General features: G+C 44.8%; 3 protein-coding genes and 1 pseudogene across 5 annotated transcripts; all 4 read right to left on the reverse strand.

Moving 5' to 3' along the window:
• Positions 1-11,070: 11,070 nt before the first annotated feature.
• On the reverse strand, positions 11,071-85,651 carry LOC115177729 (beta-1,4-mannosyl-glycoprotein 4-beta-N-acetylglucosaminyltransferase). The gene is made up of 7 exons (XM_029738666.1): positions 84,700-85,651; positions 21,083-21,161; positions 18,753-18,928; positions 18,386-18,554; positions 14,832-15,541; positions 14,040-14,349; positions 11,071-11,777 (listed from the first exon to the last, which is right to left on the reverse strand). The coding sequence occupies exons 2-7, from the start codon at positions 21,158-21,160 to the stop codon at positions 11,307-11,309; spliced, it is 1,914 nt and encodes a 637-aa protein (XP_029594526.1). The 5' UTR covers position 21,161; positions 84,700-85,651; the 3' UTR covers positions 11,071-11,306.
• A 4,426-nt stretch (positions 85,652-90,077) lies between these two features.
• Positions 90,078-113,435, reverse strand: LOC115178837 (TGF-beta-activated kinase 1 and MAP3K7-binding protein 1). 3 transcript variants are annotated; one of them, XR_003872705.1, is made up of 13 exons: positions 113,259-113,435; positions 112,532-112,662; positions 110,668-110,821; positions 110,372-110,458; positions 109,900-110,038; positions 107,107-107,223; positions 104,464-104,575; positions 100,685-100,829; positions 100,215-100,428; positions 93,325-93,490; positions 92,089-92,178; positions 91,340-91,976; positions 90,078-90,985 (listed from the first exon to the last, which is right to left on the reverse strand). XR_003872705.1 is itself a non-coding variant. In XM_029740188.1 (12 exons), the coding sequence occupies exons 1-12, from the start codon at positions 113,289-113,291 to the stop codon at positions 91,829-91,831; spliced, it is 1,536 nt and encodes a 511-aa protein (XP_029596048.1). In that variant the 5' UTR covers positions 113,292-113,435; the 3' UTR covers positions 90,078-91,828. The 3 variants fall into 3 exon arrangements, 1 of the variants encoding a protein (XP_029596048.1); XR_003872704.1 differs by having other exon boundaries at positions 90,078-91,125; XM_029740188.1 differs by having other exon boundaries at positions 90,078-91,976.
• LOC115178836 (uncharacterized) lies at positions 110,642-134,521 on the reverse strand. Its single transcript, XM_029740187.1, has 2 exons — positions 132,058-134,521; positions 110,642-110,667 (listed from the first exon to the last, which is right to left on the reverse strand). The coding sequence occupies exon 1, from the start codon at positions 134,494-134,496 to the stop codon at positions 132,478-132,480; it is 2,019 nt and encodes a 672-aa protein (XP_029596047.1). The 5' UTR covers positions 134,497-134,521; the 3' UTR covers positions 110,642-110,667; positions 132,058-132,477.
• Positions 125,736-135,025, reverse strand: LOC115178838 (amine sulfotransferase-like; annotated as a pseudogene).
• Between the last annotated feature and the right edge of the window lie 9,154 nt (positions 135,026-144,179).

Here is a 144,179-nt window from a genome sequence, read left to right on the forward strand (position 1 = left end):
GGCTACCTCTGGCGAGCACATGGAGGGCTGTGCGGCCCCCCAAAGAAATGCCACCCCACACCATGACTGACCCACCGCCAAACCGGTCATGCTGGAGGATGTTGCAGGAAGCAGAACGTTCTCCACGGCATCTCCAGACTCTGTCACGTCTGTCACGTGCTCAGTGTGAACCTGCTTTCATCTGTGAAGAGCACAGGGCGCCAGTGGCGAATTTGCCAATCTTGGTGTTCTCTGGCAAATGCCAAACGTCCTGCACGGTGTTGGGCTGTAAGCACAACCCCCACCTGTGGAAGTCGGGCCCTCATACCACCCTCATGGAGTCTGTTTCCGAACGTTTGAGCAGACACATGCACATTTGTGGCCTGCTGGAGGTCATTTTGCAGGGCTCTGGCAGTGCTCCTCCTGCTCCTCCTTGCACAAAGGCGGAGGTAGCGGTCCTGCTGCTGGTTTGTTGCCCTCCTACGGCCTCCTCCACGTTTCCTGATGAGCAGTGTATATAGAGAGAGTCACACCTTCCTTCTGCACTAGCGGCTAACCACCCCACCACACACACTACACTAGACCAGTTATATAGAGGTGGTGTTATCATCCACACTACACTAGACCAGTTAGATAGAGGTGGTGTTATCATCCACACTACACTAGACCAGTTATATAGAGGTGGTGTTATCATCCCACACTACACTAGACCAGTTATATAGAGGTGGTGTTATCATCCCACACTACACTAGACCAGTTAGATAGAGGTGGTGTTATCATCCACACTACACTAGACCAGTTATATAGAGGTGGTGTTATCATCCCACACTACACTAGACCAGTTATATAGAGGTGGTGTTATCATCCCACACTACACTAGACCAGTTATATAGAGGTGGAGTTATCATCCCACACTACACTAGACCAGTTATATAGAGGTGGTGTTATCATCCACACTACACTAGACCAGTTATATAGAGGTGGTGTTATCATCCACACTACACTAGACCAGTTAGATAGAGGTGGTGTTATCATCCCACACTACACTAGACCAGTTAGATAGAGGTGGTGTTATCATCCACACTACACTAGACCAGTTAGGTAGAGGTGGTGTTATCATCCACACTACACTAGACCAGTTAGATAGAGGTGGTGTTATCATCCCACACCACACTAGACCAGTTATATAGAGGTGGTGTTATCATCCCACACTACACTAGACCAGTTATATAGAGGTGGTGTTATCATCCCACACTACACTAGACCAGTTATATAGAGGTGGTGTTATCATCCACACTACACTAGACCAGTTATATAGAGGTGGTGTTATCATCCACACTACACTAGACCAGTTATATAGAGGTGGTGTTATCATCCACACTACACTAGACCAGTTATATAGAGGTGGTGTTATCATCCACACTACACTAGACCAGTTATATAGAGGTGGTGTTATCATCCCACACTACACTAGACCAGTTATATAGAGGTGGTGTTATCATCCACACTACACTAGACCAGTTATATAGAGGTGGTGTTATCATCCCACACTACACTAGACCAGTTATATAGAGGTGGTGTTATCATCCACACTACACTAGACCAGTTATATAGAGGTGGTGTTATCATCCACACTACACTAGACCAGTTATATAGAGATGGTATTATCATCTCACACTACACTAGACCAGTTAGGTAGAGGTGGTGTTATCATCCACACTACACTAGACCAGTTATATAGAGGTGGTGTTATCATCCACACTACACTAGACCAGTTAGGTAGAGGTGGTGTTATCATCCCACACTACACTAGACCAGTTATATAGAGGTGGTGTTATCATCCCACACTACACTAGACCAGTTATATAGAGGTGGTGTTACTATCCCACACTACACTAGACCAGTTATATAGAGGTGGTGTTATCATCCACACTACACTAGACCAGTTATATAGAGGTGGTGTTATCATCCCACACTACACTAGACCAGTTATATAGAGGTGGTGTTATCATCCCACACTACACTAGACCAGTTAGATAGAGGTGGTGTTATCATCCACACTACACTAGACCAGTTATATAGAGGTGGTGTTATCATCACACACTACACTAGACCAGTTATATAGAGGTGGTGTTATCCTCCCACACTACACTAGACCAGTTATATAGAGGTGGTGTTATCATCCACACTACACTAGACCAGTTAGATAGAGGAGGTGTTATCATCCACACTACACTAGACCAGTTAGATAGAGGAGGTGTTATCATCCCACACTACACTAGACCAGTTAGGTAGAGGTAGAGGTGGTGTTATCATCCCACACTACACTAGACCAGTTATATAGAGGTGGTGTTATCATCCCACACTACACTAGACCAGTTATATAGAGGTGGTGTTATCATCACACACTACACTAGACCAGTTATATAGAGGTGGTGTTATCATCCCACACTAGACCAGTTATATAGAGGTGGTGTTATCATCCCACACTACACTAGACCAGTTAGATAGAGGTGGTGTTATCATCCACACTACACTAGACCAGTTATATAGAGGTGGTGTTATCATCCACACTACACTAGACCAGTTATATAGAGGTGGTGTTATCATCCACACTACAATAGACCAGTTATATAGAGGTGGTGTTATCATCCCACCCTACACTAGACCAGTTATATAGAGGTGGTGTTATCATCCACACTACACTAGACCAGTTATATAGAGGTGGTGTTATCATCCACACTACACTAGACCAGTTAGATAGAGGAGGTGTTATCATCCACACTACACTAGACCAGTTAGATAGAGGAGGTGTTATCATCCCACACTACACTAGACCAGTTAGGTAGAGGTAGAGGTGGTGTTATCATCCCACACTACACTAGACCAGTTATATAGAGGTGGTGTTATCATCCCACACTGCACTAGACCAGTTATATAGAGGTGGTGTTATCATCCCACACTACACTAGACCAGTTATATAGAGGTGGTGTTATCATCCCACACTACACTAGACCAGTTATATAGAGGTGGTGTTATCATCCCACACTACACTAGACCAGTTGTATAGAGGTGGTGTTATCATCCCACACTAGACCAGTTATATAGAGGTGGTGTTATCATCCCACACTACACTAGACCAGTTAGATAGAGGTGGTGTTATCATCCACACTACACTAGACCAGTTATATAGAGGTGGTGTTATCATCCACACTACACTAGACCAGTTATATAGAGGTGGTGTTATCATCCACACTACAATAGACCAGTTATATAGAGGTGGTGTTATCATCCCAACCTACACTAGACCAGTTATATAGAGGTGGTGTTATCATCCACACTACACTAGACCAGTTATATAGAGGTGGTGTTATCATCCACACTACACTAGACCAGTTATATAGAGATGGTGTTATCATCCACACTACACTAGACCAGTTAGATAGAGGAGGTGTTATCATCCACACTACACTAGACCAGTTAGATAGAGGAGGTGTTATCATCCCACACTACACTAGACCAGTTAGGTAGAGGTAGAGGTGGTGTTATCATCCCACACTACACTAGACCAGTTATATAGAGGTGGTGTTATCATCCCACACTACACTAGACCAGTTATATAGAGGTGGTGTTATCATCCACACTACACCAGTTATATAGAGGTGGTGTTATCATCCACACTACACCAGTTATATAGAGGTGGTGTTATCATCCACACTACACTAGACCAGTTATATAGAGGTGGTGTTATCATCCACACTACACTAGACCAGTTAGATAGAGGTGGTGTTATCATCCCACACTACACTAGACCAGTTAGATAGAGGTGGTGTTATCATCCACACTACACTAGACCAGTTATATAGAGGTGGTGTTATCATCTCACACTACACTAGACCAGTTATATAGAGGTGGTGTTATCATCTCACACTACACTAGACCAGTTATATAGAGGTGGTGTTATCATCCACACTACACTAGACCAGTTATATAGAGGTGGTGTTATCATCTCACACTACACTAGACCAGTTATATAGAGGTGGTGTTATCATCTCACACTACACTAGACCAGTTATATAGAGGTGGTGTTATCATCCACACTACACTAAACCAGTTAGGTAGAGGTGGTGTTATCATCCCACACTACACCAGTTATATAGAGGTGGTGTTATCATCCCACACTACACTAGACCAGTTATATAGAGGTGGTGTTATCATCCACACTACACTAGACCAGTTATATAGAGGTGGTGTTATCATCTCACACTACACTAGACCAGTTAGATAGAGGTGGTGTTATCATCCACACTACACTAGACCAGTTAGATAGAGGTTGTGTTATCATCCACACTACACTAGACCAGTTATATAGAGGTGGTGTTATCATCTCACACTACACTAGACCAGTTATATAGAGGTGGTGTTATCATCCACACTACACTAGACCAGTTAGATAGAGGTGGTGTTATCATCTCACACTACACTAGACCAGTTATATAGAGGTGGTGTTATCATCCACACTACACTAGACCAGTTATATAGAGGTGGTGTTATCATCCACACTACACTAGACCAGTTATATAGAGGTGGTGTTATCATCCACACTACACTAGACCAGTTATATAGAGGTGGTGTTATCATCTCACACTACACTAGACCAGTTATATAGAGGTGGTGTTATCATCTCACACTACACTAGACCAGTTATATAGAGGTGGTGTTATCATCCCACACTACACTAGACCAGTTAGATAGAGGTGGTGTTATCATCCACACTACACCAGTTATATAGAGGTGGTGTTATCATCCCACACTACACTAGACCAGTTATATAGAGGTGGTGTTATCATCCACACTACACTAGACCAGTTAGATAGAGGTGGTGTTATCATCCCACACTACACTAGACCAGTTATATAGAGGTGGTGTTATCATCCCACACTACACTAGACCAGTTATATAGAGGTGGTGTTATCATCCACACTACACTAGACCAGTTATATAGAGGTGGTGTTATCATCCACACTACACTAGACCAGTTAGATAGAGGTGGTGTTATCATCCACACTACACTAGACCAGTTATATAGAGGTGGTGTTATCATCCACACTACACTAGACCAGTTATATAGAGGTGGTGTTATCATCTCACACTACACTAGACCAGTTATATAGAGGTGGTGTTATCATCCACACTACACTAGACCAGTTATATAGAGGTGGTGTTATCATCCACACTACACTAGACCAGTTATATAGAGGTGGTGTTATCATCCCACACTACACTAGACCAGTTATATAGAGGTGGTGTTATCATCCACACTACACTAGACCAGTTATATAGAGGTGGTGTTATCATCCACACTACACTAGACCAGTTATATAGAGGTGGTGTTATCATCCACACTACACTAGACCAGTTAGATAGAGGTGGTGTTATCATCCACACTACACTAGACCAGTTAGATAGAGGTGGTGTTATCATCCCACACTACACTAGACCAGTTAGATAGAGGTGGTGTTATCATCCACACTACACTAGACCAGTTATATAGAGGTGGTGTTATCATCCACACTACACTAGACCAGTTATATAGAGGTGGTGTTATCATCCACACTACACTAGACCAGTTAGATAGAGGTGGTGTTATCATCCACACTACACTAGACCAGTTATATAGAGGTGGTGTTATCATCCACACTACACTAGACCAGTTATATAGAGGTGGTGTTATCATCTCACACTACACTAGACCAGTTATATAGAGGTGGTGTTATCATCTCACACTACACTAGACCAGTTATATAGAGGTGGTGTTATCATCTCACACTACACTAGACCAGTTATATAGAGGGGGTGTTATCATCCACACTACACTAGACCAGTTAGATAGAGGTGGTGTTATCATCCACACTACACTAGACCAGTTAGATAGAGGTGGTGTTATCATCTCACACTACACTAGACCAGTTATATAGAGGTGGTGTTATCATCCCACACTACACTAGACCAGTTATATAGAGGTGGTGTTATCATCCACACTACACTAGACCAGTTATATAGAGGTGGTGTTATCATCCACACTACACTAGACCAGTTATATAGAGGTGGTGTTATCATCCACACTACACTAGACCAGTTAGATAGAGGTGGTGTTATCATCCACACTACACTAGACCAGTTAGATAGAGGTGGTGTTATCATCCCACACTACACTAGACCAGTTAGATAGAGGTGGTGTTATCATCCACACTACACTAGACCAGTTATATAGAGGTGGTGTTATCATCCCACCCTACACTAGACCAGTTATATAGAGGTGGTGTTATCATCCACACTACACTAGACCAGTTAGATAGAGGTGGTGTTATCATCCACACTACACTAGACCAGTTATATAGAGGTGGTGTTATCATCCACACTACACTAGACCAGTTATATAGAGGTGGTGTTATCATCTCACACTACACTAGACCAGTTATATAGAGGGGGTGTTATCATCCACACTACACTAGACCAGTTATATAGAGGTGGTGTTATCATCCACACTACACTAGACCAGTTAGATAGAGGTGGTGTTATCATCTCACACTACACTAGACCAGTTATATAGAGGTGGTGTTATCATCTCACACCACACTAGACCAGTTAGATAGAGGTGGTGTTATCGTCCACACTACACTAGACCAGTTATATAGAGGTGGTGTTATCATCCACACTACACTAGACCAGTTATATAGAGGTGGTGTTATCATCCACACTACACTAGACCAGTTATATAGAGGTGGTGTTATCATCCACACTACACTAGACCAGTTATATAGAGGTGGTGTTATCATCCACACTACACTAGACCAGTTATATAGAGGTGGTGTTATCATCCACACTACACTAGACCAGTTATATAGAGGTGGTGTTATCATCTCACACTACACTAGACCAGTTAGATAGAGGTGGTGTTATCATCTCACACTACACTAGACCAGTTAGATAGAGGTAGAGGTGGTGTGTTAGTTTGCTCACTGCTGTGCTGTTAGGTCCCGGCTATCTCTTTATTCTTGATTTATTTATAGTCACGTTTATAAACACATTCTCATTTACAGAAACGACCTGGGGAATAGTTACAGGGGATAGGAGGGGGGACAAATGAGCCAATTGGAAGCTGGGGATGATTAGGTGACCATGACGGTACGAGGGCCAGATTGGAACAGAGCCTGCAGTAAAATGGCCGTTCTCATTCTACTTCCCCTTGATGACCTAAGAGAATTTGGGAGATATGGAAAACCGACAGGATCCAGATTCAGGGTATAAATTAATGTCGTTCTATTCCTGGTACAGTAGATATTGTATTATGTTTGCAAATTTATTTGTTTGAATCTGAGGTTGTAACCAAACTCACAGTATATTTCCTGGAATGTATGTCTGCTTTCTAAATGGGGGGTGGGGTCCCGAGTGGCACAGCAGTCTCAGGCACTGCATCTCAGTGCTAGAGGCGTCACTGCAGATCCTGGTTTGATCCCGGGCTATATCACAACCGGACGTGATCGGGAGTCCCATAGGGTGGTGCACAATTGGCCCAGCGTTGTCCGGGTTTTGGGAGGCCGGGGTAGGCTGTCATTGTATATAAGAATTTGTTCTTAACTGACTTTCCTAGTTAAATAAAGATTTTTTTTAATTATAATCTTATTCCATACAGTTGAAGTTGGAAGTTTACATACACCTTCGCCAAATACATTTTAACTGACATTTAATCCTAGTTAAAATTCCCTGCCTTAGGTCAGTTAGGATCACCACTTTATTTTAAGAATGTGAAATGTCAGAATAATAGTAGAGAGAATGATTTATTTCATCTTTTATTTCTTTCATAACATTCCCAGTGGGTCAGAAGTTTACATACACTCAATTAGTATTTGGTAGCATTGCCTTTAAATAGTTTAACTTGGGTCAAATGTTTCAGTAGCCTTCCACAAGCTTCCCACAATAAACTGGGTGAATTTTGGCCCATTCCTCCTGACAGAGCTGGTGTAACTGAGTCAGGTTCGAAGAACTCCTTGCTCGCACACGCGTTTTCAGTTCTGCCCACAAATTGTCTATTGGATTGAGGTCAGGGCTTTGTGATGGCCAGTCCAATACCATGACTTTGTTGTCCTTAAGCCATTTTGCCACAACTTTGGAAGAATGCTTGGGGTCATTGTCCATTTGGAAGACCCATTTGCGATCAAGCTTTAACTTCCTGACTGATGTCTTGAGATGTTGCTTCAATATAGCCACATCATTTTCTTTCCTCATGATGCCATCTATATTGTGAAGTGCACCAGTCCTTCCTGCAGCAAAGCACCCCCACAACATGATGCTGGCACCCCCGTGCTTCACGGTTGGCATGGTGTTCTTCGGCTTGCAAGTCTCTCCCTTTTTCCTCCAAACATAACGATGGTCATTATGGCCAAACAGTTCTATTTTTGTTTCATCAGACCAGAGGACATTTCTCCAAAAAGTACGATCTTTGTCCCCATGTGCAGTTGCAAACCGTAGTCTGGCTTTTTTATGGCGGTTTTGGAGCAGTGGCTTCTTCCTTGCTTAGCGGCCTTTCAGGTTATGTCGAAATAGGACTCGTTTTACTGTGGATATAGATACTTTTGTACCTGTTTCCTCCAGCATCTTCACAAGGTCCTTTGCTGTTGTTCTGGGATTGGTTTGTACTTTTCGCACCAAAGTACGTTCATCTCTAGGAGAAATCAGCCTCCTTCCTGAGCAGTATGATGGCTGCGTGGTCCCATGGTGTTTATACTTTTGTACTATTGTTTGTACAGATGAACGTGGTACCTTTAGGCATTTGGAAATTGCTCCCAAGGGTGAACCAGACTTGTGGAGGTCTACAATTTGTTTTTCTGAGGTCTTGGCTGATTTCTTTTGATTTTCCCATGATGTCAAGCAAAGAGGCCCTGAGTTTGAAGGTAGGCCTTGAAATACATCCACAGGTACACCTCCAATTGACTCAAATTATGTCAATTAGCCTATCAGAAGCTTCTAAAGCCATGACATCATTTTCTGGAATTTTCCAAGCTGTTTAAAGGCACAGTCAACTTAGTGTATGTAAACTTCTGACCCACTGGAATTGTGATACATTGAATTATAAGTGAAATAATCTGTCTGTAAACAGTTGTTGGAAAAATTACTTGTGTCATGCACAAAGTAGATGTCCTAACCGACTTGCCAAAATGACTCCAACCTAAGTGTATGTAAACTTCCGACTTCAACTGTATATAGTGCACTACTTTTGACCAGGTCCCATAGTGCACTATGTAGGGAGTAGGACGCCATTTGAGACACATCCTATCTCACTAAAATCAATCATTCTTTATCTCTGTCTCGGACTAGGATATGACATCGTCAAAATGCCCATCATGCCTCAGTGTTCTGTTTACCACCACAAGGGTTCCGTTTATTGCAGAGGCAGGGCATCACCACGGTAACATCAGAGAGAGCGAGAGAGAGCTAGGGCTGGGCTCTAGTCAGCCTAGTCAAGAGTCTGCATGATTAACACCATGATCTGTCTATGCAATCGAGACTGTAGGGAGAGATGTAGAGATAGGAGGAAGCAGGGGAAAGAGAGAGAGAGAAGGAAGCGGGAGAGGGAGTAAGAGAGAGAATGAATGAGATACAGAGAGACACACAGAAAGAGAAGGAAGAGAGAGAGAGAGAGAGAGAAGGAAGAGGGGAGGGAAAAGGAGAGGGAGAGAGAGAGCCAGAGAGAGAAAGAAGGGAGATAAACGAGTCAGGGGAGTAAACTATATTTGGTTAAGTTACATTCTCCTGAGGATAAAAGAAGGGAACATACACACAGTGCTGCTGTAGATTTCCTTCCCTTTCTCTCTAAAGACTCAGTGACCTAACTTGAACGCAGCTCACCCTCCTCCCTCATCACCCCCTTTCTCTCTTCCCTCTCCTCCCTTTCCGCCACCCCTTCCTCCCCCATCTCTCTCTCTCGTTACCATGGCAACGTGGGCGGCACATTTCTGCTCGAGCAATCAAGTGACCTTTTTTTTACCGGACCGAGTAAGAGAGAGAAAGAAAGAGGGACAGAGAGGAGGGAGACGGAGAGAGAAGGATGCAGTAGAGAAGGCAAGGGAGAGAAACCGAAAGAGAGGAAGAGAGAGAGTCAACCAGTATTTTTTGTTTAAATCTTTGTCTTTATAGGCCACATAGAACAACAATACACCTCCTGCTGTGCTGTACACAAGGCTATGGAGACGACATCACTTCATCATTCATTAGTCTGTCTGTCTGTCTGTCTGTCTGTCTGTCTGTCTGTCTGTCTGTCTGTCTGTCTGTCTGTCTGTCTGTCGAGGAGGACTGTCACCCAGTTATACACACACACATATTGTGTTCTGACCTTTCAGGATCGCACACCCCAGTGCACACGTGCGCGCATGCACACAGATTAACACATAAACACACACACACACCTCACAGAGTGTTAGCGGTTTGCAGCAACAGATGCAGAAGTCCCATTCCATGTGTGTAAAGTTAACCAAGAGTTTCTACAACGATTCAGGCTTTTCTCTTGTCAGTTCATTTGCTAGCAAGCCAAAATATTAACCATAGGAAAGCAATACACAGACTGCACTATATCTAACTCACATATGATGAGAGGAGAAAGTGTGTGTGTGTGTGTGTGTGTGTGTGTGTGTGTGTGTGTGTGTGTGTGTGTGTGTGTGTGTGTGTGTGTGTGTGTGTGTGTGTGTGTGTGTTAGCAGGGGGTCACTAAAGACACAACAGGAAGGTATCCAACAGTGAGTGAGAATTCCGCGACGGGACGAGGGAGTGTCTGTGTCGCTATGACGATATGATGAAGTAAACATCAACAGAAACAAAAATGTAATCTTTTGCTTCCTTTTTCCACAGGTTTGCGATTCGCCTGTTTTGTCCCTCTGCCCTCACCATACCAACCCAGCATAAAGGCCTGTCTGTCAGTCAGAACTAGGAAAGTAGTAGGTGAGGTTCAGAGGTTGATATAGAGAGCGTTTCGAGGGAGGACTATTTTGTCAGTAGTCCGTGGTCATTTCCCCCCAAAGCTGTTCCAATGTTCCCTTTTACCCAAAAATAAGGACTTTTTGGAGCTTGCGTTAGGTATCCTTCCAACGTCAGTGTTTTCCTCCTTCTGTATCCTTCCCCATCAGTGCTAAGGCTTTCCTTCCGTCTGTATCCTTCACCCATGAAGAGTGCTAATTTTGTTTCCATGTCCCTCCCCTTTGTGAGTCCCAGGGGCCGTCCTTCCTTACCCATTCACTTCCATCAATTCTCTACCCCCCCCACCCTCGAATTCGTTACCCCTCAATCATTTTATCATGTTTGACATACGGGTTCTCCAGAAGGTACAGGTACTTCTCATAATTCTCCAACATATACTTTGGGGCGTACATGTGCTCTTTGGGGTCCGAGGGGGGGTACTCCTGCACCGATCCATCGAACCAACCCCCCGTCCGGATCAGGTCCCGAATATAATTCAGATCCCGTTTGTCCTCGTAGTCGCCCCAACGCGGGAAGTCCCCGTTCTGGGCCGAGATCAGCTTAAAATGGATGCCCTCAGGGCTAAAGCACCAAGAACAGTGCCACCCCGCAAAGTGGAAGGGGCTTCCAACGGCCCACTGGACCAGGATGTGACCCGTGTCGTTCTCGTACTTCCTGAAACCGGGCATGGTGTAGTATTCCCGGCGCCGGAGACGTATCCCATCGGCATCGTAGACGTCTCGGAGCATTCCGACCGTGCATCCCGACACGACCTCCAACGACCCCAGCTAGAACAAGAAGGTGATACTTTATTGAGAAGGAATTTATCAAATCAAATCAAATGTTATTGGTCACATAAACATGGTTATCAGATGTTAATGCGAGTGTAGCGAAAGGCTTGTGCTTCTAGTTCCGACCATGCAGTAATATCTACCAAGTAATCTAATAATTTCACAACAACTACCTTATATACACAAGTGTAAAGGAATGAATAAGAATATGTGCATATAAATATATGGATGAGTGTTTTTCTGCACCTAACCCCTCACATACGCTCACCCAACCCCTCACATACTCTCACCCAACCCCTCACATACGCTCACCCAACCCCTCACATACGCTCACCCAACCCCTCACATACTCTTTTTTTATTAAATTAAGACATACCCTCCGATACATGCACACACATACAGTGCATTTGGAAAGTATTCAGACCCCTTCACCTTTTGTTACATTACAGCCTTATTCTAAAATGTATTAAATAAAAAATGTTCCTCATCAATCTACACACCCCATAATGACAAAGCGAAAACAAGTTTTTAGAAATGTTTGCAAAAAAAACAAAAACAGAAATACCTTATTTACATAAGAATTCAGACCATTTGCTATGAGACTTGAAATTGAGCTCAGGTGCATCCTGTTTCCATTGATCATCCTTGAGATGTTTCTACAACTTGATTGGAGTCCACCTGGGGTATATTCTATTGATTGGACATGATTTGGAAAGGCACACACCTGTCTATTTAAGGTGTCACAGTCGACAGTGCATGTCAGAGCAAAAACCAAGCCATGAAGTCGAAGGAATTGTCCGTAGAGCTCCGAGACAGGATTGTGTCGATACACAGATCTGGGGAAGTGTACCAAAATTCTGCAGCATTGAAGGTCCCCAAGAACACAGTGGCCTTCTTAAATTGAAGAAGTTTGGAACCACAAGACTCTTACTAGAGCTGGCCGCCCAGCCAAACTGAGCAATCGGAGGAGAAGATACTTGGTCTGAGAGGTGACCAAGAACCCGATGGTCACTCAGATAGAGCTGCAGAGTTCCTGGAGCTCCTTCCAGAAGGACAACCATCTCTGCAGCACTCCACCAATCAGGCCTTTATGGTAGATTGGCCAGACAGAAGCCACTCCTCAGTAAAAGGCACTTGACAGCCCGCTTGGAGTTTGCCAAAAGGCACCTAAAGGACTCTCAGACGATGAGGAACAAGATTCTCTGGTCTGATGAGACCAAGATTGAACTTTCTGGCCTGAATGCCAAGCATCACACCTGGAGGAAACCTGGCACCATCCCTACGGTGAAGCATAGTGGTGGCAGCATCATGCTGTGGGGATGTTTTTTAGCGGCAGGGACTGGGAGACTAGTCAGGATAGAGAGAAAGATGAACGGAGAAAAGTACAGAGAGACCCTTGATGAAAACCTGCTCTACAGCGCTCAGGACCTCAGACTGGGATGAAGGTTCACCTTCCAATATGACAACGACCCTAAGCACAGAGCCAAGACAACGCAAGAGTGGCTTCGGGACAAGTCTCTGAATGTCCTTGAGTGGCCCAGCCAGAGCCCGGACTTGAACCCGATGGAACATCTCTGGAGAGACCTGAAAAAAGCTGTTCAGTGACGCTCCCCATCCAAACTGACAGAGCTTGAGAGGATCTGCAGAGAAGAATGGGAGAAACTCCCCAAATACAGGTGTGGCAAGCTTGTAGCATCATACCCAAAAAGACTCAAGGCTGTAATCGCTGCCAAAGGTGCTTCAGCAAAGTACTGGATAAAGGGTATGAATACTTATGTAAATGTCACATTTCAGTTTATTATATTTGATAGATTTGCTAAAATAAAAAATAAAAACAGTTTTTGCTTTGTCATTATGTGGTATTGTGTGTAGATTGATAAGGAACATTTTAGAAAAAGGCTGTAACGTGGAAAAAGTGAAGGGGTCTGAATACTTTCCGAATGCACGGTACACATACCAGTAAGCAGTTTTAGGGGGTTAAGTGATCCTAATAGCCAACCATAGCACTTAACAGGCACTGTATATCGTTTGAGTGGAATCCAATAGAGATCTTATCTTTCTAGGGTCTGTCAATAACAACCCCCTAGTAGTCGGCTCAAATCCTGTTCGAAAAGATAAAAAAATATAAAAAAGATTTAAAAAACTTGATTGTCCATCAAGTTTACACAGGATAGATTTTTTTCGCGCCTGGTTTGGGATTCGAACCAGCAACCTTCTGTTAACAAGCCTGCCCCTGTAACCTCTAACCCTCTAGGCTACCTGCTTCCAGAAGAACCCGTAGAGCGACTTCCTCATGTGGATGGCGAACGGTTCCGTCCACCCGTCGAACAGCTTGAGGAAAAGAAGTCCCTCGCGGGCGGGGATCTCATCGGCATCGTTGATGACGAAGACGTCGTCGGCGCGTGATCCGGTCACCCTGGCCATGCCGTCGCGGGTCAGGTAGGTTCGGAGGTAGTCATCAGCGATCCAGCCGTCCTGGCGCCCGCCGTCGGGAAAGTGGTCTAGGAAAACGTAGAGGATTTTGTGGCGCACGTAGTCGTAGGTTCCGTTCAGGAGGAGACGCAGGAACCTGGAGGGAGGGACAGATACAGACAGTGTGTCAACAGATACACTTAAACAAGTCTTTCAGGAGAGAGAGACGAAGAGAAGACAGACACACAGACACCCAGAAGGCAAGCCAGCCAGATGGACAGACAGCCAGCCAGATGGACAGACAGACAGCTAGCCAGCCAGATGGACAGACAGACAGCTAGCCAGCCAGATGGAAAGCCAGTCAGCCAGCCAGATGGACAGCCAGCCAGATGGACAGCCAGCCAGATGGACAGCCAGCCAGATGGACAGCCAGCCAGATGGACAGCCAGCCAGATAGACAGCCAGCCAGATAGACAGCCAGCCAGCCAGCCAGATGGACAAACAGACAGCCAGCCATCTCATCATCCTGTCCACTCGTCGAAGTGGTCATCTCTCTCCGTCGGAGGTGAAGTTGGAGGCAAACAGACACAAAGCCAGCAAGACAGACAGACAGACGCATATATAGCTATGTCCACTCACCGTAGTGGTCTTCTCTCTCCGTAGGCGGTGAAGTTAGACTCACACACCAGGAACAGATCCACAGCATGGGCCAACTCGTGGAACCTCACGTGGAGAAGATCAAACTCATGGTTCACGTTGATGGCATTGATCACCCTCCTGGGTCTCTCTCTGGGCGTCAGTCTCTCCTTAGTAGGCAGGTTAGAGTGGTAGACCATGGTAGGTACCCCACAGTAGGGCCCGTGCCACCCCGGCCGACACACACATTTTACCAGACGTTTCCCTCCTCGTCCTCTTGATTTGGCCTTGGGAGGCATGGAGGTGCCGGAGGACGACGGATGGAGTGGTTGTTGGTGGGATTGGTTCAGGACCGCCAGGGGCTTACGTTGCCCAGGGGAGCCTGCTCGAGATCCTACCTCAGTACCAGTCACAGTAGGCCCCCCGGGTCGTGTCGCGTCATCCCTGGGGGTGGCAACCTCCGTCCCCTGGCGGAAGCAGAGGGCTCCGGCTTTAGTGCGGACGAAGTAGGAGGTAGGGTCGTCCTGGAGCTGGTGGGTGCGGGTGTGGATGTCGCCCAGGGTTTCTAAGGGGTCCGGGGATGGAGCCTTGGAGGGCACCACCTGGTCATCGATCCCAGCCGAGGCCTTTTCCTCTGGGGCGTAAGGTCTGACAGGGTGGGCTGGGTGGCTGGGGTACCAGGGCTTGAAGTGAAGGTCCTCACCTTCACGCTCCTGAGGAAGACAATGAGGGGACTGTTTAGCACTTTGCTTGTCCTCACAGATCAATCTAGAGAAACTTTATTAGGGCTCTTTACATTCTGCATCGCTGAAGGGTTACAGATAGAAATTGAATTTCCGATTGAGCCAGCATATGCAGTATTTACCATGAATACAGTCTGCTCTATTGCGGGAACATTGCCTTTTAATTCTTAGGGATAGGCATCCCGTCAACAGGGAAATCATGCTGAACTTAATCAAATCAAATGTAGTTTGTCACAAGCACCGAATACGACAGGTGTAGGTAGTCCTTACTGTGAAATACTTACTTACAAGCCCTTAACCAACAATGCAGTTTTAAGAAAATTATTTACTAAATAAACTAAAAAGTTACACAATAAATGAACAATAATGAGGCTATATACAGGGGGTACCGGTACTGAGTCAATGTGCGTGGGTACAGGTTAGTTGAGGTAATTTGTACATGTAGGTAGGGGTAAAGTGAATATTTATAGATAATAAACACTGAGTACCAGCAGTGTAAAAACAAGGGGGGGGGGGTGTCAATGTAAATAGTCCGGGTGGCCATTTGATTAATTGTTCAGCAGTCTTATGGTTGGGGGTAGATGCTGTTAAGAAGCCTTTTGGACCTAGACTTGACGCTCCGGTACCACTTGCCGTACGGTAGCAGAGAGAACAGTCTATGACAGGAGTGGCTGGAGTCTGACAATTTTTTGGGCCTTCCTCTGACACCGCCTAGTATATAGGTCCTGGATGGCAGGAAGCTTGGCCCCAGTGATGTACTGAGCCGTATGCACTACCCTCTGTAGCGCTTGGTCGGATGCCGAGCAGTTGCCAAACCAGGCGGCGATGCAACCTGTCTGGATGCTCTCGATGGTGCAGCTGTAGACTTTCTTGGTGTGTTTGGACCATGATAGTTTGTTGGTGATGTGGACACCAAGGAACTTGAAACTCTCGACCCACTCCACTACAGCCCTGTCGATGTGAATGGGGGCGTTTCAGCCCTCTTATTCCTGTAGTCCACGATCATCTCCTTTGTGTTGGTCACGTTGAGGGAGAGGTTGTTGTCCTGGCACCGCACTGCCAGGTCTCTGACCTCATCCCTATAGGCTGTCTCATCATTGATCAGGCCTACCACCGTTGTGTTGTCAGCAAACTTAATGATGGTGTTGGAGTCGTGCTTGGCCACGCAGTCGTGGGTGAACAAGGAGTACAGGAGGGGACTAAGCACCCACCCCTGGGGGCGGCCCGTCAGGAAGTCCAGGATCCAGTGATGGTCCAGTGATCCAGTGATGGTCATGAGCTTTGTGGGCACTATAGTGTTAAATGCTGAGCTGTACATCCACAATACGGATTGAATAGAGCCCTTAGTGTTAACTGCTACTTTGTTGACATGCAATGACTCAGATTCCATTAAACTTTGCTCCTGACATTTAAAAGGAAGAGCTTTAATGTTTGGACTGGAGGTAGACTACTGATGATAATGGTGTATTGACTGGAGTACACTGATGATAATAGTGTATTGACTGGAGGTAGACTACAGATGATAATGGTGTATTGACTGGAGGTACACTGATGATAATAGTGTATTGACTGGAGGTACACTGATGATAATGGTGTATTGACTGGAGGTAGACTACTGATGATAATGGTGTATTGACTGGAGGTAGACTACTGATGATAATGGTGTATTGACTGGAGGTAGACTACTGATGATAATGGTGTATTGACTGGAGGTTGACTACTGATGATAATGGTGAATTGACTGGAGGTAGACTACTGATGATAATGGTGTGTTGACTGGAGGTAGACTACTGATGATAATGGTGTATTGACTGTAGGTAGACTACTGATGATAATGGTGCATTGACTGGAAGTACACTTATGATAATGGTGTATTGACTGTTGGATGACTACTGATGATAATGGTGTATTGACTGGATGTAGAATATTGTTGATGATGGTGTATTGACTGGATGTAGAATATTGTTGATGATGGTGTATTGACTGGAGGAAGACTACTGATGATAATGGTGTATTGACTGGAGGTAGACTACTATGATAATGGTGTATTGACTGGATGTAGAATATTGTTGATGATGGTGTATTGACTGGAGGAAGACTACTGATGATAATGGTGTATTGACTGGAAATAGAGTAATTATGATAATGATGTATTGACTGAAGGTAGACTACTATTGATATAGTTAATTTGACTGGAGGTAGACTACCAATGATAATGGTGTATTAACTGGAGGTAGACTACCAATGATAATGGTGTATTAACTGGAGGTAGACTACCAATGATAATAGCCTTGAGAAACGTTTCTAAAGACACTCTTTCTTATCACAGGTTCCGAAGCACTTTTATGCCCAGGGCCTGTATTCATAAAGCGTCTCAGTGTAGGAGTGCTGATCTAGGATCAGTTTACCCTTTTATATCATCATGAATATAATTATATGGACAGGTGGGGACCTGATCCAATATCATCACTACTACTCTGAGACGCTTTGTGGATACAGGCCCAGGCCTGATCATTGCCTTGAGGAGGGTTTCTAATACACAGCTAACATTTAGCCAACACCCTCGTTTAAGAACCTCAAACACATCCCAGCAGTGAGTAGTCAACACATCTGGCAGGAGATATCCCAGGCTCCCTTGCACTTCCATGACCAGACATGATCACTGACTCGAGAACAGTTTCTAAGATCAACAGTTTGTAGCTCATACTCATGGCAGTATAGTCAACACAGTGTAGAGATTAGCCAAACTGTCAATCCTGCAAAGTCACAGTGAAGACATGTAAAACAACCGACCGTTCTACCAAACTGTCTCACCTCGTTGGGATCCGTGTCCCTGTGTCTGGGTTCCTCCTCTGGTTGACCCCATGGTTGGGGCGCAGCAGGTTCCTCTCTCAGCCTCATCTCCACCCCACCTCCTCTTCCTCCTCCACCCCCTCCCCCAGGGCCTATAGCCCCTACGATCCGGGGCTTGGTGTCCGAGGGCCTGTAGGAACAAACAGAAATGTCATGTTGGTCAGAAAGGTCACGTTGTCATCAATCAATCAAAAGTATTTACAAAGCCCTACTTCATCAGTAGTTCCCATGTCTGTCATACAAAAGCATCAATACACACACACACACACACACACACACACACACACACACACACACACACCCCCCTATCCCTCCGACCCACACACACCTGAGGGCGGGCGGGGGTCCATCCTCCTGCGAGGCGGCGAAGTCAGACGACGAGGCAGCCGACGTTAACGGTGTGGCCCCCCCCTCCCTCCAGAAGAAGCCTGTAACCATGATGAAGGACTTGATGTTGGGGTACGGGGCCGACAGCTCCTTGAGCAGGGATACGTAGTGCAGGGCCTGGAACAAATAGAATAGAATGACTTTATCAACAACAATAAAATTATAACTTTATTCCCCCCAGGAACTTACATTTTGGCATTGTGAATTAATTAATGAAAACATTTTATTTGACAAATATTTTAAAAAACACATACAGAATAGCCTCAAATATTTATACAACTACAGTGGGGGAAAAAAGTATTTGATCCCCTGCTGATTTTGTACGTTTGCCCACTGACAAAGAAAGGATCAGTCTATAATTTTAATGGTAGGTTTATTTGAACAGTGAGAGACAGAATAACAACAAAAATATCCAGAAAAACGCATGTCAGAAATGCTATAAATTGATTTGCATTTTAATGAGGGAAATAAGTATTTGACCCCCTCTCAATCAGAAAGATTTCTGGCTCCCAGGTGTCTTTTATACAGGTAATGAGCTGAGATTAGGAGCACACTCTTAAAGGGAGTGCTCCTATCCGCAGCTTGTTACCTGTAAATAAGACACCTGTCCACAGAAGCAATCAATCAATCCGATTCCAAACTCTCTACCATGGCCAAGACCAAAGAGCTCTTCAAGCTCACATGGCTGGAATGGGCTACAAGACCATCGCCAAGCAGCTTGGTGAGAAGGTGACATAATTTGGTGCGATGATTCACAAATGGAAGAAACACAAAATAACTGTCAATATCCCTCGGCCTGGGGCTCCATGCAAGATCTCACCTCGTGGAGTTGCAATGATCATGAGAATGGTGAGGAATCAGCCCAGAACTACACGGGAGGATCATGCCAATGATCTCAAGGCAGCTGGGACCATAGTCAATTGGTAACACACTACGCCGTGAAGGACTGAAATCCTGCAGTGCCCGCAAGGTCCCCCTGCTCAAGAATACATATACATGCCCGTCTGAAGTTTGCCAATGAACATCTGAATGACTCAGAGGACAACTGGTGAAAGTGTTGTGGTCAAATGAGACCAAAATGGAGCTCTTTGACATCAACTCAACTCGCCGTGTTTGGAGGAGGAATGCTGCCTATGACCCCAAGAACACCATCTCCACCGTCAAACATGGAAGTGGAAACATTATGCTTTGGGGGTGTTTTTCTGCTAAGGGGGCAGGACAACTTCACCGCATCAAAGGGACGATGGACGGGCCATGTACCGTCAAATCTTGGGTGAGAACCTCCTTCCCTCAGCCAGGGCATTGAAAATGGGTCGTGGATGGGTATTCCAGCATGACAATGACCCAAAACACACAGCCAAGGCAACAAAGGAGTGGCTCAAGAAGAAGCATATTAAGGTCCTGGAGTGGCCTAGCCAGTCTCCAGACCTTAATCCCATAGAAAATCTGTGGAGGGAGCTGAAGGTTTGAGTTGCCAAACGTCAGCCTCGAAACCTTAATGACTTGGAGAAGATCTGCAAAGAAGAGTGGGACAAAATCCCTCCTGAGATGTGTGCAAACCTGGTGGCCAACTACAAGAAATGTCTGACCTCTGTAATTGCCAACAAGGGTTTTGCCACCAAGTACTAAGTCATGTTTTGCAGAGGGGTCAAATACTTATTTCCCTCATTAAAATGCAAATCATTTTATAAAATTTTTGACATGCGTTTTTCTGGATTTTTGTTGTTATTCTGTCTCTCACTGTTCAAATAAACCTACTATTAAAATTATAGACTGATAATTTCTTTTTAAGTGGGTAAAGGTACAAAATCAGCAGGGGATCAAATACTTTTTTCCCCCCACTGTACACACACAGTAAAATGATTGAGAAAACACAACATCAGACGACTTACTTCCATTGTCGTCCTTGTTATTACATGAGCAACAATAGACAGCTTGGGCAAGACTGTCGGTACATTGGCACCTCACATTCAATTTGATTTAAAATACATTGAATATATACAATATAAAGATCTTAATTTGACCTGTATTGTCACAGCAAAAATAATCCTGAAGCAACAGAATTTAAAAGTTTAGTCCAAAATGTTGCTTGATCGGTGGTTAGGCTATTAGCTAGTCAAAATGAGGCCACATGAAGAGTGGAATACTGTTAGAGCAGGTGTCCATCGCTTATCTGCATTTCCTGCGGGACAGGAAAAATTCTCAGCAGCAAAAGAGTGATCAAATTAAGATCCTACATCTGTAGGCTATACATGTAGCAATATATTTTACCTTGTAATAGTGGAGGAAGGAGATGACACACAGGCCCACTGTGCACAGCAAGAACACTCTGTGACGTCGCATTTTCATCCTATAGGAAGAGAGGGAGAGAGAGAATTGACCAATGGGAGATGACACAGGCCATAAACATATCAACATGAACTGTGTACGGCAAGAATGTTGCTTTCTTTTCTTGTAGAGAAGGGGAGAGGAGGGGGGAGAGAAAGGAAGGGAAGGGGGAGAGACAGAGTCAAAGGTGAAAGAGATGGAAAGGGAGAAAGGAGAGGGAGAGAGAGAATGTGGGGAGGTAACAAGAGAGAAGAGGGTGAGTGGGGAGGAGAGAGAAAGAAAAAGAGACCCATTTTTTTTCCTTCCTTTCATTATGCACTCATCCCTCTTTCCCCTGGAGGATTTCTACAGTAAACATCACAAAAGAAAGATCTCTTTTTTTGATGACCATAATCTTCCTGAGTCTAAAGCAATAACATCATCAACCAATCAGCCAACTGTACATTTAATCTAATCCAATTTCTTCCTCGATTGGTTTATATAAAATATGTGGCCAGAACCTTGATCAACTCATTAAAATTCCTAAAAAACATACAGAAAAAAATATCCCAAAATGTAAATGCGTCCCTTTCTAAAAACTTCAGAAAGTACATTGACTTTCATATCCTCCGAAAAATAGGATTTTCTCTTAAAACAGTTCAGTTCATATTCAGTTCATATTCAGGGCAGTCAGTGCTGACGATGCAACATCTATTCTTACATTTAATCCATCTTAATATTTTGTTTTAAAACATCTCTCGCAGCCCACTTTAACCACACAAAATGAAAGAAAGGGGGGAGAAGATAGAGAGAGGTAGAATGGAGAGATAGAGAGAGAAAGAAAGAGATATAGATTGAAAGAGGGAGGCTGGGAGAGGGAGAAGAGTGAGAGAGAGAGAGAGATAGAGGGAGAGAGACAGAGAGAAAGAGAAAGCAAGAGAGAGAGACAGAGCGTGTGTGAGAGAGAGAGAGAGAGCGAGCGAGAGAGAGGCAATCTGGCAGTTGTAACACACAATACCTAGTATGAATCTAAAGTAGCCTAGAAGCCTGTACAGGGCTACCTCAGGGATTCCACTGCTTTATCAAACTATGAACAGAACAGAGGAGAGAGAGGGAGAGAGTCGAGATGAGAATGAGAGGGGAAAACCAGGCGGAGGAAAAGGAGAATGGGAGAGGAGGAGGGATGGAGAGATGTGGTCCAGTGGAGGGAGGAAAAGTATGAACAAGGGACCAGCCAGAGGGAGGTAGGGAAAGAATGCCAAAAAAAGGAAAAATTCAGTAAACCTCTCTGAGAAATGTCAGCGTTTTGCATTCCTGCTAAGACCAGGGAGATATATGCTGCTGACCCTTTATACACTGACTTAAGGACAGTTTAGTGTTCTCCCTAAGGATTGAGGATAGGATATGGGGGAGGGAAAGCTGATACTAGATCTGTGCCTATGGGCCAGAAATCTATACAGGCTATCTCTGAGGTCACACACACACACACACACACACACACACACACACACACACACACACACACACACACACACACGGCTCCATTCCACAAGGCTAATGCTACACTTGGCAGGACTACAAGCAACAACTGAAAACGAGAGGAAGGGAGGGAGAAAGGAGGGGGGAGGGAGAGAGGAGGGGGGAATCAGTGTGGTGCTAGGGTGTGAGGGAGGGAGAGGGAGAGAGGGTGCGAGGGAGGGAGAGAGGGAGGTGGGGAGAAGGGAGAGATGGAGGAGAGGAGGGGGGATTGAATCTGTGTGGTGCAAGGCAGTGAGGGAGGAGAGGAGGGGGGTGTATCTCTGTGGTGCAAGGCAGTGAGGGAGGAGAGGAGGGGGGGTTGTATATGTGTGGTGCAAGGCAGTGAGGGAGGAGAGGAGGGGGGTTGAATCTGTGTGGTGCAAGGCAGTGAGGGAGTAGAGGAGGGGTCACTCGGTACGCTGCTAGACAGAATGGAAGGAGGGAGCGAGCGAGGAAGGAGAAGAGAGGAGGAGAGCAGGGCTAGGTTTCCCCCTCCAGTCATTTCCTCTCTGTCTACCTTATTATCTCTCATCTCCAATTCTCCTTCATTTTCTCTCCTTCTCTATTTCGCTCCCACTCTCCTCCGTCTCCCTTTCCCTCTCTCCCCATCTCCGTTACATTACATATTTCCTGTCCACACACGGTATAGGCAAGATGTCATGAAAGAAAGAGTGAAAAGCAAGGGATGCTCATAAGAGAGGGAGGAAGAATGACAAGAAAAGCTAGGATGTATGAATGTTTTTTTCTCTCTCTCTCTCTCTCTCTCTTTCCTTCTTCTTCTACTGTATAATAAAGGTTTTAGCTCCATGATGACATCTTTCTCTATCTCCATCTCTATCAACTGTATATCTCTCTCTAACTCTCTCTCTCCCTCTTAACCCTTACATCTCTCTCTCCTTACATCTCTCTCTCTGTAGGCTAGAAGACAGCATGAAATGACAAGTGAAACGGGAGGTCTAAAAGAGACGTGAATGAATGGATGTTTCTCTCCTTCTATAACAAAAGGTGCTAGGTCAATGATAATACACCCATGATGAAAACCTTGTCTTGCTCTGAACAGTTCACACAAACCCACTCTGTCCTTGCTCAGCGTTTTACAAAAGGCTGAAAATGGTTGCGAAAAAAACGTTCAGGTGGGCCTGTAACACAAAGGATGGTGCCGGATGCTGTTCTTCCATCCCTACTGTAGAGGGGAATCCCAACAACCATTTGGAAATGTTTCCGTCTCAACTAGAGAACAGACGGTCTATTCTAAACAGGTACCAACAGGACAGTATAGATCAGGGTTGCTCAACTCTTACCCTATGAGGTCCAGAGCCTGTCGGTTTTCTGTTCTACCTGATCATTAATTGCACACACCTGGTGCCCAAGGTCTAAATCAGTCCCTGATTAGAGGGGAACAATGAAAAAAATGCAGTGGAACTTGCTTCGAGGTCCAGAGGTGAGTGTGAGGGGTATAGATTATGGTGCCAGCCAGGTGCACATTTCTACAGTGAAGAAGAAATGTTGACAACAGATCAGAAACAGATTGGCTTCTCTGAATGTGAACCAATAACTGTAACATCTCTGTACTATGGTGCCAGGTACCAATGATGCACATCTTTAATAGTCAAGACAGGAAACGTTGGAAACGGACAGATATAGAACCAATAGAAAACAGAAGGCTGTTCAACTGACAAATATAGAACCAATAGAAAACAGGCTTTTCAACTGACAGATATAGAACCAATAGAAAACAGGCTTTTCAACTGACAGATATAGAACCAATAGAAAACAGGCTTTTCAACTGACAGATATAGAACCATTAGAAAACAGGCTTTTCAACTGACAGATATAGAACCAATAGAAAACAGAAGGCTTTTCTGAACGTGTACCACTTTATACTGTCCACTGTATCTACAGCCTGATGCCAGGTACCAAAGGTGCACATCAGAGGGCAGGAAATGTTGCAGTTAGTGAGGAAATGTTACAGTTAGAGAGGAAATGTTGCTGTTAGAGAGGAAATGTTGCTGTTAGAGAGGAAATGTTGCAGTTAGAGAGGAAATGTTGCAGTTAGAGAGGAAATGTTGCAGTTAGAGAGGAAATGTTGCTGTTAGAGAGGAAATGTTGCTGTTAGAGAGGAAATGTTGCTGTTAGAGAGGAAATGTTGCTGTTAGAGAGGAAATGTTGCAGTTAGAGAGGAAATGTTGCAGTTAGAGAGGAAATGTTGCTGTTAGAGAGGAAATGTTGCAGTTAGAGAGGAAATGTTGCTGTTAGAGAGGAAATGTTGCTGTTAGAGAGGAAATGTTGCTGTTAGAGAGGAAATGTTGCAGTTAGAGAGGAAATGTTGCTGTTAGAGAGGAAATGTTGCAGTTAGAGAGGAAATGTTGCTGTTAGAGAGGAAATGTTGCAGTTAGAGAGGAAATGTTGCTGTTAGAGAGGAAATGTTGCAGTTAGAGAGGGAATGTTACAGTTAGAGAGGAAATGTTGCAGACTCATAGAGAACCGATGGAGAACAGATTGCCTTCTCTGAACGTGACCCAATAATTCAATACTATATACAGTACAGTATAACTACGGTACCAGGTAGTAAAGACGGAAGCTGCACGTCCCTAAACTAGAGGGTAAATGTTACAAACTGACATACAGTAGAGAACAGATAGGAAACAGATTGTGTTCTCTGAACGTGACCCAATAACTCTGTATATCTATGACTGGTGCCAGCTACCAAAGGTGTACAGATCACACTCCCTACAGAGAAGAGGAAATGTTGCAGACACACACAACACTCGTTGAGAACAGATAGAGGACCGATAAACAGACAGAGAACAGACTGCCTCTTCTGAATGTGAACCAAATTAACCAATGACCCACTGGTATCCAGGTGGCCATCACCACGGCGACAAGGACAGCCAGCCAATCAAACTGGGCAGAGGTTCTGTACACAGAGTAGTAGAAATTGACAGTGTCATTGTTTGTCGAATAGCGGATGTCAAATGAGGAAGAGGGGAAGGATGTTCTTTCCGGCAGTTGGTTTGTTTATCTAAAACCACCTTCAGAGATTACAGTGAACACACACGCACACACATGCACACACATACACACACACAGTCCCACACAGCATCCCTAGGGTGGGATAAAGACCCATTGGAATGCAGCCTTAAGATATTTGAAATGCTCTATGGGCCGTACACGAAGGAAACCCAAACATTTGGTTTGGAATCTCTTGGAGGCCTGCGGACTGGTAAACAACCAGTGTGGCACTGCTACAGCCTGCTATGTGGTGGCACACTGATCCCTCTCTCAGATTAGCTGGCAACACACACGCACACACTCGGTGGCACAGACACCAGCCACCATTATTGCTGAGGAGGGCAGTGCAGAAATCAACAGAAAAGCTCATTGTTGGTTGTCATAGAAACAGAGGGGGTGGGGGGCAATGGAACACAGACAGGGAGGGAAATTGAGTTTGAGACAATATTATCCACAGTCAACAAGCCAACTTAGCGCTGTCCTGGGAGACCTCACACACACACACACATGCATGCACACACATTGGACACTCATGCAAACGGACACACACACAGGATGTGGGCCTGTATACAGACGAGACATTCTGTCGACTTGGTCTTAACCAGAACCCCAAGGGGACAATGGCTGCTCACTAAGCAATAAACACAAAGCCTGAACTGTTGGGACTCCTGTCCTAAGTGTGTGTGTTCCTCTGTTCTCCAATATCAACGACCATGCAGATGTCCCCAGTCCCATTGTATCAAATAGTGGTCAATGACCCAAAGGGCCAACTAGGTGGCCATTTTGTGCCGACACAGCATCAGCAATAGATATGGCTCCTATTGTCTTTGTGGCTCCACAGCTCCACATTTTCTCATCACATTAGGGTCTGGTAATGTACCACGTGGCCACTGTGTCCCAGCTGGCCTTTTTTCCTAGAGGAGGAATATGTCAAGGACACTGGGACGGGGAAACTAATAGAAAAATGGATGGATGAAGGAGGGGGGGGGGGTCCAATCAGATATGTGAAGTCCATTGTCTTAATTGGTTGGCCTATCAAATCAAAAGGGGGAGGGTTACATCCCATGATTACACACACACACACACACACACACACACACACACACACACACACACACACACACACACACACACACACACACACACACACACACACGCACACGCATACCACACGCACACACTCACACACTTATGCTATTTCACATAGGATTTACGGTACTTTGCCCGCCCCCCAAAAAATTGGCCAATGTTTATATGACCCCCTTACAAACAGGCCCATTTTGACCAGATTTTTGCCTAAAAACCCCTTTTATACCTCCCATGCCGGCATGCGGGTGACGAGTGGTAGCACTGGTATGCAGATGTGGGTGGGCGTCTATTTTTATAAATCCAACAAAAATATCTGAAATAAATCCTTTATTCATTTGTTTAAGCAGGTCCTAATAAACATTATAAGACTAATAAAATGTATTTTCAAAAGAATAGAATAGCATATTTTAAGTTTAATCAGGCCTATCTTAGGGGTCTGTGCAGCCATTATGTTCTTTAAACAGACAACACACACCTACCCGATCACAGCCAACACACACATTAAAACAATTAACAGACCACTGCTAAATGATCCGTTTCTCTGGTTTTACTATTTATAGGTATGTGTTTGGGTAAAATGAACATGTTTGTTTTATTCTATAAACTACTGACAACATTTCTCCCAAATTCCAAATAAATATATTGTCATTTAGAGCATTTATTTGCAGAAATGGACAACTGATCAAAAGAACAAAAAAGATGCAGTGTTGTCAGACCTCAAAAAATGCAAAGAAAATACATTTATACTCATTTTTAAACACAATACTAATGTTTTAACTCAGGTAGAGTTCAGAAATCAACATTTGGTGGAATAACCCTGATTTTCAATCACAGCTTCCATGCGTCTTGGCATGCTCTCCACCACTCTTTCACATTGATGTTAGGCTACGTTATGGCACGCTAAATGTTTCTGATCAGTGACAGATGAATAGATGAGCTATACCAACCTCCACTTACTGGCCCAGCCAGAAACCAATTCACCAAATAGGCCTAGCCCACAGTACAGAGACGGAGATTCAGTGAAACAAAATCACATTGATTGATTATCAGACAAGTCAGTGAAGTCACATGCTTTTGGTTGGGGAGCAGGCCTGGGCTACGAAACGACTGGTAATGAAGAGCAAAACATACCACTTGTTAAACTACATAAACTGGCAACCCGTTCTAGTAAACTAACTGATCACGGACAGTGTGCACTCAACTTAGCTAACATTTTCCTCAACCTAATTGTAGCCTAAGCAATATCCAAACGGAAATCCAACATTTATTCATTTATCAAGACGAGTCCCCACGCAATGACGCTGTCCCAATCAAAACGCTGCTGAAATGATCATCTAGTTGACCACATGTTGGTATTGCTTCAAATGTACTGTATTACAACAATTGGATAACTTTTGGAGTTTCAGTAAGCAACAATTTGATACATGCCTTCAATTGCATTAGCTTGCTTTGTTCCAATAATTTCCTCATCCCGTGATATTAATTCCCACAGTGATTCTTTATGGATCCATCCAGTAGGGCATTTGACCTTTTTTGACTGTTTGAGTACACGCATGAGAGTACTTGCATGATTTTTTTTCCAGTTGTCGAATGAAAAAAAAGAAAGATTTTTTTTAACAAAGGCAGCACTGTAAAAAAATTATGTGGGCATTTATTTACAGTGCTTTCTGAAAGTATTCAGAGCCCTTCTCTTTTTCCACATTTTGTTACGTTACAGCCTTATTCTGAATAAGTATTCAGACCCTCTGCTATGAGACTCGCCTCCCTGACCAAGGCCCTTCTTCCCCGATTGCTTAGTTTGGCCGGCGGCCAGCTCTAGGAAGAGTGTTGGCGGTTCCAAACTTCTTCCATTTAAGAATGATGGAGGCCACTGTCTTCTTGGGAACCATTAATTCTGCAGAAATTGTTTGCTACCCTTCCCCAGATCTGTGCCTCGACACAGTCCTGTCTCTGGGCTCTACGGACAATTCCCCTTACCTCATTGCTTGGTTTTTGCTCTGACATACACTGTCAACAGTGGAACATTATATAGACAGGTGTGTGCCTTTGCAAATCATGTCCAATCAATTACATTTACCATGAGTGGACTCCAATCAAGTTGTAGAAACATCTCAAGGGTGATCAATGGAAACAGGATGCACCTGAGCTCAATTTCGAGTATCATAAATTAGCAAAAATATCAACAAAACAGTTTTTGCTTTGCCATTATGGGGTATTGATGAGAGATTGATGAGGGGATATTTTTTTTTCAAGTCCCTTTTAGAATAAGGCTGTAACGTAACAAAATGTGGACAAAGTCAAGGGGTCTGAATACTTTCCTAATGCACTATAAAAACTTGATGCTTGGCTTGGTTTATTTTTTGTTGTGTCCTGCAAATGCACATGTACAAATGGAACACTAGAGTCAAAGCAAATTAACATTGTCTTCAAGACAAAATTTAGACCAAATAGTTTTACAGTATTTCAAAATGTTTTTATCCCTGGTTAAAGATCGGGTTTTGACGTCAGTTGGGGTACTCATGTCCATCCCTAGCATCCAGTTGTTGTTAAGAAAACAGTGCACTGCTTAGCGGTGGGCTATGCCAAGAGATTGGTGAGGTGACATGCCTTGCAAAGTTTAGAACTGCAAGGAGGATGGTTAATGGGCGTTGCCTAGCAACTATCAAGAGTTTAAGAGCATAAGTGGTGCTGATGGCGCCTCAGGGCTATGTTTCACACTAAGCCGTAGGCAGAACTTTACTGAAATGATCAGGCTTCTAGGTTGTTTGGTGGAAATGAAAGTTTAGGTTTTGATGCCAGAAACATAGTTCGGAAAAGTCTGAAAAAAGTTGGCGGTATGATCAAGGTGCCAGAAAAACGTTAAGTATGAAAGGGATAACACACACATGCTAACACACATGTAAGCACGCTAACACACGCATGCACGCACAAACACACGCACACACAAACACATATTATATGATAGCATGTCATTTATAGGTGGTTTCAATAGTCTGAGGAAGCATCCTCTCCTGCAGATGAAGGAAAGGAAACAAGGAAGGGACAAGGGAGCCTCTTTAGAAGATTGAGATGCAGCCCAGCCTCTGTCACCTCATTTAAACTGCAGATCAGGCAGGCCCTGTTCTGCCCAGAACACCCATAGATTTCCATTGCTGACCCCACAGTGTCTGTCTGACTGATCTGACTGACCTGTTTCAATAACTTCCTCTGTTCCTGTTTCTCTGAGTCACAGGCTTTACAGAGACCAATGGAAACTAATAAGATTGTGGCCCAAATGCCACCCGATTCCATATACTGTGCACTACTATTGACCAGCACTCTATGGCAGGGGTGCCCAACCTTTTTCCCACAGGGCCCCTTTTTCACATTAGAAAACTAGAACATAGAAATAGAAGAGTTGAAAGACAGCAAGGCTCTTTTGCTCTCTCACCCGCTCTCCCTGTATGGCCTTTTCTCTCTCTCTCTCTCTCTCTCTCTCTCTTTCCTCTCTTTCTCTCTCTCTCTCTCTCTCTCTCTCTCTCTCTCTCTTTCCTCTCTTTCTCTCTCTCTCTCTCTCTCTTTCTCTCTCTGTCCTCTCAGTACATCCCTGACCGTGCCTTGCCCTGTTTAATCTGTGCTGTTCTTCTATTAGCCACCGCTAAGCTAGCTCTACAGTGACTCATCCATAGAACGTCACCCAACAAGAGTCTTCCATTAGCCACCGCTAAGCTAGCTCTACAGTGACTCATCATTATAACATTACCCAACAAGAGTGTTTCTCTGGGTTTCTTTAAGAAAGCTGATATCTAACTGACTGATTCAGAGGGGTTGGGTTAAATGCGGAAGACACATTTCAGTTGAAGGCATTCAGTTGTACAACTGACTAGGTATCCCTCCTTTCCCTAAAAACACACTGACACACTCAAATACATGCACGAAAGCACTTCATAGTGGACTTCCTGGTTGTTGTGTGTGTGTGTGTGTATATGGTTCAATGGTGCTCAGTGTGTGTGTATGGTTCAATGGTGCTCAGTGTGTGTGTATGGTTCAATGGTGCTCAGTGTGTGTGTATGGTTCAGTGGTGCTCAGTGTGTGTGTATGTTTCAGTGGTGCTCAGTGTGTGTGTATGGTTCAGTGGTGCTCAGTGCTTAGTGCTCAGTGTGTGTGTATGGTTCAGTGGTGCTCAGTGCTCAGTGTGTGTGTATGGTTCAGTGGTGCTTAGTGCTAAGTGTGTGTGTATGGTTCAATGGTGCTCAGTGTGTGTGTATGGTTCAGTGGTGCTCAGTGTGTGTGTATGGTTCAATGGTGCTCAGTGTGTGTGTATGGTTCAGTGGTGCTCAGTGCTTAGTGCTCAGTGTGTGTGTATGGTTCAGTGGTGCTCAGTGTGTGTGTATGGTTCAGTGGTGCTCAGTGTGTGTGTATGGTTCAGTGGTGCTCAGTGCTTAGTGCTCAGTGTGTGTGTATGGTTCAGTGGTCCTCAGTGCTTAGTGCTCAGTGTGTGTGTGTATGGTTCAGTGGTGCTCAGTGTGTGTGTATGGTTCAGTGGTGCTCAGTGTGTGTGTATGGTTCAGTGGTGCTCAGTGTGTGTGTATGGTTCAGTGGTGCTCAGTGCTCAGTGTGTGTGTTTGGTTCAGTGGTGCTCTGTGTGTCTGTGTCTGTGTGTGTGTGTGTGTGTGTGTGTGTGTGTGTGTGTGTGTGTGGTTCAGTGGGCAGGTGAGACAGATCTCAGGAGAAGGCCGGGTGCTAAAAGAGAGAGGTTTGGGTTAGATTAGAGTGCGTGTTTGCATGGATGGAAAAGGGGTTTTAGTGCAATGGCGTGTGTGTAGGGGCGTAGGTTGCGATTGGGGAGTGTGTGTGTGTGTTTGTGTGTGTGGGAAAGTCAGTGGAATGCACACACTCCTCTACTCTCATCCATAATGTAACTGTACCAGTCAGTAAGGCCTCAACCCCTCCCTCGCTTTTCTATCATTCCCTCTCTTTCCCTCCCTCTCTCTCCCTAGACTGATGAACACAGTAGTCACCCTATTACTCCCTTCCATTTTTTATCCCTCCCTCCCTCCCTCCACTCCATCCCTTCCCTCTCCTTACCTCTCTCCCTCCCTCCCTCCCTCCCTCCCTCCCTCCCTCCCTCCCTCCCTCCCTCCACTCCATCCCTCTCTTGTCATCTGCTCCCTCTTCCTCCCTCCTTACCTCCCTCCCTCCCTCCCTCTCTCCACTCCATCCCTTCCCTCTCCTTACCTCTCTCCCTCCCTCCCTCCCTCCCTCCACTCCATCCCTCTCTTGTCATCTGCTCCCTCTTCCTCCCTCCTTACCTCCCTCCCTCCCTCCCTCCACTCCATCCCTCTCTTGTCATCTGCTCCCTCTCCCTCCCTCCTTACCTCCCTCCCTCCCTCCCTCTCTCCACTCCATCCCTTCCCTCTCCTTACCTCTCTCCCTACCTCCCTCGCTCCCTCCCTCTCTCCATCCTCTCCCTCTCCTTCCTTCCCTCTCTCCCCCTCTCCTTTTTTCTCTCTCTCTCTCCTGATATCTCTGTCTCCAGTTCTATCTGACATCATCATTGCCATAGGGATGGGAATGCCGGACAATCCATTTTCCCATAATCCTCCACACTGCCTTGGTCCCTAGAACAACTTACTGGATCACCAAGACATCGTCATACCATCTTTTATAGTAAATGGATTCACAGTTTCCCACACATTATCACTTTCTTCTTCTCCTCCCTCAACACTAGCATCCCACCCTCCTTTCATCCTCCCTTTCTTCATTCAATCCTCTCAATTGCCTTCTCATTACAGCTGAAAAGGAGGAGAAGGATTCAGGAAAACTGTCTGGCTGTTTTAGCTGAGTCATGCTAGCCAGGGGTTATATATTAGCGGTAGGGATAATGACTGGGTTTGGAGACAAAGACAGGTGAGGCGGCACCTGTGTGTGTGTGGTGCTTTGACGGTAAACAATGTTATTATCGTCTGTCCAGAGGTGTGTCATTATATTCCAGACAAACACTTCCCTCCCGAGTGGTGCAACGGTCTAAGGGACTGCATCTCAGTGCAGGAGGTGTCACTACAGTCCCTGGTTCAAATCCAGGCTGAATTACATCTGGCTGTGATTGGGAGTCCCATAGGGCAGTGCACAATTGGCCTGGGGTATACTGTCATTGTAAATAAGAAATTGTTCTAAACTGACCTTCCTAGTTTAATAATATTTTTTTTTTAAAATCTAATGCTCTACATCTCCCTCTCTCTCTCTCAATATTTCTCTCCACCTGCTGAGCAGTGAATGGTTGTTAGAGTGCTGTATGAGGCCTCCGACCACAAGGCATTACAGAGGGTAGTGTGTAAAAGAGGGCTTCTAAACAGCTTCTAGCCATAAGTCTCCTGAACAGCTAATCAAAGTGCTACCCAGACCCCTCTTTTACGCTGCTGCTACTCTCTGTTTATAATCTATGCATAGTCACTTTAACTCTACCTACAAGTACATATTACCTTAATTACCTCGACTAACCTGTGGCCCCGCACACTGACTCTGCACCGGTACCCACTGTATATAGCATTGCTTGTTATTTTACTGCTACTGTTGAATTATTTATTACTTTATTTTCTATTTTACTTTTTTACTTAACACTTATTTTAATTGTTTAAAGCATTTCTTAAAGCATTGTTGGTTAAGGGCTTGTAAGTAAGCATTTCACTGTAAGGTCTATACCTGTTGTATTCGGCACATGTGACAAATAACATTTGATTTGATTCTCTCTCCCTCTCCCTCTTCTGTTTATCTCACTCTCTCGTTCCCTTTCATTCTCTCCTTCTCTCCCTCTCATCTCTCTCCCTTTCCCTCCCTCTCTCTAACTCTCTTCCCTCTCTCTTTCGCTTTCTTCTCAAGTAGATGCCGTTTAGACAATGGCGTGTATTCATTTCTTGGTCCAAAAATTGACCAAGAATAAAAGAAAAAAACATAAAATAATGTATCTTTCATTTCTCTGTGTTTCATAATTTTCCAACAATTTGCAAGTGGCTGAATGTGTCTCAGCGGAGAAAGCATCCAAGCGAGCGAAACAGCGCCCCTCTGTCTCGGCGTGTGTAGACCATCTATCTGATGCTGTTAGGTCCAAAAGAGTATGACATTGTTGCCACCTGTAGCATAGAGCTGATCAGGCTCTTGATTGTGGCCTGTGGAATGTTAACCCACTCCTCTTCTAATGCTCCAGTGTGGCGCAGTGGTCTAAGACACTGCACCTCAGTGAAAGAGGTGTCATTGCACTACCTGGTTCAAATCCAGCTGGGATTGGGAGTCCCATAGGGCGGTGCACAATTGGCCCAACGTCATCTGGGGTAGGCTGTCATTGTAAATAAGAAATTGTTCTTAACTGACTTACCTAGATAGATTTTTTTTTAAAATGGCTGTGTGAAATTGCTGGATATTGGCGGGAACTGGAACATGCTGTCGATCCAAGGCATCCCAAAAATGCTGACGTGCGACATGTCTGGTGATTATGCAGGCCAGGGTAGAATGAGACATTTTCAGATTCCAGGAATTGTGTACAGATCCTTGCAACATGGGGCCGTGCATTATCATGCCGAAAAATGTGGTTATGGCGGCAGATGAATGGCACGACAATGGGCCTCAGGATCTTGTCCCGGTATCTCTGTTCATTCAAATTGCCATCGATAAAATGCAATTGTGTTCATTGTCCATAGCTTGTCATACACATCAATCCAGAGCATCCCAACATGCTCAATGGATGACATGTCTGGTGACTATGCAGGCCATGGAAGAACTAGGACATTTTCAGCTTTATTTCAGAACATTAAATTCTCCGCCAACAGCTCTGGTGGACATTCCTGCAGTCAGCATGTCAATTGCATGCTCCCTCAAAACTTGAGACATCTGTGGCATTGTGTTGAGTGACAAAACTGCACATTTTAGAGTGGCCTTTTATTGTCCACAGCACAAGGTGCACCTGTGTAATGATCATGCTGTTTAATCAGCTTCTTGATATGCCACACCTGTCAGGTGAATGAAATTATCTTGGCAAAGGAGAAATGCTCACTAACAGGGATGTAAAAACATGTGTGCACAAAATTTGAGAGAAATAAGCTTTTAGTGTGTATGAACATTTCTGGGATCTTTTATTTCAGCTCATGAAATATGGAACCAACACTTTACATATTGTGTTTATATTTTTGTTCAGTGTAGCTTACGTTGATTGGACTAAATCGTTTTTGGTATCTTGTAGTTGTCACTGTATTAGACTAAGCAGAGGTGATTAGATGATGTTGAAATGTTGAAGTTGAAATGGTGCTGGAATAGTGGAGGCAGCTCCTGTTTTCTTTGGGACTTGCGGTAAATCTCTGTGGTTCTAAATCAATAGTTGTTTAGTGGTCTGAAAATGTTGGAAACATTATCTTACTTGACCATGCTGTAGGTCATGTTACTGTTTGTTACAGGCAAAATGCTTGGTGGAATTCACCGGACGGATGTTGCTCTCCGGTTTTGTGATGAAACAAAGGTGTGGTTGAATTTATTCTGCCATTGTGTCTTGTTATTGTCTTGTCCTTTAGGACTATATACCACGGTGACAAGGCATATAAACTAACAGGTTATTGAGCAAACAACACAATGATCACAACACATAGATTGTAATATGTCTTTTTTTTCTGGCTTGGCTTCCCCAGTGATTTTACCCATGTACCTCTACTGCGTTCAGATGTAATTACCCCTAGTCAGACAAACAGACAGACAAAGACAGTCAAGGACGAGTGTGTGTGTGTGTGTGTGTGTGTGTGTGTGTGTGTGCGCGCACTGTAACTGTATATGTGCAACAATCAATAACATCACCAACAACACAATACTTATTTCCAAACCCATCACATCAACCATTTTTTCCACTTGCGTCACAGCAACCACCACTGATGGCTCTCGTGTCAATCAGCAAGGTCATGCAACTAATCTCCTTGTGGCTCCATCACAGCAGCTTATGTAAGGTGAGTCCTACTGTACGGACCAAAATGGCCGCCGAGCTTCACCACCCGGGTGGCTTTTACACTTCTACACATTAAGAGAGGATTAGATCAGGTAAGTCAATCCAAAACACTGGAAAGAGCCTTCAGATCCGATAAAAGGTCCCATTGTACAGTAGCCTGTACAGATGCCCTGTAATCCATTGGTAATAAGGGAACTGGAAAAGCATGTTGGCTCAAGTCTTTCACAACCCTTTGAGCATCTGAACCTCAATTACATTCAATTGAACAGTGTCAACTTGAAATAACTGTTAAATATATTTAAGAGTGAGTTGAATAAAAAAAGTGCATAGAATACTGAAGAACAAAAACATTAAGTTTGACTGCATCAGGTTTCCTAAAAGGTTTTCTCTTGAGGTACAAGGCAATGTGGCGTCCCTCTCTCTCCATTAGGCCAACACACACACACACACACACACACACACACACACACACACACACACACACACACACACACACACACACACACACACACACACACACACACACACACAGAGTGTTGCTCGGGCCTGCGGCGAACAGTGTTGAACGGTGTGTGTAACAGGAGGAGAGCGGTGATGAAGAGCGTTACACCTGAACGCAGCCCGTTCAGCATCACAGGCCATTTAATACAGCTACTGATGGTGGAGGAAGCCCTCTTCTGAGAGAGAGGCAGAGGCAGAGAGAGAGAAATATAGAGAGAGAGGCAGAGAGAGAGAGGCAGAGAGAGAGAGAGAGGCAGAGAGAGAGAGGCAGAGAGAGAGAGGCAGAGAGAGAGAGAAATATAGAGAGAGAGGCAGAGAGAGAGAGAGAGAGAGGCAGAGAGAGAGAAATATAGAGAGAGAGGCAGAGAGAGAGAGAGAGAGTGTGTGTAGGTGTATGTGTGTGTTCCTCTGTGCGGATGAAGGAGGCAGCGGTAGAAACAACACACACACACAATGAGAAGAAGTAGGTCTATTAACCAGATTTGAACTGTGAGGGAACTGAAACTGTCAGGTTTCTGAAACCAACATGTTGTCTAGAACGAAACTAAAAACCAAATGAGGTCCCCTTCAGCTGTAAGTGCGTGACTGTGTGTGTGTGTGTGTGTGTGAGTGTGTGTGTTTGTGAGCGACAAATACAGAGGGAGAGAGCGAGAGAGTGGATACTTTGTGGCAAGAGACGGACACAAGTATTACATGCATTCTAGGGGTTAATGTGGGGACAAGGCCCCCAAGACGATTTGTCTGTAGACCTGTCAGGCTGTCAGCATAGTATGTCGAGGCAGTGTTGTGTGTGTGTGTGTGTGTGTGTGTGTGTGTGTGTGTGTGTGTGTGTGTGTAGAGTCCTAGTAGAGGAACTCCCCGTCACACCACCCAAGAGACCGTGCTCAAAGTAGGGTTGAATATTTTCCCTGTATTTTACAAATCTTCCATCCAGAGAATAAATCCCTTTTCTCCCAGGCAACCCAGTATTTCCCGCCAAAACCGGAAATGTCATTTAAAAGCATTCTAAAGAATAGAAATAGGCCTATTTCTGGATTTGATTACCTGAAAGAGCTAGGACATCTATATACAGGCCTATACAACACATTCAGAAAGTATTCTGTCCCCTTTTTCCACATTTTGTTACATTACAGCCTTGTTCTAAAATGGATGAAATAAAAAATGTCCTCATCAATCGACACACAATACCCCATAATGACAAAGCAAAAAAGTTTTTTTCAAAATACCTTATTTACATAAGTATTCAGACCTGTTGCTATGAGACTTGAAATTGAGCTCAGGTGCATCCTGTTTCCATTGATCATCCTTGAGATGTTTCTAGAACTTGATTGGAGTCCACCTGTGGTAAATTCAATTGATTGGACATGATTTGGAAGTGCATGTCAGAGCAAAATAAATCCAAGCCATTAGGTCAAAGGAATTGTCCTTAGAGCTCTGAGACAAGATTTCTAATAACCTGTTTTTGCTTTATCATTTTTTTTTACCTTTATTTAACTAGGCAAGTCAGTTAAGAACATATTATTATTTTCAATGACGGCCTAGGAACGGTGGGTTAACTGCCTTGTTCAGAAGAACAGAATTTTACCATGTCTGCTCAGGGATTTGATCTTGCAACCTTTCGGTTACTAGTCCAATGCTCTAACCACTAGGCTACCTGCCGTGTCATTATGTGGTATTGTGTGTAGATTGATGAGGGGAATAAAACAATTGAATCACTTTTAGAATAAGGCCAGAACGTAACAAAATGTGGAAAAGGAGAAGGGGTCTGAATACTTTCTGAATGCTCTGTATATCAATCTTGAACAGGATGACCTATTTTGGATGCAATTTGACTGGAATCAGTGGAGAGCGAGAACGATTGCGAGAGAGTGCACTGATTCTAGGCAATGATATGAGAGTGTTTTAAAACGCTGCAGCTGCAATAAGAAAGAACAGTCTTTACAATGAAAAATAAGGTGATGCCCGAATGGCAGACGGAGATGGGTGAATTAGTAATACTGAAGCATGGACTACGCTGCAGTAAATGTAGGCCTACCTGTCACAATACATGAAGTGACCATGATGAGACGATAGGTCTCCATCCATTGTGTGCTCCATGGGCTGTCTGTCCCCACCCTGAGCGTGGATTCATCATGCAGCCATAGAGAAGCCAGGTTTAGACATGTCATTCAACAGTTCCATTTCACGCCATGTGTCACGACTTCTGCCGAAGTCGATGCCTCTCCTTGTTCGGGCGGTGCTCGGCGGTCGACGTCACCGGTCTTCTAGCCATCATTGATCCATTTTCCATTGGTTTTGTCTTGTCTTCCTACACACCTGGTTCCAATCCCATTAATTACATGTTGTGTATTTAACCCTCTGTTTCCCCTCATGTCCTTGTCAGAGATTGTTTTGTTTGTATGCTCGTGTATTATGGATTGGTGCGCGACGGGTTCTTGTAACCACTTTTATTTATTATGTACTTTGGTTTTGGAGTTTTGTTAAACGCTATTAAACTACTTAATTTATACCAAGATCGATTCTCCTGCGCCTGACTTCCCTGCCACCTACACACACGACATTACACCATGCTGGTCATACAAATCATTTATTAGAATTTTCAGGTTTCTCGCAGTTATTTATCACGAGAAAAGGGAATGGTTTGGGTTTGGTAAAATCTCTGTAACCGGGTTTCCGCTATTCAACCCTGGATCAGACCTGCCTGTTACACGCACGCGTAAACCTCTGCACTTACAGGCATATATATACACACACACACACACACACACAACACACAACACACACATAACAAACACAACATACATACACACATACACACACACACATACACACACACACACATACACACAACACACACACACACACACACACACACACACACACACACACACACACACCACCACATATCAACAACAGCGTATTTCCAATTCCTAACCGTCTGTTAGACAAAGCATGTTGTGCAACTGTAAGGGTTTAATGTGAATTCCACACGATCAATTTGGCAGAGATTGTGTTTTCTACTGGTTGAGACTTGCATCCAGGCAATACTGTCAACAACAAACAATCACTAGCCATGTCTTCCAGGAGAGGACAAAATGAGGAAGTGAGAGAGCGATAGAGAAACTGCAGATATACATCCTTTAATCCATCATTTATTTATCCAGGTATGTAAGTCATTGAGGGAAAATTCGACCCTACAATAACATCCTGGTTATTGCAAAATGTGTATCCCAGTAGCCTAAGTTCCACATCTGTTAGTACTGTATCGCCAACTCCTACAGATGTACGATCTTAATTTGCCAGAGAACGTTCCTGCAATGCAAGGAATGTTATACTTGTAGTGTGTCTGAGGTTTATAAATGCTTCTGAAGTTTTTAAATTGCACTTTGAATTTTCAGACCTGATTTTCCCTTACGGAAAATGTAGCAACCCCTGCAGAAATGTCAATTAATTATAATCCACATAATAATTCACATTTCCTGTTGCTGCAGGATTATTTTCCTGCTGTAGCAAACTGGCTCAAATTACAATCATACATATGTGTGGTCATTGTCATGAGTTGGTAAAACAGCACAAACAGATGTGGGGCCCTAGAACAGTAGCCTCTCCAAGTGTTAAACGCTGTTGACCTTCGACCTTTCACAGTGTGTACGGTCCAGGAGCAACTCAAAAGGACAGGTCAGCACAAAGAGAAAGAGAAAGAAAAATGAAAAGAAAAACAGATCAGGTGACACCACAGTCTACCAGAGAGAGAGAGAGAGAGAGAGAGAGACAGAAATAGAGAGAGAGAGGGAGACTTTTAGGTAAAATACCATAATGTGCAATCCCAGCAGGAAGATGTGTGGCCCATTGTCATGAGAACAGGGCAACCAGTGGAACAAAGATAACATTATAAATACCACCAAAACTATTTGCAAATTGCTAAAGCACTGTACATAGCTGACAATATAACACTGGAAATGTCTTTATCTTTTTGAAACCTTCTTGAAAGATTAATGTACATTTCTAGTAGTTTTTTGTTGTTGTTAAATTTGTTTCTTGTCACTTTTATTTATTGTTTATTTAATTTGCTTTCACTGTAAACATATGTTCCCATGCCAATAAAGCCCCTTTGAATTTAATTGAATTGAGAGCGAGACAGAGGGAGTCTGGGAAAAAGAGTTCTAGCGTGTCAAATCCCTTCTAGCTGGGTAAATAACCTAGGGTTGTTTGTGACTGTGTGTGTGTGTGTGTGTGTGTGTGTGTGTGTGTGTGTGTGTGTGTGTGTGTGTGTGTGTGACTGTGTGTGTGTGTGTGTGTGTGTGTGTGTGTGTGGTACATCCTGCTAGCACCCATCGTTAATCCGCATTGAGAGATAATGCTGTTCTCAACATTTCTCCTGCCGTCTCTCTCTCTCTCCTTTCTGCTCCAAGAGTAAGAGAATAAACACATGCTGAGTAGTCTGCTTCCATGGCCTATCTATCTATCTATCTATCTATCTATCTATCTATCTATCTATCTATCTATCTATCTATCTATCTATCTATCTATCTATCTAGATCTCTCTCTCTCTATTATTAATAGGGAGTCAGTGTGAAAGAACTTTGCTGACATTCTAGATGCAGACTGAAAGCTTCTAGAATGTTGCTGCTTCAGTGTGGAATCAGCGGAATGATAGCAAATTAACATGAAAAGTGTTTTGAGACTCAGAGAAAGATGGTGTGTGTCTGCCTGCGTGCGTGTGTTGATTGTTGAATCATCACTATAATGTATTAAAACACAGCTCGGGGTAACTGAAACTGGAATGGGCTGTATATCATGTTGGACAGGTGGCGTGTTACAGGAAGTGGCGTAGACACCGAGAAACAGTGGTCTTAATCAGCAAAACTAACAGTTCCCTTTTCACAACTCTATCTCATTCGCCAGATAAATATGCAGGTCAATGCTTAGCCAACAGTAAGTTCAATAGAGAAATGGTAAATTAACTAGTTCCACATTACACTCTCTCGTGTTGAGAGTCTTTGAGGACCAACAAAAGGCTCAATGAAAAGCACAACACAATCTAAAAGAGATATTATTCAACTGTTTTTCCAATGAGGCAGCAACAGTCTTCACCCACACACCCACAAGTCAAAAGGGGCGGCGGGTAGCCTAGTGGTTAGAGCGTTGGACTAGTAACTGAAAGGTTGCAAAATCGAATCTCTGAGCTGACAAGGTAAACATCTGTCGTTCTGTCCCTGAACAAGTCAGTTAACCCACTGTTCCTAGGCCGTCATTGAAAATAAGAGTTTGTTCTTCAGTGACTTGCCTAGTTAAAAAAAATATATAAGCAAGTCATAACCAACCAAGTCATAAACCGCTGGTTTGCTTCTAAAGACAGAATGAGTGCCATATACCAGCATTGGTAGAATGACTCATGATAGTGTGTGTGTGTGAGAGTATTGGGTAAAGACAGCTGCAGTGAGACAGTGATATTTTAAAAGCTTCCAACGAACAATAAGCCTCCTATCCAATCATTCTAGTGACATTTTAAAAGCTTCTGAGAGAACTGATTACAGGCCTTAGTTCAACCAAGACAAAGCCTCCTATCTAATCATTGACAGCATTAGGGTCATGTCAGCTAATACATCATGTACAAAGACCTTCTTTATATTACGGCTGAGAACAGCACTTTTTCATCTTCATACAATGAATGACTGTAAACTAATCTACTGTAACTATCATGCCAACACAGTGAGTCAGTGTACCTGGACAGGTCCAGACCTGGGTGAATCATTCTCCCTCTCTCTCTCTCTCTCTCTCTCTCCCTCCTCTCTCTCTCTCTCTCTCTCCCTCTCCCTCTCTCTCTCCCTCTCTCTCTCCAACACCTTCCAAGTAGAGGAGTGTTGCTAGCAGAATCCGTCTAGTTCATAAACCATGCTCTCCAATCAACAATCTCTCCCTTTATGTCTCCCTCTCCCTCTCACTGTCTCTCCCTCTCTCTGCCTCTCTCACTGTCTCTCCCTCTCTCTGCCTCTCTCACTGTCTCTCCCTCTCCATGCCTCTCTCACTGTCTCTCCCTCTCTCACTGTCTCTCCCTCTCCATGCCTCTCTCACTGTCTCTCCCTGCCTCTCTCACTGTCTCTGCCTCTCTCTCTGCCTCTCTCTCATTCAGACACTGAACCACAGCTATGCATGCTTGAAGAATGGTCTTAAAACATCCACCTGGAATTCAGTGTGTGTGTGTGTGTGTGTGTGTGTGTGTGTGTGTGTGTGTGTGTGTGTGTGTGTGTGTGTGTGTGTGTGTGTGTGTGTGGTGTGTGTGTGTGTGTGTGTGTGTGTGTGTGTGTGTGTGTGTGTGTGTGTGTGTGTGGTGTGTGTGTGTGTGTGTGTGTGTGTGTGTGTGTGTGTCCGTGTCCGTGTCCGTGTCCGTGTCCGTGTCCGTGTCCGTGTCCGTGTCCGTGTCCGTGTGTGTGTGTCCGTAGACAGAAGGTCTGGTGTTCCGTGGGACCGTGGCCACGTTCCCAATCCCACTCTGGGAATGTCTCTCATCAGCCTCTGTCATCATTCCCAAATGGAATTGGCCCATTTACTTTGCACTGTACACTATTGAGTGTATTTTCTCTCGCTTCAGCTCAAATAATTGCCGCCACTGATTTCAAGAAATGTTGCGTAACTTTTTACGTGATTGAGTCATATTTCTTTGCAAACTTTCTGTTGTAGCTCGCATCGATGCTTCAAAATAGGTACAAACAGAGTAGTGCCCTCCGTGCTCCGTTTCACATACTTTGAGTTGGACTCATACTCCGACCCCCCCGTGCTCCAATTTGCGTGCTCGCAGCACGGTAGTCTGCATTTTGAGAAACACCCTCCGACTTCGGAATGAAATGCTGACTATTCACATCTCATATGTTGCCTGACTACAATATTTTAGCTTGATACGTTAATAAATACATGCTGTGTTAATTTTGGCATGTTTACCTGCCTACGTACCCTAAAAAGCAAGCCCATAATAAGTCAATAAGGCTAACTGGCTAGCTACTAGTACGGTTAGCTTGCCAGATAGCCACGAAGAATTGCTAGCTACCAAACCAAGCCATCTAGCTCACATTATATTAGTTTTAGGTCATTTCTGCCTGTTAAACGATCTGTTTAGCTACATTATTATAATTCACATATAGCTAACTGATAGTTATGAAAACGTTTGCTTTGTGTGTATCTTGTTTCGTCTCTATTGCCATTGTTGTCCTGGCTGGAAGACGGTTCAGTGAATGAGGGGGGGTGAAGTGTGAGGTAATACAGTAGGGGGAGTGCGAGTGCTCCCCCTACTGGTCGGAGAATGCACTCGGAGCATGACAGTGTGCAGCACGGTAGTATGCATACTGAGAACCAGCCTGTATGTCTTTGTGATGTTGGGAATACAAGACAACACTACTTAGTTTACAGTAATAACCGTTCAAATGGTTCTAAGGGTTGAAATGGAATACAGTCAACCCAAAGTCAGTTTTCCAAAGAACTGGACTTCAGTCACAGGAGGTTGGTGGCATCTTAATTGGGGAGGATGGGCTCATGGTAATGGCTGGAGTGGAATTGGCGGAAAGGTATCAAATCAAATCCAATTGTATTTGTCACATGTGCCGAATACAACAGGTGTAGACCTTACAGTGAAATGCTTACTTACAAGCCCTTAACCACCAATGCAGTTTTAAGAAAAATAAAATAAAAGTAACAAATAATTAAACAGCAGCAATAAAGTAACAATAGTGAGGCTATATACAAGGGGTACCGGTACAGAGTCAATGTGAGGGGGCACCGGTTAGTTGAGGTAATTGAGGTAATATGTACATGTAGGTAGATTTAAAGTGACTATGCATAGATAATAAACAAAGAGTAGCAGCAGCATAAAGGGGGGGGGGGGGTAGTCTTATGGCTTGGGGGTAGAAGCTGTTAAGAAGCCTTTTTGACCTAGACTTGGCACTCCGGTATCGCTTGCCGTGCAGTAGCAGAGAGAACAGGGTGGCTGGAGTCTTCAACAATTTTTAGGGCCTTCCTCTGACACTGCCTGGTATAGAGGTCGTGGATGGCAGGAAGCTTGGCCCCAGATATGTACTGGGCCGTATGCACTAGCCTCTGTAGTGCCTTGCGGTCGGAGTCCGAACAGTTGCCGTACCAGGCAGTAATGCAACCAGTCAGGATACACTCGATAGTGCAGCTGTAGAACCTTTTGAGGATCTGAAGAACCAGGCCAAATCTTTTCAGTCTCCTGAGGGGGAATAGGTTTTGTCGTGCCCTCTCCACTACTGTCTTTGTGTGTTTGGATCATGATAGTTTGTTGGTGATGTGGACGCTAAGGAACTTGAAGCTCTCAACCTGCTCCACTACAGCCCCATCGATGAGAATGGGGGCGTGCTCGGTCCTCCTTTTCCTGTAGTCCACAATCATCTCATTTGTCTTGATCACGTTGAGGGAGAGGTTGTTGTCCTGGCACCACACGGCCAGGTCTCTGACCTACTCCCTATAGGCTGTCTCATCGTTGTCGGTGATCAGGCCTACCACTGTTGTGTCATCAGAAACTTAATGATGATGTTGGAGTCGTGCCTGGCCGTGCAGTCTCCTGAACAGGGAGTACAGGAGGGGACTGAGCACACATCCCTGAAGGGCCCCCGTGTTGAGGATCAGCGTGGCAGATGTGTTGTTACCTACACTTACCACCTGGGGGCGACCCGTCAGGAAGTCCAGGATCCAGTTGCAGAGGGAGGTGTTTAGTCCCAGAGTCCTTAGCTTAGTGACAAGCTTTAAGGGTACTATGGTGTTGAACGCTGAGCTGCAGTCAGTGAATAGCATTCTCACATAGGTGTTCCCTTTGTCCAGGTGGGAAAGGGCAGTGTTGAGTGCAATAGAGATTGCATCATCTGTGGATCTGTTGGGGTGGTATGCAAATTGGAGTGGGTCCAGGGTGTCTGAGATAATGGTGTTTCAAAGCACTTCATGGCTACAGACGTGAGTGCTTAGGGTCGGTAGTACTTTAGGTAGGTTACCTTAGTGTTCTTGGGCACAGGGACTGTTGTGGTCTGCTTGAAACATTACAGACTCAGTCAGGGACAGGATGAAAATGTCAGTGAAGACACTTGCCAGTTGGTCAGCACATGCTCGGAGTACACGTCCTTGTAATCCATCTGGCCTTGCGGCCTTGTGAGTGTTGACCTGTCTAAAGGTCTTATTCACATCAGCTACGGAGAGCGTGATCACACAGTCGTCCGGAACAGCTGATGCTCTCATGCATGCTTCAGTGTTACTTGCCCCGAAGCAAGCATAGAAATAATTTAGCTCGTCTGGTAGACTCATGTCACTGGGCAGCTTGCGGCTGTGCTTCCCTTTGTAGTCTGTAATAGTTTGCAAATACATCAAACACACGGTTTCCATGTTTGTTACACATTTCGTTACAGACATTATTATGAGCCGTTCTCCCCTCAGCAGCCTCCACTGACTTCAGTGATACCATAACATAACACTCCTACAAACATGTCTATTCACTGTTACAGTAAAACAACGTTGCTGTTCAGAAGTAATGATACACTAGCCTGTAAACGTATAACATGACAGCTGTGTGTGACGCTTACCTTCACAAGTAAATACCGTCTCAATCTTCACAGAGGGTGGAAAGCCAGCTAGCTAGTCACTGTTAGAACAACGTTGCTGTTCTTTAGTCTTTGCCAACACTACAGATTAAACTGTGACGCCTACCTTCCCAAGCCAAAACCCAAGAGATTGATATCTGGTGCTGAGAGAGAGAGAGAGAGCCTCCTTCACTGACCCGCATGGGAAAAAACCCTCTGAAACACACGCACGTACATGTATACGCACACACACCCTTCACCCTTATCCTGCCAGATTCAACCAACTCCGAACCAGTCAGAGACACAGGATCTCCTCTCACCTGATCTTCCCAAACAACACATGTATAAATAATGACAGTGTTGTCAAGTTACAATACGTCCTGTAGTTTTGGTTTTATGCCCATGTTGTCAGTGACAGATTAGGAACAACACACCTGATATTGTTTCTCTCTAGCACCAGTGGGTAGCGTTCAGCGTTCCTTAGAGTACCTGGTCACACCCAGGTCACACAATAATACATATGGCATTTAGCAGATGCTTTCACACAAAGTGACTTACAGTCATGCAGGCATACATTTTATGTATGGGTGGTCCTGGGAATAGTCCCTTACAATACATAGATGACAATGATGTATGTCTTCCCTGTCTTGTTTTTATTATGCCTGTCAGGGACGGACTGAAACAACAACCCTGATATTCCTATCACATGAACACCAATGGGCAGTGTTCCACTCAGTAAACTGGTCAGTGGTCATACTCCTATAGTCTACTCTCAGTGTTCCACTCAGTAACCTGGTCAGTGGTCATACTCCTATAGTCTACTCTCAGTGTTCCACTCAGTAACCTGGTCAGTGGTCATACTCCTATAGTCTACTCTCAGTGTTCCATAGTGTAACCTGGTCAGTGGTCACACCCCTATAGTCTACTCTCAGTGTTCCACTCAGTAACCTGGTCAGTGGTCATACTCCTATAGTCTACTCTCAGTGTTCCATAGTGTAACCTGGTCAGTGGTCACACCCCTATAGTCTACTCTCAGTGTTCCACTCAGTAACCTGGTCAGTGGTCATACTCCTATAGTCCTACTCTCAGTGTTCAATAGTGTAACCTGGTCAGTGGTCACACCCATATAGTCTACTCTCAGTGTTCCTAGTGTAACCTGGTCAGTGGTCACACCCCTATAGTCTACTCTCAGTGTTCCATAGTGTAACCTGGTCAGTGGTCACACACCTATAGTCTACTCTCAGTGTTCCATAGTGTAACCTGGTCAGTGGTCACACGCCTATAGTCTACTCTCAGTGTTCCATAGTGTAACCTGGTCAGTGGTCACACCCCTATAGTCTACTCTCAGTGTTCCATAGTGTAACCTGGTCAGTGGTCACACCCCTATAGTCTACTCCCAGTGTTCCATAGTGTAACCTGGTCAGTGGTCACACCCCTATAGTCTACTCTCAGTGTTCCACTCAGTAACCTGGTCAGTGGTCACACCCCTATAGTCTACTCTCAGTGTTCCACTCAGTGTAACCTGGTCAGTGGTCACACCCCTATAGTCTACTCTCGTGTTCCATCAGTGTAACCTGGTCAGTGGTCACACCCCTATAGTCTACTCTCAGTGTTCCATAGTGTAACCTGGTCAGTGGTCACACCCCTATAGTCTACTCTCAGTGTTCCATAGTGTAACCTGGTCAGTGGTCACACCCCTATAGTCTACTCTCAGTGTTCCATAGTGTAACCTGGTCAGTGGTCACCACCCCTATAGTCTACTCTCAGTGTTCCATAGTGTAACCTGGTCAGTGGTCACACCCCTATAGTCTACTCTCAGTGTTCCATAGTGTAACCTGGTCAGTGGTCACACCCCTATAGTCTACTCTCAGTGTTTCCATAGTGTAACCTGGTCAGTGGTCACACCCTATAGTCTACTCCCAGTGTTCCATAGTGTTACCTGGTCAGTGGTCACACCCCTATAGTCTACTCTCAGTGTTCCACTCAGTAACCTGGTCAGTGGTCACACCCCTATAGTCTACTCTCAGTGTTCCATAGTGTAACCTGGTCAGTGGTCACACCCCTATAGTCTACTCTCAGTGTTCCACTCAGTAACCTGGTCAGTGGTCACACCCTATAGTCTACTCTCAGTGTTCCACTCAGTAACCTGGTCAGTGGTCACACCCCTATAGTCTACTCTCAGTGTTCCACTCAGTAACCTGGTCAGTGGTCACACCCCTATAGTCTACTCTGTGTTCCATAGTGTAACCTGGTCAGTGGTCACACCCCTATAGTCTACTCTCAGTGTTCCACTCAGTAACCTGGTCAGTGGTCACACCCCTATAGTCTACTCTCAGTGTTCCACTCAGTAACCTGGTCAGTGGTCACACCCCTATAGTCTACTCTCAGTGTTCCATAGTGTAACCTGGTCAGTGGTCACACCCCTATAGTCTACTCTCAGTGTTCCACTCAGTAACCTGGTCAGTTGTCACACCCCTATAGTCTACTCTGTGTTCCATAGTGTAACCTGGTCAGTGGTCACACCCCTATAGTCTACTCTCAGTGTTCCATAGTGTAACCTGGTCAGTGGTCACACCCCTATAGTCTACTCTCAGTGTTCCATAGTGTAACCTGGTCAGTGGTCACACGCCTATAGTCTACTCTCAGTGTTCCATAGTGTAACCTGGTCAGTGGTCACACCCCTATAGTCTACTCTGTGTTCCATAGTGTAACCTGGTCAGTGGTCAAACCCCCTATAGTCTACTCTCAGTGTTCCATGGTGTAACCTGGTCAGTGGTCACACCCCTATAGTCTACTCTCAGTGTTCCATAGTGTAAACCTGGTCAGTGGTCACACCCCCTATAGTCTACTTCAGTGTTCCATAGTGTAACCTGGTCAGTGGTCACACCCCTATAGTCTACTCTCAGTGTTCCATAGTGTAACCTGGTCAGTGGTTCACACCCCTATAGTCTACTCTCAGTGTTCCATAGTGTAACCTGGTCAGTGGTCACACCCCTATAGTCTACTCTCAGGCTGTTCCATAGTGTAACCTGGTCAGTGGTCACACCCCCTATAGTCTACTCTCAGTGTTCCATAGTGTAACCTGGTCAGTGGTCACACCCCTATAGTCTACTCTCAGTGTTCCACTCAGTAACCTGGTCAGTGGTCACACCCCTATAGTCTACTCTGTGTTCCATAGTGTAACCTGGTCAGTGGTCACACCCCTATAGTCTACTCTCAGTGTTCCATAGTGTAACCTGGTCAGTGGTCACACACCTATAGTCTACTCTCAGTGTTCCATAGTGTAACTGGTCAGTGGTACACCCCTATAGTCTACTCTCAGTGTTCCATAGTGTAACCTGGTCAGTGGTCACACCCCTATAGTCTACTCTCAGTGTTCCATAGTGTAACCTGGTCAGTGGTCACACCCCTATAGTCTACTCTCAGTGTTCCATAGTGTAACCTGGTCAGTGGTTACACCCCTATAGTCTACTCTCAGTGTTCCATAGTGTAACCTGGTCAGTGGTCACACCTCTATAGTCTACTCTCAGTGTTCCATAGTGTAACCTGGTCAGTGGTCACACCCCTATAGTCTACTCTCAGTGTTCCATAGTGTAACCTGGTCAGTGGTCACACCCCTATAGTCTACTCTCAGTGTTCCATAGTGTAACCTGGTCAGTGGTCACACCCCTATAGTCTACTCTCAGTGTTCCACTCAGTAACCTGGTCAGTGGTCACACCCCTATAGTCTACTCTCAGTGTTCCACTCAGTAACCTGGTCAGTGGTCACACCCCTATAGTCTACTCTCAGTGTTCCATAGTGTAACCTGGTCAGTGGTCACACCCCTATAGTCTACTCTCAGTGTTCTATAGTGTAACCTGGTCAGTGGTCACACCCCTATAGTCTACTCTCAGTGTTCCATAGTGTAACCTGGTCAGTGGTCACACCCCTATAGTCTACTCTCAGTGTTCCACTGAGTAACCTGGTCAGTGGTCACACCCCTATAGTCTACTCTCAGTGTTCCACTGAGTAACCTGGTCAGTGGTCACACCCCTATAGTCTCCTCTCAGTGTTCCACTGAGTAACCTGGTCAGTGGTCACACCCCTATAGTCTCCTCTCAGTGTTCCACTGAGTAACCTGCATGGCCCTAGCTAAAACAACGGAGGCGTTGGAGGAGTCTCATTTAGGACCAGACACCTTCCTCCTCCTTCAGTCTTGGCTATAATATGACCAGACCAGCATTGTGTTTTGTACAAAACTATGTCCCAGGGAAAGAAGAGAGCCTGACAAAGATAAGCTGCACGTCCCTTGTTGACCAAACCTGAGGAGTTGTTGAAGGTGAGGTAAAACTGAGGTACCCAAACATGGGAAAGAATTGGGAAATAGCCACCTTTTATATCAGAATCCTCAGTCAGATTGTACAACTCCCACACACACAACCCGCCACTCCCCCCTCCACACACACACACACACACACACACACACACACACACACACACACACACACACACACACACACACACACACACACACACACAGAGAGTCTATTGTGAAAACCACATATGCTGAGACTAACAAGACGCGTCTGCGTAGTGTCATCAAACTTTCAAACAATTTGAAGGCATTTTGACACGGTTTAACTCTTCGTTAATAGTGAGTTGGAAGTTAAAACATCTATTGTATCGCCAAAGCAAAATATGCCCAATATGACAAAGCCTCAGATGAGGCATGGAAAAATGCCCCGCTGAGAGCCTTTCTTCGGCCTTGGCAGATGCTAGCTCAGAAGAAGCACCAGCATGGTTCAGAATGGAGATGGACAAGGGTATAACAAAAATCCAAGAGACACTTTCTGAACGCCTCAGCAAAATTGATGTACTGGTCGATAAACTCCAAGAAGACCAGAAAGCCACAAAGGGACGAGTGACAAAGTTAGAAAAATACCATGCTGACCACCAGGCTGCCATCCTGGACGTCCGTGAGGAAGTGGACCAAAAATACAAGACGTTGGAAGACGCCATCTCTAAACTCGAAGAAAATTTGATTATTTCAAAAATTTCCGAAGGCGCTTGTTACGAGAATTATGTTCTCAATGTTCTTAAACCGAAATTCAATTAAACTACTCAGTCTGAAATCCAGAGTTTGTAAGATTCTGGGTGAATGAAACAGGCAGAATCCCAGCTTACAATAGTCAAAATGTTTATTCACGAGAATTCTGAAAATTATACAATGCACACAGCCTTTTCTACCTCACATTTGGTCATATAAATGCCCCTCCGCCTCTCTAACACTGTCAATGCTGTTTACAAGTTTTCTACAACACATACATTGCTTATCATATCCTGCAACATGTTACATAATCTACTGCAAGCCCAACGGTATCTCCCCTCCCTGGGTGAGGAGACCTCCTTCCTGTTATCAGTTTCACAGTTCCTTTTTTCCTATGCACACACTGTCTCGCCTATATTGCTAAATAGTAAAGTCTTAACTTGTCCTACGCACACACATTAGAGAATTCTAGTCTCATGATTCAAATACATTTCCCTCCATTATACATTAACAGGGTGGAATACTTTTAGTCATTACCTTAAACATATAATTTGAGACGAATTTGAGACTTCAAGGTTTCCCGGAGGCCGTGGAGGGAAGAGAAGCGATCTCCTTTCTACAGGAATGGATTCCCAAAATTCTGGATCTACCCCCTCCCGCGCACCCACTGGAGATCGAGAGGGCCCATCGCACCCTACGGAGGCGGCTGCCTGGCCAGGTTGCACCCAGAGCATTTGTCATTACATTTCTACGGTACCAAGACACTGTTTGCATCCTCTGCTGCCCGAGCAAAGGGAGAGCTCAAGTACGGAGATGCCAGAATCATAATCTTTCTGGATCTTTCTCCCACACTACACAAGAGGAGGATGGCTTTCTCCCCACTGAAGAGACTTCTGCATCAGGCTGGCTTGGCATATGGCCTGCGCTACCCAGCGACTTTGTGGATCAAAACCAAGAATGCTGAGCGCACATTTGATGGCTGAAACATACATGAGGAAAGACATTTCTGACTTGTTCACGTCTACTACACACCGAGGAACTGTCTTTTGAACTTGGATACAGTGGATAGTGAACTGTTAGCACATGAGGAAACAACGAAATTACTCATATGATCGACTGGCTGGCTGGCTGGCTGGATGGATGGCTGGCTAGATGGCTAGCGTGATAATGACTGGCTGGATAGCTGGCTAGATGGCTAGCGTGATAATGACTGGCTGGATAGCTGGCTAAAAGGCTAGCGTGATAATGACTGGCTGGATAGCTGGCTAGATGGCTAGCGTGATAATGACTGGCTGGATGGCTGGCTAGATGGCTAGCGTGATAATGACTGGTTGGATGGCTGGCTAGATGGCTAGCGTGATAATGACTGGCTGGATGGCTGGCTAGATGGCTAGCGTGATAATGACTGGCTGGATGGCTGGCTAGATGGCTAGTGTGATAATGACTGGCTGGATGGCTGGCTAGATGGCTAGTGTGATAATGACTGGCTGGATAGCTGGCTAGATGGCTAGTGTGATAATGACTGGCTGGATAGCTGGCTAGATGGCTAGTGTGATAATGACTGGCTGGATGGCTGGCTAGATGGCTAGCGTGATAATGACTGGCTGGATAGCTGGCTAGATGGCTAGTGTGATAATGACTGGCTAGATGGCTGGCTAGATGGCTAGCGTGATAATGACTGGCTGGATAGCTGGCTAGATGGCCAGCGTGATAATGACTGGTTGGATGGCTGGCTAGATGGCTAGCGTGATAATGACTGGCTGGATAGCTGGCTAGTGTGATAATGACTGGCTGGATGGCTGGCTAGATGGCTAGCGTGATAATGACTGGCTAGATGGCTGGCTAGATGGCTAGTGTGATAATGACTGGCTGGATAGCTGGCTAGATGGCTAGCGTGATAATGACTGGCTAGATGGCTGGCTAGATGGCTAGCGTGATAATGACTGGCTGGATAGCTGGCTAGACGGCTAGCGTGATAATGACTAGCGAGGTAAAGTTGGATCATAGCTAATGTTGGCTGTGCTATTTAGCCAGCTCGCTAAGATTACAAGGGCGTAGCTATAGCTACTATACATTCTCACTATGCCAGGTAGTTACATTTTTGCTGTATACTTTTATTTTACGCAGAGAGGTCCAGTCGGGTTTGGTTAAATAGTTATGTGGCTTTTGACTGGGTTTCAAGCTATGTTGTTTATATTACTTCAGGGAATTTGAACTACTATTACGTTTGCTGGCTTGTTTATTGTTAGAGATGTGTGCTGGCCTTAGTGATACCGAGACCGGGATAAGCTACTCACTGGCTGGCCGCCTAATTGCCAGCTAGCTGATAGCTTTACACTTGTGTATGTGCATACGTGTGTGTATATATAATATTTTGGGGGGAGGGTGAACTCAGGAGGATGGTGATTGTTTAATTACTAGTCCCTATTTTACATTTCAGAGATGATAGTTATCGTCTGGTAAAGGTTTTCATTTATACATCATAGCTTGATGTCTTTTTTCCTGACCTGCTGGGGTGCGTTTGTGGTCATCACTTTTTTCGCCGAGCGACACAGGTTTCAGGGCGCTTTGGGGAATGCCGATTGGTTGACCGGGTGTGCGGGTAGGCTCCGTTGGTGACTATGAACGCACCCGAGTTGTTGTTTTTTTGCTTTTTTTTGAGACATGCTCAAGTTGGGCTAAATAGTCCAGTCAAAATTGTTGTAATCAAATTGTATTTTGCTACTTGACTAACAATATTTTCATGCTACAAGGAACAGTCAATGTACTTCTAATTCCATATACATATAATTTAGAATGAACCTAATTCGAGTGATGCTATGCATAGTAGGTACATCTAGCATAAAGACTAGCGTCTAAGGATATGGGTTCTTTAACTCCATCAGTTGGGGGGGGTTGTGGTAGGGTCAGGGTATTGGCTCACGAGATGTTTACTACTTTACACTTTCATCATTTCATTTTGTACACGTTGTATTTACTCAAAGCTATTTTGTTTCTTTCCTTTTCTCTATTTCTTATTTTCTTTAAAGATGTCGGCACCTAATAACTATACATTTATGACACTTAACATTAAGTGTCATACATACTCATTAATAAGCATTGCCTCTTCCAGATACAATCTCAGATTAAAGACAAAGGGGGTAGGTTTGTGATCATTCAAGGTTTCATTAACACTGAGCCCATTACTATTGTGAATGTGTATGGGCCTAACCATGATGATCCTACATTTTACCAAGACATCTTTTTGAAGTTAACGTGTCCATCATCAGAGATTTTAATGGGAGGGCGATTTTAATTTGGTACTGGACCCTTCCAGTGATAGATCTTCCTCTAATAGTATCAGCCTTACACAGGCAGATAAAATGTTAAAAGCAGAAATGAACCAAACCAAAAGGTTAAAGAATACTCATTTTACTCCCCTGTCCATAACATTTACTCTAGAATTAACTTATTTCTTATTCCTGCAGCCAAGGGAAGTTTAACTACTGGGTCTAAATACTTACCAAGATGTATATCAGATCATTCTGCCCTGCTGGCTTCAGTACCTGTCAGTAGAGCACAGCCACCCTCAAGAAGATGGAGGTTTGGCACATACTAAATAATCCCACATTTGTAACATTTCTCAACACTCATATAGACATATTTTTTAGCACCAATAACAACTCTGACTCCCCCCTAATTTTATGGGAAGCTCTCCTTGCATATCTGAGCGGGCAAATCATATCCTTTAGTTACATTTGTTCAGGTGCTCGTAAGATGTATAAGGCTCAAGTAAATTCGTTGGAAAATGAAATCAGAGATCTGGAAAATGAACATAGTATAAACATTTGACGACTCAACTCTACAAAAATTTGACTCAAAGCGATTGGAATATAACACCCTGACGACCCATAAAGCGGAAAATGCTCTTAGGAGAACAAAACAAAAACTACTACGAACTTGGAGATAAAGCAGGAAAGTTGCTTGCTTGGCAGATAAGACGAGAGGAAGCTAGTTGAGTTATTAGCTCTATTAAGCTACCCAATAACAGTTGTTCACAGTCCTGAGGAAATTAATCTAGTCTTCAGGGAGTTTTAAGAAACATTGTACAAGTCTGAAGGGGATGCCCCTGCCACAATGCATGAGTTTTTGAACAAACTCAATGGACAAACTTTAACTGATGAGGATAGAGAGCACTTGGAGAAAGAGATTACATCAGAGGAAATTAGGGAATCCATTTTCAACACTGCTGGGGGAAAATCACCAGGGTTAGACGGATTCCCTATTGATTTCTATCGATCCTTTTTACCCAAACTAATTGAGCCTCTTTGCAGTATGTTTAATTATGCCATAGAGACAGAAAAGCTCCCAGACACACTTGAACAGGCACTGATCACAGTTTTGTTAAAACCTGGGAAAGATCTTCTGCGTTGTGGGTCATATAGACCAATATCTCTATTGAACACTTCATATAAGATTCTTGCGAAACTCATAGCTCTTAGACTGGATTAGGTTCTTCCGGACTTGGTTGATATGGACCAAACAGGCTTTGTAAGAAACCGCTCATCTCCTGATAATATCAGTAGATTATTTAATATTATGCGTTATGTAGAGAATGACCAAGAATCTGTAGTGGCGGCTTCATTAGATGCGGAAAAGGCTTTAGACCGCATAGAATGAAAGTACCTGTTTGAAGTTTACCAGAGGATGAATATTGGACCTAAGTATGTTGGTCTGATTAGATTACTGTACAAATGTCCAGTAGCTCAGATCCTGCCTAATGGAAACATTTCCTCAAAATTCTCTCTATCACGTGGCACAAGACAGGGTTGTCCCGCTCGTCCGCTCCTTTTATCTTTGGCTATAGAGCCACTGGCAGAAGCTTTTAGATCTCATCCATCCATCCATGGTGTTCGTATAGGTGGGCGTGAACATCTGGTCTCGCTATATGCCAATGACATTTTACTTTACCTCACCAAACCAGAAATTTCCCTCCGAGCATTAGTTGACATCCTGAAAGAATATGGGACCTTTTCAGGATATAAAATAAACTTATCGAAGAGCATAAGTATGCCTTATAACAGGGCAGCTATGGAGAACCTAATCTTAGACCAGCATATCTTGGATTGCAAATTCCCTCTGAAATGATTAAGACATATCAACTGAACTATACTCCACTTCTCAAAAAGGTTGGGGAAGAATTGGATAGATGGCGGGATTTACCAATTTCTCTTATTGGGCGGGTCAATTGTGTACAGATGAATATATTACCAAAATTCTTGTATCTTTTTCAAACCTTGCCCTTTCCTATTCCCAAAGTTTTTTTCAAACAACTTAATAGGAAGGTCTCTTCATTTCTGTGGAAAGGGAAACCCCCCAGAGTGAAACTCACAACTTTATGCAAACCATACTCAGAAGGAGGACTCACTCTACCTGACTTCCTGTTGTATTACTGGGCATCTCAGTTAAAGGCTGTGTGGGTATGGCAAGATACAACAAGTTCACCCTCTTGGAGACAGATAGAGGAGTGTCTGACCCCTGCTACATTGGCATCTATACCTTATATTAGCCCACCTAAAACAACCCTTTCATTAAAAACACTTTAAATATATGGATTGAAGTCTGTAAACAAACAGAAGGGCTTAGATCTATATATGAACAAACACCTTTCTATAATAACCCCATCTTACCCAAAGCCCTGAGAGATGGTATTACATTTTCTTGGTTCAAGAAAGGAATTAAAACATTTGGTAATCTGTATAGAGAAGGTGAACTACTATCCTTTCAACAACTGGCATCTCATTTTCAGTTACCTCAAGCGCATTTCTTCAAGTACCTACAGGTTAGGCATTACATTGCCACTCAGCAGGGAGGTAAGATTCAGCCCATGAGTAAACCTAGAACTGATAAACTGTGGCTGGAAAGGAAAGGGGAAAAAGGTTTCATTTCCTACATGTACTCTGGTCTTCAAGCTCTGACAGAATGATGAACCTCTGAAAGCTTGCATGAAGTGGCATGATGACTTTGGTCTCATTTCTGAGGATGAGAAATGGGGAAAGCTCTTTTTAGATGCTCAGAGTCTTTCATTTAACACAAGGCACAAGTTGATGCAATTCAATATTTTACATAGGGTCTACTTTTCACCAGAGAGACTGTATAAGATCAATTCTAAATATTCCACATTTTTGCCCAAGGTGTAAAACGGGAGTGGGCACACTTATGCATGTTTTTGTCCTGCCCTGAACTAAGCAATTATTGGAAGGACATTATTCAGATCTTATCACATGTCACTAATATGACGGTACCACTAGATCCTTCCCTTATTCTTCTTGGAGATGATTCTGTTCTACAAGTTAATATTGGTAGCAAAACCAGATTCATTAAATTGGCAGTCATTGCAGCCAATAAATGCACAGCTATTATATGGAAGAGTGACACTCCGCCAAGCAAGCAGATGTGGCTAAAAGAACTATCTTCCTATATTCCATCTGAAAGAATAACATACAATTGACGTAATAAACCCTTTGAATGTAGTGATGTCTGGGGGGACTTTCAGCAGGTTCTAGAGACGTCACCTTAGCTGTCTCATTACTACTTCATTCATTAATGTATTATTATTATTTGTTTTTGTGTTGAATAATGTATTTTCTAGCATGGAATGTGAAGGTCATTCTGTTTCTTTTGTTTTTGTTAATCAGTGAAGCTAATACCGGTAGAGGGGAGGGAGGGGGGTGTTCCTGTGTTGGGGAGGGAAGGGTTTTGCACGACGTGCCCCCATGTAGCATGGTGCTATGTGTAGGTGGAAGGAATAACGGGGCATTATCTGTGTCATATTTTGATGAATGTTAAATTGTAAAAAAAGAAATGCCAATAAATATATTGTACAAAAAAAACGAAAACACATATGCTACATGCTGCAGCTATCTTCCTAACGTGTTTATTAATAAACAAACAAGACATTTCCTGGTTAATAGCAGTAGATTTCTGTCATTCTCTCGCCTGCGGTGAAACACACACACACACACACACACACACACACACACACACACACACACACACACACACACACACACACACACACACACACACACACACACACACACACACACACACACACACACATCTCGAACTCCCTCTCGTCTGTGGTGCGAAAACACACACACAAGTGGGAAAAAACACTGCTAACAAACAATGTAATCAGGTGGGAGGAACGGCAGAGATGAATACATGATTCATCAGAGAGAGGGGGCGGCGGCCCTACCTTCATTTCCTGGCTAGAGCGAGTCAAAGGAGAGCCACCTCTGGTTCTCAGCCCACAGAATCTATAAACACTGGACTGTGTCACAAATGTCACTCTATCACTGTTGGCTTGGGCCCACAGTGCACTATAGGGAATAGGGTGCATTTGGGACACAGCCCGGGGCTTTTTCCGCAGATGTGACGATAATCCTGATGAAAATTATGTTTCTCCTCCTCCCCTCCCATTCCCTCGTTCTCTCTCCCCTTCATCTGTTTATCCAGTCATAACTACAGTAGCACCGAGACAGACGGCTGGTTGGTCCAGTCATAACTACAGTAGCATCGAGACAGACGGCTGGTTGGTCCAGTCATAACTACAGTAGCACCGAGACAGACGGCTGGTTGGTCCAGTCATAACTACAGTAGCACTGAGACAGACTGCTGGTTGGTCCAGTCATAACTACAGTAGCACTGAGACAGACGGCTGGTTGGTCCAGTCATAACTACAGTAGCACTGAGACAGACGGCTGGTTGGTCCAGTCATAACTACAGTAGCACCGAGACAGACGGCTGGTTGGTCCAGTCATAACTACAGTAGCACCGAGACAGACGGCTGGTTGGTCCAGTCATAACTACAGTAGCACCGAGACAGACTGCTGGTTGGTCCAGTCATAACTACAGTAGCACTGAGACAGACGGCTGGTTGGTCCAGTCATAACTACAGTAGCACTGAGACAGACGGCTGGTTGGTCCAGTCATAACTACAGTAGCACTGAGACAGACGGCTGGTTGGTCCAGTCATAACTACAGTAGCACTGAGACAGACGGCTGGTTGGTCCAGTCATAACTACAGTAGCACTGAGACAGACGGCTGGTTGGTCCAGTCATAACTACAGTAGCACCGAGACAGACGGCTGGTTGGTCCAGTCATAACTACAGTAGCACCGAGACAGACGGCTGGTTGGTCCAGTCATAACTACAGTAGCACCGAGACAGACGGCTGGTTGGTCCAGTCATAACTACAGTAGCACCGAGACAGACGGCTGGTTGGTCCAGTCCTAACTACAGTAGCACCGAGACAGACGGCTGGTTGGTCCAGTCATAACTACAGTAGCACCGAGACAGACGGCTGGTTGGTCCAGTCATAACTACAGTAGCACCGAGACAGACGGCTGGTTGGTCCAGTCATAACTACAGTAGCACCGAGACAGACGGCTGGTTGGTCCAGTCATAACTACAGTAGCACTGAGACAGACTGCTGGTTGGTCCAGTCATAACTACAGTAGCACTGAGACAGACTGCTGGTTGGTCCAGTCATAACTACAGTAGCACTGAGACAGACGGCTGGTTGGTCCAGTCATAACTACAGTAGCACTGAGACAGATGGCTGGTTGGTCCAGTCATAACTACAGTAGCACTGAGACAGACGGCTGGTTGGTCCAGTCATAACTACAGTAGCACTGAGACAGACGGCTGGTTGGTCCAGTCATAACTACAGTAGCACTGAGACAGACTGCTGGTTGGTCCAGTCATAACTACAGTAGCACTGAGACAGACGGCTGGTTGGTCCAGTCATAACTACAGTAGCACTGAGACAGACGGCTGGTTGGTCCAGTCATAACTATAGTAGCACTGAGACAGACGGCTGGTTGGTCCAGTCATAACTACAGTAGCACCGAGACAGACTGCTGGTTGGTCCAGTCATAACTACAGTAGCACTGAGACAGACGGCTGGTTGGTCCAGTCATAACTACAGTAGCACTGAGACAGACTGCTGGTTGGTCCAGTCATAACTACAGTAGCACCGAGACAGACGGCTGGTTGGTCCAGTCATAACTACAGTAGCACTGAGACAGACGGCTGGTTGGTCCAGTCATAACTACAGTAGCACCGAGACAGACGGCTGGTTGGTCCAGTCATAACTACAGTAGCACTGAGACAGACGGCTGGTTGGTCCAGTCATAACTACAGTAGCACTGAGACAGACGGCTGGTTGGTCCAGTCATAACTACAGTAGCACTGAGACAGACTGCTGGTTGGTCCAGTCATAACTACAGTAGCACTGAGACAGACTGCTGGTTGGTCCAGTCATAACTACAGTAGCACTGAGACAGACGGCTGGTTGGTCCAGTCATAACTACAGTAGCACTGAGACAGACTGCTGGTTGGTCCAGTCATAACTACAGTAGCACTGAGACAGACGGCTGGTTGGTCCAGTCATAACTACAGTAGCACTGAGACAGACTGCTGGTTGGTCCAGTCATAACTACAGTAGCACTGAGACAGACGGCTGGTTGGTCCAGTCATAACTACAGTAGCACTGAGACAGACTGCTGGTTGGTCCAGTCATAACTACAGTAGCACTGAGACAGACGGCTGGTTGGTCCAGTCATAACTACAGTAGCACTGAGACAGATGGCTGGTTGGTCCAGTCATAACTACAGTAGCACTGAGACAGACTGCTGGTTGGTCCAGTCATAACTACAGTAGAACTGAGACAGACGGCTGGTTGGTCCAGTCATAACTACAGTAGAACTGAGACAGACGGCTGGTTGGTCCAGTCATAACTACAGTAGCACTGAGACAGACTGCTGGTTGGTCCAGTCATAACTACAGTAGCACTGAGACAGACGGCTGGTTGGTCCAGTCATAACTACAGTATCACCGAGACAGACTGCTGGTTGGTCCAGTCATAACTACAGTAGCACTGAGACAGACGGCTGGTTGGTCCAGTCATAACTACAGTAGCACTGAGACAGACTGCTGGTTGGTCCAGTCATAACTACAGTAGCACTGAGACAGACGGCTGGTTGGTCCAGTCATAACTACAGTAGCACTGAGACAGACGGCTGGTTGGTCCAGTCATAACTACAGTAGCACTGAGACAGACGGCTGGTTGGTCCAGTCATAACTACAGTAGCACTGAGACAGACGGCTGGTTGGTCCAGTCATAACTACAGTAGCACTGAGACAGACTGCTGGTTGGTCCAGTCATAACTACAGTAGCACTGAGACAGACGGCTGGTTGGTCCAGTCATAACTACAGTAGCACCGAGACAGACGGCTGGTTGGTCCAGTCATAACTACAGTAGCACCGAGACAGACGGCTGGTTGGTCCAGTCATAACTACAGTAGCACCGAGACAGACTGCTGGTTGGTCCAGTCATAACTACAGTAGCACCGAGACAGACGGCTGGTTGGTCCAGTCATAACTACAGTAGCACCGAGACAGACGGCTGGTTGGTCCAGTCATAACTACAGTAGCACTGAGACAGACGGCTGGTTGGTCCAGTCATAACTACAGTAGCACTGAGACAGACGGCTGGTTGGTCCAGTCATAACTACAGTAGCACTGAGACAGACTGCTGGTTGGTCCAGTCATAACTACAGTAGCACTGAGACAGACGGCTGGTTGGTCCAGTCATAACTACAGTAGCACTGAGACAGACGGCTGGTTGGTCCAGTCATAACTACAGTAGCACCGAGACAGACTGCTGGTTGGTCCAGTCATAACTACAGTAGCACTGAGACAGACGGCTGGTTGGTCCAGTCATAACTACAGTAGCACTGAGACAGACAGCTGGTTGGTCCAGTCATAACTACAGTAGCACTGAGACAGACTGCTGGTTGGTCCAGTCATAACTACAGTAGCACTGAGACAGACTGCTGGTTGGTCCAGTCATAACTACAGTAGCACTGAGACAGACGGCTGGTTGGTCCAGTCATAACTACAGTAGCACCGAGACAGACGGCTGGTTGGTCCAGTCATAACTACAGTAGCACCGAGACAGACTGCTGGTTGGTCCAGTCATAACTACAGTAGCACCGAGACAGACGGCTGGTTGGTCCAGTCATAACTACAGTAGCACCGAGACAGACGGCTGGTTGGTCCAGTCATAACTACAGTAGCACTGAGACAGACGGCTGGTTGGTCCAGTCATAACTACAGTAGCACTGAGACAGACGGCTGGTTGGTCCAGTCATAACTACAGTAGCACTGAGACAGACGGCTGGTTGGTCCAGTCATAACTACAGTAGCACCGAGACAGACGGCTGGTTGGTCCAGTCATAACTACAGTAGCACTGAGACAGACGGCTGGTTGGTCCAGTCATAACTACAGTAGCACTGAGACAGACTGCTGGTTGGTCCAGTCATAACTACAGTAGCACTGAGACAGACGGCTGGTTGGTCCAGTCATAACTACAGTAGCACTGAGACAGACGGCTGGTTGGTCCAGTCATAACTACAGTAGCACTGAGACAGACTGCTGGTTGGTCCAGTCATAACTACAGTAGCACTGAGACAGACGGCTGGTTGGTCCAGTCATAACTACAGTAGCACTGAGACAGACGGCTGGTTGGTCCAGTCATAACTACAGTAGCACTGAGACAGACGGCTGGTTGGTCCAGTCATAACTACAGTAGCACTGAGACAGACGGCTGGTTGGTCCAGTCATAACTACAGTAGAACTGAGACAGACGGCTGGTTGGTCCAGTCATAACTACAGTAGCACTGAGACAGACGGCTGGTTGGTCCAGTCATAACTACAGTAGCACTGAGACAGACGGCTGGTTGGTCCAGTCATAACTACAGTAGGACTGAGACAGACGGCTGGTTGGTCCAGTCATAACTACAGTAGGACTGAGACAGACGGCTGGTTGGTCCAGTCATAACTACAGTAGCACTGAGACAGACGGCTGGTTGGTCCAGTCATAACTACAGTAGCACTGAGACAGACGGCTGGTTGGTCCAGTCATAACTACAGTAGGACTGAGACAGACGGCTGGTTGGTCCAGTCATAACTACAGTAGCACTGAGACAGACGGCTGGTTGGTCCAGTCATAACTACAGTAGCACTGAGACAGACGGCTGGTTGGTCCAGTCATAACTACAGTAGCACTGAGACAGACGGCTGGTTGGTCCAGTCATAACTACAGTAGCACCGAGACAGACGGCTGGTTGGTCCAGTCATAACTACAGTAGCACTGAGACAGACGGCTGGTTGGTCCAGTCATAACTACAGTAGCACTGAGACAGACTGCTGGTTGGTCCAGTCATAACTACAGTAGCACTGAGACAGACGGCTGGTTGGTCCAGTCATAACTACAGTAGCACTGAGACAGACGGCTGGTTGGTCCAGTCATAACTACAGTAGCACTGAGACAGACGGCTGGTTGGTCCAGTCATAACTACAGTAGCACTGAGACAGACGGCTGGTTGGTCCAGTCATAACTACAGTAGAACTGAGACAGACGGCTGGTTGGTCCAGTCATAACTACAGTAGCACTGAGACAGACGGCTGGTTGGTCCAGTCATAACTACAGTAGCACTGAGACAGACGGCTGGTTGGTCCAGTCATAACTACAGTAGCACTGAGACAGACGGCTGGTTGGTCCAGTCATAACTACAGTAGGACTGAGACAGACGGCTGGTTGGTCCAGTCATAACTACAGTAGCACTGAGACAGACGGCTGGTTGGTCCAGTCATAACTACAGTAGCACTGAGACAGACGGCTGGTTGGTCCAGTCATAACTACAGTAGGACTGAGACAGACGGCTGGTTGGTCCAGTCATAACTACAGTAGCACTGAGACAGACGGCTGGTTGGTCCAGTCATAACTACAGTAGCACTGAGACAGACGGCTGGTTGGTCCAGTCATAACTACAGTAGCACTGAGACAGACGGCTGGTTGGTCCAGTCATAACTACAGTAGCACCGAGACAGACGGCTGGTTGGTCCAGTCATAACTACAGTAGCACTGAGACAGACGGCTGGTTGGTCCAGTCATAACTACAGTAGCACTGAGACAGACGGCTGGTTGGTCCAGTCATAACTACAGTAGCACCGAGACAGACTGCTGGTTGGTCCAGTCATAACTACAGTAGCACCGAGACAGACGGCTGGTTGGTCCAGTCATAACTACAGTAGCACCGAGACAGACGGCTGGTTGGTCCAGTCATAACTACAGTAGCACTGAGACAGACGGCTGGTTGGTCCAGTCATAACTACAGTAGCACTGAGACAGACGGCTGGTTGGTCCAGTCATAACTACAGTAGCACTGAGACAGACTGCTGGTTGGTCCAGTCATAACTACAGTAGCACTGAGACAGACGGCTGGTTGGTCCAGTCATAACTACAGTAGCACTGAGACAGACGGCTGGTTGGTCCAGTCATAACTACAGTAGCACCGAGACAGACTGCTGGTTGGTCCAGTCATAACTACAGTAGCACTGAGACAGACGGCTGGTTGGTCCAGTCATAACTACAGTAGCACTGAGACAGACAGCTGGTTGGTCCAGTCATAACTACAGTAGCACTGAGACAGACTGCTGGTTGGTCCAGTCATAACTACAGTAGCACTGAGACAGACTGCTGGTTGGTCCAGTCATAACTACAGTAGCACTGAGACAGACGGCTGGTTGGTCCAGTCATAACTACAGTAGCACCGAGACAGACGGCTGGTTGGTCCAGTCATAACTACAGTAGCACCGAGACAGACTGCTGGTTGGTCCAGTCATAACTACAGTAGCACCGAGACAGACGGCTGGTTGGTCCAGTCATAACTACAGTAGCACCGAGACAGACGGCTGGTTGGTCCAGTCATAACTACAGTAGCACTGAGACAGACGGCTGGTTGGTCCAGTCATAACTACAGTAGCACTGAGACAGACGGCTGGTTGGTCCAGTCATAACTACAGTAGCACTGAGACAGACGGCTGGTTGGTCCAGTCATAACTACAGTAGCACCGAGACAGACGGCTGGTTGGTCCAGTCATAACTACAGTAGCACTGAGACAGACGGCTGGTTGGTCCAGTCATAACTACAGTAGCACTGAGACAGACTGCTGGTTGGTCCAGTCATAACTACAGTAGCACTGAGACAGACGGCTGGTTGGTCCAGTCATAACTACAGTAGCACTGAGACAGACGGCTGGTTGGTCCAGTCATAACTACAGTAGCACTGAGACAGACTGCTGGTTGGTCCAGTCATAACTACAGTAGCACTGAGACAGACGGCTGGTTGGTCCAGTCATAACTACAGTAGCACTGAGACAGACGGCTGGTTGGTCCAGTCATAACTACAGTAGCACTGAGACAGACGGCTGGTTGGTCCAGTCATAACTACAGTAGCACTGAGACAGACGGCTGGTTGGTCCAGTCATAACTACAGTAGAACTGAGACAGACGGCTGGTTGGTCCAGTCATAACTACAGTAGCACTGAGACAGACGGCTGGTTGGTCCAGTCATAACTACAGTAGCACTGAGACAGACGGCTGGTTGGTCCAGTCATAACTACAGTAGCACTGAGACAGACGGCTGGTTGGTCCAGTCATAACTACAGTAGGACTGAGACAGACGGCTGGTTGGTCCAGTCATAACTACAGTAGAACTGAGACAGACGGCTGGTTGGTCCAGTCATAACTACAGTAGCACTGAGACAGACGGCTGGTTGGTCCAGTCATAACTACAGTAGGACTGAGACAGACGGCTGGTTGGTCCAGTCATAACTACAGTAGCACTGAGACAGACGGCTGGTTGGTCCAGTCATAACTACAGTAGCACTGAGACAGACGGCTGGTTGGTCCAGTCATAACTACAGTAGCACTGAGACAGACGGCTGGTTGGTCCAGTCATAACTACAGTAGCACCGAGACAGACGGCTGGTTGGTCCAGTCATAACTACAGTAGCACTGAGACAGACGGCTGGTTGGTCCAGTCATAACTACAGTAGCACTGAGACAGACTGCTGGTTGGTCCAGTCATAACTACAGTAGCACTGAGACAGACGGCTGGTTGGTCCAGTCATAACTACAGTAGCACTGAGACAGACGGCTGGTTGGTCCAGTCATAACTACAGTAGCACTGAGACAGACGGCTGGTTGGTCCAGTCATAACTACAGTAGCACTGAGACAGACGGCTGGTTGGTCCAGTCATAACTACAGTAGAACTGAGACAGACGGCTGGTTGGTCCAGTCATAACTACAGTAGCACTGAGACAGACGGCTGGTTGGTCCAGTCATAACTACAGTAGCACTGAGACAGACGGCTGGTTGGTCCAGTCATAACTACAGTAGCACTGAGACAGACGGCTGGTTGGTCCAGTCATAACTACAGTAGGACTGAGACAGACGGCTGGTTGGTCCAGTCATAACTACAGTAGCACTGAGACAGACGGCTGGTTGGTACAGTCATAACTACAGTAGCACTGAGACAGACGGCTGGTTGGTCCAGTCATAACTACAGTAGGACTGAGACAGACGGCTGGTTGGTCCAGTCATAACTACAGTAGCACTGAGACAGACGGCTGGTTGGTCCAGTCATAACTACAGTAGCACTGAGACAGACGGCTGGTTGGTCCAGTCATAACTACAGTAGCACTGAGACAGACGGCTGGTTGGTCCAGTCATAACTACAGTAGCACCGAGACAGACGGCTGGTTGGTCCAGTCATAACTACAGTAGCACTGAGACAGACGGCTGGTTGGTCCAGTCATAACTACAGTAGCACTGAGACAGACGGCTGGTTGGCAGACAAAATAGAACAGCAGATGCACTCTAACAACAAGTCTCTCTCTCTCTCTCTTCAACTCTCTCTCTTTATCTCTCTCTTTTTCTCTTCATCTCTCTCTCTCATCAAGTTCTCGTTCTCTTGTTTGTGTGTATGGCTGTGAATTGTCTTGGGATGTGGGAGAGTGTTGTTTATGTGTGTTGGTAGGAGTGTGTTATCTGTGTGACGTGTGTGTGTGACGGTCACACAGTAAATATCCCCTACTTCATAACATCCTCAGAACGGAGGAGGCTTCCAGCTGTCATGAACAACAGAGGGTTCCGGTCATCATCCGGCACATCGAGACGTCATAAGCAAGTAAGCACTTCATCAGTTAATATCCTCTGCTTCCTAACATAGCAATAGGATTTTACACCTGCAAAGTCCCACTGCCCTTCTCTCTTAATTCTCCTTATTAACCTCAATGCAGTCAACCACCCTTCATTACTGTACACTGTATCAACTTCACATAACACCCCTCTGCCCCCACTCAAATGGTACGTTCCGGCCTTGCTGTCTCCATAAACACATATTGAGGGTCAGCCACAGGTCAGATCCATTCTACTCCCCAGCAGGTGAGTTATGAGGGAGGGGGCACTGTAGGACAGGGCTGTAAGGTGACACTGGGCTGGAATACAAAGGACAGAGAGAGATGGAGGGGGGGTAAGGGGAAGAGAGAGAAGCAGTAGAGAGAGAGAGAGAGAGAGAGAGAGCTGTCAGAGTGTTTGCCAGACAGAGAGGTGGTGGATTCTATTTTAGCCCACTGTGTGTGTGTGTGTGTGTGTGTGCCTGGTAAACTATGCTTGGCCCCCTGACAAGGACAGCACAGTGTCAGAGCCTTATTTAGAAAGAGGGAGCACCCAGGACCCCGCTCTGAGGTCACACACACACAGACAGGCTGATCTCTGTTTAGGCTTTCATAGATGGCCTCACATTCTTGTAAAAATTTGTAAACACCACACAAGCCACTCTTGAACTCTGGCAGCTATGTCTCCATGTCTGGCAGAGGAAGAGAGACACTCTTTATGGTTAACAGGGTAGCAACTAATGCTAAGCTAAAAACACCACCTACCCATACAGTTATTTAATAAAGTGGAGGATAGAAAATAGCCAAACAAGCCCTTAACCAACAATGCAGTTCAAGAAATAGAGTTAAGAAAATATTTACAAAGTAAACTAAAGTAAAAAAATCTAATCAAGTAACACAAGAAGATGACATAACAATAACGAGGCTATATACATACAGGGGGTACCGGTACTGAATCAATGACCCCGCACAATCCCCTATACAGGTTAGTTGAGGTAATGTGTACATGTAGGTAGGGGTAAAGTGACTCTGCATGAATAATAAACAGCATGTAGCAGCGGTATAACCAAAGGGGGGATATCAATGTAAATAGTCTGGGTGGCCATTTGATTCATGTTTCAGCAGTCTTATGGCTTGGGGGTAGAAGCTGTTTAGAAGCCTTTTGGACCTAGACTTGGCGCTCCAGTACTGCTTGCCGTGCGATAGCAGAGAGAACAGTCTATGACTTGGGTGACTGGAGTCTTTGACAATTTTTTGGGGCCTTCTTCTGACACCGCCTGGTATATATTCAGAACCAAAAACGTGCGTGTCTTGATTGTTGACCAATGACCAGTCATCAGCTTTGGCACACAAAAGCTCATAAAAGCACGCAAATCTGGCATATCCAGACTAGTGACCAGAAATAACTTGATTCATTTCCTCATGTTTTGCCTGGAAAAAACAGATTAGGCCTACATTTATATTATCCATATTAAATACCATTTAGCGATCTACTACTGACTACTACTGCCAGAACAATTATAGCGTACCTGGCGATTTGATTGATCATTTTAATATATCAGAAAGGCCTAGTTTGGCTTTTGGCTACATGTCTAAAGATAAGCAGCCTGTAACATCACACTACCTTCAATACTACGAGATGAAGATGAAATATTCTGGGAAATGGATTCCGATATTTGTGAGGAAGAAGAGGGCTACCTGGCTGGCAACGAGCACTCCTCAGACAGGCTGCCCTCCACCTGGCTGGCAACGAGCACTCCTCATACAGGCTGCCCTCCACCTGGCTGGCAACGAGCACTCCTCATACAGGCTGCCCTCCACCTGGCTGGCAACGAGCACTCCTCATACAGGCTGCCCTCCACCTGGCTGGCAACGAGCACTCCTCAGACAGGCTGCCCTCCACCTGGCTGGCAACGAGCACTCCTCATACAGGCTGCCCTCCACCTGGCTGGCAACGAGCACTCCTCATACAGGCTGCCCTCCACCTGGCTGGCAACGAGCACTCCTCAGACAGGCTGCCCTCCACCTGGCTGGCAACGAGCACTCCTCAGGCAGGCTGCCCTCCACCTGGCTGGCAACGAGCACTCCTCAGACAGGCTGCCCTCCACCTGGCTGGCAACGAGCACTCCTCATACAGGCTGCCCTCCACCTGGCTGGCAACGAGCACTCCTCATACAGGCTGCCCTCCACCTGGCTGGCAACGAGCACTCCTCATACAGGCTGCCCTCCACCTGGCTGGCAACGAGCACTCCTCATACAGGCTGCCCTCCACCTGGCTGGCAACGAGCACTCCTCATACAGGCTGCCCTCCACCTGGCTGGCAACGAGCACTCCTCAGACAGGCTGCCCTCCACCTGGCTGGCAACGAGCACTCCTCAGGCAGGCTGCCCTCCACCTGGCTGGCAACGAGCACTCCTCAGACAGGCTGCCCTCCACCTGGCTGGCAACGAGCACTCCTCATACAGGCTGCCCTCCACCTGGCTGGCAACGAGCACTCCTCAGACAGGCTGCCCTCCACCTGGCTGGCAACGAGCACTCCTCAGGCAGGCTGCCCTCCACCTGGCTGGCAACGAGCACTCCTCATACAGGCTGCCCTCCACCTGGCTGGCAACGAGCACTCCTCATACAGGCTGCCCTCCACCTGGCTGGCAACGAGCACTCCTCAGACAGGCTGCCCTCCACCTGGCTGGCAACGAGCACTCCTCAGGCAGGCTGCCCTCCACCTGGCTGGCAACGAGCACTCCTCAGACAGGCTGCCCTCCACCTGGCTGGCAACGAGCACTCCTCAGACAGGCTGCCCTCCACCTGGCTGGCAACGAGCACTCCCTTTGGGGGTCGCGGATCAAAAAGTTTGAAAATGAATGGGATACATGACAGCGGCAATAAATGAATTGTGTTGGTGATAACACAGCATTTATTCCAGTTCAAAATAGTTTTGCTAAATATTTTCCTCATTAGATTTGGCAGCTTTCCCCTCTTCTTGTAATAATTGCTCAACGAGTCTGTGAGTGGTCTGTGCACGGTCTGTGCACGGCCCTGCTTCCAGGGAACCAAGTGCTGCTCTGCTCTACCAAGACAGCTGCATTACCTATCTATGACCAAATGAATTGATCTGAACATTTCAAGAACCTACTTTACCACACACTTCATCTTGGCAGAGGGCCCAGCATGGCATGAATTTAAACGTGCAATCCAGCTGTCAAACATTGTGTGTGTGTGTGTAAGTGTGAGTGTGATTGTGTGAGTGTGTGTGCTTGCTAAAGAGGATGGAGAATTCAACCACTGTGGATTAGAGTGGACGAAAACACATGCTCAGATCTCTCTTTCCTCGCTTCCTCTCTCTCCCTCCCTCGTATCCCCCTTCTTCTCTGTAGCCGTTCCAGGCAGAGGATGTGTGTGTGTGTGTCTGTGTGTGTGTGTGTGTGTGTGTGTGTGTGTGGTGTGTGTGTGTGTGTGTGTGTGTGTGTGTGTGTGTGTGTGTGTGTGTGTGTGTGTGTGTGTGTGTGTGTGTATGTGTGTGTGTGTGTGTGTGTGTGTGTGTGTGTGTGTGTGTCTGTGTGTGTGTGTGTGTGTGTGTGTGTGTGTGTGTGTGTGTGTGTGTGTGTGTGTGTGTGTGTGTGTGTGTGTGTGTGTGTGTGTGAGTGTGAGTGTAAGTGAGAATAGCATGAAGTGGCTCCAAGTCTTCTAGATACTGTTTGGTGTTTTTCCAGTCTAATGGCTAAGGTGAGGATTGAGGGGAGATCTTTCACACATGGTTGTTAAATGGTTTAATGTGAAGTCGCCTGTAGTTTGGCTGGCTACTCTTGGTCTATTTTAGAGCCAGTGGTGATTACAGGAGGACACAGCTGTTGAAGGAGTGATGGAAGGAGGGTGAAAAGAGGAATACAGGAAGGAGGGGAGGAAAGGAGGAGAGAGAGAGAGAGAGAGAGAGGTGTGTTAGAGAAAGGGATAGAATCTGATCCTTATCAAGAGGGGAGGAGGGGTGGAGAGAGAGAGGCAAGAGTGGGGAAGAGAGAGAGGCAGGAGGGATGAAGAGAGAGAGGCAAGAGTGGGGAAGAGAGAGAGGCAGGAGGGATGAAGAGAGAGAGGCAGGAGGGATGAAGAGAGAGGCAGGAGGGATGATGAGAGAGAGGCAGGAGGGGGGAAGAGAGAGGCAGGGCGGGTGAAGAGAGAGAAGCAGGGCAGGTGAAGAGAGAGAGGCAGGGCAGGTGAAGAGAGAGAGGGGTTAGGTTTAGGGTGAAGAGAGAGAGGCAGGGCAGGTGAAGAGAGAGAGGCAGGGCAGGTGAAGAGAGAGAGGGGTTAGGTTTAGGGTGAAGAGAGAGAGGCAGGGCAGGTGAAGAGAGAGAGGCAGGGTGGGTGAGGAGAGGGAGGCAGGAGGAGTGAAGAGAGAGAGGGGTTAGGTTCAGGGTGAAGAGAGAGAGGCAGGGCAGGTGAAGAGAGAGAGGCTGGGGGGTGAAGAGAGAGAGGCAGGGCAGGTGAAGAGAGAGAGGCAGGTGGGGTGAAGAGAGAGAGGCAGGGCGGGTGAAGAGAGGGAGGCCAGGCGGGTGAAGAGAGAGAGGCAGGAGGGAGAAGAGAGAGAGACAGGATGTGTGAAGAGAGAGAGAGAGGCAGGGCAGGTGAAGAGAGGGAGGCAGGAGGGGTGAAGAGAGAGAGACAGGAAGGGATGAGAAGATGAGGGAGAAAAAGAGGGGAGGAGAGGAGGAAAGGGGGTTGGAGAGGAAGACAGGGAGGCAGAGAAGGAGAGAAGGAGAGGGTGTATTCAGACACCAATCTGCAGTGCGAGTCCACCAGAGCCCAGTTATTCAAAAAGATGGTACTCTGCGAGACGAGCTATTTATACACTAATATGATCTCTCTCTCCCTCTCTCTCTCTTTCTGATCTCTCTCACCCTTTCTCTCTTTCACTTTTTCTTTCTACCTCTCTTTCATCCTCTTTCTTTATCGCTTATCCCCCCTCTAACTCTCTCTTTCTCTCTCTTGTTTCCCTTGATACTTGCTCTCTCCATATTCTCTCTGATTTCCTTCATTCTATTTGTTGAGTGTCAAGTCAAATGGCTCTACTGTTATGCCATCAGAGAAGGCTTTCCTGTCAAATGGCTCTACTGTTATGCCATCAGAGAAGGCTTTCCTGTCAAATGGCTCTACTGTTATGCCATCAGAGAAGGCTTTCCTGTCAAATGGCTCTACTGTTATGCCATCAGAGAAGGCTTTCCTGTCAAATGGCTCTACTGTTATGCCATCAGAGAAGGCTTTCCTGTCAAATGGCTCTACTGTTATGCCATCAGAGAAGGCTTTCCTGTCAAATGGCTCTACTGTTATGCCATCAGAGAAGGCTTTCCTGTCAAATGGCTCTACTGTTATGCCATCAGAGAAGGCTTTATTGTCAAATGGCTCTACTGTTATGATATCAGAGAAGGCTTTACTGTCAAATGGCTCTACTGTTATGATATCAGAGAACATGTTGCCCCCCCACTCTCTGTCACATTTGCATTTCCTGTTTTCGGCTTTCAGTGGAAGCGAAGGGCAAACAAGGCCACCAACTAAGCAACGCTGTGTCAGAGCCTCATTTAGACTGGGGGAGTACCGAGAACCTAGTCCTCCTCTCTCTTAGGACACACACACATACACACACAGTCTTGGACAGCTAACCTTGTGGGGCCACACAATTCAGTCCCATTCAAAATCCTATTTTCCCTAACCTTAACCCTATACCTAACCATAACCCTAACCAATAATTTTACCCTTACCCTAACCCTTTACCCAAAAACCTAACCTTAAACCTAACCCTAAACCTAACCCTAGCTCCTAACCCTAAACCTAACCCTAGCTCCTAACCCTAACCTTAAACCTAACCCTAGCTCCTAACCCTAAACATAACCCTAAAACTAACCCCACTAATTCTAACCTTAACCCTATACCCCTAGAAATAGCATTTAACCTCGTGGGGACTAACAAAATGTCCCCAGTTGGTCAAATTTGTGTTTGTTTACTATTCTTGTGGAGTGAAACACACACACACACACACACACACACACACACACACACACACACACACACACACACACACACACACACACACACACACACACACACACACACACACACACACACACACACACACACACACACTCTCCCCTTTCTCTACTGTGGTGCAACAGCTGTGGTCTTCAGTGTCAGCACTGCCGCTGGATCGTTGGCAGACCTTCAGAGCGAACCAACCAACCAGGCTACATCAGATACCCCCACCTCAGTTAGTGAACCGTTCCCAAGGGGTGTATCTCAATAGTCTTTGTTTGCTTCCTCTCCTTGTCTCCTCATCTCCTCTCCTTGATGATCTACATCGATGTGAAAAGACTAGTCTCTGCATTGAATTTACAGACCCAATCGTGTTCAATGATGTTAGGAGGAAAGGATACATTTTGAAAGTGAGATAGACCCTTGAGAAACGACTGAGTGTGTATTTGTATTTACTATGTATCCCCATCAGCAGCTACTCTTCCTGGGGTCCAGCAACATTAAGGCAGTTATAAAGCGATGCTGTGCTGCTATTTTCATTGACGTGGCCAAAGCTTTTGATACGGTAGACCAGTGGTTCCCAAACTTTTTGTCGTCCCGTACCCCTTCAAACATTCACCCTCCAGCTGCCTACCCCATCAAACATTCACCCTCCAGCTGCCTACCCCTTCAAACATTCACCCTCCAGCTGCCTACCCCATCAAACATTCACCCTCCAGCTGCCTACTCCTTCAAACATTCACCCTCCAGCTGCCTACTCCTTCAAACATTCAACCTCCAGCTGCCTACCCCTTCAAACATTCACCCTCCAGCTGCCTACTCCTTCAAACATTCAACCTCCAGCTGCCTACCCCTTCAAACATTCACCCTCCAGCTGCCTACCCCTTCAAACATTCAACCTCCAGCTGCCTACCCCTTCAAACATTCAACCTCCAGCTGCCAACCCCTTCAAACATTCAACCTCCAGCTGCCTACCCCATCAAACATTCAACCTCCAGCTGCCTACCCCATCAAACATTCAACCTCCAGCTGCCTACCCCTTCAAACATTCACCCTCCAGCTGCCTACCCCTTCAAACATTCACCCTCCAGCTGCCTACCCCTTCAAACATTCACCCTCCAGCTGCCTACCCCATCAAACATTCACCCTCCAGCTGCCTACCCCTTCAAACATTCAACCTCCAGCTGCCTACCCCTTCAAACATTCACCCTCCAGCTGCCTACCCCTTCAAACATTCACCCTCCAGCTGCCTACCCCTTCAAACATTCAACCTCCAGCTGCCTACCCCTTCAAACATTCAACCTCCAGCTGCCTACCCCTTCAAACATTCAACCTCCAGCTGCCTACCCCATCAAACATTCACCCTCCAGCTGCCTACCCCTTCAAACATTCACCCTCCAGCTGCCTACCCCATCAAACATTCACCCTCCAGCTGCCTACCCCTTCAAACATTCACCCTCCAGCTGCCTACCCCTTCAAACATTCACCCTCCAGCTGCCTACCCCATCAAACATTCAACCTCCAGCTGCCTACCCCTTCAAACATTCACCCTCCAGCTGCCTACCCCTTCAAACATTCAACCTCCAGCTGCCTACCCCTTCAAACATTCACCCTCCAGCTGCCTACCCCTTCAAACATTCACCCTCCAGCTGCCTACCCCTTCAAACATTCAACCTCCAGCTGCCTACCCCTTCAAACATTCAACCTCCAGCTGCCTACCCCTTCAAACATTCAACCTCCAGCTGCCTACCCCTTCAAACATTCACCCTCCAGCTGCCTACCCCTTCAAACATTCAACCTCCAGCTGCCTACCCCTTCAAACATTCAACCTCCAGCTGCCTACCCCTTCAAACATTCACCCTCCAGCTGCCTACCCCTTCAAACATTCAACCTCCAGCTGCCTACCCCATCAAACATTCACCCTCCAGCTGCCTACCCCTTCAAACATTCAACCTCCAGCTGCCTACCCCTTCAAACATTCACCCTCCAGCTGCCTACCCCTTCAAACATTCACCCTCCAGCTGCCTACCCCTTCAAACATTCAACCTCCAGCTGCCTACCCCTTCAAACATTCACCCTCCAGCTGCCTACCCCTTCAAACATTCACCCTCCAGCTGCCTACCCCTTCAAACATTCACCCTCCAGCTGCCTACCCCTTCAAACATTCACCCTCCAGCTGCCTACCCCTTCAAACATTCAACCTCCAGCTGCCTACCCCATCAAACATTCAACCTCCAGCTGCCTACCCCTTCAAACATTCAACCTCCAGCTGCCTACCCCTTCAAACATTCACCCTCCAGCTGCCTACCCCTTCAAACATTCACCCTCCAGCTGCCTACCCCTTCAAACATTCAACCTCCAGCTGCCTACCCCTTCAAACATTCAACCTCCAGCTGCCTACCCCTTCAAACATTCATCCTCCAGCTGCCTACCCCTTCAAACATTCAACCTCCAGCTGCCTACCCCTTCAAACATTCAACCTCCAGCTGCCTACCCCATCAAACATTCAACCTCCAGCTGCCTACCCCATCAAACATTCAACCTCCAGCTGCCTACCCCATCAAACATTCAAACTCCAGCTGCCTACCCCTTCAAACATTCAACCTCCAGCTCCGTACCCCTTCAAACATTCAACCTCCAGCTGCCTACCCCTTCAAACATTCAACCTCCAGCTGCCTACCCCTTCAAACATTCACCCTCCAGCTGCCTACCCCTTCAAAACATTCAACCTCCAGCTGCCTACCCCTTCAAACATTCAACCTCCAGCTGCCTACCCCTTCAAACATTCACCCTCCAGCTGCGTACCCCTTCAAACATTCAACCTCCAGCTGCCTACCCCTTCAAACATTCAACCTCCAGCTGCCTACCCCTTCAAACATTCACCCTCCAGCTGCCTACCCCATAAAACATTCAACCTCCAGCTGCCTACCCCTTCAAACATTCAACCTCCAGCTGCCTACCCCTTCAAACATTCAACCTCCAGCTGCCTACCCCATCAAACATTCAACCTCCAGCTGCCTACCCCTTCAAACATTCAACCTCCAGCTGCCTACCCCTTCAAACATTCAACCTCCAGCTGCCTACCCCTTCAAACATTCAACCTCCAGCTGCCTACCCCTTCAAACATTCAACCTCCAGCTGCCTACCCCTTCAAACATTCAACCTCCAGCTGCCTACCCCTTCAAACATTCAACCTCCAGCTGCCTACCCCTTCAAACATTCAACCTCCAGCTGCCTACCCCATCAAACATTCAATCTCCAGCTGGCTACCCCTTCAAACATTCACCCTCCAGCTGCCTACCCCTTCAAACATTCACCCTCCAGCTGCGTACCCCCTCTAGCACCAGGGTCAGCGCACTCTCAAATGTAGTTTTTTTGCCATCATTGTAAGCCTGCCACACACACACTTTACGATACATTTATTAAACATAAGAATGAGTGTGAGTTTGTCACAACCTGGCTCGTGGGAAGTGACAAAGAGCTTTTATAGGACAAGGGCACAAATAATAATATAATCATAATCAATAATTTAGATCTTTATTTAGCCATCTTACATATAAAACTTTATTTGTTAATTGAAAATTGTGAATAACTCACCACAGGTTAATGAGAAGGGTGTGCTTGAAAGGATATAGTCCGTGCCTGTATTTAGTTTTCATGCTAGTGAGGGCCGAGAATCCACTCTCACATATGTACGTGGTTACAAAGGGCATCAGTGTCTTAACAGCGTGATTTTCCAAGGCAGTACACTCTGAGCACAGCCCAATCCAGAAATCTGCCAGTAGCTTATGATTAAATTCCATTTTCACAGAACTGCTTGTTGCAATTTCTTTTGTTCAGATATCGGTAAGTGGACTGGAGGCAGGGCATGAAAGGAATAACGAATCCAGTTGTTTGTGTCGTCCATTTCGGGAAAGTACTGCGTAATTGCGCACCCAACTCACTCAGGTGCTTTGCTGTATCACATTTGACATTGTCCGTAAGCTTGTGTTCATTTGCACACAAACAAATCAGACAATGATGGAAAGACCTGTGTGTTGTCCTGGTTAATGCAGACATTGAAGAGCTCCAACTTCTTAATCGTAGCCTCAATTTTGTCCCGCACATTGAATATAGTTGCGGAGAGTCCCTGTTATCGTAGATTCAGATTATTCAGGCGAGAAAAAACATCACCAAGATAGGCCAGTCGTGTGAGAAACTCGTCATCATGCAAGCAGTCAGACAAGTGAAAATGATGGTCAGTAAAGAAAACTTTAAGCTCGTCTCTCAATTTAAAAAAACGAGTCAATCCTTTGCCCCTTGATAACCAGCGCACTTCTTTCTGTATGTTGTAAAAGCGTTACATTGTCGCTGCCCATATCATTGCATAGTGCAGAAAATACACAAGAGTTCAGGGGCCTTGCTTTAAACAAAGTTAACCATTTTCACTGTAGTGTCAAAAATGTTTTCCAAGCTGTCAAGCATTCCTTTGGCAGCAAGCACCTCTTGGTGGATGCTGCAGTGTACCCAAGTGGCGTCGGGAGCAACTGCTTGCACACGTTACCACTGGACTATGTCTCCCTGTCATGGCTTTTGCGCCATCAGTACAGATACCAACACATCTTGACCACCAAAGTCCATTTGATGCCACAAAGCTGTCCAGTACTTTAAAAATATCCTCTCTTGTTGTTCTGATTTCCAGTCGTTTGCAGAAGAAGATGTCTTCCTTAATTGACCCCCCATAAATGTAACGGACATATACCAGGAGCTGTGCCAGGCCCGCCACGTCTGTTGACTCATCCAGCTGCAACGCATATAATTCATTGGCTTGTATGCGAAGTGGTAATTGTTTCAAAACATCTCCTGCCATGTCACTGATGCGTCATGAAACAGTGTTGTTTGATGAAGGCATTGTCTGTATAGTTTTTGGGGCCTTTTCCCCCAGCATTGTCCCAGCCATCTCCGCGGCAGCAGCAAGAATTAAGTCCTCCACAATAGTATGGGGCTTGCCTGTCCTAGCCACTCGGTAACTCACCATATAAAACATTTTTAGCCCATTCTTATTAATTGTATCTGTTGCTTTAATACATTTCTTACTACTCAAAAGTCATCTTAATTCTCGCTCAAAACACTCCTGTGTCTTATTTTTCAAAATGGCATGTTTTGTTTGTAAATGTCTGCTCAAGAGTGAAAAGAAAAATGTAAATGTCAATCGCATTTTTATTTGGAGTACCCCCGATGGCAGTTTGGAAATACCTGCGGCAGACCATTCCATTCTTGTGCGCCGGCTAAGGAGTATTGGTGTCTCTGAGGGGTCTTTGGCCTGGTTTGCTATCTACCTCTCTCAAAGAGTGCAGTGTATAAAGTCAGAAAACCTGCTGTCTCAGTCACTGCCTGTCACCAAGGGACTACCCCAAGGCTCGATCCTAGGCCCCACGCTCTTCTCAATTTACATCAACAACATAGCTCAGGCAGTAGAAAGCTCTCTCATCCATTTATATGTAGATGATACAGTCTTATACTGAGCTGGCCCCTCCCCGGATTTTGTGTTAAATGGTCTACAACAAAGCTTTCTTAGTGTCCAAGAAGCTTTCTCTACCCTTAACCTTGTTCAGAACACCTCCAAAACAAAGGTCATGTGGTTTGGTAAGAAGAATACCCCTCTTCCTACAGGTGTGATTACTACCTCTGAGGGTTTAGAGCTTGAGGTAGTCACCTCATACAAGTACTTGGGAGTATGGCTAGACGGTGCACTGTCCTTCTCTCAGCACATATCAAAGCTGCAGGCTAAAGTTAAATCTAGACTTGGTTTCCTCTATGGTAATCGTTCCTCTTTCACCCCAGCTGCCAAACTAACCCTGATTCAGATGACCATCCTACCCATGCTAGATTACGGAGACGTCATTTATAGATCGGCAGGTAAGGGTGTTCTCGAGCGGCTAGATGTTCTTTACCATTCGGCTATCAGATTTGCCACCAATGCTCCTTATAGGACACATCACTGCACTCTATACTCCTCTGTAAACTGGTCATCTCTGTAAGACCCACTGATTGATGCTTATTTATAAACCCCTCTTAGGCCTCACTCCCCCCTATCTGAGATATCTACTGCAGCCCTCATCCTCCACATTCAACACTCGTTCTGCCAGTCACATTCTGTTAAAGGTCCCCAAAGCACACACATCCCTGGGTCGCTTCTCTTTTCAGTTCACTGCAGCTAGCGACTGGAACGAGCTGCAACAAACACTCAAACTGGACAGTTTTATCTCAATCTTTTCATTCAAAGACTCAATCATGGAATGTGGCCAATAATGTTTGTACCATGTTTTGTGCTGTTACCATGTTGTGTTGCTACCATGTTGTTGTTATGTTGTGTTGCTACCATGTTGTTGTTATGTTGTGTTGCTACCATGCTGTGTTGTCATGTGTTGCTACCTTGCTATGTTGTTGTCTTAGGTCTCTCTTTATGTCGTGTTGTCTCTCTTGTCGTGACGTGTGTTTTGTCCTATATTTACATTGTGTTTATTTTTCATGTTTAATCTCAGGCCCCCGTCCCTACAGGAGACCTTTTGCCTTTTGGTAGGCCGTCATTGTGAATCAGAATTTGTTCTTAACTGACTTGCCTAGTTAAATAAAGGTTTTTTAAAAATACATTTAAAAAACAATGTCAAACATTACAATACATTCACAACACACTAAGTGTGTGCCCTCAGGAGCCTTCTCCACTAACACATATCCACAACACATAATCCATGTGTACGTGTGTGTACAGTGCGTATGTTATCGTGTGTGTGTATGCATGTGTCTGTGCCTATGTTTGTGTCGCTTCACAGTCCCCGCTGTTCCATAAGGTGTTTTTTATCTGTTTTTTAAATCTAATTTTACTGCTTGCATCAGTTACTTGATGTGGAATAGAGGTCCCTCTTTGTGGCACCTGACCACACGACTGAACAGTAGTCCAAGTGAGACAAAACTAGGGCCTGTAGGACCTGCCTTGTTGATAGTGCTGTTAAGGCAGAGCAACGATTTATTATGGAAAGACTTCTCTCCATCTTCAATCAAATCAAATCTTATTGGTCACATACATGTGTTTAGCAGACGTTATTGCGGGTTTAGCTTTAACGCTTGTGTTTCTAGCTCCGACAGTGCAGTAATATCTAACAAGTAATATCTAACAATTTCACAACAATACACAACTCTAAAGTAAAGGAATGGAATTAAGAATATATAAATATTTGGGCGAACAATGTCGGAGCGGCATAGACTAAGATACAGTAGAATATAATAGAATACAGTATATACATATGAGATGAGTAAGGCAAAATATGTAAACATTATTAAAGTGACCAGTGTTCCATTATTAAAGTGGCCAGGGATTTCAAGTCTATGTATATAGGGCAGCAGCCTCTAAGGTGCTACTGATGGCTATTTAATAGTCTGATGGCCTTGAGATAGAAGCTGTTTTTCAATATCTTGGTCCCAGCTTTGATGCACCTGTACTGGCCTTGCCTTCTGGATGATTTCGGGGTGAACAGGCTGTGGCTCGGGTGGTTGTTGTCCTTGATGATCTTTTTGGCCTTCCTGTGACATCGGGTGCTGTAGGTGTCCCGGAGGGCAGGTAGTTTGCCCCCGGTGAAGCACCACCCTCTGGAGAGCCACCCTCTGGAGAGCCACCCTCTGGAGAGCCACCCTCTGGAGAGCCCTGCGGTTGCAGGAGGTGATACAGCCCGACAGGATGCTCTCAATTGTGCATCTGTAAAAGTTTGTGATGGTTTTAGGTGCCAAGACACATTTCTTCAGCCTCCTGAGGTTGAAGAGGCGCTGTTGCGCCTTCTTCACAACACTGTCTGTGTGGGTGGACCATTTTAGTTTGTCAGTGATGTGTACACTGAAGAACTTGAAGCTTTCCACCTTCTCCACTGCGGTCCCTTCGATGTGGATAGGGGGGGTGCTCCCTCTGCGGCTTCCTGAAGTCCATGATCAGCTCGTTTGTTTTCTTGGCGTTGAGTGAGAGGTTGTTTTCCTGGAACCACACTCCCAGGGCCCTCACCTCCTCCCTGTAGGCTGTCTCATCATTGTTGGTAATCAGGCCTACTACTGTTGTGTCGTCTGCAGACTTGATGATTGAGTTGGAGGTGTGCATGGTCACACAGACATGGGTGAACAGGGAGTACAGGAGGGGGCTGAGCACACACCCTTGTGGGCCCCCTGTGTTGAGGATCAGCGAAGTGGAGGTGTTGTTTCTTACCTTCACCACCTGGGGGCGGCCCGTCAGGAAGTCCAGGACCCAGTTGCACAGGGCGGGGTTCAAACCCAGGGCCCCAAGCTTAATGATGAGTTTGGAGGGTACTATGTGTTGAATGCTGAGCTATAACAGCATTCTTCATAGGTATTCCTCTTGTCCAGATGGGATAGGGCAGTGTGCAGTGCAATTGCATCGTCTGTGGATCTATTGGGGAGGTAAGCAAATTGAAGTGGGTCTAGGGTGTCAGGTAAGGTAGAGGTGATATGATCCTTGACTAGTCTCTCAAAGCACTTCATGTTGACAGAAGTGAGTGCTAAGGGGCGATAGTCATTTAGCTCAGTTACCTTTGATTTCTTGGGTACAGGAACAATGGTGGCCATCTTGAAGCATGTGGGGACAGCAGACTGGGATAGGAGGAGATTGAATATTTCCATAAACACTCCAGCCAACTGGTCTGTGCTTGCTCTGAGGATGCGGCTAGGGATCCAATTTGTAAGTCGCTCTGGATAAGAGCGTCTGCTAAATGACTTAAATGTAAATGTAAATGTAAATGCCGTCTGGGCCGGCAGCCTTTTGAAGGTTAACACGCTTAAATGTCTTACTCGCGTCGGACACGGAAAAGGAGAGCCCACAGTCCTTGGTAGTGGGCCGCGTCGGTGGCACTGTGTTATCCTTTGTTGTCCGTGATTGTCTGTAGACCCTGCCACATACGTCTCGTGTCTGAGCTGTTGAATTGCGACTCCACTTTGTCTCTATACTGACGTTTTGTTTGTTTGATTGCCTTACGGAGGGAATAACTACACTGTTTGTATTCGTCCATATTCCCAGTCGCCTTGCCATGGTTAAATGCGGTGGGTTTGCTGGCTTTCTATCCACGGTTTCTGGTTAGGGTAGGTTTTAATAGTCACAGTGGGTACAACATCTCCTATACACTTCCTGATAAACTCAGTCACCGTATCAGTGTATTCGTCAATGTTATTCTCGGAGGCTACCCGGAACATATCCCAGTCTGCGTGATCAAAACAATCTTGAAGCATGGATTCTGATTGGTCAGACCAGGGTACTTTCTGTTTGAGTTTCTGCCTATAAGAAAGGAGGTAGCAAAATAGAGTCGTGACCAGATTTGCAGAAGGGAGGGCGGGCCTTGTAGGTATCCTGGAAGTTTGAGAAGCAGTGGTTGAGTGTTTTAGCAGCGCGAGTACCACACTCAATGTGTTGATAGAACTTCGCTAGTGTTTTCCTCAAATTTTGCCGCTCTGATATCCAAAAGTCCTTCCCGGCTCTATGTAATAACACAACAAAAATTCTGGGGTAATATTGTAAGAAATAACATATAAAAAAACTAAATACTGCAAAGTTGCCTAGGAGCTAGAAGCAGGGCTGCCCTATCTGTCAGCGCCAGCTACTGTTGTATCAATATGTTTTTACCATGACAGTTTACAATCCAGGGTTACTCCAAGCAGTTTAGTCAACTCAACTTGCTCAATTTCCACATAATTTCCAGATGTGCAACACACACACAGACCCACAGAGACCCACAGAGGCACACACACACACACACACACACACACACACACACACACACACACACACACACACACACACACACACACACACACACACACACACACACACACACACGCACACCACCCAGCGACCACTAGTTCACAACGCATAACTCACAACTAATTTGGATTCTTCAGATACCTCAGCCTCAGTCAGGGAACCGTTCCCAAGGGGTGTATCTCCATAGTCCTGGTTTACTTCCTCTCCTTGTCTCCTTTCCTTCACCTAAACTGATGTATTCACAGACCCAGTCATGTTAGCTTGAACGAGGAACACAGCCATCATCTTGATATCATATGAAGATGAGGAAGCTGCAATTGACTATTAAGATACACCCCTTGAGAAATGATTTTGTGAGTTGTTTCACATGAGCAAGTGCAACCCACACACAGCGACACACACACATACCCACACACCCAGGGAACACACCCACACACCCATTCCGACCACTAACTCACAACTCCCGGGCTAGCCGCAGAGTAAATGGAGATGGATCAACCAATCGTCACTCCATCCTTAGACATCCCTCTAGCAATATGAGGAAACAACAAGGCCTTAGGCATGCCTACCAAATGGTGTATGTCTGTAACGGTCTTCTCTCTCTCTCACACACACACACACACACACACACACACACACACACACACACACACACACACACACACACACACACACACACACAATCAAATCAAATGTTTTTGGTCCCATACACATATTTAGCAGATGTTATTGTGGGTGTAGCGAAATGCTTGTAAAATGTGTAGGTACAAGGTTTTCCCCTACATGAGCTTATAATGGATTATTATCATTAGTCTCATAATGGTAAAGGTCAGGGTTGGTGAGGATAAGCTGATCCTAGATCAGATCTATGCTATATCTGAAGGGACAACTGCTTCCTGAAGCCCTTTACTACTGCTGGTTTAGGTAGGCTGTTATAATGGGACTTGACAGTCTGTTATTCTCTAGGCCCTAAATCTGCATTCACTGCACAGGCCTACACTCTTAGAAAAAATGGGCTCCAAAAGGGTTCTTCTCATGTCCCCATAGGAGAACCTTTTTGGTTCCGGCACAACCCTTTTGGGTTCGAGGTAGAACCCTTTTAGGTGTTCTACATTGAACCCAAAATGATTTTACATGGAACCAAAAAGGATTCAAAAGGTTCTCCTATGGGGACAGCCGAATAACCCTTTAAGGTTCTGGATAACACCTTTTTTCTAAGTGTATAAACCAAACAACATGGTCTGAATTGGATGTTTCTATCACTGCAGAATGTAACACTGCATCTCTACTGTAGCAAGTGAAGTGAATGTAATTCTGCATCTGCAGACACGATAACAACCAAAAACAAAACCTAATAGGCCTTTCTCGGGATACGACTGTCTTGTCAACTCTCAAGAAGTAAAGAATCATCTGAATTCTGGAACGTCACCTAATATTCAAGATCATAATCGCACGCGAATATTTTTTGGGGGAATGGACAGAGAATAAAATTCGGAACCAGCTTGCATTCAGATCGTACTTATTTTGGTTGTGGTTGCTAAGACCATAGGCTAATAGATTATTATAACAATATCCATCATCATCAAATTCATCACCAATATCATGTCCCTATATCTTGGCCTTACCCCCAACTAGGCCTATATATAGGCTACACATGCCGCGTTCAAAACAACTGGGAACTCGGAAATCTTCGGCTTCCGACTCAAGTGCGTTCCAGACAACTGGGAACTCGGGGGGAAAAAACGAGCTCCGACTCGTTTTGAACGGTCATCCAACTCAGAATTGACCTAAAGATAACGGATGTCATGATTTAACCTATTTTTCAAAGTTCCCAGTTGTCGTGAAAGCACCAACACACACACACACACACAGACACCCATCTACATTGCAGTCATACAAGTGCATTATTTGCAGTCATACAAGTGCATTATGACAGACCACGGGTCTTTGAAAATGCACGTCACTGGCCGATATTCCCCTCTATATTTCCCCACAAGAAAAGGAAAGGCTTTTCTTACCCATCGCCTGTGTTTGAGGTCTCTAGATGCAGATAGTCATGTCAGATATGTATCCGTTCTGTTCGTCGGTCACCGTGTTGAAAAAAAGCAATCTATGCCATTCCAATCCCGTTACCGGAGCCTCCGTTATCAGCCTGGGTGCGCAGATCAGACAGAGAACCCGGCCAGGGTCTCCCGTAATTCCCCCGTTACATATGTATCTTATCAAACAGCTGCATAGTTTCTCGACGCTGCGCTGCGGCGGTGTTTTGCATCAGGGAGAGAGTGTAGGCTAGTATCCTACGGTTTCTCCCTGTATCTTGCGACGAAGGGGGCTGCCTGCTAGGCTGCAGTGCCTAGGATAGCTGAACGACCACGAATCCCGAGGTCCCGTTGGTACGTCTCCGTTTGTTCAGTCGATGGCAGCCAGCAGGTTCAATCTACCGTTATCCCGGGCAGTGCGCGCCGCATTCGAATACTAGCCACTAATCGATATCTACCGTTGTTCTGTATCTAATGGGAGCATCCGAGAAGAAAACACGATTTCGGTGGTGGTGGTGGTGCTGCTGCTGCGCGTGAGGCACGGTCCTCTCTAGCGGGAGATCTGACAAATGGTGCAGAAGATATATCCATCCCGATCCCAGTTGGCTCGAATCGAAATTATGAGGGAAACAGGACGCGCGCTGTTGTCTTACCCGGTTTTACACCGATTTTGACGTTTTTATGACTCGTCGCTAGCGCTTTCTCCTTTCACTGTTCCGTTATCTGTAAAGCAGCCCCTCTTCCTTCTCTCTCTCTCCCTCTCGTGTGAGCCCCGGCCAACAACAGCGCTCGAGCTGCACCGAATATGACGCCTTTCCGCTCATATGAAGAGGACAAGCAACACACCCGTCTCTCTTTCCCCCGTTTCCTTACTTTTCATCTCTCTCTCTCTCTCTCTGGTGGGTGAAATTAGTATCAGGGGAGAAAGGGATGGGGGCCGCACGAGACGGCAGCTCCTCCCCGTGCTTGGGTTTGCTTATCACAGGACCGAGCGGGTGAAAGCGAATAAAGGAAAATATGTGTATTGTATATTTAGCTTGCTTTGGCAATGTAAACATATGTATCCCAGGCAGGTAAAGCACTTTGAATTGAGTGGACGACAAGGGGTGCCAGTGGGGGCGAAATAAAGGCGAAATTGTAGAGAGAGCGATGGCGGAGCGCCATAATGTAGGTATTCAAAATGTGTCACTCCTCCACTGTCGTGATAGGATGTTTTGACGCACATCAGGCCAACACACTCCTTCTCTCTCTGTGCCAATGTAGCGGTATAAATTAATGGTACCGTTACAATGTAAACACAATGTAAACACACATCTTGTTTCACTGACCCCCCGTGGCAAGGAACGCCCTCGTAGTATCCACCATATCCGTTTTAATACAATAGGCCTACAATATAATGGTGGACTTGTCTGTGCAGTCAGCCTGTTTTGAGGATTGGTTGTAAATCGGGGTTTTAACTATGTTTAAATTCATGTCTTGAATCCACAACGGCACTCCAAATTAGACCGTGGCCGATGACTGAGTCGGGACATTGTAAAGTAATAGCCTATTTTGCTGTATAAAGAGAAAGAGAGCGCGACAGAGAGAGCTTGTTTCCCTTGAGATGGGTCTCAGAACTGAATTCATGGGGGGAGGGGGTCACAGAAACATGCGAAGGAAAAAGAGCTCTGTCTGTGGAACGAGGACATACATTACTCACACGTTTAACGCCCCAGAACTAAAGCTAAAGACAACCAATATATTTCTGAAAAAACTAAAAACGCTCCTTTCTACATCTTTAGACTGATGGCGATAGAAATATATACATTGTTTGAGATGTTTATAGACAATAAACAGGCTGATCGATCAATCCCGATTGCTTTTATTGTAAGCAACACATTTTGATAGATTAAATAATTATTCATACATCTAATCAACAATCGAGACCGGAATCTCAACCCTGCACCTGACACTACAGGCCCTACCTTCATGAATAAACCATTCTAAACACACATATATATATATATATATATATATATATATATATTGTTCCAGAGAAATAACTGACATTGAATGTTCCATTCCTCAACTCGCTTTCATCATAACATTGTAACTACCGTGTTCTAAACAGTGTTCCAAATGGCACCCTATTCCCTTTATATTCCCTATATAGTGCACTAATTTTAGTAAAAAGTAGTGCACTATATAGGGAATAGGCTGCTATTTGGGACAGACAAGACATATGCCTTAAGCTACTTATTTAAAGAGGGTTGACAAAGAAGAGTGGTGTGTAAAGTGTGAGGACTTCCTAAATCTGACACTGAATGGGGCTGTAGCTCCACAAACGTCAGTTCACCTGCTTGTTGAAAGGTGGTCTGCTGAATGAAGGATTATACCTATTGTCAATCTTTCTTTCCTTCCTTCCTTCGTTCATTCCTTCCTTCTTTCCCTCTAAAAGACAACTTAGCCTGTCTATCTTTTCTCCTTTTTCTCTCTTCCTCAGAGGTACAGTCACTTAGTTTCCTCAGTCAGATTCTGCCCCATGAAATCAATGTAATACTAAACCTTTCTATACCTTGATCCCCTAGTTGGCTATTAAAAGTAATGTATCACTCCTACTGCAAGTGGCTCTGGATAAGAGCGTTGAAGAGCATCTGCTAAATTACTAACATGCCAATGTAAAAGAGGCAGTAGTTGAAGGTTGAAGAGCGTCTGCAAATGTTTGTAATAAACTTTTATTTTACTAGGCGAGTCAGTTTAGAACAAATTCTTATTTACAATGATGGCCCAGGGGCAGAACGACATATTTTTACCTTGTCAGCTCAGGGATTCGATCTAGCAACCTTTCGGTTACTGGCCCAAAGCTCTAACCACTAGGCCACCTGCCGCCCCAAAATGACTAACATGTCAATGTAAAAGAGGCAGTAGTTGAAAGGTGAAGAGAGTCTGCTAAATGACTAACATGTCAACGTAAAAGAGAGTAGTTGAAAGGTGAAGAGAGTCTGCTAAATGACTAACATGTCAACCTATAAGAGGCAGTAGTTGAAAGGTGAAGAGAGTCTGCTAAATGACTAACATGTCAACGTAAAAGAGAGTAGTTGAAAGGTGAAGAGAGTCTGCTAAATGACTAACATGTCAACGTAAAAGAGAGTAGTTGAAAGGTGAAGAGAGTCTGCTAAATGACTAACATGTCAACCTAAAAGAGAGTAGTTGAAAGGTGAAGAGCGTCTGCTAAATGACTAACATGGCAACGTAAAAGAGGCAGTAGTTGAAGGATTTGGAAGTCAAAACATCAAGACGTCATCGCAGAAATCGTCCCACATTTCTATCATTTAATTTCTCAATGCAGCCCATCTCCAAGGAGACAAAACATACATAGCAAATGTAAAAAGCATTCGTAAACATATATAAAGCTTCAGGGTCAATTCCCTTTCAATGCAGGAAGGGAAACGAGATACCTAGTCAGTTGTACAACACAATGCATTCAACTGAAATGTGTCTTGTGTATTTATTTAATCAAACCCCTCTGAATCAGAGGTGCAGGGTGCTGCCTTAATCAACGTCCACGACGATTAAGTACACTGACATTTCAATTCCAATTCTCTTCAATGCATTTCAATCAGGGAAATGTGGAATTTGTTCACGTTCTGAAATGACTGGAATTAAAATGGTGTTGACCCTAACCTTGACATATACAGTTGAAGTCGGAAGTTTACATACACCTTAGCCAAATACATTTAAAGACAGTTTTTCACAATTCCTGACATTTAATCCTAGTAAAAATTCCCTGTCTTAGGTCAGTTAGGATCACCACTTTATTTTAAGAATGTGAAATGTCAGAATAATAGTAGAGAGAATGATTTATTTCAGCTTTTATTTCTTTCATCACATTCCCAGTGGGTCAGAAGTTTACATACACTCAATTAGTATTTGGTAGCATTGCCTTTAAATTGTTTAACTTGGGTCAAACGTTTCAGGTAGCCTTCCACAAGCTTCCCACAATTAGTTGGGTGAATTTTGGCCCATTCCTCCTGACAGAGCTGGTATAACTGTGTCAGGTTTGTAGGCCTCCTTGCTTGCACACGCTTTTTCAGTTCTGCCCACACATTTTCTATGGGATTGAGGTCAGGGCTTTGTGATGGCCACTCCAATACCTTGACTTTGTTGTCCTTAAGCCATTTTGACACAACTTTGGAAGTATGCTTGGGGTCGTTGTCCATTTGAAAGACCCATTTGCGACCAAGCTTTAACTTCCTGACTGATGTCTTGAGATGTTGCTTCAATATATCCACATCATTTTCCTTCTTTTCTTACCTCATGATGCCATCTATTTTGTGAAGTGCACCAGTCCCTCCTGCAGCAAAGCACCCCCACAAAATGATGCTGCCACCACCGTGCTTCACGGTTGGGATGGTGTTCTTCGGCTTGCAAGCCTCCCCTTTTTTCCTCCAAACATAACGATGGCCAAACAGTTCTATTTTTGTTTCATCAGACCAGAGAACATTTCTCCAAAAAGCACGATCTTTGTCCCCATGTGCAGTTGCAAACCGTAGTCTGGCTTTTTATGGCTGTTTTGGAGCAGTGGCTTCTTCCTTGTTGAGCAGCCTTTCAGGTTATGTCGATATAGGACTCGTTTTACTGTGGATATATACTTTTGTACCCGTTCCCTCCAGCATCTTTACAAGGTCCTTTGCTGTTGTTCTGGGATTGATTTGCACTTTTTGCACCAAAGTACGTTCATCTCTAGGAGACAGAACGTGTCTCCTGAGCGGTATGACGGCTGCGTGGTCCCATGGTGTTTATACTTGAATACTATTGTTTGTACAGATGAACGTGGTACCTTCAGACGTTTGGAAATTGCTCCCAAGGATGAACCAGACTTGTGGCGGTCTACATTATTGTTTTTCTGAGGTCTTGGCTGATTTCTTTTGATTTTCCCATGATGTCAAGCAAAGAGGCACTGAGTTTGAATGTAGGCCTTGAAATACATCCACAGGTACACCTCCAATTGACTCAAATGATGTCAAGTAGCCTATCAGAAGCTTCTAAAGCCATGACATAATTTTCTGGAATTTTCCAAGCTGTTTAAAGGCACAGTCAACTTAGTGTATGTAAACTTCTGACCCACTGGAATTGCGATACAGTGAATTATAAGTGAAATAATCTGTCTGTAAACGATTGTTGGAAAAATGACTTGTGTCATGCACAAAGTAGATGTCCTAACCGACTTGCCAAAACTATAGTTTGTTAATAAGAAATTTGTGGAGTGGTTGAAAAACGAGTTTTAATGACTCCAACCTAAGTGTATGTAAACTTCCGACTTCAACTGTACATAAAATATATATAACCATACATAAAATAAACATACGTCAGATATACATGGTTTCATAACTATCAAAAAAATTTAATCACTTCAACTGCCCATCTCTCCTCCAATCAGCCACTCTCCAGACCAAACATGGATAAAGAGGAGAGAAAGAGAGAGTGAAGAGGCAGGTAGAGAGTAGGAGGGAGTGGGGTGGAAAGAGAGATCAACCAAGAGCTACAGTAACAAGAGACAGCTGAGATGAGTCCCTTCACTTGTCAGCTCATTATGTAATGTGTCACCTGCACTGATAACCCCACATCATTCATTCATCCTCCTCTCCTCCTTCCCACCTCCCTCCCTTGTTCAGACAGACTGATAACCCCACATCATTCATTCATCCTCCTCTCCTCCTTCCCACCTCCCTCCCTTGTTCACAGACAGACTGATAACCCCACATCATTCATTCATCCCCCTCTCCTCCTTCCCACCTCCCTCCCTTGTTCACAGACAGACTGATAACCCCACATCATTCATTCATCCCCCTCTCCTCCTTCCCACCTCCCTCCCTTGTTCACAGACAGACTGATAACCCCACATCATTCATTCATCCTCCTCTCCTCCTTCCCACCTCCCTCCCTTGTTTACAGACAGACTGATAACCCCACATCATTCATTCATCCTCCTCTCCTCCGTCCCACCTCCCTCCCTTGTTCACAGACAGACTGATAACCCCACATCATTCATTCATCCTCCTCTCCTCCTTCCCAACTCCCTCCCTTGTTCACAGACAGACTGATAACCCCACATCATTCATTCATCCCCCTCTCCTCCTTCCCACCTCCCTCCCTTGTTCACAGACAGACTGATAACCCCACATCATTCATTCATCCCCCTCTCCTCCTTCCCACCTCCCTCCCTTGTTCACAGACAGACTGATAACCCCACATCATTCATTCATCCTCCTCTCCTCCTTCCCAACTCCCTCCCTTGTTTACAGACAGACTGATAACCCCACATCATTCATTCATCCTCCTCTCCTCCTTCCCACCTCCCTCCCTTGTTCACAGACAGACTGATAACCCCACATCATTCATTCATCCCCCTCTCCTCCTTCCCACCTCCCTCCCTTGTTCACAGACAGACTGATAACCCCACATCATTCATTCATCCCCCTCTCCTCCTTCCCACCTCCCTCCCTTGTTCACAGACAGACTGATAACCCCACATCATTCATTCATTCATCCTCCTCTCCTCCTTCCCAACTCCCTCCCTTGTTTACAGACAGACTGATAACCCCACATCATTCATTCATCCTCCTCTCCTCCTTCCCACCTCCCTCCCTTGTTCATAAACAGACAGAGCAGGTGACAGGAGTTACATACGCCAGCCAACATACACTCACTGACTGTGTGTTGGGAGTGAATTCAGTCCATTCAGGTAGATCTGGGGCCGTATCAAGCATCTCAGAGTAAGAGCAGTGACCTAGGATCAGGTCACCCCTGTCCATATGTTATTTATTGTTATCTAAAGCAAACACTGATGCTAGATCAGCCCTCCTTCCTGCATACCTGTCGTCCACCTGACCCATCAATAACATTACCTTTAGGCGTGTAATAAACACGTTATCAGCTGTTGTAAAAGGAATAGTCATTATAAAGTAAAAAAATAGAAATACGTTTCTGCCCAAGGATGCCATATCAGACGCTCTAAATCTCGACAACACCCCCAAAATCCATCACACAACCCCTCCAATACATTCCTATACCTCCCTCCTTCAAGAGCAGTTATCACTCTCTTCACCCCAAATCTTGTCCCCCTCCATCACTGAGGCCCCAGCCCGGCTGAGGACCCCTGTGTCCCCAGGAAGTCTCCATGGTCCGACCCCCACAGCCGGTAGAACTGGGTGAAGTCAACATAGGGAGGGACCCGTCCGGTCTCGTCTGGCTGCACCGCCTGGCTGCCACGCTGTCTGGAGAGAGTACAATACAAACAATATTTTAGTCAACATAATCTTCCTAGAAACAGAATAGAAACCATCCCGCCTGGGATTTGAACCTTCTCTAACCCACCGAGCTACATACCTGAAGAGGCTGCCTCCGTCTCCTGAAGAAGAGCTGGAGCTCTGGGTGGTCTGGTTATTGGTGGAATGGAGCGTGGTGGTGGGACTCTGGCTGCGGGGTGGGATAGGGGGTGGGAGGGGGGCGGGTGGGCGAGGGGGGAGAGGGGGAAGAGAGGGAAGAGGGGAGAGACAGAGCTCATTTATGGACTGGAGAATGTCAAGGGAGGAACGGCGGATGGCGCTGGGTAGAAGGAGCGTGCTAGAGGTGACGAAGGAGGTGACGAAGGAGGTGAGGAGAAAGAGATGGATGGATGGAGGGAGGGAGGGAGGGGAAGAAGAGCAAACGAAAGGGGGGAAATAATAGACATGGAGGATGGGAAAGCGATGGAGCAGAAGGAGATTCAGAGAAGGAAAATAAATAAGGAATGAAGGAAAAAAAGACAGCAAAGTAAAGAAGGGTAGAAGGAATGAACCAATCAATGACTCAGAACAGGGACCATGCACATGCCTCTAAGAACAACAAAATAACATGAAGCCAACGTGTGGTCTTACCTCGGGCCAACAATTACACTATGGTTTATCTGAAATGACCCTAACAAACCCAAATGAAAACCTACAATGAACTTAAAACTAAAATTATGCAACTGGCTATGAAACCATGGTCTACACTTGTTGGAGTATGGCCAAGAACACAAGGTCATCCATGCCTGCAGAAAGCATTCTAATCAAGCCAGGGTGGAAGTGTGTGTTTAGCTTGGTGGATGTGTGTATGCGTTCGGGCTGGGCGATATATCAAGAATACCAGTATAATGGTATGGATCCACATACCGGTATGAATTTTAACAATACACTCTTCAACTATATTTTGATACAGTGCTACATGAAATGAAAAGTTCTACATATTGGACTACATCCCTGTCAGTCTTGTCCTAGTGTGTATACAACCATCAGAACGGAGAAAGCCCATTCAAAGCCCTTTCATTTCATCTGTTGTCATGCTAGGCTCATGCACTACTCATAAAACACAGTCTTCTATTCACAAACATCACACAAATATTGTCATATGATGTGTTGGCCATATCACCCATCTCTAGTATGTGTGTGAGCATGCCTGCATTTGTATCCTCTTCCAGTGAAAGAAAGCTGTGTTAGTCCAGTTGGTGAGTGTGTGTGTGTGTGTGTGTGTGTGTTATTAGCTCGGTGTGTGCGCGCTTTGGGTGAGTTGCTATGGATACATGGCATATATTATATATATTACCTAGGTGTGTGTGTGGGTGTGCCCTCCTCCAGAGTGGAGGCTGTGTTGGTCCCGTTGGTGAGGGTACCCCCCTGAGAGGGCATGACCAGGGAGAGGGTGACGCTGGTCTTACTGGTGCTGCTGGGGCAGTTGGAGTAGGGCACCGACACTGGGTAGATACGTCCACCTAGAGGAGAGACAGTAGATCAGTATTATAGTAGTAATATAGTGGTGCTGGGGCAGTTGGAGTAGGGCACCGACACTGGGTAGATACGTCCACCTAGAGGAGAGACAGTAGATCAGTATTATAGTAGTAATATAGTGGTGCTGGGGCAGTCAGAGAAGGGTACTGACACTGGGTAGATACGTCCACCTAGAGGAGAGACAGTAGATCAGTATTATAGTAGTAATATAGTGGTGCTGGGGCAGTCAGAGAAGGGTACTGACACTGGGTAGATACGTCCACCTAGAGGAGAGACAGTAGATCAGTATTATAGTAGTAATATAGTGGTGCTGGGGCAGTCAGAGAAGGGCACCGACACTGGGTAGATACGTCCACCTAGAGGAGAGACAGTAGATCAGTATTATAGTAGTAATATAGTGGTGCTGGGGCAGTCAGAGAAGGGTACTGACACTGGGTAGATACGTCCACCTAGAGGAGAGACAGTAGATCAGTATTATAGTAGTAATATAGTGGTGCTGGGGCAGTCAGAGAAGGGTACTGACACTGGGTAGATACGTCCACCTAGAGGAGAGACAGTAGATCAGTATTATAGTAGTAATATAGTGGTGCTGGGGCAGTCAGAGAAGGGTACTGACACTGGGTAGATACGTCCACCTAGAGGAGAGACAGTAGATCAGTATTATAGTAGTAATATAGTGGTGCTGGGGCAGTCAGAGAAGGGTACTGACACTGGGTAGATACGTCCACCTAGAGGAGAGACAGTAGATCAGTATTATAGTAGTAATATAGTGGTGCTGGGGCAGTCAGAGAAGGGTACTGACACTGGGTAGATACGTCCACCTAGAGGAGAGACAGTAGATCAGTATTATAGTAGTAATATAGTGGTGCTGGGGCAGTCAGAGAAGGGTACTGACACTGGGTAGATACGTCCACCTAGAGGAGAGACAGTAGATCAGTATTATAGTAGTAATATAGTGGTGCTGGGGCAGTCAGAGAAGGGTACTGACACTGGGTAGATACGTCCACCTAGAGGAGAGACAGTAGATCAGTATTATAGTAGTAATATAGTGGTGCTGGGGCAGTCAGAGAAGGGTACTGACACTGGGTAGATACGTCCACCTAGAGGAGAGACAGTAGATCAGTATTATAGTAGTAATATAGTGGTGCTGGGGCAGTCAGAGAAGGGTACTGACACTGGGTAGATACGTCCACCTAGAGGAGAGACAGTAGATCAGTATTATAGTAGTAATATAGTGGTGCTGGGGCAGTCAGAGAAGGGTACTGACACTGGGTAGATACGTCCACCTAGAGGAGAGACAGTAGATCAGTATTATAGTAGTAATATAGTGGTGCTGGGGCAGTCAGAGAAGGGTACTGACACTGGGTAGATACGTCCACCTAGAGGAGAGACAGTAGATCAGTATTATAGTAGTAATATAGTGGTGCTGGGGCAGTCAGAGAAGGGTACTGACACTGGGTAGATACGTCCACCTAGAGGAGAGACAGTAGATCAGTATTATAGTAGTAATATAGTGGTGCTGGGGCAGTCAGAGAAGGGTACTGACACTGGGTAGATACGTCCACCTAGAGGAGAGACAGTAGATCAGTATTATAGTAGTAATATAGTGATGCTGGGGCAGTCAGAGTAGGGCACCGACACTGGGTAGATACGTCCACCTAGAGGAGAGACAGTAGATCAGTATTATAGTAGTAATATAGTGGTGCTGGGGCAGTCAGAGAAGGGTACTGACACTGGGTAGATACGTCCACCTAGAGGAGAGACAGTAGATCAGTATTATAGTAGTAATATAGTGGTGCTGGGGCAGTCAGAGAAGGGCACCGACACTGGGTAGATACGTCCACCTAGAGGAGAGACAGTAGATCAGTATTATAGTAGTAATATAGTGGTGCTGGGGCAGTTGGAGTAGGGCACCGACACTGGGTAGATACGTCCACCTAGAGGAGAGATAGCAGATACGACCACCTGGAAACAGTAAACTAGAAGTAGAAATGTTTGTTGAATCAGATGAAGAATTCAAGCTTTCCTGTTCATTTGGTATTGAGGTCTGCCTGCAGATGAAGAATTCAAGCTTTCCTGTTCATTTGGTATTGAGGTCTGCCTGCAGATGAAGAATTCAAGCTTTCCTGTTCATTTGGTATTGAGGTCTGCCTGCTGATGAAGAATTCAAGCTTTCCTGTTCATTTGGTATTGAGGTCTGCCTGCAGATGAAGAATTCAAGCTTCCCTGTTCATTTGGTATTGAGGTCTGCCTGCAGATGAAGAATTCAAGCTTCCCTGTTCATTTGGTATTGAGGTCTGCCTGCAGATGAAGAATTCAAGCTTTCCTGTTCATTTGGTATTGAGGTCTGCCTGCAGATGAAGAATTCAAGCTTTCCTGTTCATTTGGTATTGAGGTCTGCCTGCAGATGAAGAATTCAAGCTTTCCTGTTCATTTGGTATTGAGGTCTGCCTGCAGATGAAGAATTCAAGCTTTCCTGTTCATTTGGTATTGAGGTCTGCCTGCAGATGAAGAATTCAAGCTTCCCTGTTCATTTGGTATTGAAGTCTGCCTGCAGATGAAGAATTCAAGCTTTCCTGTTAATTTGGTATTGAGGTCTGCCTGCAGATGAAGAATTCAAGCTTTCCTGTTCATTTGGTATTGAGGTCTGCCTGCAGATGAAGAATTCAAGCTTTCCTGTTCATTTGGTATTGAAGGCTGCCTGCAGATGACCAGTAATGCATCTGGAGACGGTTTGAATGTATGAGAATCATTTTGAAGAACATGAACCGAGGTATAACTCAGACCCTCATTGGCCAGGTTCAAGCTCTACACTGAAGGCTCTTGACTCTGTGTATCATGCAGAGACGTCTAACTCATCATTGTGATCTCTACAGTCCTGTCAGGTGGACATCAGTAGCAACATGCAGGCTCAAACACTGGTACATTCTTATTTAGAAGACCATTTAAGGAAAACTGCCATGTTATATATCCTCTCTTCTAACAGGAAATGAGAACACATACAAACTCAGATCTCAATCTTGTTTTATGCTAACAGTCCCTTTCATTATTCAGCCCCTGATCTTGAATTCCCTCCAAGCCAACCTAAAACTCCAGGACCTGGTCTTGAATTCCCTCCAAGCCAAACTAAAACTCCAGGACCTGATCTTGAATTTCCTCCAAGCCAACCTAAAACTCCAGGACCTGGTCTTGAATTCCCTCCAAGCCAACCTAAAACTCCAGGACCTGATCTTGAATTCCCTCCAAGCCAACCTAAAACTCCAGGACCTGATCTTGAATTCCCTCCAAGCCAACCTAAAACTCCAGGACCTGGTCTTGAATTCCCTCCAAGCCAACCTAAAACTCCAGGACCTGATCTTGAATTTCCTCCAAGCCAACCTAAAACTCCAGGACCTGGTCTTGAATTCCCTCCAAGCCAACCTAAAACTCCAGGACCTGATCTTGAATTCCCTCCAAGCCAACCTAAAACTCCAGGACCTGATCTTGAATTCCCTCCAAGCCAACCTAAAACTCCAGGACCTGGTCTTGAATTCCCTCCAAGCCAACCTAAAACTCCAGGACCTGATCTTGAATTCCCTCCAAGCCAACCTAAAACTCCAGGACCTGGTCTTGAATTCCCTCCAAGCCAACATAAAACTCCAGGACCTGATCTTGAATTCCCTCCAAGCCAACCTAAAACTCCAGGACCTGATCTTGAATTCCCTCCAAGCCAACCTAAAACTCCAGGACCTGGTCTTGAATTCCCTCCAAGCCAACCTAAAACTCCAGGACCTGATCTTGAATTCCCTCCAAGCCAACCTAAAACTCCAGGACCTGATCTTGAATTCCCTCCAAGCCAACCTAAAACTCCAGGACCTGATCTTGAATTCCCTCCAAGCCAACCTAAAACTCCAGGACCTGATCTTGAATTCCCTCCAAGCCAACATAAAACTCTAGGACCTGATCTTGAATTTCCTCCAAGCCAACCTAAAACTCCAGGACCTGATCTTGAATTTCCTCCAAGCCAACCTAAAACTCTAGGACCTGATCTTGAATTCCCTCTAAGCCAACCTAAGGACCTGGTGTCCCTGGAGGAGTTCAAAGGACAAATAGATGAACAGGTCGTTGAGACATGTAGCTGTTTCTAGTTGTCACCCCATGTCACTAGTTTACATTGCCTTATGTAAGGAAGCCTGTTGTTTTACACTACACACATGCCTGCGCGCGTGCGCGCACACACACACACACACACACACACACACACACACACACAGTTTGCTGTTGTATTTGTGCTGTTGCCAGTGTCTTCTGTCTGTGTTTAGTCTTACATTGTTCTGAGTTTTGATCCCCCGTCCCCACAGGAGGCCTTTTGCCTCTTGACAGGCCGTCATTGTAAATAAGAATTTGTTCTTAATTGACTAGCCTGGTTAAATAAAAGTGAAATAAATAAAGGTGAAACAATTTCATCGTACCTTGTGAGTGTTTCTGCTCTCTGTGTATGTGTCTCTCCTCTACCTACCCTGTGTGGGTGTCTCCCCCACCTACCCAGTGTGGGGTGGTTGTCTCCCCCACCTACCCAGTGTGGGGTGTGTCTCCCCCCCACCTACCCTGTGTGGGTGTCTCCCCCACCTACCCAGTGTGGGGTGGGTGTCTCCCCCACCTACCCAGTGTGGGGTGTGTCTCCCCCCCACCTACCCTGTGTGGGTGTCTCCCCCACCTACCCAGTGTGGGGTGGGTGTCTCCCCCACCTACCCAGTGTGGGGTGTGTCTCCCCCCCACCTACCCTGTGTGGGTGTCTCCCCCACCTACCCAGTGTGGGGTGGGTGTCTCCCCCACCTACCCAGTGTGGGGTTTGTCTCCCCCCACCTACCCTGTGTGGGTGTCTCTCCTCTACCTACCCTGTGTAGGTGTCTCCCCCACCTACCCAGTGTGGGGTGGGTGTCTCCCCCACCTACCCAGTGTGGGGTTTGTCTCCCCCCACCTACCCTGTGTGGGTGTCTCTCCTCTACCTACCCTGTGTAGGTGTCTCCCCCACCTACCCAGTGTGGGGTGGGTGTCTCCCCCACCTACCCAGTGTGGGGTGGGTGTCTCCCCCACCTACCCAGTGTGGGGTGTGTCTCCCCCCCACCTACCCTGTGTGGGTGTCTCCCCCACCTACCCAGTGTGGGGTGGGTGTCTCCCCCACCTACCCAGGGTGGGTGTGTCTCCCCCCCACCTACCCTGTGTGGGTGTCTCCCCCACCTACCCAGTGTGGGGTGGGTGTCTCCCCCACCTACCCAGTGTGGGGTGTGTCTCCCCCCCACCTACCCTGTGTGGGTGTCTCCCCCACCTACCCAGTGTGGGGTGGGTGTCTCCCCCACCTACCCAGTGTGGGGTGGGTGTCTCCCCCACCTACCCAGTGTGGGGTGGGTGTCTCCCCCACCTACCCAGTGTGGGGTGTGTCTCCCCCCCACCTACCCTGTGTGGGTGTCTCCCCCACCTACCCAGTGTGGGGTGGGTGTCTCCCCACCTACCCAGTGTGGGGTGGGTGTCTCCCCCACCTACCCAGTGTGGGGTGTGTTTCCCCCCCACCTACCCTGTGTGGGTGTCTCCCCCACCTACCCAGTGTGGGGTGGGTGTCTCCCCCACCTACCCTGTGTGAGTGTCTCCCCCACCTACCCAGTGTGGGGTGGGTGTCTCCCCCACCTACCCAGTGTGGGGTGGGTGTCTCCCCCACCTACCCAGTGTGGGGTGTGTCTCCCCCCACCTACCCTGTGTGGGTGTCTCCCCCACCTACCCAGTGTGGGGTGGGTGTCTCCCCCACCTACCCAGTGTTGGGTGTGTCTCCCCCCCACCTACCCTGTGTGGGTGTGTCTCCCTCACCTACCCAGTGTGGGGTGTGTGTCTCCCCCACCTACCCAGTGTGGGTGTGTGTCTCCCCCACCTACCCAGTGTGGGTGTCTCCACCACCTGCCCAGTGTGGGGTGGGTGTCTCCCCCACCTACCCAGTGTGGGGTGTGTCTCCCCCCCACCTACCCTGTGTGGGTGTGTCTCCCCCACCTACCCAGTGTGGGGTGTGTGTCTCCCCCACCTACCCAGTGTGGGTGTGTGTCTCCCCCACCTACCCAGTGTGGGTGTCTCCACTACCTACCCTGTGTAGGTGTGTCTCCCCCACCTACCCAGTGTGGGGTGGGTGTCTCCCCACCTACCCTGTGTGGGTGTGTCTCCCCCCCACCTACCCAGTGTGGGGTGGGTGTCTCCCCCACCTACCCTGTTTGGGTGTGTCTCCACCACCAACCCTGTGTGGGTCTCTCCAACACCTACCCTGTGTGGGTGTGTCTCCCCCACCTACCCTGTGTGGGTGTGTCTCCCCCCACCTACCCTGTGTGGGTGTGTCTCCCCTACCTACCCTGTGTGGGTGTGTCTCCCCCACCTACCCTGTGTGGGTGTGTCTCCCCCACCTACCCTGTGTAGGTGTGTCTCCCCCACCTACCCAGTGTGGGGTGGGTGTCTCCCCCACCTACCCTGTGTGGGTGTGTCTCCCCCACCTACCCAGTGTGGGGTGGGTGTCTCCCCCACCTACCCTGTGGGGGTGTGTCTCCCCCACCTACCCTGTGTGGGTGTGTCTCCCCCACCTACCCTGTGTGGGTGTGTCCCCCCACCTACCCTGTGTGGGTGTGTCTTTCTCACCTACCCTGTGTGGGTGTGTCCCCCCCACCTACCCTGTGTAGGTGTGTCCCCCCCACCTACCCTGTGTGGGTGTGAGCGCGCCGTCGGCCAGCGTGTAGTTGAGCGTGCGTATCAGCAGCGTCATGTCTTCGTGGCGGGAGCAGTGGGACGCCCTCTGGCGTCCGCTGGCGTAGACATCGTGGTGTAGCCGCTTGACCCGCTCCACCACCGACTGGGCCACGGCCTCTAGAGTTCCCTGTTGGGCTAGTTCTGCTGCTACCATCGCTACCATCTCCTAGAAGGGGAGGAGAGAGGGGAAAACAATGCAACGTTTCATTTCATGGGGAAATCAACTGAAATCAGTAGGGGGAAGGAGGCGAAGGAGGAGAGGTAGATGATGTTGGAGTTGGGAAGAGGAGAGTAAGAGGTGGTGGTGAACTATGACGATTGGGAAAGACTAGCACCGTCCTCCTTGGACCGAGGTCTTTATCAAAGAAGCTTGTTGTGAATGTATTGGTTAAGAGGTTCATTGGATAAGTGAATGCACCCACCTGATTGGCCTGTTCAGGTCCGTGGGCAGACTCCAGGGCTTTGATGAGCCCCTCTGACATCAGCAACAGGAAGCCCGTCACGCCCTCTAACGATTGGCTGGCCTGGATCTCCGGCTCTGCTATGATCGGCTTATTCTTGGCGGCGCTGATGGTCGTGGGCGGGGCATGGGGGAAAAGGAATAAGACGGACAGATCGAAGGAGGAGAGTGATAGCGAGGGAAAGATAAAGGAAAGACAGGAGAAAAGAGAGGGATGAGATAGAGGTAAACGATATGAGGAAGCGCAGCAAAACGTTGTTTCCAACCTACAATACAATCTAAAGTGGATCCTACAGCTATTGTATGCAGTAATCATGTGCCTATGAGTTATAGTGTTAGCACTGAGGCGGTATGCCCTAGTAGGAAGTCCACTGTGTGCAGCTCACCCTGCACTAACATACAGAACATGAGCATGTCTACTTCTGCTAAGCAATGAAAACAATCAAGCATCCCAGAAAAGTGCTAAAAATAGCCCACGTTAACATATGTAGCTTAAGAAACAAGGTTCATGGAATCAATAATTTGCTAGCAACAGGTGACATTCATATTAGGACAATTTCTGAATCTCACTTAGATAATACATTTGATGATATAGTGGCAGCAACACATGGTTATAACATCTACAGAAAATACAGAAATGCCAAAGGTGGAGGTGTTGCTGTTTATATTCAGAACCACATTCCTGTAAAGCTTAGAGAGGATCTCATGTTAAATACTGTTGAAGTAATATGGCTACAGGTTCATCTGCCTCACCTAAAGCCCATTCTGGTGGGAAGCTGCTATAGACCACCAAGTGCTAACAGTCAGTATCTGGATAACGTTTGAAATGCTTGTTAATGTTTGAGATAAACAGAGAGGTATATTTTGACAGGCTTTGATCACACTGCTCAAGAGAAAGCTTCAAATTGTAACTAGCGCCTGCAACCTTGTTCAGGTTATCAATCAAACTACCAGGGTAGTTACAAACAGCACAGGAACGAAATCATCAACATGTATTGATCACATCTTTACTAATGCTGTAGAAATTTGCTTGAAAGCAGTATCCAAATCCATCGGATGTAGTGATCACAATATAGTAGCCATATCTAGGAAAACCAAAGTTCCAAAGGCTGGGCCTAATATAGTGTATAAAATGTCATACAAGAAGTTGTGCAGTGATTCCTATGTTGTTAATGTAAAGAATATTTGTTGGTCTGTGGTGTGTAATGAGGAGCAACCAGACGCAGCACTTCACACATTTAGGAAATTGCTTATTCCAGTTGCTAATAAGCAGCACCCATTAAGAAAATGACTGTATAAACTGTTAAAACCCTGTGGACTGATGTATGGTTGAGAAGGACGAGGCAAAAGGAATGTCAAATTAGTCTGTCTGCACAAGCGATTGGCAAAAATACTGCAAATTGAGAAATCATGTTACTAAACTGAATAAAAATAAACTATACTATGAAACAAAGATAAATGATATAAAGAATGATGGTAAAAAGCTTTGGAGCACCTTAAGTGAAATTTTGGGCAAAAAGGCAAACTCAGCTCCATCATTCATTGAATCAGATGGCTCATTCAACACAAAACCCACTGATATTGCCAATAACTTTAAGGATTTGTTTCATTGGCAAGATTAGCAAACGTATGTATGATATGCCAGTAACAAACACTGACATTACACATCCAAGAATAACAACTGATCAAATTATGAAAGACAAGCATTGTAATTTTGAATTCCGTAAAGTGAGTGTGGAAGAAGTGAAAAATGATTGTTGTCTATCAACGATGACAAGCCACCAGGGTCTGACAACTTGGATGGAAGATTACTGAGGATAATAGCGGATGATATTTCCACTCCTATTTGCCATATCTTCAATCTAAGGCTAGTAGAAAGTGTGCTCTCAGGCCTGGAGGGAAGCTAAAGTCATTCCTCTACCCAAGAATAGTAAAGCCCCATTTACTGGCTCCAATTGCCCACCAATCAGCCTGTTACCAACCTTAGTAAACTTCTGGAAAAAGTGGTGTTTGACCAGATACAATGCTATTTACTGTAAACAAATTAACAACAGACTTTCAGTATGCTTATAGGGAGAAAACATTCAACAAGCACAGCACTTACACAAATGACTGATGATTGCTGAGAGAAATTGATAAAAAGATTGGGGGAGCTGTTTTGTTAGACTTGTGTCTTTTGACATTATCATATTCTGCTGATGGAAAAACATATGTGTTATGGCTTTACACCCCCTGTCTACCTGTCTAACAGAACACAGAGGGTGTTCTTTAATGGAAGCCTCTCCAACATAATCCAGGTAGAATCAGGAATTCAGCTGTCTAGGCCCCTTACTTTTTTCAACCTTTACTAAGGACATGCCACTGGCCCTGAGTAAAGCCAGTGTGTCTATGTATGTGGATGAATCAACACTATACATGTCAGCTACTACAGAGAGTCAAATCACTGCAACACTTAATGAAGAGCTGCAGTTAGTTTCAGAGTGGGTGGCAGGGAATAAGTTAGTCCTAAATATTTTTAAAACTAAAAGCTTTGTATTTGGGACAAATCACTCACTAAACCCTAGACCTCAACTAAATCATGTAATACATCATGTAGAAGTTGAGGTGACTAAACTGCTTGGAGTAACCCTGGATTGTAAACTGTCATGGTTAAAACATGTTGATACAACAGTAGATAAGATGGGTAGAAGTCTGTCCATAATAAAGCGCTGCTCTGCCTTCTTAACAACACTATCAACAAGACAGGTCCTACAGACTCTAGTTTTGTCGCACCTGGACTTCTGTTAAGTTGTGTGGTCAGGTGCCACAAAGAGGGACCTGGGAATATTACAATTGTCTCAGAACAGAGCAGCACGGCTGGCCCTTAAAAGTACACGGAGAACTAACATTAATCATATGCATGTCAGTCTCTCATGGCTCAAAGTGGAGGAGAGATTGACTTCATCACTACTTGTTTTTGTAAGAAGTGTTGACGTGCTGAACATACCGAGGTGTCTGTATAAACTACTAGCACACAGCTCAGACACCCATACATACCCCACAAGACATGCCACCAGAGGTCTCTTCACAATCCCCAATAACAGACTATGGGAGGCACACAGTACTACATAGAGCCATGACTGCATGGAACTCTATTCCACATCAGGTAACAGATGCAATCAGTAAAACAGATAAAAATACACGTTATGGAACAGAAGGGACTGTGAAGAGACACACACACACAGGCACAGACACACATACACATGATAAGACACACACTCTACACACACGTACACAGGGATATTGTATTGTAGAGATGTGATAGTAGAGTAGTGGCCTGAGGGAACACACTTAATGTGCTGTGAAACGTGTTATGAAATGTAATGTCATGTAATATTTTTAACTTACTTAATATTGCTGGACCCCAGGAAGAGTAGCTGCTGCCTTGGCAGGAACTAATGGGGATCCTTAATGAATACAAATACAAAAGTGGAGCGTTTTTCCACTTGAAATCTCTTGTACTCAGTCTACCTACCGCTATGCAGCACTGAAGAAATCCAATTGGAAACTCAATTAAGTGCATTTTTCTGTGGATAAGTTGAATCCTATTCAAAGATCCAGCTTTATATTCATCCGTTTGGCTCGGCTACAGAGGACAGCAGGAAATTGGACTTCTGAGCCTTTGTGTGTGTGTGGGGGTGTGTGTGTATAAATGGATGTACATGCGTTAGTGTGTGTGTGTGTGTGTGTGCGCACCCCTACCTCAACAGATCTATATCTGTGTAGTTATATTTAACCCTGTAGTCTCCAATCCTCCTGGTGCTGCTCTGACCAGCTATCAGAGCTGCCTGACGAAGACCAGACACATCAAGACCTGGGGGATGGAGGAGAGGATGAGGGGTAAAGTGGGATGAGGTGGAGAAGAGGAGACGGGGGGAGAGGTGAAGGGGAGCGGAGGATGAGATAGGGGGAAAGACAGGGTGGGAGGAGGGGATGAGGTGGAGAAGAGGAGACAGGAGGAGAGGTGAAGGGGAGTGGAGGATGAGATAGGGGGAAAGACAGGGTGGGAGGAGGGGATGAGGTGGAGAAGAGACAGGAGGAGAGGTGAAGGGGAGCGGAGGATGAGATAGGGGGAAAGACAGGGTGGGAGGAGGGGATGAGGTGGAGAAGAGACAGGAGGAGAGGTGAAGGGGAGTGGAGGATGAGATAGGGGGAAAGACAGGGTGGGAGGAGGGGATGAGGTGGAGAAGAGACAGGAGGAGAGGTGAAGGGGAGTGGAGGATGAGATAGGGGGAAAGACAGGGTGGGAGGAGGGGATGAGGTGGAGAAGAGGAGACAGGAGGAGAGGTGAAGGGGAGTGGAGGATGAGATAGGGGGAAAGACAGGGTGGGAGGAGGGGATGAGGTGGAGAAGAGACAGGAGGAGAGGTGAAGGGGAGTGGAGGATGAGATAGGGGGAAAGACAGGGTGGGAGGAGGGGATGAGGTGGAGAAGAGACAGGAGGAGAGGTGAAGGGGAGCGGAGGATGAGATAGGGGGAAAGACAGGGTGGGAGGAGGGGATGAGGTGGAGAAGAGGAGACAGGAGGAGAGGTGAAGGGGAGTGGAGGATGAGATAGGGGGAAAGACAGGGTGGGAGGAGGGGATGAGGTGGAGAAGAGACAGGAGGAGAGGTGAAGGGGAGTGGAGGATGAGATAGGGGGAAAGACAGGGTGGGAGGAGGGGATGAGGTGGAGAAGAGACAGGAGGAGAGGTGAAGGGGAGTGGAGGATGAGATAGGGGGAAAGACAGGGTGGGAGGAGGGGATGAGGTGGAGAAGAGGAGACGGGAGGAGAGGTGAAGGGGAGCGGAGGATGAGATAGGGGGAAAGACAGGGTGGGAGGAGGGGATGAGGTGGAGAAGAGGAGACAGGAGGAGAGGTGAAGGGGAGTGGAGGATGAGATAGGGGGAAAGACAGGGTGGGAGGAGGGGATGAGGTGGAGAAGAGACAGGAGGAGAGGTGAAGGGGAGTGGAGGATGAGATAGGGGGAAAGACAGGGTGGGAGGAGGGGATGAGGTGGAGAAGAGGAGACAGGAGGAGAGGTGAAGGGGAGTGGAGGATGAGATAGGGGGAAAGACAGGGTGGGAGGAGGGGATGAGGTGGAGAAGAGACAGGAGGAGAGGTGAAGGGGAGCGGAGGATGAGATAGGGGGAAAGACAGGGTGGGAGGAGGGGATGAGGTGGAGAAGAGACAGGAGGAGAGGTGAAGGGGAGCGGAGGATGAGATAGGGGGAAAGACAGGGTGGGAGGAGGGGATGAGGTGGAGAAGAGGAGACGGGAGGAGAGGTGAAGGGGAGTGGAGGATGAGGGAACAAGGAAACAGCAAGAAAGGGAAGAGGAGGGCAGACGTAAAGGACGAATGAAGGAGAGATGGGAGAGATGGGTGGCGGTGATGAAAGTAAGAGAGGAAGGGGAGGAGAAGAGAGGGGGGGGGAAGGAGAAGAGGTCACCTTCAACCAGGGTATGAGTTTTCCGATGAATTGACCCCCATTCCATTTTAAAGGCAGACTCAGCAGTATGACGTAGGTGCACAAAGTAAACAGCCTAGTGGGTCAATCTCCACAACAACTAAGAGTTGGGCTCAACTTCTCAACTTCTCCCGTAGCTACCAGGCTGCAACAGCGTGAAGTGAACCCATGCACAGACTCTCTGTGTGTGTGACTCACCCAGCCCAGCCAGTCTCTGGAGCACAGACTCTGTGTGTGTGACTCACCCAGCCCAGCCAGTCTCTGGAGCACAGACTCTGTGTGTGTGTGACTCACCCAGCCCAGCCAGTTTCTGAAGCTCAGACTCTGTGTGTGTGACTCACCCAGCCCAGCCAGTTTCTGGAGCTCAGACTCTGTGTGTGTGACTCACCCAGCCCAGCCAGTCTCTGGAGCACAGACTCTCTGTGTGTGTGACTCACCCAGCCCAGCCAGTCTCTGGAGCACAGACTCTGTGTGTGTGACTCACCCAGCCCAGCCAGTCTCTGGAGCACAGACTCTGTGTGTGTGTGACTCACCCAGCCCAGCCAGTTTCTGAAGCTCAGACTCTGTGTGTGTGACTCACCCAGCCCAGCCAGTTTCTGAAGCTCAGACTCTGTGTGTGTGACTCACCCAGCCCAGCCAGTTTCTGGAGCTCAGACTCTGTGTGTGTGACTCACCCAGCCCAGCCAGTTTCTGGAGCACAGACTCTGTGTGTGTGACTCACCCAGCCCAGACAGTCTCTGGAGCACAGACTCTGTGTGTGTGACTCACCCAGCCCAGCCAGTCTCTGGAGCTCAGACTCTGTGTGTGTGACTCACCAGCCCAGCCCGTCTCTGGAGCACAGACTCTGTGTGTGTGTGTGTGTGTGTGTGTGTGTGTGTGTGTGCGTGCGTGCGTGTCTCACCCAGCCCAGCCAGTCTCTGGAGCTCATCCTCGTTCTCTGTGGTGTGAGGTCGTCCAATCTGGATCACCTGGTTCTGACCGTCGCTGGTCGACTTACACAGCAGAGCCCGGTTGGTACCTGGACCACAACACAACCACCCATATTAATTAAATACAGTAAGAGAGTTTGGTTGGTACCGGGACCAGAAACAGAACATAATCCAGTATTGTATAATAATACCATTTCATTTTATTGATTGATTGATTGGTACATTGATCAATTAAAAGTCTGACACAGACATCCTCATCACTAAGATCCCTGACTGAAACCAGTCTGAAACAGTCACTGTAATGGAGACCTCACTTATTGATTACTTCATTCATTAAATGGCTGGAATTCTCTATCTCACACACAAAAGTTCCAAAGTTGTAATGATGTGCAAAGAGTTAAAGTACAAAAGTGAAAATAATCTCTCTCTCTCACATAAATCAGTAACTGAAAGGTTGCTGGTTTGAATCCATGAGCCGACTAGGTGAAAAATCTGTCAATGTGCCCTTAGCAAGGAACTTAACTCTAATTGCTCCTGTAAGTCGTTCTGGATAAGAGTATCTGCTAAATGACATTTACATTTTTTAAATAATAATTAACAAATTAAATGGTTGTAATTGTCTATTAATTGGTCTTTCTGGTTTTAAGGCCAGTTAATTAGAATCAAATATACTGTCCATAAATAAATCAAATATACTGTCCATAAATAAATCAAATATACTGTCCATAAATAAATCAAATATAATGTCCATAAATAAATCAAATATACTGTCCATAAATAAATCAAATATAATGTCCATAAATAAATCAAATATACTGTCCATAAATAAATCAAATAAACTGTCCATAAATAAATCAAATATACTGTCCATAAATAAATCAAATAAACTGTCCATAAATAAATCAAATAAACTGTCCATAAATAAATCAAATATAATGTCCATAAATAAATCAAATATAATGTCCATAAATAAATCAAATACACTGTCCATAAATAAATCAAATATAATGTCCATAAATAAATCAAATATACTGTCCATAAATAAATCAAATATAATGTCCATAAATAAATCAAATATACTGTCCATAAATAAATCAAATATAATGTCCATAAATAAATCAAATATACTGTCCATAAATAAATCAAATAAACTGTCCATAAATAAATCAAATGCACTGTCCATAAATAAATCAAATGCACTGTCCATAAATAAATCAAATGCACTGTCCATAAATAAATCAAATGCACTGTCCATAAATAAATCAAATGCACTGTCCATAAATAAATCAAATGCACTGTCCATAAATAAATCAAATGCACTGTCCATAAATAAATCAAATGCACTGTCCATAAATAAATCAAATGCACTGTCCATAACTAAATCAAATAAACCGTCCATGCTGGTGGGTATTAGCTTGGTTAGCATAATTGTAGAGGAGACGTTGTTTACGTCTTGTGTTCCTGACCGTGGCATTGCAACAACTTCTAAACCCCTTCACATCTCAGCAGAAATAAAACATAACAAGCCCATAGGATACACACACACACACACACACACACACACACACACACACACACACACACACACACACACACACACACACACACACACACACACACACACACACACACACAGTATGGAATGAGTCAGGCGACTCCACAGCTGGAAACACTTTTCTCCCTTAAAGGTTCCGTTTCATTGCCACGGTCACCTCTCCACTTTGACTCTGACCTGTACATAGCTGGTGAGGTGGACTGAACAGTCTCCTTTTCCTCCTCTCCACCACTCCCTCCCGTAATGAACAATCTTTCGTTTTTTCTCCCCCTATAAAATACATAATTTTCTGCCCTTATTCCGACACTTGAAAACCCCAAGTGTCTTTTCCCCTTCATTCCTCCCCCTTCTTTCTTTGTCTTTTATTTGGCCCCCAAATCCCAATTTGAGACGGGCAGAGAGGCGGCTAACCATGGAGGGGAAAAAAGGACCCCAAATGGCCAGTCTGGAATAGTTGAGACCAAATCGTAGCTTTAAAGATCCTTTACAATTATGGAGGACTTAAATCACCAGTGGAGTTTATTTCCTATGAACCAATGACTGACACACACACACGTTTGGAGGGAATAGCCAGACAGATGGTATAAGGCCTATTGGACTAATGAGAAATGCTTATGAGAATGGGTCTGGTTGTTATATCAACCCACGGTGAAATCCTCAGGGAATGTGTGTGTTCATTTCAGAAATCTCTTTCTGGCTTTCGGCTAGAATTCTAATTTCCTACCAGAGTGGTCTGGCTTTTGGATTTTTCTCAAATAATATGTTTAAATGTTTTTCCTGTCTCTGGCTTCGGGGGGTCTCACACACACACACACACACACACACACAGACAGACAGACAGACAGACAGACAGACAGACAGACAGACAGACAGACAGACAGACAGACAGACAGACAGACAGACGTTGACGAAGAAAAAACAAGGCGTGTTGACGTTCTGAATATCATTTCTAACAGGTGTTTTGATTCAGAGAAGTAAATGTCATTATAACTGTGTGTAAAAGGTCAGTGAGGACATAAAAAGCCCTAGGAGGTGTAATTGTGTTTGTATGTTTACATGGCTGTGGTCGTGTTAGTGCAAGGCTGTGCTCCTGCATGTTTGCCTGCATGTGAGCTTCCTGTGTGTGTGTGTGTGTGTGTGTGTGTGTGTGTGTGTGTGTGTGTGTGTGTGTGTGTGTGTGTGTGTGTGTGTGTGGAACAACAGTACGTACCCACGTTGGCGATGTAGAGCTTGTTGTTGTGTATCAGAGCCACAACAGCGGTAGCTCCACCAGACACTTCCTGCTCCAGGTCTTTCAGCCTCTCAGAAAGCTTCTGACTCTGGGGGGAGAGCTGGTGGAACGATAATCCCTGGTGGAGGGGGGAGGGAGATGTAGGGGAGGGAGGGAGAGGTGGGGGAGGGAGGGAGAGGGAGGAGGGGGGGCAAAAAAAAGAAGAAGATGGTAATAGGAGAGAGGAGATTAAGAGATTTAAGAATGTTAGTTAAGGTCGATTAAATGGCTAATGAGACTATATTGATTCCCAATGAGTACATTCTAATGTGAATTAAAACTGTGGTTGCCATGGAAATCAACGGTGCAAAAAGTTCTGAAATCTAAGTAGTAGAAGGAAACTTAACACGCTATAATAATAGTCTCAAGTCTGCACTGTGTGTGTGAGTGAGTGACAGAGTGCCATGCTTACCTCAGGTAGTTGGGATATAATAGTAGCCTTCTCTGCAAGAGCGTCACCAATTGTCTCAAAGTAACTCTTCTCTACAACGTCGAAGGCCTTAGGATAAAACAACAGAATCAATGGTATAAACATTCAAATAGCATTTCTTATGATATGATGCTTCTGCGAATGCGTTCTACCTACAGCAGACAGGCAGGCAGACACGCTGATTCAAAGACATAACGGTCAATCGCTCACACACAGACACACACACACACACACAGACACACACACACACACACACACACACACACACACACACACACCTGTGAGAGAATTCTGCGGACATCAGCGTCAGTGTGCGTAGACTTGAGCTGACCCAGAAGCAGTTCTGCTGTCAGACACTGAGAGACGAAGCTGGACACTCTGCTCCCATCAAACCCATTAAACACTCCATACAGGAAACAGCCTTCCTCACCTCTGATTGGACAGAAAGAAACAACTCTTTGTCTGAGTGGTCTAAACAAGAACAACTCTTATGTTTGATTGGTCTGTTGCGAGACACTGGTCATGTTTGTTTTGCATGGCCCGGATCCCCCTTGTGGGCAGAGTTTGATTATTTTAGACCATTCCATTGGTACTAAGGAGAAATCTCCACCCACGGGGGCACCGGGCCATGCAACAACAAACTCACCCATTGAGACACAAAGCTGGACCCTGCTCCCATCGAACCCTGTACAGGAAACAGCCATCCTCACCTCTGATTGGACAGAAGACAACTCTTTATGTCTGATTGGTCAATATTCCTAGAACTCTTACTGGCTGTGTAATCTGCACAGATCACCAGCCTTGGAAAGTGTGAGTATGGAAGCTACATACGGGTGTGGGTAATACAGCAGGGCTTTCTCTTTTTTGGCCCACGACCCCACCATGTAAAGTGATGTAATCAACAACGGCCAATGTTTACTTTTTTAATTGGGGCTATGACAGTCTATTACAAATCCCTCTGACAGTACTTTTGACAGTATATCAATATGAAGGAAGAATGGTTTGAAGTAGGGCCGGGATGATACCAGTATTGCGATATTGTTTCAATGGCAAAAATGAAAAAAAGAAGCAGTATTAACTCTCTGGTCCTTTAAAAACCTTCTGTATGTAAAATATTGTGTGCAATAGATTGGAAAAGAAATACATGTGACTCTGGATGACAAAATAATGTTTGTTTCCAACATAAGGGCTGTTTTCCCAAAGAAGTTAAATCCACTTCATGTTTTATTTACTTGCCATGATACTAAAGCCCGGCCCTAGTTTGAGGTGACTGAAATGCATCAGAAAGGTATTGGGAAGTTCAGAAGCTCATCAGGCAATCATTTTGTTTGATCTTCTGTGTAGAAAGTTAGGGCCTAGTTCCACCCCCCCTAGTCTGATGTGTGTGGTCTTGTCCAATCTGTTCTACTGAGGCTTGTAGGCATTGTAGAGGGAAACAGCAGACACATGTTTCTGAGAGTCTCATTTTCAGTAATGGGGTCATAAAGCGTTCAAAAGATAAAGCCACAATTGTAAGAAGAAAATAAAAAACGCTCTGTTTATTACAATTCAATTAAAGGGCTTTATTGGCATGGGAAACATCTGTTTATATTGCCAAAGCAAGTGAAATAGATACACAATTCACTAAACATTACACTTACAAATAAATAAATAAACATAAATATGGGTTGTATTTACAATGGTGTTTGTTCTTCACTGGTTGCCCTTTTCTTGTGGCAAAAGGTCACAGCTGCTGTGATTGCACACTGCGGTATTTCATCCCATAGATATGGGCGTTTATTAAAATTTGATTTGTTTTTTGAAATCTTTGAGGGTTTGTGTAATCTGACAACCGCATCTAGTGACTAACAGAGGTTACTAACGTAACCCCGGTTCTATGAACCAAGCAATTGGGGGGGGGTGTTATCTAACAACCACATTTTCAAAATAAGTCACAACCCCTTGTTTGAGCAATGCTGGTATACAGGGACATATCCATGGCTCCAGTAGCATTTTCAGACTGCCAAGCCAAACTATGCTGGCTTGAATATGTTTTTTGTTATTTGGTCCTTTCCAGCATGGTTCCCGTAGCTATGGTGGATATGTAACCAGGCCAGGACAGCTGGCCTTAAAGTGTGAATCAGGCTCAGGTGACTTAGTTACCTGAACCTGAAGTGTCCGTCCTCGTTGGGGTGGCTCTGGGTATCCTTTCCGTCGGGTCCGTAGGTACAGTTGGGGGCCGTGCCCACCCCGCACATCTCACACAGGGGCAGGTCATCTGTCCAGCTCTGATGCTACCAGGGTGGAGATTGAACATGACATTAGCTATTGTGTTAGTCATAGCGATTCTACTTATGTAGCCTAATTCTATGGTTTTAGTGTTCAGAATTTTCTGACAACCATTGAAATTGTCCTGCTACTTGGCCTGCTTAATTGTCTCCTCAGACTTCTGCTTCAGTTTAGGCTTTGACGACCATAGAAACTACAATATTCACATAGGAACTTAGGCTCACAGTGTAATATTTGCAGAAAACGAAGTTAGTGTGTTCAGAAAATATCCCTTTCTTCACTACCACTACTATTTGGATAAAACTCAACTGACCCGTGGCTAAGAAAATCGCCCCTTAAATAGTAACTAGCTAAATACATATAAATTGCCAAGTGAAGAACACAAACTTAGTTAGCTAGCTGACTAAGCTAGCAATGTTTTTAGCCACGTTAGGCTAGCGGCGGATGTTACTGTTTGCGGCACACCCGCACAGGGCCCGTGAGTAGTTGTTTCAATTGTCCTTTGGAGAGTTAGATTACTTTATTCAAACAACAAAATGTGACTGGATTTTTTTGTATCAATAAGCACGTCTACAAAAGGGAGAAATCGTTTTTGTCTTACGCTTTGCATCATTTGCCGACGTTGAGACGCCATCTTTGATGGAACTCTTTGTGGACAACTGATGCGTTCATGGGCGTCAACCTTGCGCAGCGATTGCGCATTGGCACACGTTGATCTTCACGTCAAATGTGCTTGAAAAGCAGTAAAGGTAGACATCTGAACTTGTACAAATCAATCAAGTTTCTCCTTCATGCCTGTGCTTCTTCTCATTACTCTTTCTTCTCATGACTCTTGAGTAACCCAAACGGAGAGCGATCATTCAAGATACTTGATCAACTAAAGACTGTTTGCTACAGTAAAACAAGTTTACCTCTAATTTCCTTTATTATAGCGCCATCATGTTGACATGTGTTGTATGACATTTCGAGAGTCGAGGAAGAGGATGGAACATGTATTAGTTATAGTCAGATGTGCTTGCTGAAAGCAAGAACAACTTTAGAAATCCGACATATTATTATTCTCTTTCCGCTGGCACATGTAGCAACAAAACTGTAAAAGCTACCAATACCAAAACAACTTTGAAATGTGCAGGCTCACTGTCCTCAGTGTTTGGTGCAAATGTCAGCTGTTTAATAGTGATAGATTTTCAAAACTCACAGTTGTAATACTTCCTGTCTTATGTTCAGAACCTTTCATTGTGCATTCATTGACTTCATCTTTCACTATCTAAGTAATTTATGCAAAATCCAAGTTCATTATGAAATATTTGCTTTAATCACAAATACAATATATAATATTCAGCAGACAGTCATGCCTGCATCCCAGGACTCAAACCCACTACCCTGGTGATACGAGTACCATGCTACCCTGGTGCTACAAGTACCATGCTCTACCAACTGAGCTACAAAGGATAAGGATAGCCTCACTGTTTAATCACTACATACTAACATTTAATACAACCTCCACTATTATTGGCACCCTTGATAAAGATGATAAAAAAATACATAGTAATACAAATACCCAGATATATTTGAATTGCAAAAACATTTGAAAATTATATTATTTTATACTAATACAATTGCTCAGAGGTTAGGCCCCCAGAACATATATATTTGGCCCAACAGGCAATCAACAAGCAGTTCTCTTGCCTCCAGAGAGCCATGGAAGTGAATAGAAAGGTGAACCTTCACACAGTTACAATGTTTTGTATAAACCGATGTATATATCGATATCGTATCGAACAAATGCCACTGATATCAATTTAGATTGTCCATATCGGTGCCTATCACTCTAAAAAAGACAGACAGAGCGTCAGTTTAGCCACTAATTTCAGTTTATGGTGTGTGCTTGCTGTTTGCCTTGCTCAATCATTTCTATTTATCTACAAAGGATTGCTACAGTACACTTTTATCTCTGTACCTAGATATTGCCATTCGCAACTATTGTTAATTGTCATGTAGGCTAGCTTTATTCATCTCCGTACATAGACAGTGACATTCACAACTATTGTTTAGATTTATTAAATTAAACTATAGGATACTGTACATGTGATCGTTTGTTCTATTCAACTCTATTCAATTCTACAGTGCTATTCAATTCTGCAGTTCTTTCCAATTCTACAGTTCTATTTAACTCTATAGACTCAGTCAGTATTGAATAGAACGTTACGACCCCGCCCGCCTTGGCGGAAAACATCCCTTGGTCATCCCATTGGCTCACAGCAAAAACTTCACCTTTTTCAAACGCAATTTTCATTCAAATGCCTTGACTGACATCTCTTTGAAACACCCATGTAAAGCAACTTGGATGCAGTGATCAGTGTTGCAGTAAAACCTTCATACCTGATAGGTAGTATACATATTTAGGAGATTTTGTGGATGTAGCGAAATGCTTGTGTTCCTAGCTCCAACAGTGCAGTAATATCTAACAATTCACAACAATACACACAAATTTCAAAGTAAAATAATGGAATTAAGAAATATGTAAATATTAGAATGAGTAATGTCGGCGTGGCATTGACTAAAATACAGTAGAATAGAGTACGGTAGATGTGACTCGATCCAGGAAACTAGGCGTATGTCGCAAGTCATGACTTCACAGGAGAGCCTTTTGAACGTACATTTTTTTTTTTTTATCAAAATGTGTTTTTTTGCCAGTAATGCCTTCTCGAACTTTCATGTGCCTTAATATCAAACTTGCATATCAACTGTAAATACGAATAAAATTGTTAAATTACGAGCTGAGTTGGTTTAGCCACAGAGAAAGGCAGCAACCTTCCCGCTAGCCATGATTGGCTGAGATAATGAGTGGGCTGGACATGCCAAGAGATGAGTTTGGATTGGTCTGCGGTGTTGCATCTTGTGTCTATAAAATGAGCTGCTCGTATTGCGTAGATAATCCTTTCTACAACAGTTTTTTCGAAAGATATAACGTTAGCAATGGACAACTGAAAATATGTTGCTACTGCTCTCAATAACATCGTTGCCCTGAATTTATCAGGCGCTATCCACAAAGGTCAGTGGGAAAAAGTTGTAATGGACTACTTTCTGGATGATGATCATGCCATGCAATGCTGACTCTCTCTCACTCTGAAAAGAACACGTTTTGAAATCAGTGGAACACAACGGGCCAAACTAAACTGAAACAACACAGGATGTCTGATAAAAGGGTTGCAGTCTGCCGTGAAGCTTTCATCCATGTATACAGGTAAGAATCTAGCTACAGATTCAGATATTACAGTTGAAGTTAGAAGTTTTCATACACCTTCGCCAAATACATTTAAGCTCAGTTTTCACAATTCCTGACATTTAATCCTAGCAAAGATTCCCTGTCTTAGGTCAGTTAGGATCACCACTTGATTTTAAGAATGTGAAATGTCAGAATAATAGTAGAGAGAATGATTTATTTCAGCTTTTATTTCTTTCATCACATTCCCAGTGGGTCAGAAGTTTACATACACTTAATAAGTATTTGGTAGTATTGCCTTTAAAATTGTTTAACCTGGGTCAAACATTTCAGGTAGCCTTCCACAAGTTTCCCACAATAAACTGGGTGAATTTTGGCCCTTCCTCCTGACAGAGCTGGTGTAACTGAGTCAGGTTTGTAGGCCTCCTTGCTCGGACACGCTTTTTCAGTTCTGCCCACAAATGTTCTATTGGATTGAGGTCAGGGCTTTGTGATGACCACTCCATACCTTGACTTTGTTGTCCTTAAGCCATTTTGACACAACTTTGGAAGTATGCTTGGGGTCATTGTCCATTTGGAAGACCCATTTGCGACCAAGCTTTAACTTCCTGACTGATGTCTTGAGATGTTGCTTCAATATATCCACATCAGTTTTCTCCCTCATGATGTCATCTATTTTGAGAAGTGTACCCGTCCCTCCTGCAGCAAAGCACCCCCACAACATGATGCTTCCACCCCCGTGCTTCACGGTTGGGATGGTGTTCTTCGGCTTGCAAGCCTCCCCTTTTTCCTCCAAACATAACAATGGCCATTATGGCCAAACAGTTCTATTTTAGTTTCATCAGACCAGAGGACATTCCTCCAAAAAGTACAATCTTTGTCCCCATGTGCAAGTTGCAAACCGTAGTCTGGCTTTTTTTAATGGCGGTTTTTGAGCAGTGGCTTCTTCCTTGCTGAGCGTCCTTTCAGGTTATGTCGATATAGGACTTGTTTTACTGTGGATATAGATACTGTTGTACCTGTTTCCTCCAGCATCTTCACAAGGTCCTTTGCTGTTGTTCTGGGATTGATTTGCACTTTTCGCACCAAAGTACATTCATCTCTAGGAGACAGAACGCATCTCCTTCCTGAGCGGTATGACAGCTGCGTGGTCCCATGGTGTTTATACTTGCGTACTACTGTTTGTACAGATGAACGTGGTACCTTCAGGCGTTTGGAAATTAGACTTGTGGATGTCTACAATTTTCTTTCTGAGGTCTTGGCTAATTTCTTTAGATTTTCCAATGATGTCAGGCAAAGATGCACTGAGTTTGAAGGTAGGCCTTGAAATACATCCACAGGTACATCTCCAATTGACTCAAATGATGTCAATTAGCCTATCAGAAGCTTCTAAAGCTATGACATAATTTTCTGGAATTTCTGTTTAAAGGCACAGTCAATTTAGTGTATGTAAACATCCGATCCACTGGAATTGTGATACAGTGAATTATAAGTGAAATAATCTGTCTGTAAACGATTGTTGGAAAAATGACTTGTGTCATGCACAAAGTAGATGTCCTAACCGACTTGCCAAAACTATAGTTTGTTAACAAGAAATTTGTGGAGTGGTTGAAAAACGAGTTTTAATGACTCCAACCTAAGTGTATGTAAACTTCCGACTTCAACTTTCAGCATCAATCAGTAGAACCCGCCTGACTCTAATCCACCAGTCATACAGTCATCAAAAAGAGAGCTGGACCAATCAAGCAAAGGCAGCAGTGCAGGCATCAACTACATGCACCATTTCTTCACCAATTACAGAGTTGGGAAAACGCGTGTGGACCTGAATTGTGATAACTGCAGTGGCCAAAACAAGAACAAGTTTGTGCTCTGGTGTTGTGACTGGTGGACCATGCACAAGCTCCACCACAATCTGGACCTTTAATTCCTGAGGCCACACCAAGATTGCCCCTGACTGGTGCTTCGGCCTCATCAAGCAGCGCTTCAGAAAGACCAGAGTGAACACTTTGTCTGAGATTGCTGGTGTTGTGAAGGACAGCACTGTGACATCCCACAACTGGTTGGGCTGGAGGATGGTATGGTGCTGTTGGAAAACTATGGCTGGCAACAACACCTGACTCCCTACTTCAGGCCGCTGCCACAGATCAAGCAGTACCAGCACTTCAGGTAAACAATCATTTTCATTGTATGAGGTTATTCTTATTTAAACTTTCGAGGTGAATTTATGTTTTCTTCAGGATTGTAATGTCTTTAGATTTTTGTAGTTATTCCCTGTTTTACAGCTCGATGCTCTGGAGCCTGGTGTTGTCGACAAGGAGCGTTCGGACTGTCGGGACCACTTTCAGCTGCTGCGCAACGCTGACATCCTTCCTCTCATAGATGGTCTGCCTGTAACCTGGACTGGACACAGCTAGGTAAACTATCTTTTTTACAAGATCAGGGAGTTTTGCAACGAAGAAGCTATGGACATCACATTCCCTACACTAAAGTCAAGGGCAGGACAGACACAGGCTCTTCGAATATAGATTCCCTTGTTCATGCGTGGTTTGGATGGACCAGTCATCAGCACTATCTGCAGTGCCTCTATTCACATGACTCTCTCCTAACACATGCGTTGCTGCTACTATTTTTTTTAAATCCTGCTGCTCAGCCATTTTACCCCTGATTGAATGTATATAACTACCTCGTCTATCACTGATATCGTTATTGATATTGTTCTTGTACATACTGTATATGTTTTTTATATTGACACTATCTATTTCTTATATTGCTACTATGCAAGTAACCTTTTGGCTGTACCGTTTACACCTTCTGTAGAGACCATCCACTTAGCAAGACTTAGCAAAATATTGATATGTAAAATAAATATTTATGTGCGGTCATAACATGATTTATGACATACCACAACAATACCATGTGACCGTATCAAGTGTCCACCACTTAAATATATGGCGCATGCATCTGTTTATGTACTGTACATGTGCACCTCACTCAGGTTTCAACTCAGGTTGCATGGCCTTAACTTATTTGTGGTATATATGTGATAAGTGTGTGCAACAGTGTATAAAGTATGCTAATGTACTGGTGTGAAGGCATTTGGCCAGTGGTGTAAAGTACTTAAGTCAAAATACTTGAAATTACAACTTAACTTCACTAGGATAGGGGGCAGCATTCGGAATTTTGGATGAAAAGCGTGCCCAAACTAAACTGCCTGCTACTCAGGCCCAGAAGCTAGGATATACATATAATTGGAAGATTTGGATAGAAAACACTCTAAAGTTTCCAGAACTGTTAAAATAATGTCTGTGAGTATAACAGAACGCATATGGCAGGCAAAAACCTGAGACAAATCCAACCAGGAAGTGGGAAATCTGAGGTTTGTAGTTTTTTAAATAAGTGATTGCCTATCCAATGTCCTGTGTCTGTGGGGTCAGATTGCACTTCCTAAGGCTTCCAGTAGACGTCAACAGTCTATAGAAGTTGTTTCAGGCTTGTATTGTGAAAGGGGATCGAATAAGAGCTGTTTCAAGTGGTCAAGCTGAAAGACATTAGTTTAGTCTCGCACGTGGCCGTGAGCGCGACGCTCGTTCTCTTTCCTTTCTAATGACAACGGAATTGTCCGGTTGGAATATTATTAAAGATTTATGATAAAAACATCCTAAAGATTGATTATGTACATCGTTTGACATGTTTCTACTAACTTTAATGGAACTTTATTAGCTTTATCGGACAAAACAAACATTTATTGTCTAACATGGAGACCGGGGAGTGCCATCAGATGAAGATCATCAAAGTTAAGTGATTAATTTTAACGCTATTTCGGACTTTTGTGACACCTCTCCTTGGTTGGAAAATGGCTGTATGGTTTTCTGTGGCTAGGCGCTGACCTAACATAATTGCATGGTGTGCTTTCGCCGTAAAGCCTTTTTGAAATCGGACACTGTGGCTGGATTAACAAGAAGTTTATCTTTAAAATGGTGTATAATACTTGTATGTTTGAGGAATTTTAATTATGAGATTTCTGTTGTTTGAATTTGGCGCCCTGCAATTTCACTGGCTGTTGGCAAGGTGGGACGCTCACGTCCCGAACGATCCCACAGAGGTTTTAAGTAGTTTTTTGTGGTATCTGTATATTACTTTACTATTTATATTTTTGGCAACTTTTACATCACTACATTCGTAAAGAAAATAATGTACTTTTTACTCAATACATTTTCCTTGACACCCAAAAGTACTCGTTACATTTTGACAGGAAAATTGTCCAATTCACACACTTATCAAGAGAACATCCCTGGTCATCCCTACTACCTCTGATCTGGCAGACTCACAAAACACAAATGCTTCATTTGTAAATTATGTCTGAGTGCTGGAGTGTGGCCCTGGCTATTCGTAAAAAAAAAAAGGAATTTGAAATGATTTATACTTTTACTCAAGTATGACAATTTAGTACTTATTCCACCACTGAATGTGGCTGGGGGTTATAGCATTTCTTTCACATGACCCATCAATTTGGACAAGTGTGTCTGGGGTAAGTGTCATCTATTTATAACATATTTTTATCTGGACACTTTGTTGACCTAGAATTGTTCCTTATTGTAGGCTACTACCACTTTTAGTATTGATCTTTACTACACTACTCAATGTTTAGCACATGACCTCACATATGAATCCTTAAAAGATGGATGTGGCTGGCTTAAGAGGGTGTGAACAATGCTGAATTGATGTAGACAAAGGAGAGCTCTCCAGCATGTACCAAAACTTTCAAAGGCCCTTTTCTCAAAAGTGGGTTTAGTTTATCAATGTTCAAAGTAGAATTACTTTCACATTGTTCCTCAAAAATGCAGTGTATGATATACCATGTTGTAGCTCTGAGTCTCTACTTTAATCCAATGTAAAAAAAAAAAAGATTTCAAATTTTGCTACATGAGACCGATTTCAGCTGGTCAGTCACATATAAACTCAGCAAAACAAGAAACGTCCCTTTTTCAGGACCCAGTCTTTCCAAGATAATTTGTAAAAAAATAAATTACTTCACAGATCTTCATTGTAAATGGTTTAAACACTGTTTCCCATGCTTGTTCAATGAACCATAAACAATTAATGAACATGCACCTGTGGAATGGTCGTTAAGACACAAACAGCTTACAGCAATTGAGGTCACAGTTATGAAAACTTAGGACACTAAAGAGGCCTTTGTACTGACTCTGAAAAACACCAAAAGAAAAATACCCAGGCTCCCTGCTCATCTGCGTGAATGTGCCTTAGGCATGCTGCAAGGAGGCATGAGGACTGCAGATGTGGCCAGGGCAATAAATTGCAATGTCCGTACTGTGAGACGCCTAAGACAGCGCTACAGGGAGACAGGACGGACAGCTGATCGTCCTCGCAGTGGCAGACAACATGTAACAACACCTGTACAGGATTGGTACATCTGAACATCACACCTGCGGGACAGGTACAGGATGGCAACAACAACTGCCCGAGTTACCCCAGAAACTCACAATCCCTCCATCAGGGCTCAGACTGTCCGCTAAAGGCTGAGAGAGGCTGGACTGAGGGCTTGTAGGCCTGTTGTAAGGCAGGTCCTCACCAGACATCACCGGCAACAACGTCGCCTTTGGGCACAACCCACCGTTGCTGGACTAGACAGGACTGGCAAAAAGTGCTCTTCACTGACGAGTCGCGGTTTTGTCTCACCAGGGGTGATGGTCGGATTCGCTTTTATCGTCGAAGGAATGAGCGTTACACCGAGGCCTGTACTCTGGAGTGAGATCGATTTGGAGGTGGAGGGTCCGTCATGGTCTGAAGCGGTGTGTCACAGCATCATCGGACTGAGCTTGTTGTCAGTGCAGGCAATCTCTACGCTGTGCGTTACAGGGAAGACATCCTCCTCCCTCATGTGGTACCCTTCCTGCAGGCTCATCCTGACATGACCCTCCAGCATGACAATGCCACCAGCCATACTGCTCGTTCTGTGCGTGATTTCCTGCAAGACAGGTATGTCAGTGTTCTGCCATGGCCAGCAAAGAGCCTGGATCTCAATCCCATTGAGCACGTCTGGAACCTGTTTGATCGGAGGGTGAGGGCTAGGGCCATTCCCCCCAGAAATGTCTGCAGTACTTAATGCAGCTGGTGGCATGCTGCACCAGATACTGACTGTTACTTTTGATTTTGACCCCCTCTTTGTTTAGGGACACATTATTCAATTTATGTTAGTCACATGTCTGTGGAACTTGTTCAGTTTATATCTCAGTTGTTGAATCTTGTTATGTTCATACAAATATTTACACATGTTAAGTTTGATGAAAATAAACGCAGTTGACAGTGTGAGGTCAGAGTGAGAGTGCTGAGTTTACATATGAAATTAGTCAAGCAGTATGTAAACATTATTAAAGTGACTGGTGTTCCATTATTAAAGTGACCATTGATTACATACCGTACCAGTAAGTGATACATCCCGACAGGATGCTCTCAATTGTGCATCTGTAAAATTTGTGAGGATCTTAGGGGCCACAGCAAATAACTTTAGCACCGGTTTGAGTGTCAAGAACTGCAATGCTGCTGGGTTTTTAATGCTCAACAGTTTCCGTGTGTATCAGGAATGGTCTACCACCCAAAGGACATCCAGCCAACTTGACACAACTGTGGAAAGGATTGGAGTCAACATGAGCCAGGATCTCTGTGGAACACTTTCGACACCTTGTAGAGTCCATGCCTTGATGAAGTGAGGCTCATCTGAGGGCAAAAAATGTTTTGTACACTCAGTGTATAAGTGTCTTTGCCATAGATGAATAGCGTAAACTTTACATTTTATTTGCTGACATCCTACAGCAGGGGTTGGAACCGGTTCAGGGAACAGAACCAAAAACCCGAAAATAAAAAAGTTTTCAAGGGACAGAAACGTAACCTGGAACGAAAGTGATCCATACTGTTTAAAAGGTTATTTAAAGTTGTCCTCCAACAAATCGCAACAAAGTGCCTATGCAAAGCCCTCACTTTGTTACTCAGATATATATTTCAGTGTCTGAAAATCTTTACCTGTGCGTGTTTAGGATACCTGCCCCTCCCCCCTCCAAAGCATAGGCTACTGTACTGATGTTCCAAGCTTGATTCAGAAGATAGGTGGGAAAATCATTTTGGTTCCAACCCCTGCCCTACAGTCACATTTTGACACATGTAGAGCTATATAAACCACGCCCCTCTGCAAAAACGCCTTCTCCGATATTGGTTACAAGTTGGTACTTATTAAAAATAGGTAAGAGAATATAATTTTACCATTGGTGTATTAAAATAAGAGTTAAGGTGATATCACCTTGTTCCCTTGATTATGAATCCAAGTAATTGACATAGGAGGGGACCAGTAACTTTATTATCCTTGATTTATGAATGTACATAGAAGCAACAGTCATTTTTCGTACTTTGGTCATCATGCTTTGATCTGGTTTCCTTCAAATATCATCCAATTTCATGAAAAACATGATTTTGACTGTTCGTGACCTTTAAGCTAGCCAAGACCAGCAACATGAACAAACAGACTCTACATGTGAAAGTAGTGAGTGAAGTTACTAAACAGACTATACTAAACAAATGAAATGTCTTACCTGTGGTAAAATGTTTTCCACACACACATAGCTACGTGTAGGCTTCTTTGACACTGGGTCCCCACTATTTCCCACTCTTCCACTCCGAATAGCCTGAAGACACAGGGCTCTTCTCGCAGACTCCATTTCCTTAAGATTTTTGTACTTTGAACAACACAGCAGCTTTTCATCATTTTTGTTATTTCTATATAACAAAAAAATCAACCACAAAGTTGATTATTTTACACTGGGGGTCAATGAGAAAGAATCTTTGTTTACCCCAATTTGTTGGAATTCCTTATTATTATGTGAATATTGACTCAAAGTATTCAATTATAGAGTTATATTAAATTATACAATTATATTAAATTGTACAGTTCTATTCAACTCTATTCAATTATACAGTTCTATTCAACTCTATTCAATTATACAGTTCTATTCAACTCTATTCAATTATACAGTTCTATTCAACTCTATTCAATTATACAGTTCTATTCAACTCTATTCAATTATACAGTTCTATTCAACTCTATTCAATTATACAGTTCTATTCAACTCTATTCAATTATACAGTTCTATTCAACTCTATTCAATTATACAGTCTATTCAACTCTATTCAATTATACAGTTCTATTCAACTCTATTCAATTATACAGTTCTATTCAACTCTATTCAATTATACAGTTCTATTCAACTCTATTCAATTATACAGTTCTATTCAACTCTATTCAATTATACAGTTCTATTCAACTCTATTCAATTATACAGTTCTATTCAACTCTATTCAATTATACAGTTCTATTCAACTCTATTCAATTATACAGTTCTATTCAACTCTATTCAATTATACAGTTCTATTCAACTCTATTCAATTATACAGTTCTATTCAACTCTATTCAATTATACAGTTCTATTCAACTCTATTCAATTATACAGTTCTATTCAACTCTATTCAATTATACAGTTCTATTCAACTCTATTCAATTATACAGTTCTATTCAACTCTATTCAATTATACAGTTCTATTCAACTCTATTCAATTATACAGTTCTATTCAACTCTATTCAATTATACAGTTCTATTCAACTCTATTCAATTATACAGTTCTATTCAACTCTATTCAAGTTTACTTTACTATTAATAGTAAAGTTTACTTTACTATTCGAGTTTTATTCAATTATACACTTCTATTGAACTATATTAAATAATCCTGTTGTATTCAGTTCAACAGTTATATTCAATTATATAGTACTATTCCACACTATTCAATTCTACTATTCATTTCAGCAGTTCTATTAAATTCTACACTTCTTTTGAACTATATTAAATAATACTGTTGTATTCAGCTCTACATGTCACGTCCTGACCATAGAAGAGCTCTTATTTTCTATGGTAGAGTAGGTCAGGGCATGACTGGGGGGTTTATCCAGTTTATTTAGTTCTATGTTGTTTGGTTCTAGTTTCTTTTTTCTATGTTGGGGTTTTGGTATGATTCCCAATTAGAGGCAGCTGGTCATCGTTGTCTCTACTCATATTTAAGTAGTTGCACCTCTGTCGTCACGGTTTGTGTTTTGTTTATAGTTTTTTTGTTTTTCTTGCAAAGTTTCACAGTAAAATAAAAGATGTAGAATGATACCCACGCTTGCGCCTTGGTCTCCTTTCTACGACGAACGTGACACTACAGTTCTATTCAATTCTTTAGTTCTATTCCACACTATTCAATTCTACTGTTCTATGAAATTCAACAATTCTATTCAACTCTATTAAATTCTGCAGTTCTATTCAACTCTATTAAATTATTCTGTTCTTTCAATTTAACAGTTCTATTCAATTATAAGGTTCTATTCAATTATACAGATCTATTCAATTATACAGTTCTATTAAATTCTATTCAATTATGAGGTTCTATTCAATTATACAGTTCTATTCCATTATACAGCTCTATTCAACACTATTCAATTATGAAGTTCTGTTCAATTCAATTATAGAGTTCTATTAAACTGTATTCCATTATAGAGTTCTATTAAACTTTATTTAGTTCTATTAAACTTTATTTAGTTCTATTAAACTTTATTTAATTATATAGTTCTATTAAACTTTATTCAATTATAGAGTTCTATAAAACTTTATTCAATTATAGAGGTCTATTAAACTTTATTCAATTATAGAGGTCTATTAAACTGTATTCAATTATAGAGGTCTATTAAACTGTATTCAATTATAGAGGTCTATTAAACTGTATTCAATTGTACAGTTCTATTCAACTCGATTCAATTAAACAGTTCTATTAAACTTTATTAAATTATACAGTTATATTCAATTAAGTTCTATTCAATTATGCAGTTCTATTCAATTGTACAGTTCTATTCAACTCGATTCAATTATGACATTATTCAATTAAAACAGTTATATTAAGTTCTATATAATTGTATAGTGACACATGTTCTATTAGATTCTATAGTGACAAATGTTTTATATAAATCTATAGTGACAAGTGTTGTACTAGATTCCACAGTGACACATTTTTTATTAAATTCTATAGTGACAAATGGCCTGTTTTCCAAATGGCACCCCATTCCCTATATAGTGCACTTCTTTTGACCAGGACCCATATGGCTCTGATTAAAAGTAGTGTATTATACTGTGTATGGAAATAGGGTGCCATTTGGAACCCATCCATGTTCTATTCAGATCTATAGTGACAGGTGACCTATGGACCGATGGTTTGGGTGGCTCTGTGATGTTGGTTGATGTCCCAGGTGAACCTTAGAGGCAGGTCCTTCATCTTCTCATCAAACACCTGGTCAAAGTGTTCACTCTGGGCCACCGTCAACGAGTTCTTCCAGTCGCCTATGGTACCTGTGCAGAACACACGCATGCACTCGCGCGCACACACGCACGCACACACACACGCACACACACGTGGACATACAGACGGACGCACATGCGCACGCAGATGCACATCGCACACACACACACACACACACACATATATTCTGATGAGCCAAATCAATACAAAACAAGTGCTGATCTAGGATCAGGCCCCATATTTATAAATCCTCTCACAAAAGGAGTGCTGATCTAGGATCAGGGCCCTTAATTATTAAGCCTCTCACAGTAGAAGTGCTGATCTAGTATCAGGGTCCGTATTTATAAAGCCTCTCACAGTAGGAGTGCTGATCTAGGATCAGGGCCCACCTGTCTTATTAATTATGATCTAAAAGGGAAAACTGATCCTTTATCAGCACTCCTACTGTAACTATTTGTGTGTGTATGTATGTGTACATATGTGTGTTTATTCATGTGTGTGTGCGTATGTATGTTTGCTCATGTGTGTGTGCGTGCATGTGTGTGTACCTTTCCGTAGGAAGTGTCCTTTCCCCAGAACGAGCACGTCTTTGGGCAGAAATTCATAGTTGGCTTTTGGATCCTTTTTCATGTTCTTGAACCTGTCAATCAATCAATCAAGCAATCAATCAATCAATCCTGAATAATCAGACAGATCATATTAGATTAGTCCTCATTGAGGTTGTTCATTTTGCAGCATACACAATATACAGTCAAAAAGACAGGATAGAGCACATAAACAACAGGTTCCAACCTGGCCTTCTCAACAATGTGGTCAATGGCTGAGGGGGTCAGGTCCTTCCCAAGGAAATCACAGATATCCACCACCACTGACCTCAGGTCCTGAGAGAGAGGGGAGGGAGAGAGAGAGAGAGAGAGAGAGAGGGGAGGGAGAGAGAGAGAGCGAGAGGGGAGGGGGAGAGAGAGAGAGGGAGAGGGAGGGGTGAAGAGAGAGAGAGCGAGAGGGGAGGGGGAGAGAGAGAGAGGGAGAGGGAGGGGTGAAGAGAGAGAGAGGGAGAGGGGAGGGGGAGAGAGGGAGAGGGAGGGGTGAAGAGAGAGAGAGGGAGAGGGGAGGGGTGAAGAGAGAGAGAGGGAGAGGGAGGGGTGAAGAGAGAGAGAGCGAGAGGGGGGGGGGGAGAGAGAGAGAGGGAGAGGGAGGGGTGAAGAGAGAGAGAGCGAGAGGGGAGGGGGGAGAGAGAGAGGGAGAGGGAGGGGTGAAGAGAGAGAGAGCGAGAGGGGAGGGGGGAGAGAGAGAGAGGGAGAGGGAGGGGTGAAGAGAGAGAGAGCGAGAGGGGAGGGGGAGAGAGAGAGAGGGAGAGGGAGGGGTGAAGAGAGAGAGGGAGAGGGAGGGGTGAAGAGAGAGAGAGGGAGAGGGGAGGGGGAGAGAGAGAGAGGGAGAGGGAGGGGTGAAGAGAGAGAGGGAGAGGGGAGGGGGAGAGAGAGAGAGGGAGAGGGAGGGGTGAAGAGAGAGAGAGGGAGAGGGAGGGGTGAAGAGAGAGAGAGGGAGAGGGGAGGGGGAGAGAGGGAGAGGGAGGGGTGAAGAGAGAGAGAGAGAGGGAGGGGTGAAGAGAGAGAGGGGCAGACATTAGGTAGTTGCCCTGTATGTCATACAGCATAAAAGTGTTTCTCAGAGAGAGAGAGAGAGAAACAGACCGACAAGGAAGCAGACAGACTGCTTGAGTCTGCTTCCCAAATAGCCCCCTATTCCCTACTTAATGCACTACTGTTGACAAGGGGGCCCTGGATTCCATTTGAGATGCAGAAAAACCCTTTACTGTACCTTGATCATGTCCTCATTCTTGACAAACAGAATGTCATACTGCTCTCTCTTGGTGTACCACTCACGGATGTGATCAAACCACGATCCTCCCACCACTGTCAACAACACACAGACACACACGCTATTGGACAGGACTTAAAACATCTTTAACAGTGGCTGACTTTTATCCCCCCCAAAAAAACATATACAAAAAGAGATCATGCGTACAAAGCATATTCTTGTTTATGCACATATCAACGATGTAAAAGTTACAAAAGTGTACAGAGGAAGGAGCAGTCGATGTTACACTGTGCACTTGACAGCACACAGTCCTGCAATCCGTTTCCACCTTACTTTTCCCTGTCAGGTACTGCTATGTGACATGTTTTGTTGGGTTCCAATTTGAAATCGACTTATTCCTGTCACTATATAAGAACGTATTGATTACGCTACATGTATGATAACTGTAGGTGTTTAGGGTGTCAGTGGAGCGTGAACAAGGAACTGTGCACGGAAAGTTACCGAGAGAGACAAGGAGGAGTTTGTCTCTGTTCAAACATGGCATTGTTATTATATAATAGATAAAGAAGGGAGGGGAGTCTCTGAATAGGCAGGCAGCCTATGGAACTAGGGAGGAGGAATTTGGCTCGAGGTCAAGTCAACAGATGAAGTGTGAAGAAATCTCTGTGAAGGGGGGCGGAAGGGTTCAAACCCTGAGCTCTTGATTTATGATGTCTGGTACACAATAGCCTGTAATCCAAAATTGAGTGTGTGTTGTATTATTATACGTACTGGTTTGTGTGTTTAACTTTATGCTCCACTCCAAAATGTCTATTCACAAGTCTGGGAGAGAACGTATAGTCCTAGGCGATTTAGCTATACATTATATCTCACCACCATGCGTTTCCATTTCCTCCTCTCTCTGCTTTATTCCTTTCTGGAGCGCCCAGAGGGGTTGCCAACTGTTTAGTGAAATATGTTTCACTGCGAAAACATGTTTATATCGATGTTCCTGAACAGATTTCACTTGGTTTCCCAAATGAAGCACTGGGTAGCTGCAGGAACAGGGTTGAAGAGCCCGTTGGGCAGCGAGAGCATACTCCTCAAACAGTGGTTGATGCTTGGAGTGAAATAAGTGTTCTTGTATTTATTTCTCAGCTTCTCATATTAAATAAGCACAGCGCTGCTATGAAACCGAAGTAGCCTACCTGGCATCATTCAAAAACGGACTGGCGGGGAAACGCGCAACCTCCATTCTCAATTACAGTGAATACAGACGGTACCGAGCCCTCTGAGACGACTCATTCCGGGGTACTGTAAGTGCTACTGTGCAGATGTTTTCTTCACTGACTAGTGGGCAACAGCAAGCACTCCTGAACGCGACCGGAGTTGGGGTAAAGCATAGGGGCGTTTGGCCTCTGTGCTGTTGCTCAAATTGACAAAACGTAAGACAAAAAAAGTGCATTAAGTTCAGTGTTGAGTAACAGGGACAGAATCAAAAGTTATGCAACTAAAACCCATGCCATTGACAATAGGTCCAGCCAGTAATCATACCGGGCTCATTCTTTATGGTAGCTGGGATAGAACCGATTTTGGGTTTGGATAATCTATGTGAAATGCCAGGGGAATGGATTCTAAAAAGTAAGAAGTTAAAATTGGCAGGACTCCTCGCACGCACGCACGCAAAAAAAACCCGCTTTGGTGAGAAACTTTATTCTGTCTTATTCTGAAATAGCTTTATTGACGAAAGGTAGGAGGAGGGGTCTCACGAGAGAATAAAGTGGAGTTAAGAGTATGAAGGAGAATTTGTAGCACATTGTGTTAAGCACCTGCATTGGGGTAGAATTACCCTGTTAAATGTTTGTGCATGAATAGGATGGGCACTGTAGCGCGGTAGTGGAGGGTAAACTCGAACTACCCCGTTTTACCCTCCTTCGGTAAGTAAAGTTACGCACAATCATGGAGGAAAAGACAGTCCAGTCATGTACTGGCGTAAATATTTAGACTCAGTGGCAAGAAGAATGCCACCGTGCCTATTCGGGTGCGTTCGTAAATTCGCTCTGGCTATCTACTCGGATTTCAGAGCGGAGTAGATTTCTCGTCTGAGTGTGCCAGAGCGCAGAATAACTGATGAATTTACAAACGCTCAACACATGTTGAATATGGCCAGTGTCTGTAAACGTCAGCAAAAAGTTGCCCAAAATAGTTTATTTGGGTGTCAGGTTAATTGTGGGGGTCTGCATACTGGGAAATGTATTGCATTGAGATACCGATCTGGCATTAACATCCCACTCATGAAAGTGTAAAACAGGGACAAACGGGGGCTGTACTGACAAAAGTTAATGCTAGAAATATAAGATTAAAATACTTTATGTTAACATTAGTAGTACATACTGTATATATTTATCCCTTTCTGTAAATGTACATTCTGCCATTGTCGGTTTGTGCTAAGGTGATGGTCTTAAATTCGAGTGATAGACTAAGTGAAGCACTAGGGACTGTCATTCTAAATTTGTGTTGGATAATTTATAAATAGTTGTAATTATGACTCGGAAATGCTGTAAGGAGAGAGAGCGCTGCCCCTCAACTGTGAGGAGAGAACTCATCCTGCAGATAGCTTCTAAAACGAATGAATCATTTGTAAGAATCCAATGAGAACTGCAGATGACATGGAGTGGGAACACCAGTAAACATGCAGCCTGAGGGGGGAAGGCTGGATACACGCAGGAGGAGGTATATAAGCCTTCATTTGTTGTGGATCCCAGGGGAAGTCAGGATAAGGGAGAGTGGGAATCGTCATGTTGTTAAACTTCGAGTTTAACTATTTAATAATCATTTCAATATTTTGTGTTCTCTCTCTTGCCTAGTTTTCTTTTCTACTATCACTCTCTTAGGAACCCGAAAGAGGAAGAGAAAGTGAACATCTCCAACTGAAATGTAATTATCGGTAGTATATAGGAGGAACAATGAAAGATGGGGGGAAATTACAAGGGTGATTGGTGTGGTTATAACGATGATAAGAGGGCCTTAAGCCTTAGGTGTACAATATTAATCAAGTGTGAAAATATGAATCATGTTTTCTTTTTATACTAACCATGTTCTATTTTCTGTTTTATTTCTAAGCAATTTCACAGTTTATCTAATGTTGAACAGTATGGAGTCACGATTCAAACAAGAGGGGACTGTTGGGTGCCAGTTTGAAGTCGACTTATTCCTGTCACTATATAAGACCATATTGATGACATAATAACTGTACGTCTTCGTGTCAGTGGAGGACGAACAAGGGACTGTGTGTGGAAAGTTACTGAGAGAGACAAGGAGGAGTTTAGAACGTTTCTGTTTGTTCAAACATGTCACTGTTACATTACATATCTCAAGTAGAGAGGCGAAGGGTAATTACTGTTTGTTAATAAGAAGCTAACAATATAGTTAAAATGCTGTCGTAATGACATATAAGGAAAATATGTCACAATAACTTACTTTTCCCTGTCAGGTACTGGTCAAAGAAATCCTGGAAGCTGCTGGGTGTCTCCAGCTTGCTCCACACGTAACAGAAGTGGTAGTAAGACACCATATTGTCCTTCGGGTTTCTCATCACGTACACAATCTGAACACCACAGAGGAAGAAGAGGAAGGGGAGGAAAAGAAGAAGATGACTTTATTGTAATTTGTCACAGATCCACTGGGAAGTCATCTTTTTCCCTTTATCCCAACCCCCCTTTAGTGGGCGGGCTTTACCCGTTCTGGTAATTCTATGTCTGGACTTGGTGGTTGTACCTTGGGTCTCTTGGTGTTCAGGCTGGCGGGCAGGAGGTTTGGAGGCAGGTGGGAGATGAAAAGTCTAGGTGCGGGGCGCGGGCGCTCGGGGCGGGTGTCTGGGTACTCTAGCCAGGGCATCTTCTCCAGGTTGGTGGAGCTCTGGTCTACTCTCAGGGTAGGCCGCCTCCACCACCTGGACCAGGATCTGCTGGGTCCATATCGTACCTACACACACACACACACACACACACACACACACACACACACAGGAAAGTTATTGCACTACGTCTTATATTGAGGGGTTTATATAGTATTATGTGATAATTGATGTGGAAACTGCAGCCCTTTAACTTTCAAGACAAATGTCCTTTCATAGAAAATAAAGTTATGTTTATTATACACACATCTTTATTGTCCCAAATGGGACATTATTGGTGCAGTCAGGGTAAAACAACATTAAAAACAATAACCACCATCTCATTTTTGTAAAATTCTATAATTGTTTATTTTACTTAGAAAGTGTGGAGAAGGTTGAGTAGATCAGTGGGAGGAAATCCCAGTTAATCCGTTGTTATATTTCAATTTAACTGAGCAAAATGTGACAACTCTGAAAAGGGTGTGAGGACTTTCACTAGTCGATCGGTGAATCTCAAACCAACCCCTTGCTCTTACCAACTATGTCCTTACCAACTATGTCCTTACCAACTATGTCCTTACCAACTATGTCCTTACCAACTATGTCCTTACCAACTATGTCCTTACCAACTATGTCCTTACCAACTATGTCCTTATCAACAATGTCCTTACCAACTATGTCCTTACCAACTATGTCCTTACCAACTATGTCCTTACCAACTATGTCCTTATCAACTATGTCCTTACCAACTATGTCCTTACCAACTATGTCCTTACCAACTATGTCCTTACCAACAATGTCCTTACCAACAATGTCCTTACCAACTATGTCCTTATCAACTATGTCCTTATCAACAATGTCCTTACCAACTATGTCCTTACCAGCTATGTCCTTATCAACAATGTCCTTACCAACAATGTCCTTACCAACAATGTCCTTACCAACAATGTCCTTACCAACTATGTCCTTACCAACTATGTCCTTACCAACTATGTCCTTACCAACAATGTCCTTACCAACAATGTCCTTATCAACAATGTCCTTATCAACAATGTCCTTATCAACAATGTCCTTACCAACTATGTCCTTACCAACTATGTCCTTACCAACAATGTCCTTACCAACTATGTCCTTACCAACAATGTCCTTACCAACAATGTCCTTACCAACAATGTCCTTATCAACAATGTCCTTACCAACAATGTCCTTACCAACAATGTCCTTACCAACAATGTCCTTATCAACAATGTCCTTACCAACTATGTCCTTACCAACAATGTCCTTACCAACTATGTCCTTACCAACAATGTCCTTACCAACTATGTCCTTACCAACAATGTCCTTATCAACAATGTCCTTATCAACTATGTCCTTATCAACAATGTCCTTATCAACTATGTCCTTATCAACTATGTCCTTACCAACTATGTCCTTACCAACAATGTCCTTACCAACAATGTCCTTATCAACAATGTCCTTATCAACAATGTCCTTATCAACTATGTCCTTATCAACAATGTCCTTATCAACTATGTCCTTACCAACTATGTCCTTACCAACTATGTCCTTACCAACAATGTCCTTATCAACAATGTCCTTATCAACAATGTCCTTATCAACAATGTCCTTATCAACTATGTCCTTATCAACAATGTCCTTATCAACTATGTCCTTATCAACAATGTCCTTATCAACTATGTCCTTATCAACAATGTCCTTATCAACTATGTCCTTACCAACTATGTCCTTACCAACTATGTCCTTACCAACAATGTCCTTATCAACAATGTCCTTATCAACAATGTCCTTACCAACAATGTCCTTATCAACTATGTCCTTATCAACTATGTCCTTACCAACTATGTCCTTATCAACTATGTCCTTATCAACAATGTCCTTATCAACAATGTCCTTATCAACTATGTCCTTATCAACAATGTCCTTATCAACTATGTCCTTATCAACAATGTCCTTATCAACAATGTCCTTATCAACTATGTCCTTATCAACAATGTCCTTATCAACTATGTCCTTACCAACTATGTCCTTACCAACTATGTCCTTATCAACAATGTCCTTATCAACAATGTCCTTATCAACAATGTCCTTATCAACAATGTCCTTACCAACTATGTCCTTACCAACAATGTCCTTACCAACAATGTCCTTACCAACTATGTCCTTATCAACTATGTCCTTACCAACAATGTCCTTACCAACTATGTCCTTACCAACTATGTCCTTATCAACTATGTCCTTATCAACAATGTCCTTATCAACAATGTCCTTATCAACAATGTCCTTATCAACAATGTCCTTATCAACAATGTCCTTATCAACAATGTCCTTACCAACTATGTCCTTACCAACTATGTCCTTACCAACTATGTCCTTACCAACTATGTCCTTATCAACAATGTCCTTACCAACTATGTCCTTACCAACTATGTCCTTACCAACTATGTCCTTACCAACTATGTCCTTACCAACTATGTCCTTACCAACTATGTCACATGCTGAGAGAAAACTCATAGGGTGCCTTCCAGAGAGCGGCGAGAGTATCAATAAACCAATCAACTTTGGAACACACTTGTGACTTGAATGATGCAATTTTGTTCCACATTTAAGTAATAAAACATACATGGAATTCAAATGAACAAGTTCCCCCTGTCATTTTACAAGATATAAATCTCCGTAACAGATGACATTTTCATTTGGGAGGTGTTTCATTTATTACTGTACATGTAACCGGTCCGTACCTAAAAATGTGTGGCAAAAGCTTAGGCTGGTGAATCTCTCGATTGTTTTTCTTAGCATTTTTACCACACAAACACAAACTCACCTGATTTGGGGTAGGAGATGAGGAAAATGTCCGTTTCTTGAATCTCAAAGCTCTGGAGGGAGTCGAGGTACTGGGGGTCGGTCTCCCCCACGGTAAAGTTGTACCCTCTGTGTGTGAACAGGTAGGGACTCAACAGGTCCAGCCCTTCCACTGATGGGGGAGAGGTGTGGTCTGGAGAGTGAAACATGGCAGTTGGCCAGACAACGGTGAGGAATGAGAGCGGTTGAACTGAAAGGTATCTGTTATATATCCAGGTCTTTCTACTTTTCAGGTTGGAGGAGGAGAAAAGAGGAGGGGAAGAAGAGAGGAGGGGTAGAAGGACGTTTACAAGTCTGTCTGTGCCTATTAAATGCTTTCTGAAAGTGTGCATCTGTCAAATTGGCGTATTAATTCAATCAATCACCATCCACCAACCTAATAATACCAGTAATACCAGAAACATGGCCTGAGGACATTGCTTTCATTGCTTGGACAAAAGGAACACCTACGTGAGAATGCTGTTCATTGACTACAGCTCAGCGTTCAACACCATAGTGCCCTCAAAGCTCATCACTAAGCTAAGGACCCTGGGACTGAACCCCTCTGCAACGTTTAGAAACTACTTATTGGTGATGGGCGGCGATATGGACAATCTATACCAGTTGCATTTTTCAAACCGATATCGATATGATATCTGTTTGAATGAATGATATTGCTGATACCGTGTGGACTTTACTTCCACAGCTTTCTGAATTCCAGACAACCTCTTTCTGATTGTCTGAGGCTGGAACGAGTGAGCTGAGAGTCGGGAAGCAAGTTCAGGGAGTGAGTGTTTTAATAAATGAATGAAACAATAAACACGTAACACAAACAACGCACCGACATGAAAACCGAGTCATTAACACCTGAGGAAAGAACCAAGGGGAGTGACAGATATAGGGAAGATAATCAAGGAGGTGATGGAGTCCAGGTGAGTGTCATGAGGCGCAGGTGTGCGAGACGATGGTGACAGGTATGCGAGACGATGGTGACAGGTGTGCGAGACGATGGTGACAGGTGTGCGAGACGATGGTGACAGGTAAGCGAGACGATGGTGACAGGTGCGCGAGACGATGGTGACAGGTGCCCGAGACGATGGTGACAGGTGTGCGAGACGATGGTGACAGGTGCGCGAGACGATGGTGACAGGTGCCCGAGACGATGGTGACAGGTGCCCGAGACGATGGTGACAGGTGGGCGGGACGATGGTGACAGGTGGGCGAGACGATGGTGACAGGTGGGCGGGACGATGGTGACAGGTGGGCGGGACGATGGTGACAGGTGGGCGGGACGATGGTGACAGGTGGGCGAGACGATGGTGACAGGTGGGCGGGACGATGGTGACTGGTGTGCGAGACGATGGTGACGGGTGTGCGGGACGATGGTGACAGGTGTGCGAGACAATGGTGACGGGTGTGCGAGACGATGGTGACGGGTGTGCGGGACGATGGTGACGGGTGTGCGGGACGATGGTGACAGGTGGGCGGGACGATGGTGACAGGTGGGCGGGACGATGGTGACAGGTGGGCGGGACGATGGTGACGGGTGTGCGGGATAATCAGCAGCCTGATGACCTAGAGGCCGGAGAGGGAGTATGCACTACCGTTCAAAAGTTTGGGGTCACTTAGAAATGTCCTTGTATTTTGAAATAAAAGCAGATTTTTTTGTCCATGAAAAATAACATCAGATCGATCAGAAATACAGTGTAGACATTGTTAATGTTGTAAATGACTATTGTAGCTGAAAACGGCAGATTTCTAATGTCAACAGTGAAGAGGTTTTCAGCCCCATTAACATAATTGCAAAAGGGCTTTCTAAATGATCAATTAGCCTTTTAAAATGATAAACGTGGATTAGCTAACACAATGTGCCATTGGAACACAGGAGTGATGGTTGCTGATAATGGGTCTCTGTACGCCTATGTAGATATTCCATTAAAAAATCAGCCGTTTCCAGCTACAATAGTCATTTACAACACTAACAATGTCTACACTGTATTTCTGATCAATTTGATGTTATTTTAATGGACAAAAAAATCAGCTTTTCCTTCAAAAACAAGGATATTTCTAAGTGACCCCAAACTTTTGAATGGTAGTGTATGTGACAGAGGCATGTGTGAATGTTCTGGAAGCCTAACCTACCCAACCAGTTTGAATACAATGGTAAGTCCATTGATGGCTCATCAGCAGGCTGTTAATTATGCGGATTTATGCGGATTATGAGGATTTTGTTCATGCAAGAACATGTATTCGATTTGACAGAGTAGTGTAGGTTAAGAGCAAGGATCAACTGATATCACGATATGCCTTGCTCATATCAAACAATGTCGATATTGGTGCCCATCGTTACTACTTATACTTTTATACTACTTGCCTGAATCCCAATGCATTTCAATGGCCATAGACTTAAATGGTAAAAATGTCCCCTGTAACTTGTCTTCAACTGTTTAATGTAGAAACGCCATTCAAACTTTAAAATGGGCAGACCCCTCTAAAATAGGTTGCTTGTATACAGCTTTCTGATACCATTTATACTTTTTGAAATATAAAAGCTCCATCGGCTTCAACGGGAAATATTTGGATATGCCACTGCTCTTGATCCCTTAGCTACCAACACCAAAACAACTTTAAAAAAGCACAGGCTGACTGTCTTCAGGTTGCTTGAAAATATATTTTTTTACTTTTTATATTTTTCACACTACAAGCGCAGTGTTTTCAAACCCAGAGGCCCAACGGGTGTTAAGTGATAACGCCAGAGAAGACGCTGTTTTAAGGATATATTGGCACGGGTGTTGTTAGGCCCGAGACGAAGTCGAGTTATAATAACTCCACACCTACAAACAACCCCAAAATAACTCACTTGAACTGACCCATAGCCTATGACATCCCTATTACTGCATAACTACTAAAACCATTACTACCTGACTTGAACTGACCCATAGCCTATGACATCCCTATTACTGCATAACTACTAAAACCACTACTACTGCTGTCATTACCACAACGATGAATACTTCAAGACCACTTGCAAGCACAGACCTTTCCGTCATTTTCTAGTTACCAATGTGCTTGCTGTGCAGTAAGACAAACAAATGTGTCAAATTACAGTCGTGTTCTTACTGAATTATAACAACGTTTTAGTTGATTAATAATCCAGTAAAATGTATCTGAAGTAAGCAAACTAAATCTCCATCCCTGGCCTAGAACGTGTTCTTGCCTGAAGCTGTAGAACTGGTAAAGCAATCTCCACACAGTACCTGGTCGAGAATATGTTCTTGCCTGAAGCTGTAGAACTGGTAAAGCAATCTCCACACAGTACCTGGTCGAGAATATGTTCTTGCCTGAAGCTGTAGAACTGGTAAAGCAATCTCCACACAGTACCTGGTCAAGAATGTGTTCTTGCCTGAAGCTGTAGAACTGGTAAAGCAATCTCCACACAGTACCTGGTTGAGAATATGTTCTTGCCTGAAGCTGTAGAACTGGTAAAGCAATCTCCACACAGTACCTGGTCGAGAATATGTTCTTGCTTGAAGCTATTAAACCTGTAATGCAACTAGCAACCTATTCCTTTGTCCACAGGCTACTATCTACCTGAGCTGCTCATCCAGTCTTCACTGTATCCACCAAAGCGTCATTGGATAATTTTTTTCTACCTCCAAAAGCTTCATAACACACATTATAGCTTTTATATTCCCGCCAACAGAGAGCTTAAAAACAGATTATATGGCTTAAGATGCTGTAGTACTCACTCTAGCACTCTATACTAGCCCACTATAATCCACTATACTAACTCCCCACCTACAAACCACCCCAAAATAGGTCACTATAACCAACCCATAGCTTATGTCGTGTCTTTGGCATCATGATGACTCCTTGCTGTCCCCAGTCCACCTGGCCATGCTGCTGCTCCAGTTTCAACTGTTCTGCCTGCGGCTACGGAACCCTGACCTGTTCACCGGACGTGCTTGTTGCACCCTCGACAATTACTATGATTATTATTATTTGACCATGCTGGTCATTTACGAACATTTTAACATCTTGACCATGTTCTGTTATAATATCCACCCGGCACAGCCAGAAGAGGACTGGCCACCCCTCATAGCCTGGTTCCTCTCTAGGTTTCTTCCTAGGTTTTTGGCCTTTCTCAGGAGTTTTTCCTAGGGAGTTTTTCCCAGCCACCGTGCTTCTTTCACATGCATTGCTTGCTGTTTGGGGTTTCAGGCTGGGTTTCTGTACAGCACTTTGAGATTTCAGCTGATGTACGAAGGGCTATATAAATAAATTTGATTTGATTTGATCATTAAATGTGAAGACTGTTATTTTATCAAATCAATTCTCTGTAATTATTAATACATGATTAAACTAATCATGTAAATATACTTAACTAGGAAGTCGGGGCACCACGGAAAATCTTCAGATTACAAAGTTATAATTTTCTGAATATAACTCAATTAGTCTTCTATTAATGAATTATTCTTTACCTTACATCAGTCTCATCTGAACGTTGTAAATTGTTGGTTATCTGCACGAACCCAGCCTTTACTATAAATCACCCATATACCAATTGGCTTAATCATTTATTTACTAACTAACTATATAATCACAGAAATGCATAAACAAACAAACAGTAGATATAGGTTACTAACAATGATAGGGAAGATTCCCTAGTGGGCTAAACCGATATGACGGCTTGGTGGACAAAGGGAAGGGGGTGTTGACTGAGAAAGAGCGGGAAAGACAAAATGGATCACTACACACAGTGGATAATTATATTAAAAAATGCTAATCCTTTGCACATGAACGCTCGCTCATTCGGGAATAATTGCAATCAATATATTTACGCCCATGTGTCTTTGTTGTCTTCTCTGTTGGAATCGTCGGTCCGTCTGCGGGAGAGTCAGTTCATCAGAGAGTCTCTGGTTACTCATGGTGGTAGCTCTATCAGTGGCTCCTGATAGCGACTGTTGTAACCGGCGTCCATTGTTCTTAGAGTAGATGTTTCGGCGGTTGTCGGTATTCGCATCCCAGGTTTACATAATTTCTAGCTGCAGACTAGCAATTAGTATCTAAGATTTGCTCTTATTCTGTAGGGATCGATAGTCTCAGAGTTGAACCATTTCCAGCTTTGTAGCCAATGCTCCAAGCTGCGTAGTCTTCTAGTTTTGGTACTCAACTATTCGCAATCACAACTCCCACTGTGGGTTTGCTTAGTCTTCGTACTCAAACCTGTGCCACCTCGGCTTACACTGAGGTATGTGTGGTCAGAAGAGGATTTCCACAGGAGGGAGTTTTATTCATAACAATAGAAAAGGGCAGTTCCATGACGCCAGATCATGTCTGTGCTCACGGGGGTGTGCCCACTGACTAGTTAAACTTTACAGGGAATACAATTTTCTCTCAAATTAAAGGTTAACATCACATTACATCATTTCACAAATAGTTTCATCTTTACTCATTCATTTTAAACAAGAATTAGATGCAAACACCATAATTGAGAAATTTACACATTCAGAGATATGTGTGTTTCCTGTCCTTCGTGAGGTCACCAAATGAAACACACTCAACATAACTGTCCCTTAAGGGTCCACGGACCCTTCCCACATTCTCACAAGTGGACATAGAGTTTCATTTTCCCATTTTGGGGATTTAGGAGTTCGGCCACGCGAAATCCTTTGTTCACTCTGTGGTCTCTCTCTCTGCATGAAAAGGGGGAGAGAGTCTCCACCAGGAATTTACGACCTGAGATAACAGAACCTGGGAGTTGGAGAGAGTGAGAGAGGGGGATGCCACGATCTACCCCCAGAAAGGGCCACGTGATGACACCTATAACAACCATATTACTACCATTACTACTACAATATGTTCTACTGCAGTCACTACCACTACTTCTACTATTTCACAACCAGAAATACTTCAAGACTGGCAAGCACACACATTTTCTTATGGAAATGTCATTTTCAAGTTTTGTGTTGCAGTTTCACTGAACGTCCATAGGGCTGCAGTGTGACCCCATGTTTTAGCGGAGGATGTGGATGAAACCACAGAACCATAGGCCATGATTCAATGACCGAGGAAACGCATTGACCGACTAACGCATTGAGATGTCACGGGTGCTTTTTAAGGGTAATTGACATAACCTGACATTCGCAGTGTTTATCCTGGATGGATCTCTGAGAATGTCTTTAAAAGGTGCATTTCCAGTAGTTCAGTGTGCAGGGGGAGGGAGGGTGGAGGGACGGAGGGAGTGTGAGGGGAGGGAGGGAGGGTGAAGGGACGGAGGGAGGGTGAGGGGAGGGAGGGAAGGGGAAGGGAGGCGACGGACGGAGGGTGAGGGAAGGGAGGGTGAGGGGACGGAGGGAGGGAGGGAGAGTGAGGGGAGGGAGGGAAGGTCCACACACACACAGAACTGTGATGTCAGATGATTGCAGAAACACAACTGAAAAATAGAGACAACAATGCGTGAGCACTCCCAGGAATACACAGACAGACATTATTAAGACAAGGTGAGATGTATGAGCAAGGCTCATCATGCTTTAACAAGTGTAATGAGGAGGGAGGGAGGGAGGAGAAGGGGGAGGGGCCGTTCCCATGGAAACTGAGCAGTCAGCACATTTGTATGTTTTTCTGTGGACCCCTCTTGTTGGCATCCCATCCCGTGGTCCCAACCTGCTCTCTCTCTCTCTCTCACTCGCTCTCTCTCTCTCTCGCTCTGTCTCTTTCTCTTTACCACAGCTGGACAGGGCAGCAGCACAAACACACACAACCACACACACATTGCATGCAGACACACACACACACACCACACACAGTCGCACACACACTCGTGCACACAGTCATAGCACACATATATACACACTCACAGTCAAACACACACACCATGTCACTGCCCCCCTGAACCTGTTACCATGGTGACCATGGAGCCCCGACACTTGTGATGTTCATATGAGGAGTTCATATAGGCCTGGACAGAGCACTGCAGTATCCTCACATTGTGTGTACGTGAGTGTGTGTTGTGTGTGTGTGTGTGTGTGTGTGTGTGTGTGTGTGTGTGTGTGTGTGTGTGTGTGTGTGTGTGTGTGTGTGTGTGTGTTGCAAATAGTATTGGGCTACTTACCTCTACTCACTGTTTGGACCATTTGAAGGTGTTCAATGTTTCATTTCCTCTCAGTGTCCCTCTTTACTCTCTCGCTCCCTCTCTCTCTTTCTCTCTCTCCCTCTCTCTTTTTCTCTCTCTGTTAAGGGGGTAATCAATATATTAAAAATGTTCAGCAGTGGCTCACTCCCCCGCATTCTAATCAGGGTCTACCAGCCCTTTAACGACAGTCACGGAGGGAGAGAGAAGGATAAAGTGAGTGGGAGAGAGAGAGAGAGAGAGAGAGAGAGAGAGAGAGAGAGAGAGAGAGAGAATTTGAATGTCCCATAACTGTGACATTGGTGTGACTTAAAGTGGAAGTTTGGGATTTTACAACTTGACGCTAGATGGTTACTCACTAGGGTTGCAAAGCTACCAGTAATTTACCAAAGTTGCCGGAATCTTGGTAATTAATTTGGCTAAATAATTGTTAATATATGGTAACTTTGGTAATTTATACTCAAATAACATTAAAAAATATATTCATATATAGTATACATGTTTTATATCTGTGTCCATATTGTCCATAAGTTTCTAATGGATAGACCATATTGTTCAAGAGAAAATAGCCTAGTTAATGGAAAAAGCACTTAATCAACAATGGCATTATTTTCAATTAACTCTGTAACTCTTCCAACTGTTGACTTTTTAAAAAACTGCCACCAGTTTGACAACAACACATTTACAACAAAGACGTAGTCAAATAATACAAGAGTGTAAAAAAAAATCTAATGAAGTATATGTAATGCTAAAACCCTCATATTAAACACAAATGGTAGTCACTTAGTTGATGGTTGTATTTAAGATCATGTTTTACAGCTTTGTCATTACATTTTTTATTTTAAATTCATCTTATTTGATTATTTTAAGGCCAGACAGAGGGCCAGAGATAATTTGATGTCAAGATGTCATCTGATAAAATAAAATAACACCTGTGGTGGATGAATCAGAATTAGTTGGGTAGCATAGACAATTAAGATGTTTTATTTGCATAATATGCTTATGTGAGATACTTGTCATTAGAATGTATCCCTTTGGACTCTGGTGTTGGCAGTGGCACTTTTCCCTTAAGCTAGGGCTCAGTCACCTGGGGCCCAGAGAGGGGAAAGGTCAGGCTTGTCTTTCACATATCCCTGGTGCTATGCAGAATATCAGAAAGGGAAGAGGACAGAATGGAACATTGTCTTCATATGTGAATGTGTCTTTACCTATTCTTAAACCATGTGAAGGGATGGCGTGATTAATGTGGAACCAATTATTTGTCTCCACAATGTCTGTGCGCAAGTCCCTCCCCTCAGTGAGCTTGTCCAGGAGTGGGATCAAGAGGGGGTTTACTTGAGATGGGAGTATCTAGAGTTGACAATTGATATATGCCATTGGATGAGTTGGTGTTTTTGTACTAGGAAGTACCAGGAACGAGATTAGAACCTCGTCATAGGGACCAAACTGAACGATAATTTATAGCGAATGTTATCTGGTTAAGGGATACTCCTTTCTCAAATATAAAGTCCCTTTGTGAACTGTTTCTAAGATCTGTGGTTCATCATGTACGTTGAGAGGGGTGTATCTTGGCTATAAAAGATCTTTGTACTTTTGTGTTGTCACTTTCAATGGCACATCATTGAAAGTCAAGTGCTTTTGCAAAGCTCTTATCATTAAAGATGTAGTTTAAGTATAACTCTGACTGGTGTGTGAAGTTGGTAACTCTCCTCATTTGGTAATGCAGAAATTAGCCACCACACACCATTGAAAGATACCACAATTCTGGTAGTTTACTGATAAACGTGGACATTTTCCAGTAATATACCCTTCAAAGGGAGTGATGGACCACTGTGCTTTGACACGTTTCATGACATATAAGTGACTTATCATAACATTAGCCTGACATTAGTCTGACATTGGACATTGGACCTGAATGTGGGCCACTGTGCTTGGAGACGTATCATGACAAAGAAGTGACTTATCATGACATTAGCCTGTCATATCGGTGACATAAGCCCTGGGGCAGGCTGAATGTGGGCCACTGTGCTTGGAGACGTATCATGACAAAGAAGTGACTTATCATGACATTAGCCTGTCATATCGGTGACATAGGCCCTGGGGCAGGCTGAATGTGGGCCACTGTGCTTGGAGAAGTGTGTCAGGGCTGCAGCTTGGGCTGTGCTGTGAATACCAGCCATCCCTACAGAGGAGGAGATGAAGTTTATTTATAAAGATGTCCTTG

Source organism: Salmo trutta, chromosome 38, assembly GCF_901001165.1.
Source record: "Salmo trutta chromosome 38, fSalTru1.1, whole genome shotgun sequence".
Classification (NCBI taxonomy): domain Eukaryota; kingdom Metazoa; phylum Chordata; class Actinopteri; order Salmoniformes; family Salmonidae; genus Salmo; species Salmo trutta.

Coding starts and splice junctions, on each gene's coding strand:
- LOC115178837 (XM_029740188.1), bottom strand. CDS start 113,291: ATGGCGTCTCAACGTCGGCAAATGATGCAAAGC. Junction 110,039..110,371: donor TTATATCCCAACTACCTGAG/GTAAGCATGGCA, acceptor CCCCTCCACCAG/GGATTATCGTTCCACCAGCT. Junction 104,576..107,106: donor CCAGAGACTGGCTGGGCTGG/GTGAGACACGCA, acceptor TCCATCCCCCAG/GTCTTGATGTGTCTGGTCTT.
- LOC115178836 (XM_029740187.1), bottom strand. CDS start 134,496: ATGAGTTTTCTCTCAGCATGTGACATAGTTGGTAAGGACATAGTTGGT.
- LOC115177729 (XM_029738666.1), bottom strand. CDS start 21,160: ATGAAAATGCGACGTCACAGAGTGTTCTTGCTGTGCACAGTGGGCCTG. Junction 18,555..18,752: donor GGACCCCCGCCCGCCCTCAG/GTGTGTGTGGGT, acceptor TTGTTCCTACAG/GCCCTCGGACACCAAGCCCC. Junction 11,778..14,039: donor ACGGGTTCTTCTGGAAGCAG/GTAGCCTAGAGG, acceptor TTCTTGTTCTAG/CTGGGGTCGTTGGAGGTCGT.